General features: G+C 50.3%; 3 protein-coding genes across 5 annotated transcripts in view; 1 reads left to right on the forward strand and 2 right to left on the reverse strand.

Annotated features, from left to right (window-relative positions):
* Positions 1-4,014, reverse strand: part of SLC43A3 (solute carrier family 43 member 3) — a 19,608-nt gene extending 15,594 nt beyond the window's left edge. Inside the window, exons 1-3 of one of the 2 annotated variants that reach the window (XM_030810825.1) lie at positions 3,522-4,014; positions 3,074-3,203; positions 1,514-1,560 (exon numbers count right to left, since the gene is read on the reverse strand). In XM_030810825.1, the coding sequence (XP_030666685.1) occupies positions 1,514-1,560; positions 3,074-3,203; positions 3,522-3,705 (361 nt within the window). In that variant the 5' untranslated portion in view covers positions 3,706-4,014. Of the gene's footprint in view, positions 1-1,513; positions 1,561-3,073; positions 3,243-3,521 lie in introns of both variants that reach the window. The other variant, XM_030810826.1, reaches the window with a different exon arrangement.
* A 33,830-nt stretch (positions 4,015-37,844) lies between these two features.
* Positions 37,845-54,762, forward strand: RTN4RL2 (reticulon 4 receptor like 2). The gene is made up of 3 exons (XM_030810827.1): positions 37,845-38,207; positions 44,908-45,389; positions 53,389-54,762. Exons 1-3 carry the CDS (start codon positions 38,177-38,179, stop codon positions 54,136-54,138), a joined length of 1,263 nt encoding a protein of 420 aa, XP_030666687.1. The 5' UTR covers positions 37,845-38,176; the 3' UTR covers positions 54,139-54,762.
* A 6,968-nt stretch (positions 54,763-61,730) lies between these two features.
* On the reverse strand, positions 61,731-94,004 carry SLC43A1 (solute carrier family 43 member 1). Of its 2 annotated transcripts, XM_030810829.1 has the most exons (15): positions 92,863-94,004; positions 91,374-91,540; positions 78,139-78,316; positions 77,975-78,030; positions 77,766-77,842; positions 74,767-74,859; positions 73,056-73,189; positions 70,969-71,147; positions 68,911-69,057; positions 68,784-68,819; positions 68,412-68,550; positions 66,466-66,607; positions 66,131-66,204; positions 64,308-64,431; positions 61,731-62,451 (listed from the first exon to the last, which is right to left on the reverse strand). In XM_030810829.1, exons 2-15 carry the CDS (start codon positions 91,525-91,527, stop codon positions 62,305-62,307), a joined length of 1,680 nt encoding a protein of 559 aa, XP_030666689.1. In that variant the 5' UTR covers positions 91,528-91,540; positions 92,863-94,004; the 3' UTR covers positions 61,731-62,304. The 2 variants fall into 2 exon arrangements, with proteins under 2 accessions (XP_030666689.1, XP_030666690.1); XM_030810830.1 differs by lacking the exon at positions 64,308-64,431 and having other exon boundaries at positions 62,368-62,451.
* Positions 94,005-103,413: the final 9,409 nt, after the last annotated feature.

Genomic DNA, 103,413 nt, shown 5'->3' on the forward strand with positions numbered 1-103,413 from the left:
GTGTAGTTCATGTAGTATGTGTGTGCCCCTAACATCCTCTTAACTACCGTGCTATACCTTAAGAAGCACTGCCAAGAGCTAATTTTAAAGTATTCACACAATTTGCCATTCAATTTCTGTCTTTATAAAATGTACATCTCTCCTATTACTAAAGGTTGGAGACTCCTTTCACAATAGAGTCCTTGTGGGCTCAGTGCTTTTTTCAAAACTGAAAAGCCCTATATTATGGAGGAAGAGGAGGACTGTTGCTCAGACGATTTGCAAGCAGGAGTCAAACATTACCCAGCCACCACCTCCACATTCAGTTGCTTAAAAATCATTTACAGGCTTTTAGAGTAGATGATGCTGGTTTGATAAGGAGAGTGGTTTGAAATAATTGGTTTGAGGTGCTGGGCCATCTCATGAGATCTGTGTGGACAAAGACACTCAGCCTCTGTGTTTGCCCAGCTTGAGTGCAGACAATCTCATGATGCTGTCGGGCTTTAGCATAGCTTACACACACAAGGGTAATGTACCTTCCTTCCTAAGCCAAAAATTGAGCCATGGGTCTGACACTAGGGAGGAACACTGGGAGGCATCTCGTGGCCACCATAACCAAGGCAATGAGAGAAAGAAGAGTGAGGGATCAGGAGGCCTGCACATCAGGCCCACCTCCCACTCGCTTTCTCTGTGGCCATGGACGTGTCTTTGCAAGGGGTCCCTCTGTGGCCTCCGTTTCTCCTCTGTGTAATGGGTGGAAGGGTGGTGGAGAATAAACCAGATTGGAGTTCCAGACTTACAGACTGGTGAAATTTGAAAACAAAGATTTTGAGTACAATAGGGTTGTCAGCTTTTACCCTACTAAGTAAGGATATTTTCAAAATAGTCATTCATATAATCATTTCATTAAAAAGAAAAAGAGAACATTTTAACACATACAAGAAGGATGTAAAGGTTTTTTGTTGTTGTTTCGTTTTTAGGGTTTTTTGTTTGTTTTTTGATAGAGTCTCACTTTGTCACCCAGGCTGGAGTGCAGTGGTGTGATCTCGGCTCACTGCAACCTCTGCCTCCTGGGTTCAAGCAGCTCTCCTGCCTCAGCCTCCTGAGTAGCTGGGATTACAGGCATGCACCACCATCCAGCTAATTTTTGTATTTTTTTAGTAGAGAAGGGATTTCACCATGTTGGCTGGGCTGGTCTCGAACTCCTGACCTCAGATGATCCACCAGCCTCAGCCTCCCAAAGTGCTGGGATTACAGGAGTGAGCCACTGCGCCTGGCCAGATGTAAAGTTTTGAATAAATTCTACTCTCTGAAGTAATACCTCCATCATCCTTGCTTTTCACATTTTCTCAATAGACTAAACTGTTTTCACATACCAGCAATAGCTCAAGATCCTTCCAAGATTCTTTCAAGCTGCAGATCTCTGAATAACCATGTGGTCTGTATGTCTTGCCTATAGCCCTCTGCTTGCACCTGCCCCAGCCACCAGGTGCCCCTGAGCTTGCATCCCTCCTACCCACCTGACAGCACTCACCTGCAGAGGTGAAGGCTATGATGAGTGTGGCGGTGGTGTAGAAAAATCTGAAACACAGAACAGGAAAAGCAGAATACTGTCAAGGATGGAGAAACCTGGGAGAAAAAACACGATTCTGCTCAGCCAGCCCACAACTGTAGGACTTGACCGCACCCTCAGCCTGGGATGCAACGGGCACTGATGCCTCCGAGCACCAGGCTCAAAACCAGGCACAAGCAGCCGCGATGAGATTGAGATGTGGTCCTGACCTCATGGACAGTGCATTTTGCTCATTCTGAGGCCCAAGGCTAGCATGGGGAGTCTTGGACAATGAGCTCAGCTGATGATGTGATTGGCTTGGGACTTAGCCAGGACAGAATGGGCAAAGCGAAGGTCCTCCCACCTGGAAGCCCCAACAGCCCAACCCCTTGGAGAAAGGGGTTAGTGCCTGGTCTGCAAATCAAGGCCTTGAGTTCTAACTCCTCCTCACTCTGTGACCTTGGGCAAGGCGCTGTCCTTCTCTGGGCCTCAGGAGCCTTTTCTATAAAAAGAAATGATTGGACTGATCTAGCTCAGAGTGCTATGATTTCAGGACTACAGTCCCAAGGTTATAAGGCTCCCTTAGCATCTGGGGGTCTTGTAAGGCATGGAGTAAAAAATAAAAAGCAATATCCTAAGGCTGGAGAAGAGAGAGGGAACAAAGGAAGGGAAGGAAAGGGGAGGTAGCAGGGAGCCAACGACCAAGAAGGACTGAGGTACAGTCATACTGCATCCAAACGCTTAAATTGTAAGGGACTGGCTTTACTCTCTGGCTATTTCCAGAAAGGCAGGCCCAACCAGCCCTCCCGTCCCTCTCTCTGACAGCTGATCTCACATGTGCCTCCCTGGGAGCACCTGCTCTGAGCTGTATCAGCCCCCAGCAGGCCGCTGATTATCACTGAGCCTGGCCACAGAGCACGAGATTAGGATGCAGCAACACAGTGTGTGTGAGATCACGTCCCGAACCTTCTGACTCATCTGCACAGGAAACCCCCACAGTCTCCCCTCCAGTCAGAAGGGACCTGAAATTCCACCAGTGGCAATACCAAGGAAAGTTCCTATTAGCTAAGCCCCTAGGGAGTGATTGGCTGTTGGGGTGGGGGGCGGGCGGTGAGGAGGGTGAGGATGAAGCCTGGGCAACCTGGATGTGAGGCTGTGCAGGGGATGAGGACAAGGATCCTCGGGGTAAAGGAAGAGAAGAGCAATTTTAGGTTTTGCTAATTTTGTAACCCTGGCTCCAAGCCAGCCCTTACAGGAAGTCAGCCTGGCCTCCGGCTCAATTCAGCACGTGATAGGGAAGCCACATTTATGCAGAGCAGGGAAAGAGGTAAGGAAATGGAAGCGGGGCTGTGGTGAAGTGGGCAAGTCTAGAGAGAGTCCCACTGCCTGGGGCTGTTCCTAACAGCTGCTGGGAGCGAGCTGCAGGTGTGGTACCTGGCAGGGTGGCCGGGCTGCCTGACTCTGGATTTCACTCCAAGCTAGGCTGCTGCCTGAAGGATTCCTCTCACCCACCTTTGCCTGGGCTGGGCCTTTGTGACTTACATGGCTATGAGGCGTGCCACGGTGGTCTTGAACCGGTCAAAGATGTAGCCCGTGGGGAATGTCATGAAGTTGTTCATGAAGGACCCCAGGGTGAAGATGAGTGAGAACCTCTCATCCTGGGCTTTGCAGTCTGGAGTAGAAAAAATGTGTCCCATGCATCCCAGCCTTCCTGCCAAATGAGCACACAGCCTGGTCTCCCCGCCACCTCGGACAGCTTGTCGGTCGAAAACTTGTCCCTTAAGCTGAGTTTAAATGTGGCTGCCCCTAATTACCCCTCAGGAGCTGATGCCTCCCTCCCAGGCACTTCCCAGATCAAGTGGGGTGAGGGCTGCTGACCCTTCCTCTCATCATAGAAAGAGGGGTGGGCAGGGGACAGAGTCCTTCCTGCTCCTTGCCACCACCTGGGAGCCAGACTTAACTTCCTTAGAAAAGTCATCCCTGCCCTTACCAGCCTGCCCTGTGGCATTGCCAATCGGCCCAGCATCTGGTCCACACAGGTCCTTAAAGTAATCCTCATTCTTGAAGACAAACACTAGTGAAGGCCAGCCAAAGAGGACGCCAGCAAAGCCCAGGCATTCCAGTAGCCCAGTCAGCAGTGTGGCCACGTGCAGGGGCAGGCCCTGGCCCGCCATGAGCAGAGGTGGAGTGGATCTTCAAATCCCACTTTGTCCTCCTGGACGGATCACCGGCGCTGTAAGCCTGGCGTTTGAGCACTTGGAAAATTCCTCTGGCAAGCCAAGCCCTTCCTTTCCCGTAGCTCTCTGGTTCTGTTTCAGGCCTGGGCAAAAACCAACAGCGGGTGATTCTCTGGATCCTGTAGAATACAGACAGAGGCTGCTGGAAGAGGAGGCCAGAGGGAAAGGGAAAGGTAGACTAGAGTTATTTGTGGGGTGCATTAAGAGGCAGGATGATCATAGCCGCTGGCAGCAAATGTGGGGAATAAATACTCCAATACATCATCTTAGGCACTGCATTTGAGTAACCACGTGGCAAGTAGAGAGGCAGGTCTTGATGGCCACCTGGAGTCACAGGTGAGATAAACGACTTAACCAATAGCTCCCCGGGAGCAGATGGAGAAGCGGAGCTCCTGCGCTCGAATTCTGAATACCGTCCACTAAAATAATGACGGCAACTCAACCAGGTGCAGAGGCAGGGAGATTTCATACAGAAGACACAAACTCCCGCTACCAAGTTGGTGTTATCTTCAGTTTACTGACAATGAAACAAAAGCTCCCGCGGATTTTAGGAACTTGCCCGAGGTCACAGGGCTAGTTTAGTCACGACGCAGGCCATTCTACTGCCAGAAATACCCCCAACTCCCATGACCCTCGCCTAGGACTCGCAAACCTGGTCCCCGCCGCCCTTCCTCGCATCAACTTCTACCAGGAAAGCCTCCGGGGGCCGCTCCCCGCCAGCCTCCGCACCCCGCTCCAGCCTGCGGCCCGCCCTCCCCGCAGAGAAGCCCGAGGGGCCAGCCCGGGCTCGGCGCCCTATGGCGCCCGAAAGGGGACCCCTCGCCCTACCCGCCTGCTCCGCGCCGGGGCTCTCCGCGCCCTTTCCGCGCGGGCCAGGTTCGCATTCGCGCCTCACGCAGCCCCTCCCAGTCCCCTGCTCGCCTCCGCCCCCTCCTGCCCGCCCGGAAGGGGCTGGGGCAGGCCTCCCATTCTCCATCACTTCCTTCTTCTTTTCCCTTGCTCACAGCCTCCTGGGCCCTTTTTACCTCTCCCTCTTGAAACTTCTCCCTCTAGAACCCCCTATAACCCCAGCGGTGTCTTTCCCTCCCTCCTCGCTGCCTTTCAGCCTCCCAGCCCCCTTGCCTCTGCCTCCCCTAACCAAGTTAGTTGAATGCTGTTACTTGCTCAGGCCCACCTAGGGAAAATGTCACACACAGCACCCAGAGGACACACAGACAGCACATGCGGGCATAGGGACACACACACTCTCTCTATTTGTGCATTTTGCCTTGACCGCTGGGTGGGCAGGGAACATATTTTTCCTATTTGCTCACCAGCTCAACCCTCTCTCCCAGTTTCACACTCCCAGAGCTGCCAAAAAAATCCCAACCACAGAATCAGGGAGCCAAGAACCAGGACTGAGGGCTTTTCAGAAACCATCCCCTGCAAGACTGCCCCGTATTTTCACTCCCAAAGACCCCTTAGATGACTCCCTGCCTCACCCCCGTCCCCCAGGTTCTGAAAGAGCCTTCCCGCCAGACTGCATTGATTAACTATTCATTCATTGCCCCATTTTTTATTAATCAAAGACATATATAATTGCCCACTGGAGCTTGTGATCAGCGTGAGGCCTTACTAAGCAGCTGCCTTACTATCCTTCCAGCCCAGAGCACGTGAGCTAACGTCTTCTTTGGCCTGTGTGGCCGTTTCCTTGCCAAAAGCTCAGTTTGGGGGAGAGCTTCTTGTATATTAGATGCAGTCTGCAGACTCCCAACCCCAGCTACCTGGATCCCCTGAGAGCCCAGGAACTCCAGCTATTCCAAGCCCACTCCTCTTTTTTTTAAGAGGAAGAAATAGAGGTTAGGATAGGGGACAGCCAGAACTGAGTATTTTCCAGATCACCACCAAAGCACAAAAGATGAAGTCTGTGACCACCCTAGTGACTTGACTGAATGGAGGAAGGGTGGCTGGGGTCCTGTACCCCAAGCTACTCGCTAGTTATACAACCTGAGGCAAGCTCTTTGGCTGCCCCACCTGTAAGACAAGGACAATAGTATCTTAATTATAGGAATTGTCATTAAAAAGTATGAGATGGGTGTATGAGGTCCCTGCATGGCGCAGGTGCTATAAGCAGATTGTAGGGTAGTGGATTTTCTAGTCTGCAGTTTTGTAGAGAGAGCCAGAGAAGCAGCTTTGGGGAGGAATTTCAAAGGAACTTGCCCACGGTCATTCTACAAAGCTGCAATACCTTCCCAACTCTGAAACGTATGCTCTCATCACCCCATCTTAACAAACATTTGGACATTAAAGAAAACAAGTCTTTTCTTAAAATAACATTATTTATGGGAGAAAATCCACAAAAATATAGCATCCCAGGACAAACAGGGCTTAAGATGCAAGATTTTCTATTTTACTGCAAGACACAAAGACTCTGAAATTAATGCATGCCCTATCTTCTGCTCTGGCATATATTTTAGTCTCCTGAGGACCTGGGGGGATCAGTAAGTGTGGAAGTAGCAAGGGAGAAACAGAAAAAAGTCAAAGTAAAGAGAGAGATTTTAGAATGTTAATCTGCAGGAGCCTGTCAGAAAACTCTAGCTCATGGGCTATCTGCACGTCCAGGACTGGAGCACGGGACACGGGGCAGGTCGTTCAGGACTCTGTCCACCTTATCTTGTTACCTCTCTTGACTCTTAGAGCCTCCACTCCACACCTCCCATCAATATCTGCAGAAGACATGGCCTCTACTAACACAAGTCTTACTGAACTGCTGGGACAGGAAATTAGAATATCCTCTGAACCATTCCCATGTTCTTTGGTTCGAATTCCAGCAGCTAGAAAAGGCAGATGCTATTCTGATCACTCTCCTGCATGGCTCCAGTGAGGATTAATGAGTAACATCAGAGAGAGAAGCGATTATAATAAGGTCTGACGGCGCACCCGATGTCTGCATCCCTTTTCTCTTCGCCTCCTTCATCATCATCTCACATCTTTTTTTTTTTATTATTATTGATTGATTGGTTCAACAAATACATGTGGCACGCCAGGCTCTTTGCCAAGTGCCGGGATTCGTAAAGAAGAGATTCAGTGCCTGCCCTCAAGGGGCTCATTCTCTCGTGGGAGAGACAGACAAAGAAACCCAAGATTTCTGGAGTGTGCGAATGGTCTTCTAGGCAGATGCTAGCACAGCACATTGAAAGGCACGGAACCTCAACAAAACAATAACATTTAGGAACCAGCTAGAGCGCAGATTGGTGAAGAAAGTGGCAAGATTTGAGGCCAGTGTCGCTATCTAAGTGAGGGCATTAAGATTTCAGCCCACGTCAATCAATCATGTCCTATTGATTTCACCCCATAATATCTCTCCTATCTATCCTTGGCCACTGCTCTATGCAGACACTCATCATCTCTCACACAGGCATCATCTGCTTCCAAGCCATCACCATTCTCCTGCAAGAGTTTCTTTCCATAGTTCCCAATGGATGACTTCACTTAACTGCTCAAAACCCTTCTGAGGTGCAGTCAACTGGCTGGTAAGGGCCAGTCCAGGGGCTGGGGATGCCAGCCATGAGACATTGCTTTGAGGGGAAGAGGGAGCATAGAACTGGGTCTCCTGCATCCTACTGCCCAAGTACCAATGCTGGAGGTGGTTTTCCTTCCCATCATCCGCAGATCTGGATATCCAGGATCCACCCTATGGATGTTTTTATGGACAGAGTGGGAAGATGGATATGTTTAGGTTGGGGAAAGAGGGATTGCCAAAGAGGGCAGTATAAGTGAGCTGCACTCCATCATTCCCCTGGCACATTCAATGACTAGTATCCTCTAGTCCTCAAGAGCACCACCTTCCAATGCAGTCCCTGCCTCTCCACGGACCTCTCTCCTCAAACTTCCTCTGAACAACCTCAGCGAGGGCAATTGCCACTCTCTGGACAGAGTCCAGATATTCTGTCCTACCCTCTGACATCACTTTCTAAATTTGTATATGTAGATAAACTCTGAGCCATTCACATAAAGGGCTTTGATTTTGGATACACCAAACACATAAACAAACATAAGCTTTCCTTTCACAATGGGCTCATGTAAATTAAAATGTTTGGTTTTCCACCTACGGTCTTGAAAGGGGTTTCTAGAGCCTGTTTTGGAAGTCAGAAAGCAAAAGGTAACTGCAAACATCATTTCACCTGCAGAGAAAATTCTAATCCTCTTGAGGCAGTGCCAAAAATAATACAAGCACACTGCTATCGAGCCAATTACTGGTATCTCCGAGCTTCCGTCTCCTCATCTGTAAAATTGGAATCGAGTTGTATGGATTAAAGATAATGTATGAAAACTGCTCAATTAGTACACTATGAATAAATAGCAGCTACTGTTGTTAACAAATATTATTGACTTACTGGAAAACAAAGAGGAAATAAAGTCACATTTAGGGAGAATTTCAAAGTGTTCCTAACCTAAAAAAGAAACAAATTAGGGGGAAAAAATCCACTAAGTAATGGGTGAGCTCAGTTTACCTGGCTTAAGAAGTCCCACCCTAGAGAACTGATCTCTAGATAACACCCAAATGCACTCAGTACAACCCCCCAAGACTGGGCTTAAGGCAGGGGCTTGGATTGTCCTGTAAGCTGTGGGAAGTCTGTTCATGAGCCAGAGTAGATAGGAAGGGGATGGAGCCTTAGAGCTGGCTCTTCGGGGTATCTCCTAGTGTGTTCAAAGCAGTTCTCAGGATGGTGGGGAACTACTACACAACCAAGTAAAGGTGAGGCCTCCCTGCTCTGGGGAGACCTTTCTCCTTCACAGAGGTGAATCTGAAAGGACACCCAAAGAGGCACTGGAGGGAGGGGCCGCTCTGGCCCTCAGAGCAGCCAGCTCAGCTTCAGTGGATGCTAGAGGCAGCAGAGGTTGTACCTGGATCAGCCTCCCTTTCACCATGCAGAAAACAGAGCTCCCCCACCAGACCAGGTACTGGAAGCGCTGGGCCAGGCCTAATAGAAAGCAGAGCCCCAGGCCCCACCACACCAGGGCTTATGAGGCTCCTGCTACCCACCCTCCCAAGCCCCAGCTCCACTTCCATGTTCATCAAGCAACCGTTTACTGGTAACTGCACTTCCCAATAGACTTTGCTAGAAAGGAATGCCTCAGTGTACTGACAATATCTAAACCTGCAACTCTGAGGACCAGGCTGGGGAACACTGTGTCAACATGGAGGCACGTCCCACCCCTGAGAAGAAAAATAAGGAATATCAATAATACCTGCTGGGCACTAAGGACTGACTATGTATCTGATTCGAAGTGCTTCTTACTTAATCTGTCACTGAATCTCACAATAGGTGTTGTTATTAGCATCCATTATCTGGGCCAACTGAGGCCTAGAGGGATGAAGCAACTCCCCCAACATCACCAGTAGCAGTGCCGGGACTGGGATAGAAACCCGATGCTCTGACTGCAGCTAGTGCTTTTTTTTTTTTTTTTTTTTTGAGACAGCGTCTCACTCTGTCACCGAGGCTGTAGTGCAGTGGTGTGATCTCAGTTCACTGCAGCCTCCACCTCCCAGGTTCAAGTGATTCTCCTGCCTCAGCCTCCCGAGTAGCTGAGATTACAGGTGTGCACCACCATGCCCAGCTAATTTTTTTGCATTTTTATTAGAGACAGGGTTTCGCCATGTTGGCCAGACTGGTCTCAAACTCCTGGGCTCAAGTGCTCTGCCTGCCTTGGCCCCCCAAAGGGCTAGGATTATAGGCGTGAGCCACCATGCCCAGCCAGCTGATGCTCTTAATCTGTGCCCTACCCAGCCTTCCTGGGAGGCTTCCCAAGAGCTATACAGAGCATGAGCTCTGGAATCGGGTTGATGGGGGTACCAGTTATTGTTAACAGGAATGAAGATGGGTAATTCTTTCAGACAGCACCCTTGATTAAAACAAGAGAGTGGTGCTGCCTCTCTGTGATTCTGTGTCTCCCTGCCCTGCTCATTCTGACACCACAACCACCCACATGCATGATCATGAAAAGAGGAAATAGATCTAGGAGGAGGAGACAGGACTCCTGAGTGAAAACAACGGGGTTTTTCACATTGGGAGCTTTGCCCAACACCCCCAAGATGAAAAGAGCAGGAAACCGCTGGGGCCGATTGAACACTGGACTTTTGTTGTGGAAAAAGGCAAAGGGAAGCAGGAAGAGACTGGAACAGTTTCCATGGTGCTGGAGGGTGGGGAAGTGGGTAGGGATTAGCTGGAGGGAGAAGGAGAAGCTGGGATGGAGGGGAACCTCCACTTGCCAGGAGAGCACATGTAGGATGGGAACCCCAGATGATACTCAAGGCATGGCATTAGACCAGAAGCAAGTCTGTGGTGAAATTAGGGAAGGCTCCACTGGGGACTGTAGACAGAGCACTGGACAAGGAAGCAGGAGACCCAGGGTCCAGTCCTGGCTCTGGAGCCGCCTGGGTGGGCTACCCTGGGCACCTTTCTCTCTTGGGGCCTCCATTCCTACCTCTGTGAAGTGAGTGCTGAACCTCTCTTAGCCCTGACTTGCTGAAATGCTGGGACTCTGTACAGAGGCTGACATTAAGCAGGGATCTGTCGTGGGGTGCTGCATTGTGCCTCCAGATGCTGCACGGGAGAGGGCAGAAAAGGCCTATGTGGTGAGTCCACCCTGGGAGCCTCTGCTTGGAAGCTGAAGTGGCCTGAGAGTGACTCAGAAACCACGGAAGTTCCCGGGGCTGATGGGTTCTTATAGATTGTACATGCAGCTCTCCTCGTGAGCTGCAAAACCGCAAGATGGGCTGTGACCACTCTCAAGGAAAGAGCCCTATCTGCAAAAAGCATTCTGCCCTCCAGGTCTTAAAGCAAACACAGACTCAATCCTTATTCCTTTTAAGACAAAATTGCCTCAGGGGCATCAGGGAGGCAGCAGGCCTCAAATGTGTGCCTTTCTAGAATTCTCAATGAAAGCACTCTTTTGGGTATTAATAACGGCAACAGTAATGACAATCATTTACTGAGTGCTGCTTTTGGGACAGGCATTGGGCTAAGAGCTATATGTAATACATATTATTATTTAATGCCCACAGCCACCCCATAAGGAGGGGGAGGTACTGCCATTATGCCAACTTTAAAGATGAAGAAACTGAGGCCTCAAGAGATGAAGTAACTTGGCCAAGTCACTCAGCCAGTAAATGGGAAGAGATAGACTTCCACCCTAGATAGGCAGACTCCAGAGCCCATGTTTTCACCATTATGCTGAAGTACCTCTTTTCCTGTGCCAATGTGATCTGCCTCCAGGAATCCTGTCTTGATGTTCCCTTCCCCATACAGAAGTCCTCTCTGTGTCCCCTTCAGCCTGATAGTATATCTTTTCATACCATTCTTTGGACATCTCTGTTATACTACTCCAATGGTTTTCCCTCCCCTGCCCCTCCCTGGGCGCTTAGTTGTTGTGATTAAGTATAGGAGAAATGACCCACACTAAACAAACTCATAAGAGACTGATTGATAAACCTGAAATGCAATTTATTAATTTACACTGAGAAATGAAACCACCCAGCAGACGGGAATCCTAAGGCTGACTGGTCAGCACAATCTCTTTCAGGAAGGACAGGCTTTTGGGAAAGGAAATCAATACCAGAAGGTTCTTTGTTGAGTAAAAGTCAGAGGGAAGGGAGTTGATGGATTGACATGTAGGTGAAGCTTGACATACCTCTCTAAAGCCTCCATCCTGCCAAGGATCAGAATATCCAAGGCAAGGAGCCATCTGGGTGTCCTCTCCTTTGGACAGTGCTGGATTTTTCTGGATCCTATGAAGATCTTACCTTTCTGGCTGCATTTATCATGATTGTGGAAGGCTTTTTGTTTCCTTGTTTGCTTAGATTAATTTCTGCATATTTAATAGAACTGAAAGGCAATTTCCCATCGAGACCCACTGAAGAGGAATAATCAATACATACTAGCTGTGCTGCCCTTTGCAGAGAATTCACTTCCGTGTTGTCACTGTAGCCTCACGCTTCCTTATAATGGAGGGACAGAGATGGTAAAAACATGGACTTGGAAGCCAGACCGTCTGGGTTTGAATCCTGGCTCTGTTATTTATAAGCTCTGCAACCTCGGGCAGATTACCTACGTCAGTTTCCCCTTCTCTGAATTGGGGATAATAACAGCACCCACCTCAACATCTGTCAAGAGGATTCAATGAGGGAATACACATAAAGTGCTTAGAACAGTGTCTGCCATCTGGTAAGCAGTCAATACTTGTTAGCGATGATTAATAATTCATTTCATAGATGAAAAAACTGAAACCTAGCGAGATAAAAAGTCAACTAAGATCATACAGCCAGTAAGTGGTGAAGATATCATTGAAAATCAAACTGGCATCCTTTAAGCACTAAAGTCTTTCCACAGACTAGTTTCTTACCCATTCACTTTCATAACAAGCTGAAGAAGAGCTTATTTAAAAATGCAGGTATATCCACCCACCAGAATGGGTAAAATTTAAAAGAATGAAAATATCAAGGTGAGGCTTGGACACAGAACAACTGGAGGGAATAAGCAGTAACAGCCACTTTGGAAAAGTGTCTGGCAGTTTCGAAATGAGGTAAACACTTAAGGAATCAGCCAAGTTCAACCAGGGATGCGGAACCACTCTCTCTGTGAATTGCTACAGGGATTTGGCCTTACTCAATTGTAGTAGGTAGTTAAGCAATCTTGTAAGGCTATTATCTTTGCATGTCATGTTGCAGTTGAATTCCACGGGTCAGGCAGTTGGGAAAGGAAGGTGGATATAAAGTGGGGTAGACAGAGCAAACTGAGCCCCATAAGTATGAACTGGAACCCCATGAGGATGAACTGAAGCCTTTAAATCCACATCAGCTTTTGTTGTCTCTGTCGTTGTTAATGTATTTTGCAGAAGCCAGGGTTCATTGCATGGAGCTAACCACATACACACCTGGCCCAACAGTAGGTGATGCCAAAGGGGAAGCCAGGTCCATGCCAAGCAGGTGCACCAGCAGTTCAGTCACAACGTGTGTGAGCCACAAACCGACTGCTGCTTCCCTTCCGCCCTCCAGATTCCCTCAAGAGACACCCTCATGTCGCGCTCTAACCAGAAATACACAAAAAAGGGAATTCAGCATAACAAAGCACATTGCAAAGCCAACACACCTACCTTATGATCAAGTAATTCCACCCAAGATATTTACATAAGCGAAATGAGAGCATACGCTCACCAGAAGTAGTGTACAAGAATATCCACAGCAACTTTATTCATAACATCCAGAACCTGGAAACAGCCCAAAAGCCCACCGATAGGAATACGGATAAGCAAATCGTCCCGTAGTCACACGACGGAATACTGCATCACAGCAAAAAGAACCAACCTTTCACACACACTGTGTAGATTAATTTCACAGATGTGATGTTGAGAAAAACCAGATGCCAAAAAGTACATAATGTATATATATTTTTTCTTTTTCTTTTTTTTTTTTTTCTTTGAGACAGAGTCTTGCTCTGTCGCTCAGGCTGGAGTGCAGTGGTGCGATCTCGGCTCACTGCAAGCTCTGCCTCCCGGGTTCACACCATTCTCTTGCCTCAGCCTCCCAAGTAACTGGGACTACAGGAGCCCGCCACCATGCCCGGCTAATTTTTTTTTCTTTTTTTTTTTGTATTTTTAGTAGAGACGGGGTTTCACCGTGTTAGTCAGGATGGTCTCGATCTCCTGACCTCATGATCCGCCCGCCTCGGCCTCCCAAAGTGCTGGGATTACAGGCTTGAGCCACCGCGCCCGGCCATATTTTTTCTTTTTTGAGGCAGAATCTCACTCTGTCACCTAGGCTGCAGTGCAGTGGTGCAATCACGGCTCACTGCAGCCTCAACCTCCCAGGCTCAAGAGATTCTCCTCTCTCAGCCTCTCAAATAGCTAAGACTACAGGCATGCACCACCATGACCAGCTAATTTTTTTTTTTGTAGAGTTGGAGGTCTCACTATGTTGTCCAGGGTAGCCTCCAACTCCTGGGCTCAAGTGATACTCCCATTTCGGCCTCCCAAAGTGCTGAGGTTACAGGCGTAGTCATCATGCCTGACAATGTATATCTGTGTGAAGTTCAAGAATGGGCAAAACTAACTGATAGAAAAGTTAGAATCGTGGTTAATTACCACCAGAGCAGGAGAGTTGGGTCTGTTACCTCTGCTGAGGAGGGGTATGATGGAGTCTGAGTGCCTGGAATGTGTCTTGATCTAGGTGGTAGTTATATAGCTGTATAGATGTGTAAAATTTCATTGGGCTGTACGCTTAAGGTCTGTGCCCGTAACAGTATGTATGACATACTTTAATTTTTTTTTTTTTTTTTTTGAGACAGAGTCTCGCTCTGTCGCCCAGGCTGGAGTGCAGTGGCACAATCTTGGCTTACTGCAACCTCTGCCTCCCGGGTTCAAGCAATTCTTCTGACTCAGCCTCCCGAATAGCTGGGACTACAGGCGTCTGCCACCACGCCTGGCTAATTTTTGTATTGTTAGTAGAGACGGGGTTTCACCATGTGGCCAGGCTGGTCTCAAACTCCTGACCTCGTGATCCTCCCGCCTCGGCCTCCCAAAGTGCTGGGATTACAGGCACGAGCCACCGCGCCCAGCCCCGATATACTTTAATTTTAAAATTGATTGTAGATTCCTGAGCTCTACCCACAGAGATACCTGATGGTCTGGGTGCAGTTCAGGGGTAACTATTGGGAGAGCTCTGAACTGTGCCTTCCTTCTTCCCAAGTTTGCTCCCCATTCTGTATGGTCAGTCATTCTTGAATTCACCCTAAAACCAAATTTTTCAAGGATGGAGAACGGCCAAATTTAATCTTACTTCTCTGGGATTTGAAAAAGCAAATTCTTGTTCATAAAGGTACCCACAGTGTGGGACATCATCAAACAGAGCTTCTTCCTAATAACGGCAGCAGTGTTGTAAGGTGTGTTAACAATCTCAGAACTTGAACCGCTCTTGGTTTTAAGATGCCAAGTAGCTTAATGATTTCCTATCACTAGGAATTGGGGCATCTCTGTTTTCATAATACTTCCCCACATCCCAAACACCGCTCACTTCCCCTCTCCTAGTGTGAACAGAACCCAGCCCAGGCCTGGAACTGCTGCCTCCATTTTGAGAGGCTGCATCTTGTAAGGACTGGGGGTCCTCACTCCCTAAGGGGAACAGTGTCCTCCCTGGGGGAAAACCCACGAAGATCATAGGAGTCCTAGACACAAACGGCCCAAGCTTCCACAAAATGCACACTATCCCCTTTCTTCCCATTTAAAACACAGATGTGGCTGAGCGCAGTGGCTCACACCTATAATCCCAGCACTTTGGGAGGCCGAGGCAAGCGGATCACTTGAGGTCAGGATTTCAAGACAAGCCTGGCCAACATGGTGAAACCCTGTCTCTACTAAAATTACAAAAGTCAGCTGGGTGTGGTGGTGTACACCTGTAATCCCAGCTACTCGGGAGGCTGAGGCAGGAGAATCGCTTGAACCCGGGAGGCAGAGATTGCAGTGAGCCGAGACCATGCCACTGCACTCCAGCCTGGGTGACAGAGCGAGACTGCCAAAAAAAAATTAAATTAAATATAAAATAAAATAAAACACAGATGTGCCTGTGGAGGAAAGGGCACTAATATGAACTCAAGACCCTGCTGGCTCTTCCCTATACCCCTTCCGGAGCCTCAGTTTCCATTCTTCATAGCTGAACATGGGCTGTGGGATGCTGATTCCCGTTGGAAAGAAAGGGAAGGGACAGAATAATCCCTCCTATTTACACAGTTTGCAAAGCAAAGCACTTCCATATCCCCTCCCTGAGGCCCCCCCATTCCATTGCCACCCCCACGCTCCAGCCCCTGCAAGCCTGAAGTCATGTAGGAAGCGTCCTTTAGGCTGGGCTTGGCCTTGCTTTTCATTTGGTTTCGGAGTCCCCGGTGAGAAGCAGATACCTCCAAGGAGTAACTATGCAGGTGTCAGCCCACACCTGATAAGTATTTGGGATCAGGGGAAGTGATACCTAAGAGGTGGCACGGAGAAATTAAGTGATTAGGCACACGCCTAGCACCAGAGCAGGTGAGTGGGGCAGGGGTGGGGAGTGATACCCAGACTCCATGTTGCAGTCAGAGGCCCAAGGCTTTCGGAAGAGCAGACCCAGGTTAATTATGTGCAATCTCATTGTGCCATTAGGTGACAAGTCAAAGACAGAACCTTTCTTTCTTCTACCAAAGCCAGGCAGCTAGGGCAGCCAGAACACCTGGGCTGCAGCAAGAAGGAAGCCTTCCTGTATGCTCCACCCTCAGCCATGGAGCAGCTGGGCAGGCCTCCCTACACTGCAGCCTGGTCTGGTTGTGGCTGGACTTGTCTAACCCTCCAACTTGTGCACCTCAAAGTCGGGGCTCCTCAGTATTTTTTCTACCCCTGACAGGGTCCGCCATTAAGCCATATTAAGGGACAAAGGAGAGACCTGAAGTCAAATCTGAAAATTTTAGATAAAGCAAGCCACCCAACAAAGAGGTCCAAAGTACATGATGGGATTGGAGGAATGCTGACAAGCGGAACTTGGAGAAGCCAAGTTGGCAGATTGATCTGGAAAGGACAACAGGAACGAACGGCTATAATGAGGCTCAGTCTGTACATCACCAAGCCAATGGATTGGGTCCAGCGAGGACGCAAGATGTATTGAGTGTGGTGTGCCTTTTCTGCACACACCTGTGGCTCCCTGGGATTCGGGATGGGGAGGGACTGAGAGCTGTGACAAACCAGGTCAGGCCACAGACTCTGGATTTAGGACAATCAAAAAGTAGGTGGGACTCATACATGGGGGAAGTGTCCAGGGAGGCTGGAAACTAACCCTGAGGCAAGACTGGAGGTGTCTAGGCCCACTGCTGCGGGCACTGGCTTGACAATGCTTTTGAGAAAAACACAAAGTCTACACTGTTTTTCATTTGTTTTTGTTTTTGTTTTCAGAGGTAGTCTGGCTCTGTTGCCAAGAGGCTGGAGTGCAGTGGCCCAGTCTCAGCTCGCTACAACCTCCGCCTCCCGGGTTCATGTGATTTTCCTGCCTCAGCCTCCAGAATAGCTGGGATTACAGGCACGCACCACCACGCCTGGCTAATTTTTGTATTTTGTAGAGACGAGGTTTCACCATGTTGGCCAGGCTGGTCTCAAACTCCTGACCTCAAGTGATCTGCCACCTTGGCCTCCCAGAGTGCTGGGATTACAGGCGTGAGCCACCACACCCAGCCCACACTGTTTTTTGTCCTGGCCCTGCCTCACTTGTCCTGATTTCTCAAGAGAGGGACTTTCAGAAAGTGGAAAAAAAAAGAGAACTTTCACTAAAGATCTTCAGTATTGGTAAGAAGAGAACCCATCCTCTCTCAGCAAGGATGGGAGATGGCGAAGAGATCTGCGTCATGGGAAGGGGACAGCAGAGCATCAGCAGGAGGGGGAGCAACAATGTCCCCAAGACCACAGACACCTGCCAGGTGTGTTTGGGAGGGCCTGGCCCCCACCAAGTCTACAGAGTTGAGGCTTGCTGGTCGAAGTCATGATCTTTGTCCAAGCCTCAGATGGTCACCCTTTCTCCATAAACCTCCGTCCCGCACTGAAACACTCTCTGTGTGTCCTTGAACAAGTCCTTCCTCCTCTGAGCCCCATCTCAACCAAAAAAGAGAAATGAACTTGCACTGAGCTCCCTCCCAGGGCTCCATGAACATCTCATGAGATTCGAACCCCTAGCTCTGGGCTATCACAGCCCCATCCTTTATGCACTCCATCATCATCATAGGATGTAAGCCCAAGAGCCCTGGCACTGAGTGAGAGCTACTCACTGAGAACAGCTTGGTGCTGAGACCCTGGGGCATGCAGAGGGCCAGGAAGTGGCCAAGGCGGGGCAGAGCCACTTGTTTTCCCTGAGATGGTCTGCCTGAGCCCTAGCATTTCCATGGCTGCCGTATCAATGCTGAGATCCCAGAGGTCCTGGGAGGAGCCATTGCTCTCCTTTTACTAAAGTGACCTGAAACCTTGGACAGGCTGCCAGTGCTCCCTGGCCTTTTATTTATTTATTTAAATTGTTACTTATTCTTTTCTTTTCTTTTCTTTTCTTTTTTTTGAGATGGAGTCCCACTGTCTCCCCAGGCTGGAGTGCAGTGGTGCAATCTCAGCTCAGTGCAACCTCTGCCCCCTGGGTTCAAGACATTCTCATGCCTCAGCCTCCCAAGTAGCTGGAATTACAGGTGTGAGCCACCATGCCCAGTTAATTTTTGTATTGAGTTTCACCATATTGGCCAGGCTGGTCTCAAACTCCCAATCACAGGTGATCCACCCACCTCAGCCTCCAGAAGTGCTGGGATTACAGGCGTGAGCCACCGCGCACATCCTATTCATTCATTTTTGAGACAGGATCTCGCTTTGTCCCCTAGGTTGGAGTACAGTGGCACAATCATGGCTCACTGCAGCCTCCACCTCCTAGGCTCAAGCAATCCTTACCCCAGCCTCTTGAGTAGCTGAGACTGCAGATGCATACCACCACACCCAGCTAATTTTTAAAAACTTTTTACAGCGATGGAGTCTCGCTATGTTGCTCAGGATGGTCTCAAACTCCTGAGCTCTACCGATTTTCCCCCATCAGCCTCTCAAAGCTCTCGGATTACAAGTGTGAGCCACCACACCCAGCCCTCCTCAGCCTTTCTGCTCCTCATTGCCCTGTAGGAGAGTCCACTGGGTCCTCAGTGCCCAGCAGAGCTTGTGCAGGAAGCCCCAACTCTGGGTCTCACTGCCTCACCCCTAACCAACTCCTATCATGCTTCAGGGCATGGCTCGAATGTCACTTCCCAAAGGACATTGTTCCTGATCACCAGACTGGCACAAGTACTCTCCCGTGGCCCATACTTCTTCATCATAGAATTTATCCCTGCTTATAATTACGTATTTGTGTTTGGCTTACTTGATTTCTGAGCTTCCCCCCATCATGCACGTACATAAACACACACATACACATAGACACCGTTAAAACAAATGAAAACCGAGGCCAGGCCTGAAGATCCCTTGAGCAAACAAAACTAGTTAGGCTTCATAAGTGACCTAAACCTTGCTTAATTTGAAAACATAAGTGGCCTGGGCCTATCTGCCACTTCCACACTAGAAGGTTTTCAGGCTCACACCTGTAATCCCAGCCCTTTGGGAGGCCAAAGCAGGAGGATTGATTGAGCCCAGGAGTTTGAGACAAACCTGAGCAACATAGAAAGACCCCACCTCTACAAAAAATAAAAGATAAAAAATAATTAGCTGAGCATGGTGGCTCACACCCGTAGTCTCAGTTACTGGGAAGGCTGAGGCAGGAGGGTCCCTTGAGCCCGGGAGTTGAAGGCTGCAGTGAGCTATGGTTGTGCCATTGCACTCCAGCCTTGATGACAGAGTCAGAATCTGTCTTTTTAAAAAAACAAATTAAACAACCAAAAAAACGTAATGGCTGGGCATGGTGGCTCATGCCTGTAATCCCAGCATGTTGGGAGGCCAAGGCGGGCGGATCACCTGAGGTCAGGAGTTCGAGACCAGCCTGGCCAACATGGCAAAACCCCATCTCTTAATAAAAAATACAAAAAAATTAGCCGGGTGCGGTGGTGCGTGCCTGTAGTCCTAACTACTCAGGAGGCTAAGGCCAGAGAATCGATTGAACTGGGGAGGTAGATGTCTCAGTGAGCCGAGATTGCACCACTGCACTCCAGCCTGGGTGACAAAGCGAGACCGCGTCTCAAAAGAAAAAAGAAAAAATTTGAGCTATTTCTTGTAAATGCTTATACATGTGCTGCTTAACAACAGGAATATGCTCAGAGAAATGTGTCATTAGGTGATTTTATCTTTATGCAAACATGATAGAGGATACTTACACAAACTAGACAGTATAGACTACTACACACGTAGGCAACATGGTATAGCCTAGGCTACTTTGCTGCTAGGCTACAAACCCATACATATTAGTGTACTGATCACTGTAGGCAGTTGTAACACAATGGTAAGCATTTGTGTAGCTAATCATAGAAAAGGTGCAGTGAAACTATAGTATAAAATATTAAAAAATGGTTCACCTATATAGGGCACTTACCATGCATGCAGCTTGCAGGACTGGCAGTTGCTCTGGGTGAGCGAGTGAGTGAGTGGTGAGTGAATGTGAAGGTCTAGGACATTGCTGTACACTACTGGAGACTTTATAAACACTGTATACTGGCCGGGCATGGTGGCTCATGCCTGTAATCCCAGCACTTTGGGAGGCCGAGGTGGGTGGATCACCTGAGGTCAGGAGTTTGAGACCAGCCTGGCCAACATCGTGAAACCCTGTCTCTACTAAAAATACAAAAAAACAGCCAGGCATGGTGGCTCACGCCTGTAGTACCAGCACTTTGGGAGGCCGAGGCAGGTGGATCACTTGAGGTCAGGAGTTCCAGACCAGCCTGGCCAACATGGTTCTCTTTAGTAGAGAACCCTGTCTCTACTAAATACAAAAATTAGCCGAGTGTGGTGGCGGGTGCCTGTAATCCCAGCTACTTGGGAGGTTGAGGCAGGAGAATCGCTTGAACCCAGGAGATGGAGCTTGCCGTGAGCCAAGATCATGCCATTGCACTCCAGCCTGGACAACAAGAGTGAAACTCCATTTCAAAAAAATAAAAAATAAATAAAATAAAAACAATGTACACTTAGACTACACTAAGTTTATACAAAGATATTTTTCTTTCTTCGATAAAAAATTAACCCTAGCTTACTTGGCTTTTTTACTTTATAAACTTTTAAGTTTTCAAAAACTTTTGACTCTTTTGTAATAACACTTGGCTTAAAACACAAACATTGAACAGCTACACAAAAATATTTTCTTTCTTTATAGCCTTATTCTTTAAGATTTTTTTTTCTTTTGAGACAGGATTTCACTCTGTCACCCAAGCTGGAGTGCAGTGGCACAATCACAGCTCACTGCAGCCTCAACCACCTGGGGTCAAGTGATCCTCCCACCTCAGCCCCTCGATTAGCTGGAACTATAGCCGCATGCCACCACATCCGGCTAATTTTTGTATTTTTTGTAGAGATGGGGTTTCACCATGTTGCCCAGGCTGGTCTTGAACTCCTGAGCTCAAGCAATCCACCCGCCTTGGCCTCCCCAAATGGTGGGATTACAGGTGTGAGCCATTGTTCCTGGGCAACTTTTTTCTATTTAAAATTTTTTTTATTTTATTTTAACTTTTTAAACTTTCTTTTTAAAAGCAAAGACACAAACACACACGTTAGCCTAGGCCTACACTGGGTCCTATCATCAATATCACTGTCTTCCATTTCCACACTAGAAAGTTTTCAGGGACAATAATATGCACGGAGCTGTCATCTCCTATGATAACAATGTCTTCTTCTGGAATATCTGTTGAAGGACCTGCCCCAGGCTGTTTTACAGTTAGCTTTTTTTTATAAGTATAAGGCATACACTCTAAAATAATGATAAATAGGCCATGCGTGGTGGCTCACGCCTGTAATCCCAGCACTTTGGGAAGCCGAGGCGGGGTGATCACTTGAGGTCAGGAGTTCAAGACCAGCCTGGCCAACATGGCGAAACCCCATCTCTACTAAAAATACAAAAAATATTAGCAGGGTGTCATGGTGCACACCTGTAATCCCAGCTACTCAGGAGACTGAGGCAGGAGAATCGCTTGAATCCAGGAAGCAGAGGTTGTGGTGAGCCAAGATTGTGCCACTGCACTCCAGCCTGGGTGACAGAGTGAGACTCTGTCTCAAAAATAAAATAAAGATAAATAGTATAGTAAATAAATAAACCAGTAATATAGTTATGTATTATCATTATCAAATATTATGTACTATATATAACTGTATGTGCTATTCTTTTATATCACCGGCAGTGCAGTAGGTGTGTTTACACCAGCATTGCCACAAACATATAAGTAATGCATTGCACTACAACATCGGGACCGCTACGCCATAGACAACAGGAATGTTTCAGCTCCATTATAATCTTATGGGACCACCATTGTATATGTAGTCTGTCTTTGACCAAAATGTCATTATGGGGCACTTAACTATATTAAAGGAAAACAAAACTTAAGCTTAACCAATCAGAAACAGCCAACAAACTTAAAATTATAGAACTAGGAACTTTCAAATGGAAAAGACCAAATAAGGCAACCATATAACTGTAACCAATCAAATAATGTTTCGAGCCAGGGTCTCACTCTGTTGACCAGGCTGGAGTGCAGTGGCAAAATCACTGCAGCCTTGACCTTCTGCAAGTCAAGTGATCCTCCCACCTTGGCCTCCCAAAGTTTTGTTATTAGTTGTGAGTCATTGTGCCCAGCTCAAATAATTTCTTTATCATGCTTCCACATTTCCCTCATAAATACTGGTCTCTGACGCTTTGTCATCTGACCGGTCTCACCACTGCTCTATCCTGTCCTTATGCATCACCCCATACCAGCTCCCTTACTCTCATAAGGCATGTTATCCCCGTTCTAGAAATAAGGAAATAAAGTCCTAGAGAGGTGAAAGAACTTGGGCTCAGTGAAGCCACTGAAATATGTCATGACTGAAAAACTACCTCTGAAACTACCCCAATTCATGGATTGCTTAAAAAAGAAAACTTAAACTCTATAAAATTTTATTATGCCTCAGATTTTTCTCTAACAACATGCACACTCCCTCATAACAAAATGAGGGCAAGGGACCTTTAGTCACTTATTCAACAACCATGGGTGGAGTGACTGTTGTGTGCCAGGGACTAAGCCAGGGGCTGCAGACACCACACTAAATAAAAAGGCAAAAATTTCTATTCTCATGGAGTTTACATTCTAGTAGAGGAAGACAGACAATACACAGTAAATCTTGTAAATAAATAACTTACATAGTATGTTAGGAGGTCGTGAGTGCTATGGGGAAGAAAAAGTAGAGCTGAGTGGGCCAGGTGGAGGAGTATAGTATGGAGGTCAGGGAGGCCTCATTGAAAAGGGAAACTGGCTGGGTGCCGTGGCTCATGCCTGTAATCCCAGCACTTTGGGAGGCCGAGGCGGGTGGATCACAAGGTCAGGAGTTCAAGACCAGCCTGGCCAATATGGTGAAACCCAGTCTCTACTAAAAACACAAAAATTAGCCGGGCATGGTGGCAGGCGCCTGTAGTCCCAGCTACTCAGGAGGCTGAGGCAGGAGAATCGCTTGAACCCAGGAAGCGGAGGTTGCAGTGAGCTGAGATCGCACCACTGCACTCCAGCCTGGGTAACAGAGCAAGACTCTGTCTCAAAAAAAAAAAAAAAAAAAAAGAAAAGAAAGAAAAAAGAAAAGAAAAGGGGAATTATGAGCAAAACCTTTAAGAAACCAAGGACTTGGCAGAGATCTGCCTGGTCCCTGCTAGATCTCCAGCCCCTGGCCCCGTGCTCGACACCAAGTAGTTATTTCATAAATTATTAAACAGATGAGCCAGGAGCAATGGCTCATGCCTATAATCCCAGCATTTTGGGAGGCAAAGGCAGGCATATTGCTTGAGTTCAGGAGTTCAAGACTAGCCTGGGCATCATGACGAAACCCTGTCTCTACAAAAAATACAAAAATTAACTGAGCATGGTGGCATACACCTTTAGTTCTAGCTACTTGGGAGGCTGAGGTAGGAGGATCACTTGAGCATGAAAGGGTCCCTTGAGCCTGGGAGGTTGAGGCTGCCATGAGCCATGATCAAACCACTACATTCCAGTCTGGGTGACAGAGTGAGACTCTGTCTTAAAATAAAATTTAAAAAAATCAAAAACCAGATGAATAGGTAGATAAATGGATGGACAGTCTTTCTTTTTCTACATTTGATGTCCAACCAAGACGCTGTGACCTGGACCTAGGGATCTGGGGTAGACATTGTGTTTTACATCTCCCAAAATGTCTCTTTCCCACTTCCAACTGTTCAGAATAATGTGGCTTGGAGTTTGATCTCATCTGCAGAGCTGCCCTGATGAGCCCAAGACAATCATGACAGTATCACACTCCTTGCCCATGACTGGCTCAGGAACCCTGACTTAAGACAATCAGTGTATATTACCTTCCTGGTGACAGTCATTGGCTTCAGGTGGGTGGACCTAAGCAATCCCATACAGAAAGGAAACTCTTTCATTCCATGACTGGGGAAGGGCCACTTTCTACTTCTGAAGATGAACAGGGAGGCATGCAGCGTCGGCTGGCCCAGCAGCCAACTTGTAATCAAGACAAGAACAATCTGGCTTAGGGTGAAGCTGGCCCTGCAGACGGAGGTGCCGAGACAGAAAGAACCTAGGTCCTTGATGACATCATTAAGCCCTGGATCAACCAACCCTGGAGTCCCCTACCTCTGGGCTTGCTGCTGCCTGAGATAGATAATATAATAGATCTTCTTACTGTTTAAGCCAGTTAGAGCTGGGGTTTTTTTTTTTTTTTTTTTTCTTTTGAGATGGAGTCTCGCTCTGTTGCCCAGGCTGGAGTGCAGTGGTGCGATCTCGGCTCACTGCAACCTCCGCCTCCCGGTTTCAAGTGATTCTCCTGCCTCAGCCTCTTGAGTAGCTCAGATTACAGGCACACACCACCATGCCCAGCTAATTTTGTATTTTTAGTAGAGGTGGGGTTTCATCACGTTGGTCAGGTTGGTCTTGAACTCCTGACCTCGTTATCCGCCCACCTCAGCCTCCCAAAGTGCTGGGATTATAAGCATGAGCCAGGACTGGGTTTTCTATAAGTTGCACCCTCCAAATATTGTAACTGGTGAGGGACATTCCTTCTACACCCACTGTGTGCTGACTGGATAAGTGTCACCCTCGCAGGTCAACTTTTCACTTTTTGAGCGGTCTCACCATTGCTCTATCCTGTCCTTATGCACCACCTGGTACCAGCTCCCTTAATCTCATAACCACCTTAGAAAGTATGTGTTATCCCTCTTCTAGAAACAAGGAAATAAAGTCCTAGAGAGGTGAGGGAACTTGGGCCCAGTGAAGCCACTGAAATATGTCCTGACTGAAAAACTATCTCTGAGACCATCACCAACTACTGGTCAGAGAAAGAAGATAACATCTTCTACTGAAAAGAGACAAAGAGAGGGAGTTCCTAGGTCCCAAAGGTGTGTGGAAGCGGCATTCAGACCTTGACATCTTAACTTCTCCCACCTGGGTCCACTGACGCTGAGCCTGGATGTATTAGGCTGTTCTTGCATCGCCATAGAGAAATACCTGAGACTGGGTAATTTATCAAGAAAATAAGCCTCCTGGCTGGGCATGGTGTCTCACGCCTGTGATCCCAGCACTTTGGGAGGCTGAGGTGGGCGGATCACCTGAGGTTGGGAGTTCTAGACCAGCCTGGCCAACATGGCGAAACCCTGTCTCTACTAAAAATACAAAAATTAGCCAGGTGTGGTGGTGGGCGCCTGTAATCCCAGCTACTCGGGAGGCTGAGGCAGGAGAATTGTTTGAACCTGGGAGGCGGAGGGTGCAGTAAACTGAGATTGCACCACTGCACTCCAGCCTGGGCAACAGAGCCAGACTCCATCTCAAAAAAAAAAAAAGAAGAGAGAGAGACAGAGTGAGAAGAAGAAGAAAAAGAAGGAAGAGGAGGAGAAGAAAGAAAAAAGAAAGAAGGAAAAGAAAAGAAAAGAAGGAAGGGAAAGAGAGAGAGAAAGAGAAAGAAAGAAACAGAGAAAGAAGAAAAGAAGGAAGGAAGGGAAAGAAAGAGAGAGAAAGAAAGAAAGAAGAAAGAAAGAAAGAAAGAAAGAAAGGGAAAGAAAGAAGGGAAAGAAAGAAAGAAAGAAAGAAAAAATAAGCCTCCTATCCATTAACGGAGTGCCTAGGCGGGGCTGGTGTGGTTATGTTGGTGAGAAGCAACGCTGGGAGAAGTTAATTCTCCATGATCTCTGTTACTCATATTCCCAAACCTCTCAAATTAGCCTGAGGCTTATGGTTCTGCAGGCTATACAGAAAGCATGGGGCCAGCATCTGCTCAGCTTCTGGGAGGCCTCAGGAAGTTTTACTCATGGCAGAAGGTGAAGCAGGAGTAGGCGTGTCACATGGCCAGAGCCAAAGCAAAACAGAGTTGGTAGAGAGAGGTGCCACACACCCTTTTTTTTTTTTTTTTTTTTGAGACGGAGTTTGGCTCTTGTTGCCCAAGCTGGAGTGCAGTGGTGCAATCTCAGCTCACTGCAACCTCCGCCTCCTGGGTTCAAGCGATTCTCCTGCCTCCACCTCCCAAGTAGCTGGGATTTCAGGCATGCGCCACCACGCCCGGCTAATTTTTGTATTTTTGGTAGAGACAGGGTTTTGCCATGTTGGCCAAGCTGGTCTCAAACTCCCAACTTCAGGTGATCCGCCTGCCTCGGCCTCCCAAAGTGCTGGGATTACAGGCATGAGCCACCATGCCCGGCGCCACACACCTTTTAAACAACTGATTTCATCCATCGGGAAGTGCCTGCGGGGCTGGTGTGGGCATGCGGGTGAAGGTGACACTGGGAGAAGTTAGGATTCTCCATGACCTCTGTTACTCATATTCCCACACTCCTCAAATTAGCCTGAGTCTCGAGGACAGTCTGATGGCTGGGCAAACCCTGTGGCAAACCATTCCCCAGCCCTCCCCTCTCAACTAGAGTCCTTCTGATACATGATTCTGGGCAGCTGTTGTTACCCGTGTCCTCCATGTTCTTCCAGAGATATCCATGCATGCATCGGCATATGTGTATAATTATTATATCTATATTTCATCCCACAGGCTTTTGACATCAATAGTAGCATATTATTAAATTGTTCTGCACCTTATTTTATTAACTTAGTATCTTTGGTACTGCTCAATATAAGAACATATAGACCTGGCCAGGCGTGGTGGCTCACGTCTGTAATCCTAGCATTTTGGGAGGCTGAGGTGGGTGGATCACTTGAGGTCAGGAGTTTGAAACCAGCCTGGCCATCGTCGTGAAACCCCCATCTCTACTAAAAATACAAAAATTAGCCAGGTGTGGTGGCAGGCGCCTGTAATCCCAGGTACTCGGGAGGCTGAGGCAGGAGAATTGCTTGAACCTGGGAGGCAGAGATTGCAGTAAGCCGAGATAGCACCACTGCACTCCAGGGTAGGCAACAAAGCGAGACTCCATTTCAATTAAAAAATAAATAAATAAATAAAAAAGGAATGTATAGACCTTCTTCTTTATTCTTTTTGATGGCTGTAGGTGGACGTTCTAAAATTTATGTAATCAATCTCCTATTGATAATATTTAAGTTATGTCTTCAGCATCATATGCAACTTACAAACAAGGTTGCTTTGACTATCCATCTATAAATGTCTTTTTGAACATTTCAAGAATAATTGCAGGATAAATTCCTAAAATGAGAATTTCTGGGTCAAAGAGGATATGCATTTTACATTTAATAGCTATTTGTCAAATTGTCTTCCAAAGTGGTTGTGCCAATTAACACCCCCACCTGTAATAAATGAGAGTGCCTTTTTTCCCCGCACCCTGGAGAGACAAAAAATTTATAGGCCCACTTTGGAGTGCATGGTGGAGGAAGCTGTTGGCCGTTATATAACCCTCATCATTAATAAGCCTGGGGGTGGTGGGGAGAAAGAGAATTTGGTTAGTGGGTGCAAACGTACAATTAGATAGAAGCAATAAGTTCTAATGTTCGATAGCAGACTAGGGTGACTATAGTTAACAATGTATTGTATATTTCGAAATAGCTAGAAGAGAGGACTTAAAATATTCCAACACATAGAAATAATAAATGCTTGTCTGCGGCCATGCCACCCTGAATGTGTCAGATCTTGTTTGTTCTTGGAAGCTAAGCAGGGTGGAACCTGGTTAGTATTTAGATGGGAGAAATGATAAATGCTTGAGGTGATAGATATCCTAAATACCCTGTCAAACATTATACATTCTATATATGTAACAAAATATCACACGTATCCCACAAATATGTACAAATATAATGTATCAGTAAAGAGAGGGCTGGGCACCATGGCTCACACCTGTAATCCCAGCAATTTGGCAGGCCAGGGTGGGAGGATAGCTTGAGGCCAGGAGTTCAAGATCAGCCTGGGCAACACAGCAAGACTCTGTCTCCACAAAAAATAAAAATAAATATGAATTAGCCAGGCGTGGTGATGCATGCTTATAGTCTCAGCTACTTGGGAGGCTGGTGCAGGAGGATTGCTTGAGCCCAGGAGTTTGAGGCTGCAGTGAGCCTACGACTGCACCACTGCACTCCAGCCTAGGCAACAGAGGAAGACCCTTTCTCTAAAAGAAATAAATTAAATAAATAAAAATAAAAAGACTGAAAGGCAGAGTGGTAAGAGAAAGGACTTTGGGGCTCAACAGCACTAGCCTTGAACCCTGGCTGTTACTTATCCATCGTGTGATAAGCAAATGCCTTAACCCCTGTGTGCCTCACTTTCTTAACATATAAAATAGAAGTAAAAATCATACCCACTTCAAGGGTCATTATAAAAAGCCAACAGAGATAATGTATGTAAAGCTTCTGGAATAATGCCTGGCACACAGTAGGAGTTTAATAACTGGACATTCATTGTTGTAGTGGGAAGTCTTCTGAATCTGTGTCCTCTTTGTCCACTAATGGCTTTGATCTGGATTTGGCTCAGGCAAGACCTGGGGAAGTGCCCCAACTGGAGGTACAGGGTGGTCTGAGCTAACCCAGCAGAGTGAGGCTGGGAAAGCTCCAGGAGACAGACCAGGCAGGTGCTCATAAGACCGGAATGGGAGGCTGGAGCATAAAGCAGTTCAGTTTTTCCCAAAGTGGGGGTGTACAAGACGATCTCATATGACTCCTTTATACTGTTAATGTTTTCATTTTATTGTGCACTGAAAAATAAAATCAACACATTTAATGAATGATTCCAAGGGGATTCTTGCTTTTACAAAAAATGCTAAAGTAGGCATTCACATGTTTAAAAAGTGAGTTGATTTAAATTTTAAAATTACTAAGTCATAGTACATAACACTTGAGCCACAGCTATCCCCAAAATCATGATAGCGATACATTAATGACTGAAGTTCTTTAAACATTGACATACAATGCCAATTCCAGAATTCAGCTCAAATTCTGCAATTACACAGGCTGGGGTTGAAACCCAGCTTTTTTGCTAACTGTATAAAATTAGGCAGGAGGGCTAACCTCGCTGAATCTCAGATTTCTAATCTGTAAATTGGTTATCTCAATTTTATCTCACAGAGTTGTGAAGATTCAATAAAATCACAAATGTGAGGACGATCTGGCTGTGACATCTGTCACCCCACTGATCTCCAGAGTTGATTCGGCTGATCAGGCTGGCTGGGCAGGTGTCCCCTTTCTCCCTCACCACTCCACATGCATTCCTCCCGAAACTGCATACTTGGTCAAAGAGGAAGACCTTTCTTGATAGAGGAGGACCATTCTTCAGTCAAGGGTATATGAGCACCTGTTCTCTCCTGCCAGAATCTCCAAAGGAGCTCTCAATAAAATCACAAGATTTTATTGTGCATGATAGCATGAGCCTGTAATCCCAGCTACTCAGGAGGCTGAGGTAGGAGGATTGCTTGAGCCCAGGAGTTTGAGAGCAGCCTGCGCAACATAGTAAGACCCTGTCTCAAAAAAAAGAAAGAAAGAAAAGAATAATAATAGTAATAAATCACCTGTGCAACGTGCTCACTTTTCTCTTTGGAAGGTAGTAAGTGTACCTAATAAATGTGATCATTGTAATCATCACAGTGAGCACAGGCTAAAGCATCTTGATTTCATTCTATAAGCAATAAGAGGATTTGTTTTTACAGAAGTCATCATGTTGTGAAAATAATTTTTCAACATTAAGAGAGAACATTCTTCAAGTAAAAGGAAAACCACCCATCAATCTCCCAACCTTCAATAATTTTCAATTTTGCATATTCTCCAGACTTTGTCAACATGAATACTTACTTTGCATGGTCGCAATCAGTGTTCATGCAAATTTTTTTATCCTGACTTTTATAAACAAATATGATGTTATAAACCGGTTTCCATGTTTCTGCATATTCTTTATCATTATCATTTTGCAGCTGCATAATATTGCATTGACTATGTTAACCATGGTTTTCTTAACCATTTCACTGTCTGGGGAAATGGAGGATAATGCCAGGGTCATGCCTGGAACTTTTCTTGTCTATTGCATTATATTCTTAAGATCAAATCCCAGCAGTGAGATTAGTCAGTCAAAAAGTAATAATATTTTCAAGGCTCTTGTTATATTTTACTAGATTGTTTTCCAGAGTTTTGCACACTGCTCCCAGAGATGTAGGAACACAGACATCATCCAACCTTGCCAGTGCTGGGTGATGGTGTTTTATAAACTTCTGCTAATTTAATAAGTATGAAATGCTGTCCTCACATGGCTTTCATTTCCATCTCTTTGATCACTAACAGGTTGAACTAGTTTCCAAGTATTTGTTTACTGTCTGCATATCCTCTTGGGTGAAGTAGTCATCCATTTCCTTCACCTGTTTATCTGTTGAAGTCTTGAGGCTTGTCTTATAAATGTGAGCGAGCACTTCAGAGTCAATAGACATTAATCGCTTCCAGCCAGATTTGGCCATTGAGTCTCCTGAGCAGGGGGATGCATGATCAAAACTACACCCTGGACAGATTAACTTTAAATTAATTGGAGAAAATGGGCTGAGAGGCAGAGATATGTGTCACTGGCCTACTGTGTTTGATCCTATACTGGGGGCCTGAACTGGGGCAACAGCCTGAGTCCCTCACTACCAGTAGCAGGAGGCTCCACGTCCCCCATATTAGAGCTTGTGGCACTTCCATTTGCCCCACCTCCTACAATACCCCACACACATGTACTCACTCTCCCCTGCAAATCTAGTGGCTTCAACCCACAGAATTTAAGGGGAAAGGAATTGTTCTGTCCTGTTCACTTACCATAGAAATGAGAAAAGTGGTGTCCACATGGGATCACCTAATGAAGGGATGCCATCCCCAATGGTGCCTACAAGGAAATGGGGGAGGGTTGGAGAGTTGTGCAAAATGCAACAGGGAATCGTCACAGTCTCTTGCCCCATGATAGAGGGTTCTCAGATTAAGAGAGTCTACAGCAACTAATCTCACAGCCACTCTGGGCAGGGCTTCCCAATGCTTCCCCAACCCCACCTCCATCCTAGACTTTACCCACTCTGCTGAACACAGATGTGACCCATAGCACCTCGCACCATGATTATTTGATTAGCACCTCCCGCAGTAGACTATGTTTCTGATAGGTCAGCAACATTTGCTGAGCACCTACTCTGAGCCAGGGCTGTGCCAGGTGCACGAAATAAACAAAGCCAAAGAAAACATGGACCCTGAACTCAGCAAGTTCAGAGTCAAGTGGGATAGGGAGGCTCTCTTCACTGGAAGGTAACTCCAAGAAACAATGGGACTCAACTTTCTAACCGAGAGAACTCCAGGGAGCTAAAATTCTGACTTCTGGTTAAGACTGGTGTGGAGCTTCATTAAAGAAGAAAAGATTCACCCAGACCTGAGTTCATAGCCTGGCTTTGCAGCTTTTAAGTCATGTAACCTTTGATGAAGTTATGTGACCTCTCCACCCAGCTGCCCCTAGCACTTGCAGGGGCAGGGCTGGAGTGCAAAGGGAGGCACTGATACCACAGCCTGGGAGGCACCACCCCACTAGTACAAGCTGGGCAACCCCTGCCCACAAGGCATCCCTAGCCTCCCAACTGCAAGCATCACTCTTGCACTTGGAAAGGAACCCGACCTCTGAAATCTAGGTTCAAATTTAGAATGATCCAGCTCCTTGAAGTTCTATATAGAAATACAGCCAGCAGCCAGGCCTGGTGGCTCACGCCTGTAATCCCAGCACTTTGGGAGGCTGAGGTGGGTTAATCACTTGAGGACAGAAGTTTGAGACCAGCCTGACCAACATGGTGAAACCCCGTTTCTACTAAAAATACAAAATTAGCCAGGCCTGGTGGTGCACGCCGGTAATCCCAGCTACTTGGGAGGCTGAGGCAGGAGAATTGCTTGAACCCGGGAGGCGGAGGTTGAAGTGAGCCAAGATCGTGCCATTGCACTCCAGCCTGGGCAACAAGAGTGAAACTCTATCTCAAAAAAAAAAACAAAACACACACCCAGCTTCCCTCCACTTCCCAACCACAGCTCCATCTCAGACAAACAAGGGGCCTCATGTCCATGCACATGAATATCCAACCCACATGTCTAAGGCCCAGCCACACCCTCTCCAAACATCTGCCCCTTGGCCACCCTTTGGCCATGGGTTCATGCACTGGCAGAAAGGTAGTTCAGAGAAGAAGCCCACAAAGGCCCGGGAAGTCCACTTGGGCTTTTTGAGATTCCAGGGTCCAGGATACCCTATGTGTGGTCTAGAAGAGAGATGCAGCCTCTGGGAGGCACATCCCTTGGTCTTAAGGACTTCCTGCCCCATGGACGGAAACTGGCTAGATGAAGGCCAGAGCAGAGCCCTCTAAAGCACAGGGCTCAGGGAAGGACTCTTTTTGCCCAGATCTAAGAGCAGCACTACCTCTCTGAGCCTGTTTCTCCATCTGTAAGAAGGGGACATTAATAGACTCTCCCCTCTAGAGTTACTCTACATCAGCCAGCACACGTAAGTTCACGACATGAAGCAAGGGCTTAATATACACCCGTTGTATTATAAATAATAGGCCGGGCATGATGGCTCATACTTGTAACCCCAGCACTTTGGGAGGCCGAGGAGGGTGGATCACAAGGTCAGGAGTTTGAAATCAGCTTGGTGAAACCGCATCTCTACCAAAAATACAAAAATTAGCCAGGTGTGGTGGCGTGCGCCTGTAGTCCCAGCTACTTGGGAGGCTGAGGCAGGAGAATTGCTTGAACCCAGGAGACAGAGTTTGCAGTGAGCCAAGATCTCGCCATTGCATTCCAGCCTGGGTGACAGAGCAAGACTGCATCTCGAAATAAATACATACATACATACATACATATATATATACATAAAATACATGGACAGGGACCCTAAAAATGAGACAGGGAAAGAGAAAAACATGTTCTGACAACCTTGCCCTTTATACTAATTTAGGTTTTCTTCTCCGTTTTAGAAAAGGCCTGGACAGAAGCCCTGTTCCCCACAGGCCAGGCAGAATAGGGCATGGAACTCACTGTGGAAGGGTTCTGGGTGAGAAGTGCAGCCCCATCCCTCCACCTCCCAGCACAGTAGGCAGCACGTGTCGCCATTGACTGGCTCAGGGGCAGGTCTGGTGACCAGTGGGAGAGCTGAGGAGCCCAGGGTGGGGTCTGAAGGAATCCCTAGAAAATCCGATTTTCCCCCAGGGCCCACATCACGTGCCCAGAGCTGGGAAAGTGGAGGCAGCATGGGATCTAGCTGAGAGGCTCCATTTGTGGTAGCTTCCAGTTTGGGAGTCACAGAGACACCTGGATGATATGAAGATGTAGCTTTGCAGGACTCTCTAGAACATAGAGTCCAAGATATTCCCTTCAATGATGGGACCCTGAAGCCCACAGAGGAGAGGTCTGTCCCAGTTACTCAGCCGTTCAGAGGCAGAGACCAGGCTAGAACTCAGGACTTTTAATTTGGTCCAGGATTCCTTTTTACCACAGTGGGCAGCCCTGGCAAGTGCCAGGTAGGGTGGAACTGTGAAGGTCATCTGAGGGGTAGTACACGTGAGTAGGAAGTCATATCTAAGAACTGACCCCCAGACCTGGCTCTGCCACTCACTCCTTATGAGACCACAGGTGCTGGGTGCAGTGGTTCATACCTGCAATCCCAGCACTTTGGGAGGCCAAGGCAGGCAGATTGCTTGATTTCAGGAGTTCAAGACCAGCCTGGGAAACATAGTGAGACCCACATCTCTACCAAAATTAGCCAGGCGTGGTGATGTCTGCCTGTAGTCCCAGCTACTTGGGAGGCTGAGGTGGGAGGATTTCTTGAGCCTGGGAGGCGGAGGTTGCAGTGAGCCAGGATCATGCCACTGCACACCAGCCTGGGTGACAGAGTGAGAGAGAATGACACACTGTCTCAAAAAAAATAAATAAATGCCAGCAGATCATCATTTTTCTTTCTGCCTCTAGACTGCAACGCCTATTTCTCCAGGTTGTCACTAGGCTAAAAGTAAAAATAATATTATCAGCATTTATCAAATACAGGGTCAGCTACTCTGTTATGTTCTTTCATGCCTTGTTTCTTTTAAGCCTCAAACGACCCTATGAGCTGGGAACGAGTATCGCCCTCCTTCCTCCCATCTTATTTATTTATTTATCTATCTATTTATTTATCTATCTATTCATTTATTTATTTTGAGACAAGGTCCTGCTAAGTCACCAGGGATGGCCTCAAACTTGAGCTAGGAACTAGTGTCATCACCCCCCAATTTCTTTTATTTATTGACTGATTGATTGACTGGTTAATTTTGAGGCAGGGGTCTCGCTAAGTCGACAGGGCTGGTCTTGAACTCCTAGTCTTAAGCAATCCTCCCGCCTCAGCCTCCCAAATTGCTGGGATTACCAACACGAGCCACCATGTCCGGCCCCTCCCATCTTCTGAATGGGAAAACTGGGGTTTGAAAAGGTAAGCGACTTGCCCAAGGTCGCCTCCCTAGCTAGAGAGCTGCAGAGCCAGGGCACAAACCCATCAAAGCCTGTGCTCTCGCCCATTGAGCCACCGCACCTCGAAGCGTTCTACACAGTGAAGGTGCCAAAGAGGTGAAGGGAAGAGCCAGGGAGGTTCTGTGGACTCACTCGGTGGGTATGCCCAGAGGGAAGGAGGATCTTGGGTGGCACATTGAGAGTAGCTGCGCTGTTAGTAAGTGGGAACTCGGAAGTCCAGACTCATCCAGTCTGTGCCAATATACCCCCCCTTCTACCTGGTCTCCTTTCCAAAGCCCGCTGTTCTCCAGACAATGGCGGGGGGAGGGGGTCCTCCTCCTTCTCAGGGAACATCCGACGCTGAGCCCATCTCCAGAGATCTTGGCTTCCCGTGGGGCTGCAGATCCACCTAGAGCCACCAGAGGGCGGGCCAGCACTGCGGCCAAGGCTTGAAGACCCAGCACCCCAAAGCCCGGCCAAGCCTCCAGTCCAGTGTCCAAGAGTCCAGCCAGAGGCCGAATCCTCGATTACACTTTGCCATCAGCTTACTCCTCGGATCTCAAAATGTCTAACTGCATAAGCCTAACTCATGTTCAGGCATGATGTGTCTGATTCTACTGGGACAACCATTGCCACCAAAGAATTATTGCCAAAATAGTAACGACATCAGCTACCTACCACCCCTCCACACACACACACACCTCATTTTACCAAGCACTTTCTCATACCTGGAGTGCCTGGAGACTTAATGCAGCCTCGCGATGACCGGGTAGCCTCACCGTACAGATGAGGAAACTGAGGCACAAGGAAGGGGAGTACACTGTCTAGGGTCACCTGGAGAACTCTGATCTCCAGACTCAAGTTTCCAATTCGTCCCCCCTACCCCCAACCCTAACCGGAGCTGGGTGGAGTGGGGACAGCAAATGTGAATGGGGGGAGGTAAGAGGGGTCAGAGTTCTCTACAGAGAAGACCAAATGCATTATGGCACCTACTGTAAAATGAGACCAGCCAGCCACCCACCCACTAGCCAGCTACCTAAAAGTCTTCAGTGGGCACCTGCTGGAAACACGACAGTGGATGACACGAGTTCCCTGCCCTCAAAAAGCTGGTAGTCTAGTTGGGGGTAGAGGGGATGAGTCAGCAGATAATTATGGGAAACCGTGACACCTGTATAAGGGGCGGGGATGAGCGAGGGGCTGCGACTGCCTGGAGCCAGGGATTCCTGGACGGGGCTTCCCTTTCCTCGCAGCTCGTCCCAGGAGGGGGAGCTCCCCTCCCAGCTTCGGGGTTCCGCCTGCGTTGGGGGCCCAGGGTCCCCTCCCACCCCTCTCCGAAGAGCGCGGGCCCCGGGAACCGATGACAGCACACCTGAGTCAGCCCGCCGCCCACCCGCCCCTCAGCGTCTGTCTCCGCATCTTGTGATATTTCGCTCCCCGGGAGCCAGCCCCACTGCGCTCCGGAGGCAGCTCGGCAAACAAACCCAGCGACAGATTGTGCCGCGGCTCATTCCGGGGAAGGACGCCAAACCCCACCCTGCTACCCCCAACACTCCCTCCCCGCCGCCGCCTCCAGGCGCTCCCCCCAGGCGCAGGCCCTAGTCGGGGTGGGTCCTGGGGAAACGCAGGGGCCTGTCCTGCCTCCTGGAGATAGGGGGAGCCCGGGGTGAGGGGAGACGGGAGCCCCAGAGACTTTCCTTTCTGTTTCTACCTGATCCGAAAACGAGAGGGGCGGGAGAGGAAATTTCGGGGCAGAGAGGAGCTGGGGGCCCCAGAAGGTCCGAAAATGGAACCAGCAGGGGGCGCCCGAGAGCCGAGGTGCCCGCGGGCCGGGAGCCTGCGAATGAAACCCGGGGAGAGGGGGAGAGAAAGGGAGGCAGAGACACCGAGACACACAGAAACGAGAGACAGAGACGCAGGGAGCCCCGGGGGGAGGAGGAGACAGACGAAAACACGGAGAGACAGTGAGAAAGACAGAAGACCGGGCAGGGAAACAGACGAGTAGAGACAGAAAAGGTCCGAGAAAGAGTGAGGGAGGGAGGGAGGGAGGGAAGAGAGAGACAGAGACCACGAAATATGAGTAAGAGTCGGGGGAGAAAACCAGAGAAATCGAATGAGAACGCGAGAAGAACGAGAGACCGTGGAAGGAGCAGAGAATGAATGGGAAGAATAAGACCAACATTTATCAAGCGCCGACTGTATGCCAGGCACTGCGTTGGACCCTGGCAAGGACAGGAGAGGAGGAGCCGCGGGGCGGGCAGCGGGGCGAGGGGCTTCTGTGCTCCCGGGAGCGGCAGCCCAGGGCGCTCAGCAGCCCCGGCACGGCCGCACCCGCGGCTCCAGCAGCCCCAACCCCGTCGGCGCTGCCTGGCCACCGTACCCGAAGCGGCTCCCCCGAGGGCCCCGAGCCTATCCTACGCCGGGGCGGCTCCGCGGACTCGCCAGGCCGAGTCAAGACCTGGGTCAACCGCCCTGCAGCCTCTGCAGGGAAGTGCCTAGGTGATGGGTCTGCTGATACCGCCTGTGACCAGGCCATGAAGGGCCGGAGGGGCTCTAGTGAGACCATAATCCGCCCCTCTTTAAAAGGGGGTAGAGGAAGTTCACGCGAAGCCAACAGTCTTGTCCCCAGCTTTGGGTCCTCTCCTGCACCCCTGCGGGAGATAAGATCTCCCCTCCCGGACACATCACACATACACACAAAAAAACGCACACACTCGCACGCGCGCCCATCTCGCACCCGCTTGTAAATGCACTAAGGTGCATACACACACCGGGCACACACACACCGGGCACATATTTCTTCTCCACCCATCCCCAAGATCTCAAGCGCAAAACCTCGCACAGCCTCACGTTTCCCACCAGCTCAGACATGCACGCTGGCGGACTTTCAGCGGCTCACCCGCGTGCACACTCACGTGCCCCCCGCTTCCCCAAGCCCGTACAAAGGGTAACGGGCAAGCATCCTGAGTCACACCTGCACAAGCATCCTTGCGCGCACGTGCACGCTCATATGCACTCGATCTTGCACGCACAAACTCTTGCATATACTATTCTTATAGTCGCACACTGGGCTTGAGGTTTGGGAATGGAAGGAAAAGTGGAATCTTGGAGCTGTCCCAGGGGACAGAAACGCTGGAGGCTGGGACAGTGGCGCGAGGGACGCGGCTGGGGGCGGGGGAGGAGGTGACCCAGAAGCTCATCTTCTCCTGGAAAGTTGGGAGGGGGGAACAGGACAAGTCCACGGGGTTCCCCTAAACTACCGCATTCCCCCAAGAAGGGATATCTCTAGAACAGTGGCGCCGCGAGGACGATTGAACACAGTCCTCCGGGTCCCTTAAGCGGGGGGAGGGGGGCGGGGGAAGGGGGTTAGAAAGCCGCTCCCGCCTCCTAGTGGTCGAGAAAGGGTTAAGTCGGCAAGCCAGCAAGCGAGGGAGGAGCCAGCGAGTGCGGGAAGGAGTGGGGGTGGTTGGGAAGAGCTTCCTCGCTGTCCCCACTGTCCCTCGGCTAGCAGCCTGGGCACACAGACCGACGGACTGACGGACTCTCGAGCGGACAGCGCAGCTAGCGGGGCGCGGGCGCTGGGCGTTGACGGCCAGCCCCAGCCCTCCCCGCCCCGTCGCGCCCCGCCCCGTCCCGTCGGGGCCGATGGCTCCTCCCGAGGCCCGCAGCCCGGGGGGCGCAGGGTAGAGCGCCGCGGCCCGGCCACGCAGCCTGGGGACTCCCGGGCCCTCCCGGAGCCCCGCGGGGTCCCCGCCGTGCATCCGGCGGGCTCAGGGAGCGAGTGGGAACGCCCTCCCCCCGCTGCCCCCTCCCCCGAGCATCGAGACAAGATGCTGCCCGGGCTCAGGCGCCTGCTGCAAGGTAAGAACGCCGGCGGCGGGAGAGCGGAGGGCATCCTGGGGAGAGAAGCAGGGCGTCCCCTGTTTCAGGGATTGAGGGTGGGGCAGTTGGGGAGGTGAGGTAACCTGGGGAAGGGGAAAAGCTCAGCGCTGGGGCCGCGCCCCCGCCGCCAGGGCTGTTCTCAGCAGGAGGGCACTTGGCTGGGAGCCTGCGGGCGCGTGCGAGGAGCTCGTGACCGAGGTGGGACGCAGGGGGCAGGTAGACCCGGCCCGGAGTGGGGAGGGAGGCTCAGGTTCCGCTGTCCCGGCTCCACCTGCTCCGGGGGACGCTGAGGACTCGGGCCGACTGGGGAAGCGCCGACTCAGCAACTCCTCCTGCCCGGTGCCTCAGCACTTTCTGGCCACCTGGGAAGACAGGAGATGTGGGTAGGGGGCTGTGTGGGGAGGTAGGAGGCGCAGAGGGAAATCCAAGTGGCCCTCTTTGGTAGGACAGATGGAGGGCGCTAGAAAGAGGATAGTTCTACTGATTGAATGACACATAAGGGTGTGGGCCAGAGATTGGGGGTGGGGTGGGGAGGGGTCAGAGGGAGAGGGATAGGAAGGAGAAGTCAAAGATGGAGAAAGTGGTGAGGGAAGCTGAAAGGAGGAGGGAGATGGAGCGGGGGAGGGGGAGGAGGAGAAGGAATAAAGGTTAGACGGGAAAAGCGTGGAGGGAAGTGGGACCCAGGTGAAGACCAAGGAAGAGGGAAGGAGAGGAAAGACCAGCTCAGGGGAGGGGTGGGAAGAAGACTATGGACAGGGACCCAGAATCCTGGGATGGAGGTAGCGGGAAAGAGAATCAGGACTGGGACCCTGGGGACTGGAATGGAAAAGGAGAATGGAAAGATCAGAAACCAGAGAAGGATGGGGATGGTGGCTAGAGAAGGGGTATCAGGAACCGGGGAAGAGGGAGACAGGGAACCATGGATGGGAGAGGGGCTGGAGAGGAGGGAAGAGGAGGAGGAAGAGAAAGGCTGGGAGAGACGGACTGGGGGTTGGGGGTGCTGCCCAGGGATGAGACAAAGAGGCTTCTGGTAACCACTTCCACGTGGGAAGCCCTCCATTCCCAAAGCGCCTGCCTGCCACATTTCTTCTCTCAGGGAGTGGCTGGTGGGCCAGATGGGGGGTGCTTTGAGCTCAGGGCCCTGGGAGTGGCTGTGAGGGACCGAGGGTGAGGACTTTGGAAGGGGAGTGGCAGCCTCCGAGGGTGGGCAACCAGGCTGGCTCCTGTGCTGCCATTTATTTATCCGGCCCGGACGTTGGATTCTGCAGCCGCCGCCGCCACCACGGTGGCTGCTTATTTTGGGGTGTTACATTCTGGCAGAGTGAGAAGCTGTTTGCAGCAGCTCTAAACCTCCGTCACCCGCGTCAGTGCCTCCCCAGGCCCCTGCGTCACTGGCATCACCACCACCTCCATCCCACTCCTCAGCTCCCACCTCCTCAGCCCCTGCCCCCTCAGCATCTGCCGGCAGGCCCCAGCCCTTCCCTGAAGCAGCCTGTTGGGTGTGGAGCCCTTGCTTCTCGTCTGGGACCCTGTGCCCCTCCTTCCAGAGCGAGAGGCCTCCGCTGCCTTTCCAGGGAGCATCCTTTCCTGGGACCACTCTGCACCAGCGACTCTGCCCTGTGGGTGGGTAGCCTGGATCCTGCCCCCTACTTTGGGTCCAGTTTTCTTCTCCTCAAGTTCCTTCTTCTACAGGGGGCTCCGGCCCAAAGAGTGGCCTGTGGGCTGAGAACTTTGTTTCTAAGCCTTGGTACTCCAAGGTTTGATAGCCAGAGTCCTGGACAGTGGTCCCTCAGTGAACAGGTACTTTTGGCTCTGGACGCTTCAGCCTTCCGGGATCAATACCATGTTCTGGCCTCTCTTGGCTCCCTCCCCTGGTCAGTTCTGGCCATATCTTCTGGACAGGGGTCATCTCTTCTTGACTCCCAAATGTAATCACTACTCTAGAGCAACCGCAACTGGAAGCCTAGGAGATGAAAGTTGCAGAGAGAGCTGGAGTCCCTTCCTTGCCTTGACCCTGAATAGCCAAACAGACTCAGCATTGTGGCTGGCCCAGCCCTAGGCACCTGGGTGCAATTTCTCTCCTGTCTTTACCTCAAGGGCAGTGTCTCACACATTCAGGCGTGGTTTCTGCAGAGGATGTGGCGACCTCTTAAAGAAAGATCAGAGAGTCTCTCTGACATGGGCTTGATGCCCCTCTTTTCCAATCTGGGTTCCACCTTGTACTAGCTGCATGACCTGAGGCCACTGTGTCATGTTTCTGGGGCTCCCTTCCTTCATCTGCAAATTGGGGGCCACAATATTGACCTCCAGGAGATAATGCGTGTTGTGTTCAATGTATAAAGAAGTTAACATGTACAAATGCAGTGCCTGGGACAAAATAGGTGCTTCTTGGTTTCCTCCTACCCTGCTGTACTCTCCCCTGCAGCTCTAGCCATCCCCTGCTGACTTTAGAGGAGGGGATGAGCAGAGAGGGTGGGGGAGGCTGCTACAAAGGGCTTTCCTCTGTTCATGAAGTAGTGGAGGGATGAAATGAAGGCTTCTGAGAAAGACAATGAAGGCGAGCGGTAGAGACCTGGTCAGGAGCCCTGGGGTGCTCAGAAACGGACACTTCCCCTCCCCAGCCCTCAGTGGTGTTACCTGTGATGTGAGGGGTCAGCTCTACGTGGCCACCGAGGTATCCCACTTTCCAGCTCTGACACTCTGTGCATCTTGCCCCAGTCTCCACCAGGAATTCACAAAATGAAGGCCAGGAGTGGAGCTGTGGTCCTCGGGAGAGAGAGGAGGCCTGGGCTTGGAGGGAAGGAGTGGTGGTGAGGAGGCGTGAGAACAGGGGGTGGGGAAGGGACGCAGCAAGAAAGAAAAGGGCACACACTGGGCAGGGCAGGGACTGAGAGTGGGGGAGAGAGGGAAAGGCACAGCTCTCTAGTCCTCCAACCCCCTAGTCCCGCCACCTCTGCCCTGGAGTGCTCGTTCCAGCCCCAGCAGGCCTGGGGGCAGTGAGGCCCAGAGCCCCCCACCCTCCCTTCCTCCATGCCTCCAGTGAGAGCCGCTGCGTGAATTATGGATGAGCTCCTTGGGTTACAGCTGCTTTGCACGGCAGTGGCAAGGGCCAGAAATGGCAACAGAGTCACTGTTATGCAGCAGCTGTTACAGGGGGGCCCCCAGCATGAGAGCCTGCAGGGACCACTATCATGGGCTGGGGGAGGTGAGCCCTGGTTGGGGGAGACATGGGAACAAGACATGGGAACAAGAAGGAGCGTGGGGAAAGAGAAGAGAAGTAGTCCAATGTGGGCAGGTGGGGAGCAGGAGAGTCTAGGGAGAGAAAGAGGAGTAGGCACCCTTGCCAGCTCCTGCAGAGTTTACCCTCAAGGCCGGAAGGAACCCTGGTGCCAGGGGAATGGGCCTTGCCTCTGGGGCCCTCTGAGATTGCACATCCTTCCCTCTGTCTCTCTTGGGGCAGCGGTCAGTCCGGAGGCTGGGGGAAAGCTCTGTAATCCTCCAGGGGCTGGCGGCCATCAGGGCTCGCACTCTGGTGAGCTTGTGGATAAGGGGTAGGATTAAGGGATCAGAGAAGGATTTGGCTTCTTTTGGTGTCAAGTCCTTAGGGAAATGGAAATCAGAGGGTGACTCTGACAGGAAAGGAAGTGCCCTGGCTGGGCATCAAGAGACTTTTCTGGCCCTTTCCCTGCCAACACTTTGCTGTGTGACCTTGGGTAAGTCGCTTGCTCTCTCTGAGCTCCAATCGTCACCTCAGTAGAACAGATGCTTGAACCAGAGGAATCGAGCGGACCCTTCCGGCTTTGAAATCTCCATTTCTAAGCCCCAAACCTCAACCCTCATGAAACCCACTCAGGGTCCCCACTGTGCTTCCACACTCCACCTCTGCCTGGTTCAGATGAGGGGTGAGAGACATTGCTCCTCCACCCCACATGGGTCTGAGAAACTCGGGAGGAGAAAGTAATCGTGAAACGCCACACGGGGGAGGGGTGAGAAGGGCCGAGAAACGCGGAGGTGGTGTGAACGAATGGAACAGCAGCCGCTGTGTCACTGAGTATTACATCACACCCAGCCTACACACGCACGGGGCCCGGCGCTCACACACACGCGGAGGACGGCCAGCACGCACCGACGCAGCACCGACGCAGCACCAGGAGGGGCTGGGGACACTCAGAGTGGGGCCCAAAAGCAAGGAGCAGCACACTGGGAGTGTGGATCTTCCACCCCGCACCTGTGTGCTCCCCCCTCTGGAGGAGGAACACCAGGGCAGCTGGGATGCCAGCGCCACACTCGGGGCCTGTCAGTCCCCTGCATGCACACCTGGCTCAGCAGCACTGCATTTGGTGAGCACCTGGCTCACACCACTACCCAAAATCCCAGATACATACATGCATTCACACACACAGCAACCTGTGTTGCATGACACGTCACACACGAAACAACCACTAAGCATGTGCAATTCGCAGCCTTGGAGATCCCACACTCAAAATCACCAACCCCTCAGTCTTTCCCAGGGTCTCTGGATCCCAAGGAGCCCCAGGATCTCAGAGTGCAGAAACAGGTCTTCCTTCAAAAGCCCAGGACGTTGCTTGAAGCAGAAGGTGTTCAGTCACTGTGTGCCCAGGGGATGACTGCCTGGCTTTGGGGGTGCAGGCTCCCTTTCTCCCTAGGCAAAACTGCCAGAAGAAAATCCCAGGAGTCACCTGGAAATCATAAGAAAGTGTAGAGGTCAAGCTAGTTCCGGCCTAGAACTTTATCAGCTATAGTGACAGCAAAGGCCAGGGATGATGGGAGGCCCTGCACCCCTATTAAAGTATGAGTACAGGCACCTGCACTCCACTCTCTAGCCCCCAGGCTCTCTGGGCCTGCTTTTCCATCAGTATCATAATAAAGATGGATCATATCCAACCTTCAAAAGTTACTTTGGGAAAAAAAAAAGCTTTGGCTGGATGTGGTAGCTCACACCTGAAATCCCAACACTTTGGGAGGCCAAGGTGGGAGGATTGTTTGAGGCCAGGAGTTTGAGACCAGACTGAGCAACATAGCAAGACCCCATGCCTACAATTTTTTTTTTTTTTTTGAGACAGAGTCTCACTCTGTCACCCAGGCTGGAGTGCAGTGGTGCGATCTCGGCTCACTGCAGGCTCCGCCTCCCGGGTTCACACCATTATCCTGCCTCAGCCTCCCAAGTAGCTAGGACTACAGGTGCCCGCCACCATGCCCGGTTAAATTTTTTTTTGTATTTTTAGTAGAGATGGGGTTTCACCATGTTAGCCAGGATGGTCTCCATCTCCTGACCTCGTGATCCACCAGCCTCGGCCTCCCAAAGTGCTGGGATTACAGGCATGAGCCACCACGCCTGGCCAAAAATTTTTTTTAAATTAGCTGGGTGCAGAGGCACGGGCCTGTGGTCCCAGCTACTCAGGAAGCTGAGGCAGGAGGATTGCTTGAGCCCAAATGATCCAAGTTGCAGTAAGCTATGATTGTACCACTGCACTCCAGCCTGGGCAATGGAGCAAGACCCTGTCTCCAAAAGAAAAAAAGAAAAAAGTTTTTAAGTAACTGTGAATGAGGAGAGCCTGGGGTGTAAAATGCAGATTCCCAGGCTGTCCCCCCAGGAATTCTGCATCGTTCCTAGGACTGGCTGGTGGCCTCACTTAGAGACCCACTGAGTCCTGACCCTTAAGGCCTCTCCCGGCACAGAGAGGCTCTGACTCTGCAAGGGTGAAAAGTACAGGAAAGTAAGGGCACTGGGCACCAGTAGGCTGGCAAGACCAGACCCCAGGGTGAGTCCATTTCACATGGGCCTCAGATCTCCAAAGGGTCCCAAGTTACTTCCAGTCATTCTCCAGTGGGGTGACTTTGCCCCTCAGGGGACATTTGGCAATGTCTGGAGACATTTTGGTTGTCACAACTGGAGGCAGGGTGCTGCTGGCATCTAGTGGGTAGAAAACAGAGATGCTGCTAAATGCCTTATATAGGGCTGCCCCCACAACGAGGAACTATCCGGCCCAACTGTCAATACTGAGGCAGAGAAACCCTGACGTTAGTCTTTTGACATTAATCTCTAGACAAGGTCAAACATGCAATAGTGAAAACAGGAATGAAGAGATGATCATTCTTCAAACAATTCGCAGTGCTTTCTACAATGGCCTTTTGGCATTATTTTTTAATATACCAGAAGCCTCAGAAAGTGGAAGTGGCCAGGCCACTTGAGGCTGTAATGTTGTCCCCTGAGCCCCCAGACGTGGGAGCGCCAGGGCTCTAGGCCTTTATTTTTATTTTTTAATTTTTTCCCCCTGAAACAGGGTCTTGTTGTGTTGCCCAGGCTGCAGTGCAAGGGTGTGATCATTGCTCACTACAGCCTCAAACTCCTGGGCTGAAGCGATCCTCCTGCCTCAGCCTCCCAAGTAGTTGGGACTACAGACACATGCCACCATGCCCGTCTAATTTTTTTTTTTTTTTTTTGTAAAGACAGGGGTCTCCCTATGTTGCCCAGGATAGTCTCAAACTCCTGGCCTCAAGCAATCCTCCTGCCTTGGCCTCCCAAAGTGCCGGGACTACAGGTGTGAGCCACCATATTCAGCCGGGTCTAGGCCTTTACCAAGTGGGGGGGCTGGCCCCCAGCTGGCACTCCTGCCCTGGAAGCCCACCTAGTAAGTTTTGCTTCCCCTCCCCACAGCTCCCGCCTCAGCCTGCCTCCTGCTGATGCTCCTGGCCCTGCCCCTGGCGGCCCCCAGCTGCCCCATGCTCTGCACCTGCTACTCATCCCCGCCCACCGTGAGCTGCCAGGCCAACAACTTCTCCTCTGTGCCGCTATCCCTGCCACCCAGCACTCAGCGACTCTTCCTGCAGAACAACCTCATCCGCACGCTGCGGCCAGGCACCTTTGGTCCCAACCTGCTCACCCTGTGGCTCTTCTCCAACAACCTCTCCACCATCTACCCGGGCACTTTCCGCCACTTGCAAGCCCTGGAGGAGCTGGACCTCGGTGACAACCGGCATCTGCGCTCGCTGGAGCCCGACACCTTCCAGGGCCTGGAGCGGCTGCAGTCGCTGCATTTGTACCGCTGCCAGCTCAGCAGCCTGCCCGGCAACATCTTCCGAGGCTTGGTCAGCCTGCAGTACCTCTACCTCCAGGAGAACAGCCTGCTCCACCTACAGGTGAGCCTGCCCTGCGCCCACCCTCAGCCCCTTTCTGGTTTCCTCTCTCTGTGGGCCCCTCTGCTCCCCGACCCTGGCGTGCGTCCCTCCTCTCTCCCCAGGCCACCCTTCCTGCCTCAGCATCTCCATTTCTCTCTGTCTCTGTCTCTTTTCTAAGTTTCCATCTCTCTTACATTCTCCAGGGGCTTTACTTTTTCCCTTCTGTCTCTCTACCTGTTTAGGTCCCTTGCTGCTCCTCTCTCTCTCTCTCTCCCTCCCTCTAACTCCACAACCTTCACCTCTCTGCCTCTGCCTGTCTGTCTGTCTATCCCTTTCCATCCATCACTGCCTCTCTCACTAACTTGCCTCCCCCATCTGTCTTCTGCCTCTTCTGTCTGTCTCCCTTCACACACCCACTCTGCATACACCCCCATGTCTGTCTGCGTGTGTGTATCTGTTTCTGTGATCTCACGTGTTTGTCTTCAGGGCACTCTGCCTTCCCCCAGGGTCCCCTGCCCATAGGCCTTTGCAGCTGTTTTTCTCGCCTACCCTCAAGTCTGCCCACATCACGGGGAAGTAGAGAGAGAAGGCAGAGCCACAGCCACTGGCATCCCACAGAAAGTTGCGCTTCTCTCCAGTTCACTGGGTAATGGGACGGGAGAAGCCCACACCCCTTCTAGATTCCCATTTTCCAAACCTGTCATCTCAGTGCAGGGGAAGAAAGAAAAGGGTAAATCTCTGTTATGCAGCTGGAGAATGGATGCTTTGAAAATGGAAGGAATAACAGTAATTGTTATTTATTGTTATTATTATTGATCTAATTATTGTTTATTGTTGTTGTTATGCTGACTGTTTGACACGCAAACCATCCCACTCATTTCCCCAGGAAGCAATAACACACCCTCCAAACCACCCTGAGAGAAAATCTTCCCTTGGCTACAGAGCCTCTGACTGGAAGGGGGTGAGAATATCCAAATTCTGCCCTCTCCCTACTTGAACCTGGAAGGTGCTTCCTCTGCCTCATCCAGGGCTAGTGCCTAACTAGTTACCAATCTGCTGGTTGGAAAATCAGGTCAGTGCTGATGATGCTAATGATAGTAACAATAGCCAAAACAATCTAACAGACATACTGCGCACCCACTACGAGCTAGATGCTGAGAATACAGTAGTGAACAGCACAGACCAAACCCCCTGCCTTCAGATACCATTCCTATGAAGAGGGAAAGAAGTAAAATGCACGGTATATTGGAGAAATATGTCTTATATTATTCTTATTGTTGCCTAAATAGTGACAGTAATAGCAGTAGCTGCCACCACTTAGTGGGTACACAGGGTCAGCCACAGTGCCAAGCACTTTACAGGTATCCACTCTGCCATTTACAAGCGTGTGGCATTTTTTTTTTTTTTTACCTCCTCAGACCTCAGTTTTCTCATCTGTACAACGGGGATAGCAAGAGCACCCATCTCCTAGGGATTTTGAAAGCATTAAATGCATGAATAATTTGTAAAGCACTTAGAATAGTGCTTGGCATACGGTAAGTGCTATATAAACGCTTGTTAAAATACTATTTTAAAAAAAGAAACGCGCCTTATTTAACGTTGGTTTCAGTGAAGTGGCCCAACTTGGACTCCATCCTGAAGATGTGGGTCAACTTCAAGGATTATACTGAGGTCATGAGTGAGTCCCAGAAATTGCACCTCACAGTTTATGAAGTGCACTTAGCCACCTCATCTCATTTCTACAGCCCAGTTGGGAGATTATTTTCACCTCCTTGTTAACAATGGAGAAGGTGAGGCTGGGGGCCCTGAAGACTCTATAGAGATATAGTCACCTCCAATCATAAATCTTTTCAACCATTGTCGGTGTGACTGGAGGCTTATGTCTTCTCACCATCATGTTGAGCCTCACAACAAGCTGGTGATAGGGACAGTTAGGGGCACTAGGGATATGGGATGAATGTTCCTGAGGCCACACACCCAGAAAGAGCTGGTGCTTGAACCTCATGGTCTGGCTACAAGGGGACAGTACTCTGGAGTACAATTGCGCAGGCTCATTTTTGAAAGCACACAGTTTGGATTCAGCAAGACCTAGGTTCAAATCCTGGCTCCTACATATAGTACTTAATAATAATTTTTTTTTTTTTTTTTGAGACAAAGTCCCGCTTTATCACCCAGGCTGGAGTGCAGTAGTGCAATCTCGGCTTACTGCAACCTCTGCCTCCCAGGTTCAAGTGATTTTCCTGCCTCAGCCTCCTGAGTAACTAAGATTACAGGCGTGTGTCACTACACCCAGCTACCTTTTGTATTTTTAGTAGAGACGGGTTTCACCATGTTGGCCAGGCTGGTCTTGAACTCCTGACCTCAGGTGATCCACTTGCCTAGGCCTCCCAAAGTGCTGGGATTACAGGTGTGAGCCACCATGCCCAGCCAATAACAATCCTTATTTAAGAAGTTTTGTAAGGAATAAAATGTAAGGCATTTAGCGCAAGGATTAAAATGTAAGGCATTTAGCACATATGGGCACTATAATAATAATTACTACTACTACGACTAAGATCAAATACTACTACAAATTGATCATGCATTTAATGCCTTCAAAATCTCCTTATCAATATATATTAGTTGTTTAGGAGGAATTTGGAGTCAGAGGGCCTGAGCTTGAATCCCCGATCTGCTATTTTCTGACTTATTTAACTTTAAGGCAGGTTGCTAACCCTGTCTGAACCTCACTTACTTTATCTGCAAACTAGGAATAATGAAAATAATATCTTCCACCAAGAATGGCTGTAAATAGGAAACGAGTTAGTGTATAGAAAGCCCATAGTTCAGGCCTGGTGTGGTGGCTAATGCCTGTAATCCCAGCACTTTGGGAGGCCAAGGTGGGTGGATCACTTGAGGTCAGGAGTTCGAGACCAGCCCGGCCAACATGGTGAAACCCCATCTCTACTAAAAATACAAAAATTAGCCAGGTGGGTGGCAGGTGTCAGTAATCCCAGCCACTAGGGAGGCTAAGGCAGGAGAATCACTTGAACCTGGGAGGTGGAGGTTGCAGTGAGCTGAGATCGTCCTACTGCACTCCAGCCTGGGTGACAGAGCAAGACTCTGTCTCAAAAAAAAAAAAAAAGCCCATAGTTCAGTGCTGAAGAAATCATGTTATTATGACCCTATCCTCCAATGACTCTCAGGCCAAGAACAGCAATCAGGACCTGAGGTCAGCAAAGGCTTGGGCAGAGGGGACCTCAGGTGGACACTGGGGTCTTCTGAAATGGAAAGTGTTTGTTCTCTATGCCCCTGGCATGAATGATACCAGGCATCATGGGAAGGAAGCAACTTCACACCTGGCCTTTTATAGAGGAGATGGAAAAAACAGCCTCTGCCTGTGAACTGCCTGGTGGGGCTGGGCTGGGAGATGCCACAGGCAGGTGAGGAAATATGTGGGCTGGGGTGAGATCCGCAGGGTGCAGGTGTGACCCAAGATGGAGCCAGGCCTGCCCCGAAGGGGAGCTTTGGAGGAAACCCCACCAGAGGACCACAGCTTTTCAGAATGGGGAAGGGCCAGGCACTGTGCCAGGTGAGTTCATTCATCAACAGATATTTACTGAGTACCTACCACATGCCAGGCAATGTTCCAGGTGCCAGGGATTCAGGGGAGAACAGAAACAGTGGCCCTGTTCTCCCAGAGCATATTCCCTACTCAAATGTAGCCAGATAATAAAGACACTTGTTTTCTTTTTTTTTCTTTCCTTTTTTTTTTTTTTTTTTTTTGAGATGAAGTCTTGCTCTCTTGCTCAGGCTGGAGTGCAGTGGCACTATCTCGGCTCCCTGCAACCTCTGCCTCCCGGGTTCAAGCGATTCTCCTGCCTCAGCCTCCCAAGTAGCTGGGATTACAGGCGTGTGCCACCATGCCTGGCTAATTTTTGTATTTTTAGTAGAGAGGGGGGTTTCACCATGTTGGCCAGGCTGGTCTTGAACTCCTAACCACAGGTGATCCGCCCACCTCGGCCTCCCAAAGTGTTGGATTACAGGCATGAGCCACCGCAGCCGCTGACACTTGTTTTCTCTTTCAATCATTACAGTGGCCTGCAAGGTTTTTGTTTGTTTTGTTTTGTTTTGTTTTTGTTTTTGAGACAGAGTCTCACTATGTCACCCAGCTGGAGTGCAGTGGTGCAATCTTGGCTCACTGCAGCCTCACCTCCTGGGGTCAAACAATTCCCCCATCTTAGCCTCACCAGTAGCTGGAACTACAGACATGTGCCACCATGTCCAGCTAATTTTTGTATTTTATAGAGACGGAGTTTCACCATGTTGCCCAGGCTGGTCTCAAACTCCTGAACTCAAGCAATCCACCCGCCTTGGCCTCCCAAAGTGCTGGGATTACAGGCATGAGCCACCGTACACAGCTGGCCTGATGGTTTAAAAATAGTCTTTATGCTCAAGCAGATCAGATCTCAGTTTGAATCCCAGCCATACCTCCAATTTGCTCTATGGCTTTGTGCAAGTTATTTAACCACTCTGAGCCTCGATGGACCCATCTGTGAAATGGGGATAACCTGTACCCTGGGAAGCAGGGGTTGTGAGGATTAAATGAGATCCTACTGAGCTCAGCCCAATGTCTGGTACGAAGTGAGTATCCAATGAATGGAAGCTATCCATTAACATTTACCAGGGAGGACACCAACTGAAGCTCAACAAAATAAAAGCACAGTCCAAGGTCACCCAGCTAGTAAGGAACATGACCTAGAATTGGCCCAGTTCTGTCTGACTCCAGAGTGCAGTTGTTCAGAGGTCTCTGGAGTTGGAAGCCACGTTCCACTGAATATTAGCTGTTGGACCCTAGGCGAGTCACTTCACTTCTCTGAGGCTCCCTCTCCTAATCTCTGAAATGGAGATAATAATAGTATCCACCTCATAGGGTTGTGACAATTAAGTTACTATATAGGATCTGTGTAGCACAGAGCTTGGCACATGGTAAGAGCTCAATAAGTTACCTGCTTGACAATGCTGACGCCGATGATGACGATGATACCCATCCTAGACTGATGAGCTCTGTGAGCGGGGGTGCCTGGCACAGAGTAGACACTTGGTACAGCTCTGTGGAATGAATGAGGCCATATCCCAGAACTCACCAATTCATAAAAATCAGATGCAGATGGGATCTTAAAGATCACCTATCCTAAGTCCCTTGTTTCACAGATGAAAAGACCAAGGCCCAGAGAGGTGCTTGCAGCTGTCCAAGGTCACACAGCCAAGCAGCTGATTTGATTAGTGTCACAGCCAAGAGCTGGGAGTTTGGAGGGAGGCAAGGTTAAGAACAGGATGCTGTCAGGGAAGCAGGCAGGGATGCTGTGTTAAGATTCCAAATGGATGCAGAGAGCCGTGAACCGGCCAGTGGGGAGGCAAGGGAAATGTGGTTTTTGAAATGGAAGAGGATGACTTTAGCAGAGGCTGTCAGCCCAGAGGGAGGGGAGATAGGGAGGGGCGGGGGGAGGGCTAGGGCTGTGAAAGCCAAGAGCTTATTAATGCATAGAGAACGGTTTTAACAGTGGAGAGAGGAAGGACCGGATTTGAAAGCTACAGTCAAGGAAGTGGCAACGGGATTTGGCAACAGCTTGGATGGGGGGAGGGGGCAATGGACCCCAAGGCAGAGGCTCAGAGAAGGGAGGGGCAGGACATTTTGCAGAGAAACAAAAGGAGAGGAGAGGAGGTTGGAATCAAGAAATTCTGTGGACCAAAACCTGGGGCTGTGGGTCAAAGGCACCTGAATTCCCTAGGATCTCTGAACCTTTGGTCTACTCTTCCTGACCTCCCGAGGTCCCCCAAAATGTGGATTACCCCTGCTCCCTCTCCCCCCACCCCCGGCCCCTTTTCGATCCTCTGACCATACATCTCTGGGTGTGTCCTACTCTTGCTGACACTCCATAAAAAGAGGAACCCCATTTAGGTGTTTTGAGTGGCAGGGATTCCAAGCCTACCCCCTGGATGGGCCTGGAAGAGAACAAGAGCACCAGGCCACGGTGAGCCAGGCTGAGGCCAGGGAGGTGCAAGGAACCAGCTGGAGGCCTGCGCCAGGATTTGGGATGGTGGCAGCAGGGGGCGGAGAATGCTGGTGTCAGAGGCAGCCGAGAAGGTTGAGGGGGACGGATCTCAATGTGGCCAAGAGGAGGGCTCTTGGCAGGCTCAGTTCCTGTAGCGAAGAGGGCGGAAGCCAGATGGGAGGGGGCGAGAACAGGCAGGAGCACAGGAAGGTGGAGGCTGTGGGTGTGGGCTGGGAGTCAATGCCCTCCCCCAACCTGAGGCCTCCGACCAGGCTCCTGGGTGGCAGGCATGGGGAGGGGAGCGTCTCCCCAGGCAGTGAGGGAGGGAGAGCCACAGTCAGGGAACAGGCCCCCGGGGTGAACTGGCCTGAGCAGAGTGGATGTTCCTGTTCTGAGACCCAGACCTCCTGGAACCTGCTGACCACAGTGATGCCCTGCACAAGAGGGGAGGACTCAAGGCAGTGAGGTCAGGGAGCTGAAGTCCTGCTTCCCTCTCTGGCAAGCCCTTATCTCTTTGAGCCGCCGTGCTCTCCTCTAAAAAAGTGAGCTGGGCTGATGGGTGCCAAGGCATTAGCTCCCAAGTCAGCTGATCATCAGAATCCCCTGGTGAGCTGGTTATAATGCAGAGTCCAGGAATCCCCACTGGCCGTGGGCCACACACATCCCCCGCTCCCCGATGTTAATTCTGAACCATAGTTCCAAGGTCCTTTCTGCACTAATGTGGCCTGATTAGGTGACTCCCTAGCACCAGGCAGGTGGGACAGCGCCTCTAAGGGGAGTAGTGATGCAATGCGGCTTCCTTCCTCTCCTCTCCTGCCGCCTCTGGGGGTGGAGCTGATGCCCCTCACCCCAATACCCAGCCTAGTAGCAGTACTTTGGTTCCCCCAGGGAGCTCATCTTTTAAAGAAAAGGGACAGGACCCAGTTCTAACTGAACCCCTATTGTCATAGTAGCCACCATTTATTGATGGTTGATTATGCATCTGCCAGATACTATACCCTTAACAGCATTTATCATCCAACCCTCCTTTCGCCTGCTGAGGGGATTATACATAATAAGGAATGTTACACATACTGGGGAAACTGAGACTCCATGAGGTTAAAACTTGCCTAAAATAACACAGCTAGGGAAAAGGCAAGCTGGATTTTGAACCAGGGCTCTAAGTGCTGAGCCTGTGGGCTTCATCATCGGATCCCTGTGTGCTGGGCACGTGTCCGGCACTTTCCTCATATGATCTTTATGTGAACCATCCTCTGGAATCCTCAGAACAAACCCAGGAAGTAGGTATACTCATCCCCATTTTACAGATGAGGAAACAGGCACAGAGAGATGACTGGCTTGGTCAAGTTAAGAATAATGGCTAGCAAACAAAAACAAAAATTAAAAAAAAAAAGAATAATGGCTAACTCATGGAACTCATAGAACTCCACAAGGAAAGGTGTTCTAAGCACCTTCATACATGCTGCTTCATTTAATCTCTACATTATACAGATGAGGAAACTGAGTCACAGATATCCTGAGCGACTTGCCCAAGGTGGCATCACTTAATGACAGATCCAAGATTTGAAATCAGAAAGGCTGGCTCCCCAGTCTCCATACTTCACCAAACCAGAAGTTCTGAAACTCAAACTGTAGTCCTGCCATGGCCGCACTGGCTTCCCTGGGGAACCTGTAGACATGCGGATTCCCAGGCTCCACCCCAACCCTCCTGAATTAGAAACTCTGCCCCCCGCCCCACCCTGCTCAGAGATCCGCAGGGGATCCTAATACACCCGAAAGTTTAGCAACCACTGACCTCACCAATACCACTTTTTCCACAGCAAATAGGTTAGAGGAGGCAGAATCCAAACCCAGGATGCTATGAATCAACCCTTTCTCTTCTGCCACGGTGCACCCCCTTCCCTCCCCCGGCCCAGGCCCCAGCGGGGTCTGCACCCTGCCTCAGGCCCATTCTCTTCTTCTGTGTCCCACTCCACCCCACCCAGGATGACCTGTTCGCGGACCTGGCCAACCTGAGCCACCTCTTCCTCCACGGGAACCGCCTGCGGCTGCTCACAGAGCACGTGTTTCGCGGCCTGGGCAGCCTGGACCGGCTGCTGCTGCACGGGAACCGGCTGCAGGGCGTGCACCGCGCGGCCTTCCGCGGCCTCAGCCGCCTCACCATCCTCTACCTGTTCAACAACAGCCTGGCCTCGCTGCCCGGCGAGGCGCTCGCCGACCTGCCCTCGCTCGAGTTCCTGCGGCTCAACGCCAACCCCTGGGCGTGCGACTGCCGCGCGCGGCCGCTCTGGGCCTGGTTCCAGCGCGCGCGCGTGTCCAGCTCCGACGTGACCTGCGCCACACCCCCAGAGCGCCAGGGCCGAGACCTGCGTGCGCTCCGCGAGGCCGACTTCCAGGCGTGTCCGCCCGCGGCACCCACGCGGCCGGGCAGCCGCGCCCGCGGCAACAGCTCCTCCAACCACCTGTACGGGGTGGCCGAGGCCGGGGCGCCCCCAGCCGACCCCTCCACCCTCTACCGAGATCTGCCTGCCGAAGACTCGCGGGGGCGCCAGGGCGGGGACGCGCCCACCGAGGACGACTACTGGGGGGGCTACGGGGGTGAGGACCAGCGAGGGGAGCAGACGTGCCCCGGCGCTGCCTGCCAGGCGTCCCCGGACTCCCGAGGCCCTGCGCTCTCGGCCGGGCTCCCTAGCCCTCTGCTTTGCCTCCTGCTCCTGGTGCCCCACCACCTCTGACTGCGGTGCTGAGATTGAAGAGGCCAGTGTCCGATCCCCGCTTCCCGTCCACCCGGGGCTGCGGCTCCGGCCCCAGTCCCGCCCCCGCCCCTGGCCTTGCTGCCTCCCTTTCCCCTCCCAGCTCTTCTTCTTCCCGGGGACCAGGCCGCCTCTCCTTGGCTGCCCCCTGGGCTGTCCTGACTTATGGCAGCCCCAAGAGGGCGTGTGTGGTGGTTCAGCCCTGCCCTCCCCAATTCTGGCCATTAACTCTTCCCCATCCCAATGCTGGGGTGGGGCCCCCCAGGCAGCCGCTGACCCGCACTCCTAAGGGCCCACAGCAGACACCAGAGGGGCTTTTGTCTGCAGAGCATCTTCCACCAGCAGAGCCTTTGGAAGCTCCCCCAGGGAGCCCCACCCAGGACCCTTTGGGGGATGCCTCAGTCAGGGCCAGGCTGACCCTGACCCCTGCTTACCCTAGTCCCCTCAACCTCCTGACACTGGAGGAATACTTTTCTCCTAAGTCTACCCTGGACACTTTTTAGGGCACCTGGAGAGAACTTTCCTCTCCACTGTGGCCCCTGCGTGGTGAAGATCAAAAGAAGTTGTTTGGGAAAAAAAAATTTATTAAAAAATTCTATTATTTTATCTACTGTAAGATTTGTTGACTTGGGACCCCGAAAGCGGGATGAGGTCTCAGAATGTAAGGATTTCAGGGCCAGGAGGGTTGGAAAAGGGGAGCCATCCCCCGCCATCAGAGAGCTTCCTGGTGGCTGGAGGTGGTGTGCGCTCCCCCGCCATGATGAGGAGCTGAAGCCCTGCACTCTAGGTGAGGCGCAGTCTGGCAGCCAAGAGTGGGTGCTGGTGGCACCTCTTCTCTTCATTTGTCCAGGGGAAGAGCTGCAGCCAACTCTGAGTTGTCTGGTGCCTGAGGAACTAAGCCTGGGGAAGACCTGCTGTCTGGTTAACAGCCCTCTTCCAGACCCTGTTCCTTCAGGAAACAAGAGCAGTTCTCCTGCAAGGAGGAGTCGTGTACACACTCCTGGTCACAGACAGCCCCAACGTGGCTTTGGGTAAATGTAAAAAGGCACTGTTCCCTCAGGGAAACACAGCCCCATGCCAGAGCAAACACCTTAGCAAACAGAGACCAAGGCTGGGTTTCGGCGCACACTTGCCTCCTTGGCTAAATGCCCTTGTGCAGTGCACAGCCTACACACCTGCACACAGCAACCCTGTGGGGGTATGTGGTCTCTCTCTCGGCTCCTGTGAGGTAGAAGCCATCAGGGATGAACCAGGTCACAGAAGCAGGTTTCCAAACAGGCTAGAAGAGGGACCGAGGAACTAGGGTGATCAGAGGGACAGGAATCCCAAATTGGGATGCATTACTGGCTTGAGGTACAATCAGAACCTTCATCTTTCTGGTGTGTGGAAGACAGGCTGGGGACTGGGAAAAGCTCAGGCTAAGAAGGACTTGGGTTGGGGTTTAGGGGTGAGTCTCATCAGACTGAGCACTTGGAGAGAAGTTTGGTAGTTTGAATTTGGAGCTAAGAATCTAGCTTGGGCGGGGAGTGGTGGCTTGCACCTGTAATCCCAGCTAACTGGGAGGCTGAGGTGGGAGGATCACTTGAGGCCAAGAGTTTGAGACTAGCCTGGACAACATATCGAGACTGAGTCTCTTAAAAATGTTTTTTTAAGAATCTAGTTTGGAGCGGGGTGTGATGCCTCACGCCTGTAATCCCAGCACTCTGGGAGGCTGAGGTGGACAGATCACTTGAGGTCAGGAGTTCAAGACCAGCCTGGCCAACATGGCGGAAACCCCGTCTCTACTAAAAATTCAAAAAAATTAGCCAGGCATGATGGCAGGTGCCTATAGTCCCAGGTACTCAGGAGGCTGAGGCACAAGAATCACTTCAGCCTGGGTGACAGAGACTCTGTCTAAAAAAAAAAAAAAAAAATCTAGCTTGGGAAGTGGAAATAGAAAGACAGAGGGGGCCTAGATGCTAGGGCTTGAGGAGGCAGGCTGAAGTTCTGTGATTCTGGCTGGGGAAGTCAAATGATCTTGAGAAGAAGAGGAAGAAATGAGAAGAAATCAGCATCTAAGCCTGAGGCAGGTAGACTCCGGTTAAGGGTGTGGGGTGGCTTCAGGGAGAGTGAGAGCAGCTGGTCAGAAACCCAGGGAGCTCGGAGTCTGGGGTCTTGGAGGGTCTTGTGTCAGGCTGGCTGTGAGGAGGTTAATGGGTTGGATTGGGGGGACAGCCAGGCAAGAGCTCTGGTGGAGGAGGGGCTGCTGGGGCCTGGGCAGGGGGAGGGGGCTGCTGGTAAATTAAAGGCAGGCTGTCCAGGTCACAGGATTATCATTGTGAAATATTCATGGGCCTTCGGTCCAGATGCTATTTCAGAACAGTGAAAGCAGGAGGAGTGTGTGAGCCTCAGGAAGAAGCCTGAAGCAAAGCCACTCTCCACCAACCCCCACCCCTCCCACCACCAGCCCAGACAGACCCACGGACGCCCATCACGTGCACACCCACACTCCCGAGCTCAAACACACACTCGCACCAAGCAGAGCCATGTAGCACGTGCAAGCACACCAACCACCCACGGGTCCCACAAACAGGCAGGTGTCCCCTAAATTTTGACACGCACACTGACATGCACACCCACTCAATCAGGACGCAGCACAGAGATCACCTCCAGCGATCTCACATGCACAGACCCCCAAGCTCTCCAAACAACCCAGATTTACCACCTTGACCCACACACCCTGAAATAGGAGGGATGTTCAAGGCCATCCAGCCCAACCCCTACCAATGCTCTGATGGGGAAACTGAGGCCATAGAAAGGAAGGGATTTGTCTGAGATTCCTCTATCCCCTGAAAAAAGCAAAATTCATTCACCTCCCACATTCTGTGAGTGTACCCCCCATTCTGCATTTTCGTCTGCCAGACACCCAGCCTAGTTGTCATTAACTCCTCCCTTTCTCTAATTTCCTATATCTATTCAGTTACCCAGTCCCCCACCCAGCCATAGTCTATCCCTTCCTTCCCATTCTCCCTACCACCTCCCTGCTCCAGCTACTCATTACCTCATGCCTGGAATATAAAAGAAAACTGCGATAACCTCCTCGCTGGTTTCCTACATGGAATCTCTCCCTCCCTCCCACCCAGCCATACCATGGTGACCAGATTCATCTGATCAAAATTTGCACATGTTATGATGTCACTCAGGAGCCTATAATGGCTTCCTAATGCCTATAGGGTAAAGGTAAAACACCTTAGCAAAGCATCAAAGATCCCTCAGAGTCTGGTACCAACTGCTTTTCTAGCCTTTTCTCTCACAATCTCATCCCAAACCTTCACCCCAGCTAGAACGTTTGTATCATACTGGCCACCAGTTATCATGTATGTGAAACCCACCCACCGACTCTGAGTGATCCCTAAAATTTCGCAGTCTTCCCTGAAGTAGGAAACCTCTCCCCCCTCCTCAGATCTCAGACTCCAGAGCCCTTTCACAAGGCCAAAACTGCATCTCTCTGACCATATATGGGGGTTCTTCAAAGCAGCAGATAGAGGCTCAGGCTCTGGCTCCCTCCAAGCAGACGGCTGCCCCCAACTGGCCACCTTGGGAAGCACAGCTAGGCTTCAGTCATCCAGAACTGAGAATGAGCATCTAACCACCAGGGGAGAGGAATAGAAGGACACCAGATGATAAGGTTTATAAGCCCTTAAGCCTCTAAGGTTCTTACACCCAGAGTAGGGGTGGGGCGGTTCTCAGCCCTGTTTTCCAAGCTGCGGGCTCCCAATTTTCGATCCCTAATCCGAGAGGAACTCCTCTCCTATGAAATACAGACTTGGGACTCTCAGGACACTGTGGAAGGGAAATTTCCCAACAGACTCTGAGAGGCAAGGAGGCCAGGGATAGACCAGGTGGCAGGCCCAAGGTCTAGCTGGGGTCAGGTTTCTATATGAATTTTTAATGCTTCCAGATAGACCTGTCAAATGTTCTGAAACCCGAGCATCTCCTTTCATCTCTGTACATGATGCCCTTCTGCAACCCCATTGCCCCTGCAGGAGGGCAGCCCTGGGACAGATATTCAGTGGCCTCTGGAGAAATGGTTTTGGGACAGTAGAAGGGTAAATGACCTAGTTATGCTCCCACTAGTAAGCTGTGTGACCTTGGGCAAGTTACTTAACCTCTCTGAACATTAGAGTTTTGTGGGGTTGGGTTGTTGTTTTTTGTTTTTGTTTTTGTAAGCTGAGGACAATAGTGCCAACCTAAATCAATGTGTTGTGGGGACTCAGTGCAATAGCCCATGGAATGGTGACCTACATGCTTGCTGTTATTATTCTCTTTCCTCAAGTTCTGTCTCCCTCTTCCAGCTTTTCTTCCAACCCCAAAGATGTCTCTGGCTATTGCTTCGAAGGTAGGAGCTGTGGTTGGTTCTTCCCTCTCTCTTCAGGCCCAAACTCCCCACCTCAAGATCCTTTGGCTTTTGTAGAAACTTCAGGTGAGGAAGTGGCAGGGAGATAAGAAAGTGGGCAAGGCTGGTAGAGTGAGAGAGGAGGATAGACGGCGAAGCCCTAGCAGAGGGGAGGGAAGTGGGCAGTGGAGAGAGGAAGGGAAGACCTTGCTCAGAGAGAAAAGCCAAGCGCAAACTCATTCCTTCATCCCTCCTTCCCTCCCTCCCTTCCTTCATTCCTTCCTTCCTTTTCTTCCTTCCTTCCCTCCATCTTCTCCACGCCTGGTACCATCATACAGAAGCAGAGAGGACTACACTTGGTGAAAGTTTCAATTCTCCTCTGTGGAGAGGTGAGCATTGAGGAAGGGGTGGGGGCTGTCAAAGGAGACTTGCCCAACCTTTCCAGCCCACCAATCCCTTACCCAGTGTTTCTATAAAATAAGGGCCTTTTGCATCTGATTTAAGTAGGAAGCTGATTCCTGAGCCCCTCACATCTGCTGAATCAGATAGCTAAAGGGGCCCTGGAATCTGCATGTTAGCAAGTGGAGGTGGGTTATGAAGCACTCCAAAGTTTGAAACACGCCTCAAAGGTGGAGTGGTTCCGTGGGGGGCAGACAGGAAAATGCAAAGGGGGAAGGGGTCACACTTGGGGAAGGTTTCAGACAATACTGAGTGGAAAGGGTGATGCCAGGTGTGGGGAATAACAGATAGAGGAGGCAAAGTGAGTGGAGACCAAGCCAGACCGGGGAGGAGAGGGCCACAGCCAAGGTGAGACAGGTCAGCAGCCAGAAACCGAAGCAGACACTTGCAGGGTGCGCCCCGCCCTCTCTTCGTGGCGATCTGTGACCCAGGACGTGGAGACCTTGGAGAGCCCCCCACCTTGTTTCTGGGGCGGGGATCAGAGAGGAAGCCTCTCATCCCCGGGCACCAGCGTCCTTCCCCGGAGGCTCAACACGCAGCTATCTGGATAGGCGTCCATCACTCCCCTGGCCAGAACCCACCAACGCTCCTCGAGGTCCGACCTTGTCCCTCCTTCTACCCCACAGTCCCCAGTCCTAGCTCATCTGCATAAAGCTCCAATTAACACGTTTTTCCTTTGCTATTTGCGATCCCAGAACTCGTTCCCCACACCGAGCCCGTTTCCCGCAGCCCCCTCGCCCCTGGGAGGGCGGCCCCATTAACCCTCGAGACCCGGGCCGCTCCCCGCGGTCCTGACCCCGCCACCCCGTCCTGCGGTCGGGGGTTGGGGGTGAGGGGCGCTTCCTGGGGCGGAGGATTGCGCGGTAGGGTCTGCCACAGGCCAGAGGCCAGGGCTCTCCGGGAAAAAGGCAGGCCCATATCCGCCCCCCTTTCTGGGAAAAGATGGGGAGGGGGGCTTCTCCTGGGAGACTCCGGGCGTCGAAATTCCTCGTTCCCATCCTCCGGCCCCCGCACCCCTCCTCCTCCCCGCCACGCACCCTCTCCCCTCCCCAGCCATCTGTTCCACTCCGCAGCGCCGCGACAAACACGGCTCCAGCTCGCTTCCGCCCCTGCCCAGCCCCCTCCCCAAGCCCCGGGGAGTGGGGGAGTGAGCAGACGCCCTTCTCTTAGGAGGCCGGAATTTCTGCCTCCATCTCCCCCCGGGGTCCGGCTGGCCAGCGGCAAGCTTCGAGACCCCCCCCCACCACCACCACCACCGTTGCGAGGGCCGGTGAGGCTGCAGATAAGGCTTGCAAGGACGGGGGTCGGGGAGGGTGTAGGGAGAGTTTAAAGGACGGGCAGAGCAAGCCCCAGGTAGGGGCTCTGGAACCCAAGACCCAGGAAGAGTCAGGGATTTTCCCTCCCGGGTCGCCGCCCCTCGCACCCTCGGCGCCAGCCGCAGCCACGCAGCGCCGCCTGCCGGGCACACCAAGGACCTGGCGCGCACGTGGCGCTTCCCCCCGGGTCCGCTCCTGGCTCTCGCTCAGCCTCCCCAGACTATTCGCAAATTGAGGATCCCGGACAGAGAGTGCAGAGACCCCGGCAAGCCCACTGAAAACCAGCGGAACCCGCTGGTGGGTGCTGTCCAATTCTGATTTTGTACTTTGCAAAAAACAAAAAGAGTCAGTGTTGGAAGTCGGGAGTCTGGGCTCAGAGCAGCAGGGATCTGCGATTTGACTTTGCCAAGTCTCCAGACCCCTGAGGACAGGTTTTCCTATCTGACAATGGAGGGGTCAGTCTCTCTTATTAACTTCTCAAGAGAAACAAAGACAAAGGGAGGGAAAATGGCTTATCTGGAATGCTGTCTTACAGAGCCAACCTTTGGAGGTGGGGGGGATGGCCAAGGCCCAGGAGCAGCTGAGAACCAGAAAGAAGCTTGGGACCTCCTTTCTGCAGAGCTCTCCTTTCCACAGACTGCCGAGGTTCCAAATTGAGCTCCACCACCTAACACTGTGTGCCCTTGGGTGTGTGCCTTAACCTCTCTGGGCTTGTTTCCTACAGCGACAAGAAAGAATGACAACACCAACCTCTTAGGCTATAGTTTGGATAAAATGAGATAGCTGTGTAGAACAGACAGATCCTAAACCAATGTTAGTTTTCCCTTCATTTGGGGACTTGCTCTAACCTCCATGGCTTATGCCCCAGGGGCACAAGCAGGTGCAGGGCTGAATAAATAAGGTATGTCTTTCTGCAAGATCTCTTGTCCTCACTGATGGTGTCTTCTCTTGATGTAGATAATTTTAAAGCCTCACTTTATTTATTTACTTTAAAGCCTCACTTTAATGTTAAAGGTAAATGTAAATATAGTATAACAAGGAAGCTTAAAATTTGCATAAAGTTTTAAGATAAAATAGGAGACTCCAAAAAAGTGTTACTTTCGGCAGGCCCTAGGGATGCTATGGTGGGAAAGTTTGAGTCATACCTTAGCCTTCTTTCTAAAGCATTCTGTCCTAATCCTCTGTATGGAGAAAGGCCAGCTTCCTGGATGTACCCCAAATCCTGGGAAGTAGGGAGCAGGAGCTGGACTCCCTCCAAGCACTAAGGGCAGGGCATGGTTGGGAACAGGGAGGTGAGCCAGACAGCCAGAGGCGAACAGGCTGGCATGCCAAGCGTCCTACTTAATGCCCAGCTGAGCCTGGAAGAAGGATGGGGGTGTGAGAAGACACCCCCCACCAACCGCCAAAGACAGGCGCACACCAGCCAGTCTCTCACTTACCTTTTAATTTCCTCTAAGACTTGCAAGAAGCAGCACCAGAGAGGGAACCTGCCCTCCTGCCTCTGGAAGGGGCCGACCCCCAACCCCTAACCCAGGACACAGCCGGTACCTCAGGCCCCTTTCCTTCTGAAAGGAAGGCTGTGTCTCTCTCACGTTCACACATACACAGACACATGCATGTGTGCACACTCATGGCACATGGGACCTTAGGGGTAGCCTGTTTGCCGATCCCCCCAAGAGGTACTAGGAGGCAGACCCCTAGAAGGAGATAAAAGGCAGCTCCACACCCTGGTCTCCTCCAACCCAAGGAGGAAGAAGGCTTAACTCCTCTAGGATAGGGACTGTCTTCAGTCAATGGAGCGTTGCTTTGGGGGGTGTTTTTGAAGGTTTTTTTTTTTTCCTTTTTGCAGTCTTTACAAAAATAGAACTTATCTTGGTATTTATAAATCCACGGCCATGGCTCTATGTGCATGTTACAGGTAGAAAAGCCATATGGGGCACTCCTTTTGGTTGCTCAGGCCTTGATTGCCTGTCATCCAGGTCCCTTGGTCTCAGAAGTCTATGCAGTCACCTCAGAGCTGCTAAGCACCTTCAGTGGGCGCATCCCGTTGGCAGTGTACTCCTTCTGGAGCCGGGCACGGTAATAGAAGAGGTAGGAAGGCAACAGGAATCCCAGGAGTGAGAATAGCAGGAGGCCCAGATTCACCTTTAGGGCAAGGAGAGAGAACAGAGTCAAGTAGGTACTCATCTGCCCTTAGCTTCTCACAGGGAGGAGAAGGCGGCCATTTTTCTCCAGGTCCTGAGCCAGAATAAATACAGCTAGTACTTAGTATGTGCAGTCATTGTTCCACCAGTATCTCACTTAATGTTCAGCAATTCTGCAAAGTGGCTGAGATGAGACTGCTCGGGTATAACAAGTGGCAGGGCCTGGTGGGTGCCCACACCATATGGCACTCTCTAGGTAGGTATGAGGAAGGCACAGCACTGTAGGAGTCTGGGTTGGTCAGGCTGCTCCCGAAACGGGGCCTTCTGGGCTCACCCCTCTGACCTTTGGAGATGTTAACCATGGGATCCCGTTCAGGGTGGCGAGAGGAGGCTCTCAGACACAGTTCAAGGAGCTGGAATGCACAGCCTGGTGGACAGAAGGCTTGGAAGGCCCAGGACACACGGGCTCTGACTCGGTTCACATCCCACTCTGCATTACTCACTGTGTGACTTTGGGCAAATAATGGCAATTCTTACTGAGTGCCTCCTTCTCAGGGCTATTGTGGCGAAGATGTAAGTTAAAAAAAAGTATGCATCATGCTTAGCACATAGCAAGTGCTGGGTAAATAGAAGCAGTTATTTCATCACAATTCTTGTGGGAGGAGGGTTTATGTGTGGGTGGCCCCACAGGGCAGATGAAAGATCAGCGTCAGGGAGGCAGATGAGTTCAATGTAAGGAAAAGACTTCCTAACAGCAGCAGGGCTGCCTTGTGCCGCAGTGGGTGCCCTACCACTGAGGGTATCTAAGCTAAGAGGGAAGAGTCCCCTTTCAGGGGTGCTGGAGACAGGATCCCACACTAGGTAGAGCTGGATTGGACCAATGGTGCCTGAACACAGGCCCAAGAGTCAGCACTGGCCACTTCACAAAGCACCTGGAGTTTACTAAAAACAAGACTCCTAGGAGGCCAGACACTGTGGCTCACACCTGTAACCCCAGCACTCTGGGAGGCCAAGGTGAGAAGATCATTTGAGGCCAGGAGTTTAAGACTAGCCTGGGCAACATGCAAGACCCTGTTTATCTGTACAAAATTTTTTTTTTTTAAATTAGCCAGGTATGGTAGCCATCACCTGTAGTTCCAGCTACTCAGAAGGCTGAGGCCGGAGGATCGCTTGAGCCCAGGAATCAGAGGCTGCAGTGAGCTATGATTGTACCACTGCACTCCAGACTGGGCAACAGAGCAAGACACCTTCTCTACAAAAAAAAAAAAAAAAATAGGGCCGGGTGCAGTGGCTAACACATGTAATCCCAGCACTTCGGCAGGCCGAGGCGGGCAGATCATGAGGTCGGGAGATCGAGGCCACCCTGGCTAGCACGGTGAAACCCCGTCTCTACTAGCAATCCAAAAAAAAAAAAAAATTAGCTGGGCGTGGTGGTGGGTGCCTGTAGTCCCAGCTACTCGAGGGGCTGAGGCAGGAGAATGGCCTGAGCCCGGGAGGCGGAGCTTGCAGCGAGCCGAGATCACACCACTGCACTCCAGCCTGGGTGACACAGTGAGACTCCGTCTCAAAAAATAAAAATAAAAATAATAAATAAGTAAATAAAATAAAACAATAAATTAAAAACAAAAACAGACTCCTACGGTCAGGCTGAGATATCCTGATTCAGGGGACTGGGGAATCTGTATTTTTAACACTCCGTGAGGGGTTCTTAAAAGCAGACAACTTGGAAACCTGCAGATTAGAGACCTCTGAGGTGCCTCTGGCTGAGATGAGTGAGGGATGGCACCACATACAAGGCCCTACCCCTGCCCCCAGGAGAGTGGCTCCTGCTCCCCCAACACCAACCCTCGCTCTCACCCAGAAGGGCTCTCCTTTCAGGGGTCCCACCATCGCCATGAAAAGTGGCTGCTGAAGCAAGGCGAACACAGCACTGATGAGGGACTGCAGGCCTGTCAGTGTCCCAAAGTGGTTGGATGGGAACCTGTCCACAAGACGGGGAGCATCAGGGGTGTGTGGCCCTCTCCAGCCCAGGCCAGCACCTCTCCTATCCCCTCCCCACCATGGTCCCGGCTGGCCAGGCAGGGTGGTGCTTGAGCAGTCGGGCTCTTTGCATGGGCTCTTTGGTCCCTAGCCTTGAGGGCAAATGCTGCAACTTCAGGGCCACTGAGCTGGGTTCTCATACCTCCTGTATGTGTGATATTAGCAAGTGGCTCAACCTCCCTGAGCCCCACTTCCTCCACTAATAACAGGGATGGCATTGACCTCGCAGGACTGTCTACTGTATTCTGTCAATAAATATTTAGCTGAGAACCTGCTATGTGCCAGGCACTGCTCTAGGTGCTGGAGATACCATGATCAAGCAAGTCAACAGATTCCTGCCATCGAGGAGGTGGCATTCCCATGGAGCAGGTGGCGGTCAGACAATAAGCAAAAGAAACACAGCGTGTTAGTGATAAATGCTAAGGAGAAAAACCAAGCAGAGAAGTGGGCAGTAGGGAGGTGGCAATTGTACATGGGACAGCCAAGGGAGGCCTCACTGAGAAGAGGACAGTCAGGGAAAGACCTGAAGAAGGAGAGAAGGTAAGACTGGGCGCCTTGCAGACATCTGGAGAAGAATGTTCTAGAAACAGGGACTAGCACGTGCAAAGACGCCAAGCAGGGAACACACTTGAGACTTCCAGAGCACTAGGAAGCACTGTGGCTGTGGCAGAGTGAACAAGGGAGGAGGGGAACTAGAGGGGAGTGAAGTGCTGGGGCCAGAGCTTGCAGGGCTTTTTAGGCCATAGTAAAGCCTTTGGCTTTTACTCTGAGACAGATGAGACAGGACACCACAGAGTGATGTGAAGAGACTTATGTCCTGACAGGTGACTGCAGCCCCTGTGTTAAAAATAGACCAAGGTGGCGGGGCCAGGGCAGATGTGGGAGACTAAAGGCTGCCACAATAATCCAGGCTAGAGATGTTGGTGGCTAGGACTGGAGAGGCAGCAGTGGAGGTGACAAGAGGAGGTCAGATTTGGGGTGTGTAGAAGCTGCTGCTGGCTGTACCAAGGACGGAGTGAACATGGAGGGTGAGGGAGAGAAGAATCAAGGAAACTCCAGGGTTCTGGCTTGAGCAGATGAAGGAAACAGAGCTGCCCTCTGCCGAGACCGCTGCAGTGAGGCTGAACTCAGGGGGTGATGGTCAAGGATCCTGCCTGCTGCCTGCACCAACGGAGCACTCGATAACGGTTGTGATTTTGTCATCATTATTGTAATGTCTTGTTACTCCATCACATACACAGGGGAGAGTCCCTCAGCAGCGTCCAGCAGGGGAAACCAGGAGAGAGATGCAAGTGGGGACTGTCCAACATGAAGAGGAAAATTGTAAGGCAAATGGCTGCCCTTGGGAAATTTCTTCAGGGTGGGCATGGAGGGGAGGCCATTCTGGGGGCCGTTTCAAACAGCAGACATAGAACCACAGTGTCATCAAGCCAGGTATTTCAGCTTCCTCTAAGGAAAGACTCCAACAGGGGGAGTCAATTACAGCAGGATGGGCTGCCTTTAAGGAAGTGAGCTCCCTGCCATCAGAGGGGCTCAGAGGGGTGCATTAGGGGATGCCTGGGGCCCTCCCAACCCTTCCCTGGGGTTCTCCGATCACGGTTGCAAAGCTCAGGAAGGCATTTTCAGCCCAACAGACTCACACTGCAGCATAGAGACTCCCACAGGCGGAGTGGAAGAAACCTCGAACAATGGTGTGCAGGACAAAGGTCACAAACTAAAACCAAAAAGAGAGAGTGAAGAGGTTAGGAGAGTGTGTGGAGGCTAGAGGAAAGAGGGGTAGGGCGAAGAGGCCAACTGGGCCTCCATTCCTACCCCCTCGCCAATCCAATCTACTAGAAACACTTCCTGGAGAACCCGGAAAATAGACCCAGATCAGAAGACCAGAACTGCGCTTCCTGGAAGGCAGGTGCTGGATGGACCAGCCCTTTGGAGGAGGCTCGGGAGGTAGAGAGAGGGGAAGGGTGGAGGTGGGTACCTGGAGGTGTAAGTTGTTGATGAGACAGGTGATGCCAAAACCCACAAGCAGCAGGTTGGTCAGGGTGAAGGCATTGATGGCATTGGTGAGCTTTTGAATCTTGCAGTAGCGTGGTCTGATGGATTTGGTAGCAACCCCATCCCTGAGGAGAACAGGAAGTCACTGGCTGCTGCCTCTACGTTCCCAGGACTCCCTGGTTCTTGGCCTGGCCCCTCCCCCTTCAGCTATGCCTTCGATGTCAGGGCAGCAGCAAACATAGAAACTCATGTTCTCTAGCTCCATGTTTCTCAAAGTGTTGCTCCCCTACCCAATGACACGCATCAAAGGGGGTGCTTTCTTAACATGCAGATTCACAGGCCTCATCTCAGCCTTCGGAATCTCAGCGGGGATATCTGCAAACCTGCATTTGGGCAAATATCCCCCACTAAGTGATTCTCATGCACACTTGAAGGTTTGAGAACCAAGGATGGGAAGGAAGGTGGAAAGTGGGAAGCTCTCACACCATCTCTCATCAGAAGTCCTCAGGAAGGTGTCCCTGCCCTAGACAAAAGCAGATGCCCTCCTGGGGACAGCAGCTTGGCCCGACTGTCCAGCGCTTCCTCTCTCTGGCACAATCAAGGGCTCTGAGGCCAGCCCTGGAGAGAGGTCAGTAGGCTGGGGTGCGCACAGGCAGCCCATGTGTCCTGGACAGAAGGGCCCTGCTAGAGGACCCTCGCCATTAGAAGCAGAGGGTAGAGGAGGAAGGCTCAGTGCCAGGGCCAGGCTCTGCTAGCAGGGAGGGAAGCCACTGGATTTCCTTCTCTCCCAGTCTCTTTCTCCCATCCTCTCAGGATAAACAGGGACTGTTTGGATGAACACAAAAAGAGCAAAAGCAGTCACAGAATCTGGGTTCAAGACTCCATGGTGAATCCCAGCTATTTGGGAGGCTGAGGCAGGAGAATCGCTTGAACCTGGGAGGCAGAGGTTGCAGTGAGCTGAGATCATGCCACTGCACTCCAGCCTGGGCAACAGAGCAAGACGCTGTTTCAATAAAAAATTAAAAAAAAAAAACCCTCAATGGTGGTCTCCAGCCAACAAGACAGCCCTCAAGGTTCCTGCCTCCTGGTATTCCCCTGCTTTGTGCAGTCTCCTTCCACAGTATATCAGGGTTACTCTGTGCATATAATAGAATGTAACAGAAGTGACAGTATGCTACTTCTGAGATTATGTGAGAGAAGATACGGGGTCTCTGTTGCTTAGCCCTCTTGCTTAAGGGGAAACCAGGTGCTGTGTCCTGAGCAGCCCTATGGAGAGGCCATGGGGGTAACTGAACTGACATAGATTCTCCAACCCCAGTCAGCCCTTCAGATGACTGCAGCCCTGGCTGACAGCCTGACTATGTCTTCATGAGAGACTGCGAGTCAGAATCACCCGGCTGAGTCTCTCCCTGATTTCTGACTGTCAGAAACGGTATGAGATGAGAAGTGTTTGTTGTTTTAAAATGCCAAGCCTTGGGGTGATTTGTTATACGGCAATAAATATCTAATATACCAACTCTATCTATTCTAGCCCTAACAAGACTTTAGCATGTACCCTTATAACACAGGTTCTGTAGGCTGCCACTGAAAGCTGTGTGATCTTGGGTGAATGACTTAACTGTGCAACCCTGTACCTCGGTTTCCTCATCTGCAAAATGAAGATATTAATGCATCTACCTCAGAGAGGTGTTGTAGGACTAAACAAGGCAAGGTGCCAAGTGCAGTCAGCACTCTGCATTAGCTATTCTTATTATTAAGCAAGCCAGGTCCCTTCCTAGCCTCAGTTTCCTCATCTGTAAAATGGGGAGGTATCCCTGATCTCCTAGGCTTCTTGGGAGAAAGAAACAAGCTGCTGGATGTAAACGCGCAGAGAAAATGAAAAGCACTGCCTGACCACTTGCTGTCACCATCCCCGTACAGGCAGGTCACCTGGCATCTCCAAGGACAGTGCCCTGAGTTGGGGCGTCCACGCAGTCCTTGATCCGCCAGTCCATGATGTAGCCAATGAGGGGGCAGGTGAGAAGGCACAACAGCTGCATGGCCCCGAAGATGGAGGAGTAGAACCCAACTGGGCAGGATGGAAAGGGCAGTGGGGTCAGGAACTGGCACTCAGTGGACACTACCACCCCTTCCAGCGGAGGCCAGAGAGCACCAAAATAGCCTTCCTGTGAACCCAGACTCTTACATCCCCCAAATGCCCAGGGTTACCCGGGTGGGCCCAGGCCTAGAGGAGTCTCGCCCCCTGAGAAGCGGGTTGCAGCGGGGTGGGCGTGGGCCAGGGCCCTGCTTTCATCTCCCTACCTGTCTCTGCCACCTTTTGTTGCTGTTCATTCATCTCTGTGGGTAGGGAAAGGTATGGTGAGGGGAACTCAGCCAGGGTGACCCTCCTGGGTGCCCCCAACCCCCAGGGGCCTCGGCAGTGCCTCACCATGCTCCTGGCCACCAGTCACAAGGTACTCCAGCATCTTGTTCATGGCAGCCATGTAGAAGATGATCCGCAGCTGGGTCATGCCCATGGTGAGGAGGCTCCACAGGAAAATGGGGGAGCAGAGGCTCTTGCGGAAGGGGACAGACCCTGGGGAGACAGCAGGGGGCGCCCCTGAACCCCAGACCTTCCACTGCCCTGATTGTCCCAGCTCATGCACTTCTTGGGGGGGAGTGACACTAACTATGTGACTTTGGAGAGGGACTGGTTTCTTCAAAGACAGGAAAGTTCAGATTCACTTGCCTCCAGGCTCTTGCTCAGCTCAGAACATTTTTAGGTGCCCTCTGGATGTATGTCCTATGCTTCGTGTGGTAAAAATAACTCAGTTAGGTGCCATGGCTCACGCCTGTAATCCCAACACTTTGAAAGGCAGAGGTAGGAGGATCACTTGAGCCCAGGATTTCAAGACCTGGTGGTCAACATAGCAAGACCCTATCTCTAAAATATATATATATTTATTTATTTATTTATTTATATACAAAAATTATATATATATTTATATAAATATATATAATATTTATATGTAAATATAATATTATATATATATTATATATATATAAATATATATATATAAAATAAGCCAGGCATGGTGGTACACACCTGTATTCCCAGCTACTCAGGAGGCTGAGGCAGGAGGATTGCTTGAGCCCAGGAGGTCAAGGCTGCAGTGAACTATGACTGCACTACTGCACTCCAGCCCAAGAAACAGCAATACCCTGTCTCTATTTTACAAAAAAAAAACAAAAACAAAAAAAAACAACCTGGCAGGGCACGGTGGCTCACACCTGTAATCCCAAAACTTTCAGAGACTGAGGCAGGAGGATCATGAGGTCAGGAGTTCGAGACCAGCCTGGCCAACATGGTGAAACCCCGTCTCTACTAAAGACACAAAAATTAGCCGAGCATGGTGGTGCACACCTGTAGTCCCAGCTATTTGGGAGGCAGAGGCAGGAGAATTGCTTGAACCCGGGAGGCGGAGGTTGCAGTGAGCCAAGATCATGCATGCCACTGCACTCCAGCCTGGGCAACAGAGCAAGGTTCCATCTCAGGGTGGGGAAAGAAAAAAAAAAAAAAAACAACTCTGAAGCAGTCACTATGGGCTACATACTTGACATTTATTATCCCATTTAATAAAATCTTACAACGACCCTATCCTTATCACATTTTACTGATGAGAAAACTGCAGCTCAGGAAGTTAAATGACTTGCTCAAGCTCACAGGGCTGGAAGCAGCAGGTCAGCCTAACTCCAGCTCATGCCCTTAGCCATGTTGCCCTCTGAGAATCCGCACTGGGGGTAACCACCCTCAAACTGCACACCGTTTTGCACTTTACAAAGAGCTTCCACATCCATGGTGTCATTCAATCATCACAACTAACTTTACAGTTTGTGGGGTGCCTTTAGTGCTAGTTTAAGAGATAAGGAAATCAAGAGCAAGGTTAGGTGATCTACCCAAGTCACATAGCCTATAACTGGAGAGCAGGACTCAAACCCCTCAACTCCCGCTCCTGACTCCAAGGAGCTCCTTCCACTTATCATGGAGCTGACGGTCCTGGGATCTTCAGGTACCCTCCTGAGAAGCAGCCCAGGCAGGTGGTGCAGCTCCTTCTGTGACCAGCAGGGGGCAAAAGACAGCCAAGTGTGGAGGACCCCTGCCAGGAGGCTCGCGGGCCTGGCTGCACCTGATGCAATAAGCTCAGAGGTTGCAAGGGGCCCTGAGGAAAACTGCTACCCGACAGGCCCAGAGACCTTGTTCCCATTTTGGAAGCTCCTCCCTTCCCCAATCCCAGGAATCCAGCAGGGTAACCCTGAATCTGAACTTCCCAGCGTTAGCTGAGCTTTGATGTGCCCATCTGTAAATGAGGAGCATGCCCCACCTACATCATGGGGTGTTGTAAGGACTGAAGAGGGGTGCGAATAAATACTCAACCATGAGTGCTCACTGAATATGAGGACCCACCATCCCTATCCCCCAAGGCCAGCACCTTGAGCAGACACTCACTCTCAGGAAGGTTTTCTGAGGTGCCCCGAACATCCTGGGATGACATGAAGGCATCCGAACTGTCCTCCAGGCTGGGGGCCTTCTGGCTGAGCCTCTGGCCCACGGTGGTCACATGGGTGTAGAAGCGGTCACCTGTCACCTTGTGGTCCAGGGCCAGCCCACTCAGCTTGATCTTCTTCCTGCAGGCAGCCAGGCCCGAGTGTAGGGGAACCAGTCACACAGAGCCCACCTTCAACAGCCCAGCGCTCGGCGGCCGTCCCAGCGGTTTCCAGCACTCCTTTACCCGGCACTGACATGCTCACAAGCTCCCTAATGCAGAGCTCCTGTTTCTGTTGCTCAGAGCTTGGCTCGGGGACCAGCTTAGCACAGATGCCAAGTAAATGAAGAGTGGATCAGCTGTTTTTCACTTGGACTGTTCCCACGGAGGAGGCAGCATTAAGACCTCAGACTCCAGAGTCAGAGAGCCTGCGTCCAACCTAAGATTCACCCTCCTTTGAAGGGCATGACCTTTGGAAAGTCACTTTGTTCCCTGCACTTTTGTTATTAATGGAGTTAATACCCAATCTACATCATACAGCTGTTTGAGGATGGTATAGGGGCTAAGTACAGTGCCTGGCATAACTGTCAGTTCTGTAATGTCACCTTATGTGCTTGGTGTGGAGCATCACCTCTTGCCTCTGCTGAACTGACAGGGGGCTGGAAAAAGTTGGCATTCAGGTGGCCCCACAAAAGATGGGGTGCTTGATTCTTTTATGTCCCTCTTTTTGGGACCACATGGCATCGAGTGCCATTGCTGAGATGCCTCCTACTCAGATCTCCTCCTCCAAACCCAGAAAGGATGAAAACAGTATTTGTCATGACTTTTTTTTTTTTTTTAAGACGGAGTTTTTGCTCTTGTTGCCCAGGCTGGAGTGCAATGGCATGATCTCAGCTCACCGCAACCTCAGCCTCTAGGGTTCAAGGGATTCTCCTGCCTCAGCCTCCTGACTAGCTGGGATTACAGGCATGCACCACCACACCCAGCTAATTTTATATTTTTAGTAGAGACAGTGTTTCTCCATGTTGGTCAGGCTGGTCTAGAACTCCCGATCTCAGGTGATCCACCCTCCTCGGCCTCCCAAAGTGCTGGGATTACAGATATGACCCACTGCGCCTGGCCCATTACTTTTAATGGCAAAAACCATAATTACTTTTGCACCCACATAAATAGTTACCATGGGCTGAGCACAGTGGCTCACGCCTGCAATCCCAGCACTTTGGGAGGCTGAGCCAGGTCGATCACTTGAGGCCAGGAGTTCAAGACCAGCCTGGCCAACATGGTGAAACCTCGTCTCTACTAAAAAAATACAAAAATTAGCTGGTTGTGGTGGCGCGTGCCTGTAATCCCAGCTATTCAGGAGGCTGAAGCAGGAGAATCGCTTGAACTCAGGAGGCGGAGGTTGCAGTTCACTGAGATCACGCCACTGCACTCCAGCCTGGGCGACAGAATGAGACTCCATCTCAAAAATAAATAAATAAATAAATAAATAAATAAATAAATAAATATTTACCATGTTTTGACCACCTGTTATGTGCCAACTCTATTACTTAAAAACACCCATGGGAGGCTGGGCACAGTAGCTCACGCCTGTAATCGGGCACTTTGGGAGGGCAAGGGGGGAGGATCCCTTAAGGCCAGGAGTTCAAAACCAGGCTAGGTAACACAGTAAGCCCTGTCTCTACAAAAAATAAAAAAATTAACTGGGCATGGTGGTGTGTGCCTGTAACCCCAGCACCTCAGGAGGCAGAGGGAGAGGTTCGCTTGAGCCTAGCAGTTTGAGGTTGCAGTGAGCCAGGACCAAGACACTGCACTCCAGCCTGAGTGACAGAGCAAGACACTGTCTCTAAAAAAACAAACAAAAGCGACCTGTGGGTAGGTAGGAACAGGCTCATAGTACAGATGAGAAAGCAGAGCTTGGAGGGCTCAAGTGATTTGCCAAGCAGAGGTCCAAGCCGAGGTCTCTCTGAATCCAAAGTTAATTCCATCTATCATATCACCACAGCCCTCTCTGCCCCAGGGTGAGTCTCTGCCCACTCCAGCCACTCACGTGTAATTGACTTCCTCAGGGGCAGGAAAGGCTTCGATGGGCCAGTTGAGGGCGCAGTTCAGAAAGATAAGGCAGGCCAGGCCAGACCAGGTGAACATGATGACCACGAAGGCCACACCGGCATCGTAGATCAGCTGTGAGAGGAGGGGGCAGGCCCGTGGGGGAGACTGCCTGGCCCCAGACCCCACCAAGGTAGATCCCAGGCCTCAGAGGCCTTAAAGAAGGTCTCATCTCCCCTTGTGCTTGTGCCCAATTTGCAGATGAGGAAACCAAGACCAGAAGTTTAGAGTCAGACTCAGAAGATCCATCATTCCTTTTTCTTTTTCACTTGAGCCCCCCTAGAGAGCTATGAAGTAGTCTCCACAAAGCCTGAAGTTGCTGGCCACTGGCTCAAAATACCTCTGAAATTTCCATTATCTTAAAAAGATACATACATTTTTGCCTATGACTCCACAAACATTCATGTTCATGTTCACACAAAAATGTCCATTTCATAGTATGTACAAAGGAAACTTAGTACGCTAGGTTTACCAGGCCTAACCGTGTTTATCCTGCCCCTTCCTGGCACATTCCCCAGGGGAAAAGGCAAACCCAGACTGCTCATGCTCAGCCTTATCTCACCTTTCCCACGTGCAACAACTGGGGGGTCGGGGAGAGGGAAGTGCAAGTGCTCTGCCTAAGGGCTGTCAACCCCAGGGCAGGTAAGCTCTCAATTGAATGAGATTCTGTGCAAATGTGTCAGCCCCTCTTACGGAAGAAGCTGGTGCACCATCTGTCCTCTTGTCCTCCCCATACCATCTGACCAGGATGACTAGTGTCTGCTCTCCCCTCAGGCTTCTGCTCAAACCTTTTTCTCTGCAGTCTTGGACCTTGGTGCCTTTTCCTCCCTAGGGGCAGGACAGAGCTTCAAAGGGCCACACCCCCAAATGTGTGGAGGTAAGATCTGGCTCCTCAAACACTACTTCAGTTGAAAAGAAGGGGGAACTGCCCACCCTCCATGCCTGCCCACCAAAACAACTGAGGGTCCCCCCACGCATGCACTCTCTCAAACTCCTTTGGAGACACTGAGCAAAAGTACCTTCTTTGGTACTCTTTGTAAAGTGCAAAACGGTATGCAGTTTGGTACTGCCCACAATGGAGGTTGAGGAGCATGGCATGGCTCAGTCAAAGGGTGCTTTGATATTTGACAGAGGAAATAGAGGCCCCCATCTTGTACTGAGCTAAAACTTTGGTCTCCTGGCTTCCAGGTACACCAGGTTGACCTGTCCAGGATCCAGCCTGGCATAAACTCACTTTGTGACCTTGGACCAAACCACCCATCGTCTCTGGAAAGTGTGGAAAAATGTAGCCCCAAAGGCTGAATAAAGCCAGAGAGTCAAGGACCTTGAATGCATGTGAAGGGGCTGGACTTGATTCTGTAGGTGAAGCTAAACCACTGAAGGTTTTTCAGCAGTGTGTGCGCCAGTTCCCCATCTGAGATCTTTCTGGAAGTCACGTGAGTGACAGAGTACACAGAAAAAGAATCAGAGGCAGGGAGACCAGCTGAGAAAGCTTGCTGTGGCCCAGGAGAGAGTGGGAAGGCCTGCACTGGGATGATGACAGAGGAAGGAGACCGGAGAAGTCAGACCCGTGGGTCAGCACTAGCTGCTGCTCACTCGGCCCCACCCAGTTCTTGTGTCAAGACCAAAAGAAAACCCGGATGGCCTCATACCTTGATTCCTGGGAACGTGATGGCAGAAGAGGCATAAGAGCCAATCATGAGGGCCATTAACGTGGAGCGCAGGTTCCCAAACATGTTGGGCAGCTGAGGAGGGAAAGCAGCACCCATGAGGTGGGGACACTGTGACCCTCGCCCAGCGTTCCCAGCCCTGCTCCATACAACAGCCCCAGGAGACGCAGCAGAAAAGCCCCAAGGCAAAACAAACAGAAAAATCAATGTGGGAAACTGTACTCTGCCCCTGCCTACACAGTCACAGTGCCCTTTAGCTTCAAAAAGGCTCCCAGACACCCCTCAGAGAGACATTTTGTTAATTTTGTTTAATCCCAGGTTTCCCAAGTTTGTTACGTAACACCTCTGAACAACACACAGAATAGGTGCTTAAGAAGCACTGATCTTGGCTGGGCACAGTGGCTCATGCCTGTAATCCCAGCACTTTGGGAGGCCGAAGCTGGCGGGAAGCTTGAGGTCAGGAGTTCAAGACCAGCCTGGACAACATGGTGAAACCCCATCTCTACCAAAAATACAAAAATTAGCTAGGCATGGTGGCGTGCGCCTGTAATCCCAGCTACTCCGGAGGCTGAGGCAGGAGAATCGCTTGAACCTGGGAGGTAGAGGTTGCAGTGAGCCGAGATCGCACCATTGCACTCCAGCCTGGGTGACAGAGCGAGACTATGGCCCCACCCCCCAAAAAAAAGAAAAGAAAAGAAAGAAACAGTGATCTTGTCCAACCCATTTTAGATGAGAAAATTGAGACCCAGGGAGGAAAAGTATACTCAAGTTCACAGAGCACGTTAATGGCTTTCTCCTCATTGTCGCTGTCCCAGCCCTAACCCAAGGCTGTGACCATGGCTGTGTCCCGGTAATAGGTGGCGCCTCTTAACCCTCTCGGTTGACGTCCCAGCCCAGTTTCTGCTTAATCAGGACAAATCATGTCCTGGGAGGTGAGGGTGGAAATAAGGGAGGGAACTGAGCCGGGGCAGACACAGTCTCCAGAGGAGGTGGCTCTGACGCAGAGCAGGGTCAGAACCCACACCAGGAGAGAATTTAATTGATCATGTGTTCCGCTCACCTGCCTCAGCCAAGCCCTCAGGGCAGGGGAAGGCAAAGTCAGGATGCCCTTCGCACACACCCTCCTCTGGCCCCACCATCCTCCCCAAGTCACTAGATCCCACAGCTGAGAAGGACCTTAGGATCCGTACAAAGCCTGAACACACTCCACAGAGTGGGAAACTGAGACTCTGAAGGGAGGCCTCAATAGCTCTGGTAAAGAAGGCGTTTAGGCCGGGCGCGGTGGCTCACGCCTGTAATCCCAGCACTTTGGGAGGCCAAGGAGGGTGGATTGCCTGAGCTCAGGAGTTCGCGACCAGCCTGAGCAACATGGTGAAACCCTGTCTCTACTAAAATACAAAAAAATTAGCCGGGCGTGGCGGCGCGCACCTGTAGTCCCAGCTACTCGGGAGGCTGGGGCAGGAGAATTGCTTGAACCCAGGATGCAGAGGTTGCAGTGAGCCGAGATCGCGCCACTGCACTCCAGCCTGGGCGACACTGCGAGACTCCGTCTCAAAAAAAAAAAAAAAAAAAAGGTGTTTCAACACATACAACTAAATTATCCTTCCCCCTTCCCCTGAAGTGGCTGGCTCAGGAAAAACCTCTACCCACTCAGGCAGAGGTTTTCCTGCACCCTGCATCTGTGAGGCACCACTGCCAAGGACGCCAGGGAAGGGTGCCAGGCCTGGAGAGGGGCAGGGCCCTCTCCCCACCAAGGGGCCACAAACGCTGTCTCCGCCCAGTACTGTGGGTAGGGCGAGGTCGGCCGGCTAACCCCGGGCTGGCGGCCTTGCAGCGCGCGTGGCAACAGCAGCTGGGCCCGCAGGACGCAGCACGGGGCGTCCTGGTCCAAGTCTGGGCCAAGAGCAGCGGCCCAGAGGGCGGGGCCGGCCAGCGGGAGCGGGGCGTGACTGAGGGGCGGTGCCAGCGCCGGACCCTGCCATTGGCTGGAGATTACAGGAGGCGGGGATATAGCGGGGAGGAGCCGCTGGACAAGCCCCACCGGGCCGCCAGGGAGGGTCTGAGGTCAAGCCCCGGAGAGAAGGGATTTAGGGCCCTGGGCCAAGTTGCACAGCAGGGAAAAGGGGCTGCGCAGAGGGGCGGGGAGAAAGGGATCCGCTTCCTTCCTTGAGAGTTGTGAAATGTCCCTGGTTGGAATTAAAGGCGGATGCTGGGGCGAGGTGAAATTCAGCCAAAACCACCCAGTCAGGCAGCCCTTCTCAGAGATAAACAGTCCGAGCCAGCCCGGCCAGGAAGCTTCCCCTCCACCCTCCCGAAACTCCTAAGCCTTTAACGCATTTACACACTCACATAAATAAACACACTTAGAGCAACACACATACACAACTCAGCACATGTAATAGGTCAAGCCATGTGCACGACGAGGTGTCGACAATTTCATATGGTTCAACCTAGTACACTCACAAACACACCTACCAACTCATGGCTTCCACAGGGACGGGGTCACACACCCACTCTCCCACGACAGGGCGAGCGTGCACACGCTGTCTCGAGCTGCTCCCTCCCCCTCACGATCATGGTACCCAGTTTTATTTTCTTCCCAGCACCTATGACGACTGACATAATTTATTAGTTTACTTGTTTATTGGGTTATCTGTGCCCCTCACCCCCAAAATGTAACCTCCAGCAGGGAGGATGACGTGGTCAGTCCTGATTGTGCTGTAGTCCAGGACCTAGAACAGAGCTCCACAGACATTCACGGGTTCTGTACACACAAACACACACATTAACATACACCCCGACACACAGCCTCATCCACACACACACAGCCTCACACCTGCCCTTTGCAGCTACCTGCATGGTTTCTCACACACTCACTTGATCTAGTGATCTGCGTCCACAGGCCCCACCCCCAGCCCACTCATACTGCCCTCACCCCACTCGGGGGAACTCTGCTGCCAGGCCAGGCCTGTGACACTCACCGTGAGTGAAGTGAACGTCAGGCAGATGCCACCAAAGCCATTCAGGGACAGCGCCAGGAATATCAACGGAGACAGAACTGGAAAGGGGAAAGCAGCAGATGAGGGCATTTGGGGAGCTGTGGGAAGCCAAGGGCAGGAACTGGGGTAAACATCTGCCTTCATCCCACCTATTCTTTTCTTGTGGGGCCACAAGAGAACAGACAGCTCACCTTCCACGTCCCGGGAGGCCAGAGCCATGAGGGTGCAGGATGCAGCGAAGCAGGCACTGTGGAGACACAGGGAAGGGTGAGGGGTTGGCCTGTGAGCAAATCCCCACCCCTCCCCCTGCAGCACGGTCCCTGTCCTCCCGTTCCCCATAGCCTAGCCACCTCACCTGCCAACCAGCCGCACGGGTCGGGGGCCAAAGCAGTCCATGAGGATCCCCAGTGGCAGGGTGGTGGCGCTGAGCACAAAGGAACCGATGGTGAAGCCCAGGTTGAGCATCTCGTCCTGCCGGTCACAGCCCGGCCACCTGCGCTGCTCATCCTGGGTGGTGTTGGTGCTATTCTCAGCTGAGGAGGGGGAAAGGAGGGCTCAGCACATGACAGCAGGAACAGCTGGGCACGGGAGACAGCAGCCCACAGTCAGGGGGCCTGCTTTCAAATCCCATGCCAGGTGCCTTTGGGGATACCCTAGAGTCACGTCTCCTCTAATGGGGCTGCTCCAGGAATGGCAGCCGTTAGTACCTGACCCTGGGAGAGTCTTGTGCACACACAGCCTGAGGCTTCAACTAGCTCAAATGAAATACTGGACATAAAAGTATTTACTAAGTTGTAACATGCACTCAGTGTCCAAGCTTAGGGGGTTGTGGATCCCCAACAAGAAGTGCCCCCATATCTAGAGGCAAAGGCAAAGGCAGTGAGTGGTGCTCTAACGGCTATAACAAGAATTCATTAAAATGGCCTGGCGTGGTAGTTCATGCCTGTAATCCCACCACTGTGGGAGGCTGAGACAGGAAGATGGCTTGAGCCTACAAGTTTGAGACCAGCCTGAGCAACATGGTAAAACCCCATCTCTAAATAAAAAAAAGAAATTTAGAAAGAACACTAAAACTTAGAGGAAGCTTTCCCAATAAATGATAGTCGATAAAATAATAACTAATACGTATTGAGCACTTAACTATGCTCCAGGCACTGTTCTAAACACAACAGCCCCATAAGTCAGTTAATAAAGTATCCCGTTCCCCAGGTGATGAAGCTGAGGCACAGAATGAGAACCAGGTACTGCCCTCCAGTCCCCTCTAGAAGTCCACTTGGAGGACTTGTCCTTAACGGTAAACTGCCAACTTGGAGTTGTGACAAGTTAAGGAGAAAAGCTAGTGATAGGAGACAAAGGGTTGCTTTGCTTTACTCAATGCTCAGTGAGTCATGAGGTGGCTGCCCCCAGGCCTCCAAGTTGTCACTTGGCAGCACTGCCAAGGGCAAACTCAGGGTGCACCTGGAGCAGGCAGACAGACCAGGGTCTGAATTCCCACCACCAGCCTTACTAGCTGTGCACCTTGACCAAGTAACTTCCTTCTTCTCTGTAAACTGGACCAAAGAATGCCTAACCCACGACCTCCTTAGAAGGATTAAATTGGAGACAGTAAACAAAGAACTTTGCACAGTGCCTGGCCCAGAGAAAGTGCGCCTGAAGGATCTGAGGACCGGGTAGCTGACCCTCCTGGTGGGTCATGTGGTAAGCACGTACTCTAGGAGCTGGGCATCCACACTACATGAGACAGGAAGTTCTCAGCTCTAGAGTAACAGGTGCTGCTAAAAGAACAAACCAGGCCAGGTGCAGTAGCTCACACCTGTAATCCCAGGACTTTGGGAGGCCAAGGTGGGTGTATCTCTTGAGCCCAGGCGTTCAAGACCAGCCTGAGCAACATTGGGAAACCTTGTCTTTACAAAATAAATTTTAAAAATTAGCCGAGCATGGCAATGCATGTCTGTAGTTCCAGCTACCCGGGAGGCTGAGGTGGGAGGACTGCTTGAGCCCAGGAGGTCGAGGCTGCAGTGAGCCATGATCACAGCATTGCACTCCAGTCTGGGTGACAGAGCAAGGCACTGTCTCAAAAAAAAAAAAAAAAAGAAAAAGAAAACAAAACAAAACAAAAAGAAAACAAGAAAACCAACAAGCGGACAAGGGAATGTGATAATGCCTGGATACTAGGGGGTGGTATAGGACATCTGCCCTCAGTAGTGAAAATGACCCCTGACTTTACATATCCAAAGGGCTTGCAGGTGGCAGAAGAGTAAAGGTAAAGGGATCTGTGTGTTAACGTAAGGAAGAACACAAAGGCCTGGCAGATCCTGAGTGTTGACCAACCAGGGAAGGAACTGTCATGGGCAACAGAGAGTCTTCTTCAGTACCAGCTGCCAAGGAGGTGGGGAAAGTGCTCAGATACCTCCAGGGAGCACTTAGGGGGTTGGACCACACAACCTTTGGGGATCAGGCTAGTCCTATAATTTAGTGATCTTTATGATCACTGTCATTTCTCTACAGGGTTTTTTTTGTTGTTGTTGTTGTTGTTTTGAGACAGGGTCTCACTCTGTCGCCCAGGCTGGAGTGCAATGGTGCAATTACAGCTTACTGCACCTTTGACTTCCCAGCTCACTGTAGCCTTGACCTCCCGAGCTCAAGTGATACCCCCACCTCAGCGTCCTGAGTAGGTGTGTCTACAGGTGCATGACTGGCTACTTTTTGTATTTTTTGTAGAGATGAGGTTTCGACGTGTTGCCCAGGCTGGTCTCGAACTCCTGGGCCCAAGTATCTGCCTGCCTGGGCCTCCCAAAGTGCTGGGATTAGACACATGAGCAACTGTGCCCGGCCTCTCTACAGGTTTATCTGCATTGGTTTATTCATTCTACACCCACTTACTGGATATTTACTATACACCAGCACTGTGTTGGGACAATGCATAAAGCAAGAAGAAATACAAAGATGATTTAGACCAGAGGCTGCACACCAGTGACCAGCAGTGGCCCCCACCCATGTTCTGCTTGGCTGGCAATGTTGACCCTTATAGTGTTGTAAATTACAATTGGGTGCCAGTTTAAAATCAGGAGTTATCACAAAAAAATCCAGATTTCTTGGTTCTCTTTAAAAAGTTAGAAAATCGATTGGGCGCGGTGGCTCAAGCCTGAAATCCCAGCACTTTGGGCGGCCGAGGAGGGCAGATCACGAGGTCAGGAGATCGAGACCATCCTGGCTAACACGGTGAAACCCCGTCTCTACTAAAAATACAAAAAAAAATTAGCCGGGCTTGGTGGTGGGCGCCTGTAGTCCCAGCTACTCGGGAGGCTGAGGTAGAAGAATGGCGTGAACCTGGGAGGCGGAGCTTGCAGTGAGCCGAGATCACGCCATCGCACTCCAGCCTGGGTGACAGAGCAAGACTCCGTCTCAAAAAATAAAAATAAAAAGTTAGAAGATCTGGGCATAACTGTAGCTGAGTGGAGGCCATCCCTTTTTGCCAGGGCTTGCCTTCTCAAGGTCATACACATCCTCACCTCTCTTTTAATTCCCAGACATTTGCTATCCTACACCTGCCCTGCTTTACCCAGTTATTAGCATATCCCTGGCCTCAACTGGCATTTCCATTTGCAGTCCCTGAATTAGACACTGTTCCTGCTCCTAAGTCTTTGATAATCAAATGAAAATTTCCCTCACAAACAATCCCACTAGCATGCAAATTTACACCTACTTTGTGCCAATATTTTCTATAGAGAATCCCATTTAATCCATGCAACAACCCTAAAAGGTGAGTACAACGGTCCCCATTTTATAAATGGTAATGGTCCAAGAAGCAAAGCAATTCAGTTAGCCAGCTTCTTACAGGCAGGCTCAGATTCAAACTCAAGATAATCTCCAAAGTCAACAGTTTTCCACTGCACCAAAGGGCCTCTGTGTTACATGGGCCAGTTAGCTTAGTAAGTTTCCCAAGCACATGTCAGTGCCAGAAAGGATATGTGCTCTTCCACTAATGGAGAATCCAGTCCCGTGAACTGCTAATGACCTAGTGTCAATTCATACGTTCATTTCTGTTTTATCGATCAGCCTTTTATGAGTTTGACCAACGAGTTCATTCATAAGGCTTGATCACTCTGAGTAGTTGGATAAAAATCCAAATTCTGAACTAAAAGGGGAGCCAGCCCAATATGCCAAGACCTCTTAGAGCTGTGTCCATGTTAATGACAACAGAAAAGGTCTTTGGCATCAACCCCCAACCCCAACATTTATAGACAAATAAAGCAAAGCACAGGATGGGACAGTGATTAAGCTGGGCTTGGAAGCCAGGGAAAGCAGTGTTTCCCAATATGTGGTATGCACAGCATGTGGGCACTCAAGATGGGTTCAGGAAGTAACACGGAGCAGTTTTTGAGATTTCATAGTTATTCATTATTTGAATGTGTATTAAAAACATACATTGGCCAGCCACAGTGGCTCACACCTATAATCCCAGCACTTTGGGAAGCCAAGGCAGGTGGATCACTTGAGATCAGGAGTTCAAGACCCACCTGGCCAACATGGTGAAACCCTGTCTCTACTAAAAATACAAACATTAGCCAGGTATAGTGGTGGGTGCCTGTAATCCCAGCTACTCCAGAGGCTGAGGCAGGAGAATCACTTGAACCTGGGAGGCGGAGATTCCAGTGAGCTGAGATCACACCACCGCACTCCAGCCTGGGCTACAGAGAGAGACTCCATCTAAAAAAAACTAACAACAACAAAAAAAAAACAAAAAAGATACACATATATATGTACATACATATGTATTAGAAACATATGTATATGTATAATGTGTGGGGGTGAGTAACAGCAAACCGATATTCCAAGAATATTACACCTTAGAATGAAGCTATTTTTTTTAAGTAGACTGATTCAAAAGGAATTATTAAGTAAATAACACTAGCTATGGCACAGAGAAATGGTAAAATCATGAAGGTGAACTGCAAATGACTAGGTCTAGGAAACACTGGAAAATGGGATGGTTGTGAAGCATCTGGAGTCTGGAAGAGCCGGGTTCAAATTCTAATTCCACTAGCTGTGCTGCAGAAACTCTCTGAGGCTCCATTATCTCATCTGGGAAATGGGGACAGTGGTCTCAACCACCTGAGAGGCTGGCTCTGAGAATTGTCACACATACACACACAGCGAACACACCCATTTTCTTTGTCTCCCTGCTTAGCGTTCCTTTCCTAACCCCATGATGCTTCCCTTTCCTGCCTCTGACATGGTCACATTCAGCAAAAACACCTTAGGGGTTGGGTGTGGTGGTTTATGCCTGTAATCCCAGCACTTTGGGAGGCCAAGACAGGAGGATCACTTGAGTCCAGGAGTTTGAGACTAGCCCTGGAAGCATAGTGAGACCCCATCTATACAAAAAATAAAAACATTAGCTGAGCATAGTGGTGCACACCTGTAGTCCCTGCGACTCCCGAGGCTGAGGTGGGAGGATCACTTGAACCTGGGAGGTGGAGGCCGCAATGAGCTGAGACCACACCACTGCACTCCAGCTTGGGTGACAAAGTGATACCCTGTCTCAAAAAATAATAATAATTAATTAATTAAATAAAATTTAAAAATTAGTCAGGTGTGGTGGTGTGCACCTGTAGTCCAAGCTACTCAGGAGGCTGAGGTGGGAGGATTGCTTGAGCCTGGGAGGTCAAGGTTGCAGTGAGCATTGATCATACCATTGCACTCCAGCCTGGTGACAGAGTGAGACCTTGTCTCAAAAACAAACAAACAAAAAAAAAATCTTAGGATTGGACTCTCGCTGGTGTCTTGTCTGTGGCTGGATTCCCCCAGGAGAGCCCTGGGCCATTGGAGGTCAGGGACATCCACACTATTCCCATGAGTCCCAGTAGAAAGGTTTTAGAGTCCAACGTGAAACTGAATCTTTACTCTGCCCTTTATTTACTAGCTGTGTGACCTTGCACAAGTTATTTAGCATCTCTGAGCTTCAGGTTTCTCTTCTATAAAATGGGGTTAATAAAAATAATACCTGTATCACAGATTTGTAGTGAGGACTAAATATCTAAAAAATAGTAAATGCCTAAAGAACTTTAGCAATTGTTTTATTTGGGCACTTATGCTGGATATAGAGTAGTTTGTGATAAATTGAACTGCTTCTGCCTAAATTCTGAGAAACAGAGCCTCTGTTAGCTGTGATATCCTTATGGGTAGGTCAGAGGATGTGGCAGGTAACCCCAAAGCTGATACTAGTGAATGCTTCAATAATGAGTTTCAGGCCAGGCACAGTGGCTCACATCTGTAATCCCAGCACTTTGGGAGGCTGAGGTGGGCAGATCACTTGAGCCCAGGAGTTCAAGACCAGCCCTGGCAACATAGTGAGAACCTGTCTCTACAAAAAATAAAAAATTAGCCGAGGCCAGGTGCAGAGGCTCACGCCTGTAATCCTAGCACTTTAGGAGGCCAAGGCAGGTGGATCACTTGAGGCGAGGAGTTCAAGACCAGCCTGGGCAACATGGTGAAACCCCATCTTTACCAAAAATACAAAAAAATTAGCGGGCATGGTGGCACAGGCCTGTAATCCCAGCTACTTGGGAGGTTGAGGCAGGAGAATCACTTGAACCTGGGAGGCGGAGGTTGCAGTGAGCGGTGATTGTGCTGCTGCACTCCAGCCTGGGCAACAAAGCAAGACTGTCTCAAAAAATAAAAATAAAAAATAAAAAATTAGCCGTGCGTGGTGGTACATGCCTGTGGTCTCAGCTACTTAGGGGGATGAGACATGAGGATCACTTGTATCCAGGAGGCTGAAGATGCATTGAGCTGTGTTTATACCACTGGACTCCAGCCTGGGCAAGAGAACAAGACCCTATTTCTAAAATAATAATAATTGTAATAATAATTGTAATAATAATAAGGAGTTCCTCATTTGTTGAGCTCTTCATATTTTTGTTAAATGACATCATTTGATCCTTAAATCATTGCTCTTTGGAAGAAAGGTTGACAATTGTTCACTTTGTTTTATAGACTTGGAAAGAATGGAGATCCAGAGAAGATAAGGTCACATAGCAAATAACAGCAAAGCCAGGCCCAGAATGTAGTAACAATCCCATCCGTAGTCTGAAATTTTATCTGCTTACCCTCATTTCATTTTCACAACAGCGCTATAAGGTATGGATTATTAGTCCCTTTACCATATGGGGTAATTGAGGTATTAAGAAAATTAAGTGCCAGGCACAGTGGCTCACGCCTGTAATCCCAGCACTTTGGGAGGCCAAGGCGGGTGGATAACCTGAGGTCAGGAGGTTGAGACCAGCCTGACCAATATGGTGAAATGCCATTTCTACTAAAATTACAAAAATTAGCCAGGCATGGTGGCATGTACCTGTAATCCCAGCTACTCGGGAGGCTGAGGCAGGAGAATCGCTTGAACCTGGGAGGCGGAGGTTGCAGTAAGGTGAGATCGCACCACTGCACTCCAGCCTGGGCAACAGAGCGAGATTCCATCTCAAAAAAAAGAAAAAAAAAGAAAAGAAAGAAAGAAAGGGAAGGAAGGAAGGAAGGAAGGAAGGAAGGAAGGAAGGAAGGAAGGAAGAAAGAAAGAAAGAAAAAGAAAATTAAGTAAGTGGCTTCAATCACCCAACAGCACATAGCCGAGTTGGAAGCCTGCCTCTTTCCACACACTATGGCAACACAGATTCCTGGTCTGATTCTGTGTTCTTGGGACACTGCAGAGGAAGACCGACACCCAAAGTGAATAAAGTTCCAAGAAGCAGAAAGCAGACACTTTTGATCATGCAGCATGACTGAGGCAGATCAGGGAACAGCACCCACAGTCAGCCCGACAGCCTCAAGGATTTTGGCTGGGGTCCCTTGAAGGGAAGAGAGGTAGGTATAGATAGGCATGTTTTACCCTACTTTGCAAGAATGGACAAATAAGTCCTGGAAAATTAAAAAATTAGCCAGGTGTGGAAGCACATGCCTGTAATCCTAGCTACTCAGGAGGCTAAGGTGGGAAGATCATGTGAGTCCAGAAGTTCAAGGCTGCAGCAATGATCACACCACTGAACTCCTGCCTAGCTGACAGAGTGAGACCCTGTCTCAAAAATGAAACAAAACAAAAAAACAACAAATAAATTCTGAGAAAAGGACTGGGCACGGTGGCTCCCACCTGTAATCCCAGCACTTTGGGAGGTAGAGGTGGATGGATCACTTGAGGCCGGGAGTTCCAGAAAAGCCTGGCCAACAGGTGAAACCGCATCTTTACTAAAAATACAAAAATTAGCCAAGCATGGTGGTACACGCCTGTAATACCAGCTACTCAGGGGTCTGAGGCAGGAGAACTGCTTGAATCCAGCAGGCAGAGGTTGCACTGAGCCAAGATGAAGCCATTGCACTCCAGCCTGGGTGACAGAGACTCTGTCTCAAAAAAAAAAAAAAGAAGAAAGAAAGAAATTCTGAGAAAAAGAGAGGAATTCACTCTGGTCACGTCTAGTAATCCCTAACAGCCAGATTTAGAAGCATACCCACTTCTGGGCAATTTACAACACCAGGTGGATATCTCACACTATATACAAAATCAACTCAAAATGGATCAAGGATCTAACTATAAAAGCTAAAACCACAAAACTCTGAGAAAACACAGGCCGGGCATGGTGGCTCACACCTGTAATCCCAGCACTTTGGGAGGCCAAGGTGGGTGGATCACGAGGTCAGGAGATCGAGACCATCCTGGCCAATATGGTGAAACTCCGTCTCTACTAAAAATACAAAAATTAGCTGGGCATGGTGGTGTGTGCCTGCAGTCCCAGCTACTCAGGAGGCTGAGGCAGGAGAATTGCTTAAACCCAGGAGGCAGAGGTTGCAGTGAGCCAAGATTGCACCACTACACTCCAGCCTGGGTGACAGAGTAAGATTCTGTCAGAAAGAGGAAGGAAGGAAGGAAGGAAGGAAGGAAGGAAGGAAGGAAGGAAGGAAGGAGGAAGGAGGAGGAGGGAGGGAGGGAGGGAAGGAAGGAAGGAGGGAAGAAAGGAAGGAAAGGAGGGAAGGAGGGAGGGAGGGAGGGAAGGAAGGAAGGAAGGAAGGAAAGAAGCAAGGAAGGAAGGAGGGAAGGAAGGAAGGAAACACAGGTGTAAATCTTTGTGACCTGAGATTAGGCAATAGTTCCTTAAACATGACACCAAGATACAAGTGGCAAAAGAGAAAAATAAGAAATTAGACTTCAATATTAAAAACTGTTGTGCACTAAAGGACACCAAAAGAAAGTGAAAGACAACCCAACAATGGAAGGAAAATTTGTGCAAATCATATATAGGAGACTTATATCTAGAACATAAAGAACACTTACATCTCAGTAATAGAAAGATAACCTAATTTTAAAGTGGGCAAAGGACCTGAATAGACCTTTCTCCAAAGATATACCAAAAGCCAATAAGCACATGAAAAGATGCTCAACATCATTGGTCAGTAGGGAAACACAAATCAAAATCACAAAAAAACTTTACATCCACTAGGATGGCTATAATAAAAAAAGATGGGCAGGCTGGGCGCAGTGGCTCACGCCTGTAATCCTAGCACTTTGGGAGGCCAAGGTGGGTGGATCACTTGAGGTCAGGAGTTCAAAACCAACCTGGCCAACATGGTGAAACCCCATCTCTACTGAAAATACAAAAAATTAGCCAGGCGTGGTGGTGGACACCCATCTACTTAGGAGGCTGAGATGGCAGAATCGCTTGAACCCGGGAGGCGGAGTTGCAGTGAGCCAAGATCGTGTCATTGCATTCCAGCCTAGGCAACAGAGTGAGACTCTATCTCAAAAAAAAAATAAAAAATACATAAAGATGAGCAACGACACATATTGTTGAGGCTACAAAGAAAGTGGAACCCTCATCACTGCTAACAGGAATGTAAAATAGGCTGGTCCCAGTGCAGTGGTGTTTACACCTAATTGATCAAAACCAGTTCCGTCTCCACTCCCACTGCTTCACTTGGCTAGTCTTAAAAATATATATATGAGAAATTAAAAATTAAAAAATTAAAATTAAATTTAAAAAAATTTAAAGGAAGCCGAGCACAGTGGCTCACGCCTGTAATGCCAGCACTTTAGGAGGCTGAGGGGGGTGGATCACCTGAGGTCAGGATTTTGAGACCAGCCTGGACAACATAGTGAAACCCCATCTCTACTAAAAATACAAAAATTAGCCGGGCATGGTGGCAGGCGCCTATAATTCCAGCTACTCGGGAAGCTGAGGCAGAAGAATTGCTTGAACCCAGGAGGCGAAGGTTGCCATGAGCTGAGATAGTGCTATTGCACTCCAGCCTGGGCAACAAGAGAGAAACTCCGTCTCAAACAAAAAAAAAAAAAAAAAAAATTTTTTTAAGAATGTGAAATAGTGTAGCCACTTTGGAAAACAATTTGGTAGCTCCTCAAAATGTTAAACATAGTTACCCTTACAACTGACCAATACCGAAGAAAAATGAAAGCATACCTCGACATTAAAAACTTGTACAAGGGCCAGGCACGGTGGCTTATGCCTATAATCCCAACACTTTGGGAGGCCCAGGAGGGAGGATCACTTGAGCCCAGGAGTTCGAGACCAGTCTCGGCAACGTAGCATGACCCAGTCTCCACAAAAAAAAATTTTTTAATTAGCTAGATGTGGTGATGCGGGCCTGTAGTCCCAACTATTCTGGAGGCTGAGGTGGGAGGATAATTTGAGCCCAGGAGGTTGAAGCTGCAGTGAATTGTGATTGTACCACTGCACTCCAGCCTGGGTCACAGAGTGAGAGACCCTGTCTAAAAAAAAAAAAAAAAAAAAGTCCAGAAGAACATTTGGGTCTCACTCTGTGGCCCAGACTGGAGTACAGTGGCACAATCATAGCTCACTGCAGATTCAAACTCCTGGCCTCAAGTGATCCTCCTGCCTTGGCCTTGAAATAAGCGTGGATTACAGATGAGCCACCACACCCAGCCAGACTACTATTCATAACAGCCAAACTGTGAAAACAACCCAAATGTCCATCAACTGACAAATGGATAAATAGAATGGTGGTTGATCCATACAATGGAGTATTACTCAGCAATAAAAAGAAGTCCTGATACATGCTACAAGGATGAACCTTGAAAACATTATGCTAAGTGAAAGAAGCCAATCACAAAAGGCTACATACTACAAGATTCCATTTAAATGAAATGCTCAGAATAGGCAAAGCTATGACAGGAAATAGATGAGTGGTTGCCTAGTGTTTGGGGGCGGAGGTGGAGGTGAGGCGAGTGAGTACTGCTAATCGGTACAGTTACTTTTGGGGATAAAGAAACTGTTCTGAAATGGACTCTGGTGATGGTTGCACTACTCTGAACATACTAAAACTGTTAAATTATATACTTGAAATGGGTGACTTGTGAGGCATGTAAATTATATCTTAATAAAGCTGTTTTACATATTTTACATATTTAAAAATGCAGGTGGAGGGATGAGCCCTCAAAAGAGAAGCAGGAGTTTGAGGAGGTTCTAAATATTGTGTGCTGGGTACTGAGGCATAAAAATTTGCCAGACTTCATCAAAATGTATGATGTAATCTTCAAGAAAGTTGATTTTAAAGAAACACCACCAGCATCAGGCGGAGAAGGCAGGAAGAAGTTACACAAGGGGTAGGCCAAGAGTGATGGCTCATGTCTATAATCCCAGCACTGTGGGAGGCCAAGCCAGGTGGGTCACTTGAGGTGAGGTGTTCGAGACCAGCCTGGCCAACATGGTAAAAGCCTGTCTCTACTAAAAATACAAAAATTAGCCAGACGTGCTCGCTTGAATCCAGGAGGAGAAGGTTGCAGTGAGCCAAGATCATGCCAATGCACTCCAGCCTGGGTGACAGAGTGAGACTTTGTCTCAAAAAAAAAAAAAAAAAAAAGAAGTTACATAGGTGGCAGTGGCAGGTGTCAAGGGCAGGCAGGGTCTCTCCTATCTCCAGGATAAACTCATAGGGGACTTAGATGTCATGTGGGTCCCTAATAGCCCTCCACTTGGTGCTTGCAGCCACCCTGGTATGTGTATCATTTCATTCAGGCCTCTTCTTCCCGACCCACCCAGCCATCCTAGCCTAGCTGCCAACCCCACCTCCTCCAGCCCCTATCACCCCATAATTGGGGCCAGGAGGCATGGGAGAGTCACCATCTCTCGGTGCCACCTGTTGCATCTTTACAGATAACCATGGCTGGATGGGGCAGATCCTGGGGTGGAGCAGCTGCTGTTCAGAGCAGTGATGAAGACCTCCCCATCTCCACCCCTCAAGGAATCGGTTTTCTCCCATAGCCACATCAGGTGCTGTGCAGCAAGGAGTTGAAACGAGAAGCCAGGAGCAACCAGAAGGACACTAACATTTATTGAGCACTGTGGACTCTCACAGCACTCCCATGGAATCAATATTATTATCCCCATTCTGAAGACCAGGCAACTGAAGCTCAATGTTTAAGGAACTGACCTAAGTCACCAACTGATAAAAGTGATGGAAGCTGGGATTCAAATCCAAGCTAACCTTCCTTCCAGGCTTACTCCACAACACAGAGGTTGGGGAAAGGGGATAAAAAGAGAGGACAGCCCAATTCCATTTCCACCCAGCTCCTTAGGCAGAGATTGTCAGCACAGCTCTCTCCTTCCCAGAATAGGAAGATACCCATCAGAGGCAAGTCCTAGACACCAGCAGTGGTAACTCCCTGCCCCAAGGCAGCTGCAGACAGCCTATGGCTGTAGTTACTGCTCCCAAAGAGTGTTAGAATTCCCACTCCCGGCCGGGCGCGGTGGCTCGTGCCTGTAATCCCAGCACTTTGGGAGGCCGAGGCGGGCGGATCACGAGGTCAGGAGATCGAGACCACAGTGAAACCCCGTCTCTACTAAAAATACAAAAAATTAGCCGGGCGTGGTGGCGGGCGCCTGTAGTCCCAGCTACTCGGAGAGGCTGAGGCGGGAGAATGGCGTGAACCCGGGAGGCGGAGCTTGCAGTGAGCCGAGATTGCGCCACTGCACTCCAGCCTGGGCGATAGAGCGAGACTCCGTCTCAAAAAAAAAAAAAAAAAAAAAAAAAGAATTCCCACTCCCAGGTTCCGGGCCACTCACACAAGGTGATTGAAGTGGAAACCAGAGACCCTCCACAATGCCCTCCTAGAGGAAATAAGGCTATGTAACTTTGTCCAAATGAGTAATTTGAAAACCTGGGGGCTCCCAGGCCCTGAAAAGGGAAGAATGTGGGGCCCTTTACATTCATACTCCACTTTGTGCAGCTCTCCCTTGTCTTATGATAGCCCTATTAAGAAATTCCTCTCCCAGCACTTCTCCTTCAAAGAGCTCTAGACCTGAGGCTGTCAGAGGCTTAGGACTCTGCCTATTAGTCCCAGGGTCTGGATGACCAGCAGGACACCTGGCATTCAGTGACCACTGGATTGGATAAATGAGATAGTGGGCAGAGTGCCACCCATTCTCCCCCTGAAGTTTGAAGAGGTCGAGAAGTGAGGCTGTCCAACTGCTGACCCTGCTTTCTGTCCACCTGGCCACCTAACGTTCTCCGGCTTCCACCTACCCTTTGCCATCCCTCCCCACAGCCCACCCAGCCCATATTCAGGCATACCTGGGCACATGCTGGAATAGAAGCCCTCGTTCTTCAGCATGATCAGCAGGGAGCCCCAGCCCAGGAGTACAGCAGAGAAGAAGAGGTTCTCCAGCACAGCCGTGCAGGCCATCCACCAGCGCCTCCGGTACGCCTGTTGCAGCGTGGGGGCCATGCTGGCCGCGAGCCTGCACAGAAACAGAGCGGAGGGTGAAGGGCCCCCTAGTGGCCCCAGGGAGGGGTCTTGCATCATGGTGGCACCCGAGACCTCTCAGGCCAGCCCGCGAGGAGCCCCTCATGGAGGCCCCATAGAGCCCTAGGCTTCCCAGCCGGTGCCACGGAGCTGGCTCCGCGCGCACTAGCAGTGCCAGAGGTGCACGCGGCACGAGGCTCCCGCTGAGCCACTATCGGAAACAAGGAAGGTCCTGTCTGCACGCTGCAGCTTTCTGGCAGGCTGCCGGGTTCTCCCACCCAGGCCAGGGCGCGCAGGGCCGGGCTGCTGGGGAGCAAGTCCGCATTTGCCCAAGTCCCCAGAGGGACAGCAAGGGGCAGAGCGCGCTCTGAAGCACCGCGGGCCCATGTCCGGACTCTCGCGCCAGGAAAGACCCCTAGAAGCTGGCAGGAAGAAGGGCAAGTTCAAGGCTACCCTACGACCCCCATCTTCCAGTTGCCCCTCCAAGACCTCTCCTTCCCTCTGGGGCCGGGCGACAGCAAGCCCTCCCCCTTTCCATATCAGGTAACCCACGACCCTACAGTCTCTCGGGCCAAGCCAACAGCTGCCACGTGGAGGGAGACCCAGGATGGGCTCTCCTCGGTCCCCTCCTCCCCCGCGCGCCCCTCACTCACTCCGCAGGGCTCGGGGCACAAGGCTTTGCACCTCGGAACCCGCTTCCCCCCTCCAGCCCCGGGAGGGGGCTCGGACTTCGGCAGGAAGTCTGGCCGCTGCTGACTTTATAAGGGCAGCGGTGGTGGATGGGCTGGCGGGCGGGTGTGTTTACCAGAGGGAGGGAAGGAGCCCCAGCTCCCCCCGCCGCGGCCGCTCTGCAGCCTCGGCGGGAGGAGAGGGAAAGCGGGCGGCGCGGGGGCAGGGAGCGACAACCGGGATGAGACCAAGGAAAGCGGAGAGGAGAAGGGCAAGAAAGACCCAGAGAGAGGGGAGGAAGTACCAGTGACTTCTTCCAGGGGGACTCGGTATTCTCATCTGTGAAATGGGGCTTTGGGTTCAAGCGCTCCAGGAGGTCGGCTGGAACTCTGGCAAACGCGCAGCTCTAAGCAGAGGAAGTGCAGCGAGCGGGGGCCCGGGAGGAAGAGAAGAGTCGGAGGGGTCAGAGAAAAGAAAAGGGAAGGACGCGCTTGGCGAGATGGGACACTGTGCCGCGGGACCGCGGGCGCAAGTAACGGGCTTTCATTGGGAAGCCCGGCAGTGTCGGCGGGAGCCGGCCTCGGTGTCTCTCAGCCCACGCACAGCAGGAGACCCTACGCGCGCCCCCTCCCCGCCCACACTGCTTACCTCCGGTCACCAGCAAATGAGCAGCCAGCAACAGCGGACTCCTCCCGGAGCGCAATGCTTTCGCCGCGCGTCCGGAGTCCCGCGGGCCCAGCCTTGAGCCGCGCCCGCGCTGGGGTCTTCTCTTGCGCGCGGGACCCGGCGGCCACGGAGCTTCAGCCTGACGGCCAGGTGGCCTCGCCTCCGCTGTCTCCTCGGAAGAAGCGGGGGAACTGGGAACCCGCCGGGCGCCAGAGGTCTGCGAAGCTGGGCTTGGATGAAGTGGATCTGCGGAGTTGATAGTTGTATTTACACGCGTCCGGAGCTGCGCCCCGAGGTGGGGGCGGGGGCTCCCTTCCCTTCCCCTCCCCTTAGGTCGAGTTTCACGCGCACGTGACTCGCCCGCTGGTCCCGGACACTCTCCCTCTGGCACAGCCCCAGCACTTACATTTCCATCTTGGACCCTCATCTTCTCCCCCAAGCCCCCAGACTAACGTCAGGCAGCGCCCTCTGTATCCTTGTTCAAAACAAAGTGCGACTGGGTTGAAGCTGACTGACCGCGATTCAGGGCCGCCTTGGGTGGGGTTTTGAACTGTGCAGCTGGAAGCAGTGTTTTCCGAGAGGCAGAGTGGCACGGGTTTCTTTGGAGTTAGTCCGATCGAGGTCTGAGTCTTGACTTTCCAACTGACTACCCTGGGTTACCTAGGGCAAGTTACTTCTCTGAACCTCAGCTTCCTCCTCCCTAAATTCGGTTAAAATGGAACCTACCTAACTGCCCAAAGGAATCGGGATTGTGATGCAGGTAAAATGCTGAGCATAGCATTTGGCATAGTAAGCATAATGTTAATTGTTGCTGCTGTCATTATTTCAGAAGACCTGGTGATCGGATGCTTCCAGATCAACAATTGATTGACTCCAGGTAAATCTCTCAACCTCCCTGAGCCTCAGTTTTCTCATCTGTAAAACAGACTACTATGGTGTGGAGTAATGAGAAGTAATCTCATTACATGTGAGTTTAATTGTGTGTTAAGAGTGCTGCTAATGCATGCTGAGCTTAATACCTAGGTGATGGGTTGATAGGTGCAATAAACCACCATGGCACACATTTACCTACGTAACAAACCTGCACATTCTGCACATGTACCCCAGAACTTAAAATAAAAATAAAAATTAAAAAAAAAAGAGTGATACTGGTGGCCAGGTACGGTGGCTCATGCCTGTAATCCCAGCACTTTGGGAGGCCAAGGCAGGAGGATCACTTGAGCTCAGGAGTTCAAGACCATCCTGGACAACATGGTGAAACCCTGTCTCTACAAAAAAAAAAAAAAAAAAATTGCCAGGCATGGTGGTGTGCACCTGCAGTCTCAGCTACCCAGCAGGCTGAGGTGGGAGGATCACTAGAGCCGGGGAGATGGAGGCTGCAGTGAGCCAAGATCATGCCACTGCACTCCAGCCTGGGTGACAGAGTGAGACTCTGTCTCAAAAACAAAACAAGAGTGACTACAGAAAGCTCCAAGAAGGCCTCAGATAAAAGGGAACCCCTGAACAGCTGAGCCACCAAGCCAAGAGAGGAACTAATGGCTACCATAGACAGGGCACTTTCCAAAATGAAAATATTGTTATTAATTCCTCAAGACATCATGGTCTCATTTAAACCTCATAGCTTTTCACAGAGGGAGAAAACTGCAGGCTTGCAGCTGGAGCAAGGTTAGAGGTAGGATGCAGAGTCAGGTCGGCCTGGCATTTAAGTGTGGCTCCTTCCATTCCTCCCAGAAGAACGGCAACAGCAAAGGCTTAGCGGTGGGAAAGGCACAAGGAGTTCTCGCTGGCCAAAGCACATGTCAGGCTCTGATGGTTTAACTTCTTAAAATGCAATACCGCCTCCCAGAACTTCCAGATCAAGGTCAAACTCCTCAGCTCTGCACAGGGGGCCCTAGAGTCAACTTTCTAAGCTAGGAGGGTCATGGATCCCTTTGAGAATACAAAAGACAGTGGGCACAGTGGCAGTGGCTCATGCCTGTAATCCCAACATTTTGGGAGGCTGAGACAGGAGGATCACTTGAGCCCAGGAGTTCAAGACCCGCCTGGTCAACATAGTGAGACCCCTATTTCTACAAAAAATTTAGCTGAGCATGGTGGCATGTGCCTGTAGTCTCAGTTACTGGGGAGGCTGAGGTAGGATGATCCCTGAACCTGGGGAGGTCGAGGCTGCAGTGAGCCGAGATCTCGCCAATGCACTCCAGCCTGGGTGACAGAGACCCTGTCTCAAAATAAACAAAAAAAAAGAATAAAGATGTTATTGATCTACTCTCGACAAAAATGCTTGTGTGAACATGGACACACACACTCATTGACATTCACATTTCAAGGTTTTCATGGGCCCTTTCCATGAGACTCTAGTGGTCTATGGACCCCCATGGCTGGAACACTTGCTCTTCCTCATCCCAACCCACATTTCCATGGAGTTGGACTGTCTGCTGCATGAGGACACAGGCCTCATTTGGTGTGTTCATTCACTGCTGTGTATCCCAGCACCCAGAACAGCACCCGCACCTAAGGGGCACTCAGCACATGTGCAATGAAGAGTCAGCCAGCTGGTTTCACACCTCCCAGTCTTTTCACCTGCTATTCCTTCTTGTGGGAATGACAGATTTCCTTGATTTCTTTTTTTTTTTTTTTTTTTTTTTGACAGATTCCAGCTCTGTTGCCCAGGTTGGAGTACAGTGGCACAATCTCAGCTCACTGCAACCTCTGCCTCCCAGGTTCAAGCAATTTTCTATTTTTTTTTTTTTTTTTTTTTTTTTTTTGAGACGGAGTCTTGCTCTGTCCCCCAGGCTGGAGTGCAGTGGCGCGATCTCCGCTCACTGCAAGCTCCGCCTCCCGGGTTCACGCCATTCTCCTGCCTCAGCCTCCGGAGTAGCTGGGACTACAGGCGCCCGCCAACACGCCCAGCTAATTTTTTGTATTTTTAGTAGAGACGGGGTTTCGCCATGTTAGCCAGGATGGTCTCGATCTCCTGACCTCGTGATCCGCCCGCCTCGGCCTCCCAAAGTGCTGGGATTACAGGCTTAAGCCACCGCGCCCGGCTGGTTCAAGCAATTTTCATGCCTCAGCCTCCCAAGCAGCTGGGATTACAGGTGCACACCACCACCTGTGGGCTGATATTTTTTTCTTTTCTTTCTTTTTTTTTTTTTTTTTTTCTGAGACAGAGTCTCACTCTGTTGCCCAGGCTGGAGTGCAGTGGTGTGATCTCGGCTCACTGCAAGCTCTGCCTCCTGGGTTCAAGTGATTCTCCTGCCTCAGCCTCCCGAGTAGCTGAGACTACAGGCACGCACCACCATGCCTGGCTAATTTTTGTATTTTTTAGTAGAGGCGGGGTTTCACCATATTGGACAGGCTGGTCTCAAACTCCTGACCTCGTGATCAGCCCACGCTGGCCTCCCAAGGTGCTGGGATTACAGGTGTGAGCCACTGCGCCCGGCCATTTTTTGTATTTTTTTAGTAGAGATGGGGTTTCACCATGTTGGCCAGGCTGGTCTTGAACTCTTGGCCTCACACGATCCACCCACCTCGGCCTCCCAAAGTGTTGGGATTACAGGCATGAGCCACTGCGCTCAGCCTCCTTCTTCATTTCTAATGTACTCATCCTTCACAACTCAGCTCAAGTTTCACTTCTCTCTGGAAGCTCTACTCTAGGCTGGATTCAGGGCCTTGTCCACATACCCCCCAAATACTCTGCTAACCTCTATGGAAGCCCCCACACTGATCTAGAATAATCAGCTTAGTTTTCTGCCCCCGTCCCGCCCCATGAGATATACATCTCGTGGGGGCAGGAACCACCACGTGGTAGGTGATTTGTGTGCCTGCTGCCTATCACAGGGCCTGGCGCCTAACAAGCTTGCAGCCAACATTTGTTGAATAAATGAAAAAGGAATGGTGGGAAAGGAAGCTGAAAAGGTAGGCTAAAGTCAGTTTGGAATTACCTCTGGGAGGCCAAGGACTTTCAATCTTGCGGAGTAGGTAACAGGAAACTCCTGGATTTTGTTTTCTTTTGGTTTTTGTTTGTTTTTAATGAAGGGAAGAGTTATCATCAGGTTTTTGTGTTTAATTAATGGAGGATATATTGGAAAGGACAGAGACCTTAAAGCAGTTAGGAGACCACCATAATAGTTCACATTTTGCAGCCATAAAAAGGAATGAGGCCAGGCATGGTGGCTCACGCCTGTAATCTTAGCACTTTGGGAGGCCGAGGTGGGCGGATCACCTGAGGTTGGGAGTTTGAGACCAGCTTCACCAACATGGAGAAACCCCATCTCTACTAAAAATACAAAATTATCTGGGCGTGGTGGTACATGCCTGTAATCCCAGCTACTCAGGAGGCTGAGGCAGGAGAATCACTCGAATCTGGGAGGCAGAGGTTGCGGTGAGCCGAGATCGCGCCATTGCATTGCAGGTACGTGGATGAAGCTGGAAGCCATCATCCTTAGCAAACTAACACAGGAACAGAAAACCAAATACCGCATGTTCTCACTCATAAGTAGGAGTTGAACACTGAAAACACATGGACACAGAGGGGAACATCACACACTAGGGCCTGTTGGGGAGTGGGGGTTGGGGGGTGAGGGGAGGGAACTTAGAGGATGGGACAATAGGTGCAGCAAACCACCATGGCACACGTATACATATGTGACAAACCTGCACATTCTGCACATGGATCCTGTTTTGTTTTGTTTTAAGAAGAAATAAAGAAAAAAACAAGAAGAAACAAAGGAACAAAAATAATTCCCATTTCAAATAATAAAAAATAGGCTAGGCATGGTGACTCAGTCTATAATCCCAACACTTTGGGAGGCCAACGCGGGCAGATCTCTTGAGCCCAGGAGTTCAAGGCCAGCCTGGGCAACATGGCAAAACTCTGTCTCTACAAAAAATGTAAAACAAACAAACAAAATAGCCAGGAGTGGTGGTGCATGCCTGTCATCCCAGCTACTCAGGAGGCTGAGGTGGGAGAATCACTTGAGCCTGGGAGGCAGAGGTAGCAGTGAGCTGAGATCGTGCCACTGCACTCCACCCAGAGCAACAGAGCAAGATTTTGTCTCTAAATAAATAAAATAATAAAAAAATAGAGAAGAGGAAAGAGACCTAAGATATATTTCCATATCTGAATCAATAGGATTTATCAACCTTCTCCTCTGCCCCCAAAACTAATTCCTTCCTAAACTCTATTCTCCTGACACTACTCATAGGTTAAGTATAACAGCATTATCACATTGGCTGTCATGTGGGCTCCTGGCTAGAGGCTGCTTCACAGCTTAGTGGACAAAAGCACTGAGACAGGGTGGGTCTAAATCCTGGCTCTGCAGCTGATTATTTGTGTGATTTTGTCCAAATCACTCCATCTCATGAGCCTCACTCTTCTAGTCTGTTAAGTGCTGAAAATAAAAGTATCCAATTCAATTCATTATTTAATGAATTATTTAGCCTAACAAATAGTTATTATAAATCTTTAGGCCGGGCACAGTGGCTCATGCCTGTAATCCCAGCACTTTGGGAGGCCAAGTTGGGCAGATCACCTGAGGTCAGGAGTTTGAGACCAACCTGATCAACATGGTGAAACCCCGTCTCTACTAAAAATACAAAAATTAGCTGGGTGTGGTGGCGTGTGCCTGTAATCCCAGCTACTCAGGAGGCTGAGGCAGGAGAAACACTTGAACCCAGGAGACAGAGGCTGCAGTGAGCCAAGATCGTGCCACTACACTCTAGCCTGAGCAACAGAGCAAGACTCCGTCTCAAAAAAAAAAAAAAAAAAAAAATCTCTGATGAAGAATGTACATAAAATGGTTCAGCCTTTTCGGAAAACAGTTTGGCAGGTCCTCAAATAGTTAAACATAGAGTTACCACTATAGCCCAGCAATTCCACTCCTAAATATACTACATCCAAGAGAATTGAGAATATTTGTTAACACAAAAATATGTACACAAGTGTTTATAGCTGTATTATTCATTAGAGCTAAAAAGTGCAAATATCCCAGTAGTCCATCAACTGATGAACGGAGAAACAAAATGTGGTATACCCATAAAATGTCATATTATTTGGCCATAAAAAGGAAGTACTGACACATGCTACGACATGGATGAACCTTGATAACGTTATGCTAAGTGAAAGAAACCAGACACAAAAGACCACATATTGTATGACTGCATTTATATGAAGTGCCCAGAATAGGCAAATCCATAGAGACAGAAAGTAGATTAGTGGTTGCCAGAGACTGGAGGGAGGAGATAATGGGAAATGCGGAATGACTGCTAATGGTATGGGGTTTCTTCTTGGGGTGATGAAAATGTTGTACAATTAGATATTGGTGATCATTGTAAAACTTTGTGAATATACAACATGCTGAATTGTATACTTTATTATATATATATATATTTTTTGAGACAAGGTCTCGCTCTGTCACCCAGGCTGGAGTGCAGTGGCACGATCTCAGCTCACTGCAACCTCTGCCTCCCAGGCTCAAGCAATCCTCCTGCCTCAGCCTCCCGAGTACCTGACACTACAGGCATGTGCTACCATGCCTGGATAATTTTTGTATTTTTAGTAGAACAGTGTTTCGCTATGTTGCCCAGGCTGATTTTGAACTCCTGGACTCAAGTGCTCCGCCCACCTCAGCCTCCCAAAGTGCTAAGGATTACAGGTGTGAGCCACCGCTCCCGGCCTAAATTGTATTCTTTAAAAGACTGAATTGTATGGTGTGCGAATTATATCTCAATTAAAAAAAAAAGAAAAAAACCTTTGCGTGTGTCAGGCACTAGGGATTCAACGGTGAATAAGACACAGACCCTATCCTCAGAGAACAGAGAGCCCAGCGGGAGAATGTCACAGATGAATCAAGTGTTACATCATCTATTGGAAGCGCCATGGAGAGACATGGTGCCATGAGAACATATGCTTAGAGAAGGGGATTTCATCTAGACTGGGGCTCAGGGAGGAATCTTTCAGGGTGATACTTGTGCTAAGAGTTTTCCATGTCAGAATCAGTAAAATTTATCAATCCTCCAGAGGAGGAAACAGCAAATGAAAAATCTTACAACAGAAGAATGCAGAGACATTCCAAGAGCTGAACGAGGGCCGGTGTGAACAAAGCACGTAGGATGCAGAGCCTGTGGTGTGAGGTTGCAGCTGGAAAGGTAACACACTAATTATATTGGATCTTCTGAGACAATAGAGTATGCCATAATCTCAAACGACCGAAACTGACCTTCCTCCTCCCTAACTTGCTTGCCTCCACTGTTGCCCGTATCATAAAAGCACCACCCTCTTCCACCCAGTGGCTTAAGACGCGAAACTCAAGTCATCCTAGGCTTTCTCCCCACCTCACTCTCCACATCCAGCCTATCGGCGAGCTTGTGAGTCCTACCACATAAAGACTTCTCATCTCCAGCCACTACCATCCCCCAAGCCCAGATCACCATCAGCTCAGGCCTGGACTCCTGCAACCCTTCTAACCTGGTCTTCCTAATCCTACCCCCCGCACATGACCCCACTAGCCCATCGGAATGGACTAATCGAGATGTAGATTTGATCAGGCCACATCCCTTGAAAGGCTTCCTGTGACCCTCGGGGAAATGCACAAACTCCCAATGATGGCCCCTGAGTCCTGTGCCATCTGGGTCTGCCCTCTGCCCTCTGTGTTTCTGCCATGGTAACCTCCTTCACACCCATTAATACTCCATGCTCTCTCCTACCTCAAGTTCTTCCTGGGCTGGAACATTCTCTGCACTAGCCTAGCCAACTAACCCTTCAGATTTTTGTTTGTTTGTTTGTTTTTGAGACAGTCTCGCTCTGTTGCCAGGCTGGAGTGCAATCGTGCAATCTATCTCGGCTCATTGCAAACTCTGCCTCCTGGGTTCAAACGATTCTTCTACCTCAGTGTCCCGAGTAGCTGAGACTACAGGCACCTACCATCACGCCCAGCTAATTTTTGTATTTTTAGTGGAGGTGGGTTTTCACCATGTTGGCTAGGCTGGTCTCAAACTCCTGGCCTCAAATGACCACCCTCCTCGGCCTCCCAAAGTGCTGGGATTACAAGCTTGAGCCACTGTGCCCAGGCAACCCTTCAGATCTTAATGGTCATTTCCTTTAAGTGCCTGACCTCTTGCAGTAACTTGCCTGACTCCAGCAATGAATCCTTTTGCAATGTAACCTATATAACATCTGAGTTTCCCTTTGATAAAACTCATCATATATTTGTTCCTCTGACAGTTCACAGGGCAAGGGCCTTTGCCCACCTTCCTCACCACTATCCTCTCACCACTTAACACAGAACTCACCACCCACCATGCCTCCTGCCTGACAAATTCCTAACCATCCTTCAAATCTCACTCACCTATTATTTTCTGGGAGGCAGTCCTCCCTGAGCACCAAGACAATGGGACACATTCCTTTATGCACCCTGCTGAACATCTCTTTTTTGGGGGGCAGGTAGAGATGAGTGTCTCACTATGCTTCCCAGGCTGACCTCAAACTCCTGGCCTCAAGTGATCCTCCCGCCTCGGCCTCCCAAAGTGCTGGGATTACAGGCGTGAGCCACTGTACCTGACCACAACTGGTTTAGATTTTCTATCTACTTTGCCCCAGCACCTAAAACAATGCTTGTCACAAGACTCCTCTTAGGTCAGCCCACAAGAGCTCTTATGAAAATCTCTAAAATTGTGGCTGGGCACAGTGGCTCACACTTGTAATCCCCACACTTTGGGAGGCCAAGGCGAGTGGATCATCTGAGGTCAGGAGTTTGAGACCAGCCTGACCAGTAAGGTGAAACCCTGTCTCTACTAAAAATACAAAAATTAGCCAGGCATGGTGGCAGGCACCTGTAATACTAGCTACTTGGAAGGCTGGGACAGGAGAATTGCTTGAACCCGGGAAGCAGAGGATGCAGTAAGCTCAGATTGCACCACTGCACTCCAGCCTGGGTGACAGAGCAAGACTCTGTCTCAAAAAAAAAAAAAAGAAAAAAAAAAAAAGAAAATCTCTAAAATTGCATGCAAAACTCTATGTGCATTCAGGAGACAGGCTGTGACTTTTGTCAGATTTTCAAAGAGGCCTAAGATCTGAAAGAAGAACCTTTTCCCCAGACGCTGAAGGGGCTTTAAACAGCGCTGTCAACACAGACTTCTACTATGAAAAACCATCCCCCTCTAGAATACAAGTTCCAAAAGAATCAAGGATCTTTACCTACTTTTTTCTTTCTTTTTTTTTTTTTTAATTGAGACAGGGTCTTGTTCTGTTGCTCAGGCTAGAGTACAGTTTTGTGACCGTGGCTCATTGCAGCTTCAAACTCCCGGGCTCAAGCGATCTTCCCACCTCAGCCTCCTGAGCAGCTGGCACCACAGGCACGTGCCACTATGCCCAACTAATTTTTTTTTTTTTTTAAGTTGAGACAGTGTCTCACTATTTTACCCAGGCTGGTCTCAACTCCTGGGCTTAAGCAGTCCTCCCACCTGGGCCTCCCAAAGTGCTGGGATTATAGATGTGAGCCCTATGCCTGGCCTCTTTACCTGTTCTGTTAATTGATGTATTCCAAGTACCTGGAATGGTGCCTGACACATTCTTGATGTAGGTGTAAAATGACTAAATACAATCTCAGACAACTGAAACAGTTATGTAGACAGTATATGTATTGGTTATCTATTGCTGAGTAACAAATTATCCCAAAACATAGTAGCTTAAAACTACATGTATTATACCCTATCTCAGGAGACAGGGTATAGCTTAGCTGAGTATTCTGTCTCAGGGTCTCTCACAAGCCTGCAAAGTGTCGGCCAGGGCTGCCGTCATCTGAAAGCTCAAGTGGGGAAGGATTTGTCTCCAAGCTCACCCATATGGTGAGTGACTCAGTTCCTTGCTGGCTGGAGGCTGCCCTCAGTTCCTTACCACCACATAGGCCTCTTCATAGGTCAGCTCATAACATGGATGCTTGCTAGCTTGCTTCATGAGAGTAAACAAGAGGGAAGAACAAGACAGTAAGAGAGTGAGAGAGCAGAAGAGACAGAGACAGAATGAGAGGAAGATCAAGAGAGGAAAACAAACAAGACAGACTTTACACACTTGTAATTTAACTTTAGAAGTAGCATCCCATTACCCTTGCTGTGTTCTGTTTATTAGAAGCAAATATCTAGGTCTAGTACATACTCAAGGGAGAAGATTATACACAGGCATGAATACCAGGAAGGAGGGATCACTGGAGGCCCCAGTGATCTTTGGGGCTGCCTACCACAAGACATTTACAGAATGTTTTCTCATATAGCATCCAGTTCATCTGGGCACCCAGAGCAGAAGGCACACACCAAATGCCTACAGGTCAAGCAGATGATGACAGGGAGGGAAGACATCAGTGGTGGAAGGTTTGGCAGACAACTGAGCCTCTGCCCATCCACCATCAGGCTGATGCCGAGCAGGAATGCAGGTCAACTGTTGTCAGATCTTCCAAATTTTTTCTTTTTTTGAGACAGGGTCTTGCTCTGTCTCCCAGGCTGGAGTGCAGTGGCGCAATCTCAGTTCACTATAACCCCTGC

This window comes from Nomascus leucogenys, chromosome 4 (genome assembly GCF_006542625.1).
Source record: "Nomascus leucogenys isolate Asia chromosome 4, Asia_NLE_v1, whole genome shotgun sequence".
Lineage (NCBI taxonomy): Eukaryota > Metazoa > Chordata > Mammalia > Primates > Hylobatidae > Nomascus > Nomascus leucogenys.

Bases quoted from the DNA above. Each gene is read 5' to 3' on its own strand.
- RTN4RL2 (XM_030810827.1), top strand. From the start codon at position 38,177: ATGCTGCCCGGGCTCAGGCGCCTGCTGCAAG. The intron at 38,208-44,907 runs GTAAGAACGCCG...CCCTCCCCACAG, and splicing joins GCTCAGGCGCCTGCTGCAAG to CTCCCGCCTCAGCCTGCCTC. The intron at 45,390-53,388 runs GTGAGCCTGCCC...CACCCCACCCAG, and splicing joins ACAGCCTGCTCCACCTACAG to GATGACCTGTTCGCGGACCT.
- SLC43A1 (XM_030810829.1), bottom strand. From the start codon at position 91,527: ATGGCCCCCACGCTGCAACAGGCGTACCGGAGGCGCTGGTGGATGGCC. The intron at 69,058-70,968 runs GTGAGTGTCTGC...CTGTCTCCCCAG, and splicing joins CTCAGAAAACCTTCCTGAGA to GGTCTGTCCCCTTCCGCAAG. The intron at 64,432-66,130 runs GTGAGTCTGTTG...TCTTGTGGACAG, and splicing joins GGGAGTCTCTATGCTGCAGT to GTTCCCATCCAACCACTTTG.